We start from the raw sequence: 144179 nt of genomic DNA on the forward strand, positions 1-144179 counted from the left end.
ATCATTAAAAAAATCATTAAAAAATGACCCTTTAATCCCAGCACTTGGGAGAGGCAGGTGGATCTCTGAGTCTGAGGCCGGCCTGGTCTACAGAGTGAGTTCCAGGACAGCCAGGGCTACACAGAGAAACCCTGTCTTGAAAAAAAAAAAAGAAAGAAAAAGAGAAAGAAAAGAAAAGAAAAAAAGAAAAAGAAAAAAATGGCAATGGTGTGGTAGCACATACCTTTAATTCTAGTGGCACAGGCTGGTCTCTACGAGTTTGAGATCTGTCTGGTCGACATAGTAAGTTTCCTGACAGTCAAGGCTACATAATGAGACTCTGTCTCAAGAATAAAAAGGAAAAACGAAATGAGAGCCAAGAGCCAAAAAAAAGTTCAGCCGTCCCTGACACACCAGAACGGGGCAGACCGAGACAGGGTGATGGCGAACTAGAGCTGCCTTGTGTTACATAGTGAGCTTCAGGCCAGGCTGTGTTACACAGTAACATCATCATCATCATCATCATCAGCAGCAGCAGCAGCAGCAGCAGCAAGACCGGAGCCTTACTCCTATGTCTCATGCCTAGGTGCATGTGTAAAATAAGCTCCGGGTTTGATGGCAACCATTACACCTTGTTTTTATTTTTTGCCAGCATCTTACTGTGTTACCCTGGCCTACCTTGAACTTGAACTTCTAGGCTCGAGAGATCATCCCACCTTAGCCTCTAGATAGCTGGGGTTCCAGCTACGCACCACCGCACCTAACCAAGCCGCTGCACGCGTAAGTACCGGCATTTAAATAGGTCGGATTTGTGGACCTGAAGTGTTGGACCCAGGCACGTCCTGTCCCTCATGGGTCAGCTTTATTGAAGGCTGCGATGCGAGGGAAATGGAGCTGCTTGGAGAGAATTCCGGAACAGGACTGTGGGAGAGAGTTCACTGGAAGGGCACACACATCCCACCCCTCACCCTCTCTCTGGGACTTCAAGAAACATAATGACTTTCTCTGTTTTCCTATGGTGTACATCATCTCTCCCTCCCTCCAAGTTTTGATTGTATCTCATACGAGAGAGAGGGAGAGAGAGGGAGAAAGAGAGAGGGAGGGAGGGAGGGAGGGAGGGAGGGAGGGAGAGAGAGAGAGAGAGAGAGAGAGAGAGAGAGAGAGAGAGAGAGAGAGAGAGAGGTCCGAGTTCTGTGTAATTCAGCAGTAGAAGCTTCTATGATTTTCCAACATTTAAAATTTAAAGTAAATGTAGCGAGTATATTTTTATTTGTTTGTGAATAAATCACACTTAAAATAGAGCAGACCAGACCAGATGTGGCTACTTGAAGAACAGCCCAAATTATAAGGTTCTTTTTTTTTTGGTTTTTTGAGACAGGGTTTTTGTGTAGTTTTGTGCCTTTCCTGGAACTCACTCTGTAGCCCAGGCTGGCCTCGAACTCACAGAGATCCACCTGCCTCTGCCTCCCGAGTGCTGGGATTAAAGGCATGCGCCACCACTGCCTGGCTGCAAAGTTCTTTTTTTTAAAATGCCAATACATCATAAGATTCTTTTACATTTTGTATGATGGTACATTTTAACTATTCTTTAAATTTCTGACAATTTTGGGGTTCTAAGTCCACTTTTTAAAAGCAATAGATGTGTATCTACTAAAAGCGCAGAGTTGAGCCAGGTGTAGTGGCACATTCCTCTAATCCTAGGACTTGAAAGGCAGAGGCCGGCAGAGCTCTGTGAGTTCAAGGCCAGCCTGGTCTACAAAGTGAGTTCCATGACACTCAGAATTGTTACACAGAGAAACCCTGTCTTGAAAAGCAAAGCAAAACAAAACAAAACAAAACAAAAAAAAAAAAAAAAAAAGGAAAAAAAAGGGGGGGACCCCCCCTCCTCTCGCCAAGAAAAAAAAAAAGAGTGCAAAGTTGAAAGACTGAGAAAGGCCTTTCTGAAGTAGAAAACTACCTTCAATGTTCATGTGGCCCTTGCCAGGTACCCCTTATGCATTAGTTTATATGTTAATTCAGAAAATTAAACTTGGGCTAGGGATTTAGCTCAGCGGTAGAGCGCTTGCCTAGCACAAAGCCCTAGGTTCGGTCCTCAGCTCTGGGGAAAAAAAAAAAAAAGTCAAGCAGAAAATTAAACTCAAATTTACTTTTTAGAGTGTCTTTTGGCTTATGTCATTGCAAAAATTCAGAAGTGGAGTGGCCGTTAGGTTTGATTTGATGTAGGAGCTGAACGATGCCACTGAAAACTTAGCTGCAGGAAAAGCTATCTTCCGACCTGGCTTGTAGTTGGTGCCCGGTTCTCCCTGGACCCCAGTTCCTAGTGCAGGGAACTGGCAGCTACCACCGAAGGACGGCAGAAGTACAACAGGCTGCAGATCTGCCTGCCAACATCACCCACTGCCCTAACCCACTGACTGCCCATTGTGCTGGCTGACGCTTTCTCCTCTTCCAGCGACTTCTCAGCTCTTCTTGCAGTCCGCGGCTCCTGACCTTGTTATGACCCACACATTCTGTCCCCTTTTGCCTTGTGATGGATAGTTTGAATTGTCGTCATCCAGATACTATCTAGAATTATCTGGGAAGAGATTCTCAGTGAAGGATTGATTGTCTAGATCAGGTTGGACTGTGGGCATCTCCTTGGCTGACTGGTTTTGTTTTTTTTTTAACAAATGGTACTTAAAAATTTTTTATTTTATTTTATTTTATTTTATTTTATTTTATTTTATTTTATTTTATTTTATTTTATTTTATTTTATTTTATTTTATTTTATTTTATTTTATTTTATTTTTGTTAGAGCTGAAGACTGAACCCAGGGTCTTGCGCTTGCTAGGCAAGTGCTCTCTACCACTGAGCTAAATCCCCAACCCCAACAAATGGTATTTTTTTAATTATTTGAAAGTTCCAAGTATTTTTACAATATACAGTGATTTTATCTGCCTACCACTACCTCCCTCAAATTCTGTATAATCTCCCACCCCATTTTTCCCCAGATCCACGCCTTCTTTTTATTTACTTATTTTGTTAATGACAGCTCCCTGAGTCCAGTTAGTGTTGCCTATGTGTGTACATGGGTGTGTGGCCATCCACCAGAGGACATGTAGCCTACTAAAGGAGAATGCCTTTCTCTTCCCAGCATCATCTACTGCTGACTGCTCCTCTGATGGGGGCGGAGCCTCATGGGGCCCCTCCTGTAGGGGGATTGTCTTGATACATTTATTTTTGAGTCCCTGGGTATACACACACACACACACACATACACATAGAATATAGGTATGTAAATCAAACATTTACTAATTATAATTTTGCCATTTGTTAATGATGAATGCAAATTTTCATACTCATGAGATAAATGTACTTATTTTTATATAAAGGATTAAATCTTGGCTGAATATTTGATACTACAGGATACATCTTTGATGTTTCTTAGTTGGTCAAATTGAGAAATATGGAAGATATTCTGAGTCCCACAGTATCAAATATTCAACCAAGATTTAATTCATTATGTAAAACTAAGCACACACATATAATTTGTATGCAAATCAATCAGATGGGGTCTCAAGTAGCCAAGACTGGCTTCAGGTTTATGTAGTTGAGGTTGGCCTTAAACTTCTAATCCTACTTTTACCAAACACTGGGAACACAGTCTTGTGCTATTAAATTTGATTTATCAAGGATTGGTTATCGAACCCAGGGCCTTGTGCATGCTAAGTGAGCACTCTATAGAAGCTGAACTCACAAATCAGCCCAATGTTTTGATTTTATAGTTGTTGCTGCTGAGAATGTCATTTTGCATAAATATATAATACAAAATGTCAGATGTGTGCTTAGGGCCGCTTCAGAAACTGTTGGAAATCCTGTCCTAATCCCAAACCAAAATTCGTTGAATAATTTTTCACAAACCCAAGTGAGCAACTCAAACAGCCATTTTTAAAATCAAGCACGAAGCCATGTTATAATCCAGTCTGATACTTACATGGTGAAGAATGGTGATACAGGCAAACATCATATCCTTGTGGAAAACCTCGTATGTATAGTAAAAACACTGACATTCATAGTATACAATGCTATCAGATTTGAGCCATGGTGTGTCAGGCAGAATTTGCTGGTGTTGAGTGGTATGATGGCACATGCAGTGTTCATACTTTGAAGGTAGACAATGAGCACAGGCCAGTTGTTACCGGAAACACCTCAGACTCATTATACCATTGATTTAGATTAATTTTTGGTCATTGCTCATTGAGAAATCTTCCACTGCTGTTCGTTTCTTTTGCAACCCTCCCACATTCAGTGATGGATTCTCCGATGGGCGTGTGATCCATAGTAGAAGAAGCTGGAGACCAGGACAATTAGAAGTAAAGGTCATGTGGGTTGTGGTACATAGTGGGTCTTTCTTTGGACTGCCAGCTCCCAAATAAAGACGTGGAGACTTATTATTAATCACGAAAGCTTGGCTTTAGCTTAGGCTTGTTCCTAAGTAGCTCTTAAAGCTTAAGTTTAAGCCGGGCGGTGGTGGCGCACAACTTTAATCCCAGCACTCAGGAGGCAGAGCCAGGTGGATCTCTGTGAGTTCAAGGCCAGCCTGGTCTACAGAGCGAGATCCAAGATAGGCACCAAAACTACATGGTGGGGGCGGGGCTGGAGAGATGGCTCAGTGGTTAAGAGCACTGGCTGCTCTTCCAGAGGTCCTGAGTTCAATTCCCAGCAACCACATGATGGCTCAACAACCATCTGTAATGAGATCTGGTGACCTCCTCTGTATACATAATAAATAAATAAATCTTAAAAAAAAACTACACAGAGAAACCTTGTCTTGAAAAAACCAAAAACAAACATAAACAAAACAAAAAACCCCTTAAGTTTAAATTTCTGCCTTCTGCCACGTGGCTGGTTACCTCTTCTCAGTACCACTTCCTCTGTATCTGGCTGGCAGATCCCTGTCTCTTAGACCCCTCCCCCCAGTTCCTCTCTCTCCCAGGAAGTTCTGCCTATCCTCTCTGACCTAATTATTGGCCATTCAGCTCTTTATTAAACCAATCAGGCCAGGCGGTAGTGGCGCACGCCTTTAATTCCAGCACTTGGAAGGCAGAGCCAGGCGGATCTCTGTGAGTTTGAGGCCAGCCTGGTCTACAGAGTGACCTCTACCCAGAGAAACCCTGTCTCGAAAAACCAAAACAAAAAACAAAAAACAAAAAAAAAACCAAAAACCAATCAGAAGGTGCCTTAGGCAGGTGAGGAAAGACAGACACATCTTCACACAGAGTGATCAGATATCCCGAAACAGCAATAGTACACACCTGCCATTCTAGCTCTCAGAAAGCGGAGGCAGGAGCATTGTGAATTCCAGGTTAGCATGGGTTAAACCTTGTCTCAAACAAACAAACAAATAAAAAAAAAAATGCCACCAAGACAGGAAACAAACCGAGAAACAGAAGGACATGAGTGTCTGTCAGAGCCTCTGAGAAACACGGCGCTGTCAGGCCAAAGCCAGACAGCACTGAAAATGGAAACCGAGTGGTTTTCATGACTCTAGTTCAGCACAGGTGAGGTCCACAGGGAAACCAGGTTGATAGGCCAGGAGACCCCGTGACAGAGTGAGGGGCAAAGTTTTACAGACGATCTGAGGCTCATGCGTGAGCAGGTATCCGGGACTACGGGGGTCCAGCCCCTCCATAGTCCCTTCCCAGGGTCCGGGAAGAATCTACAACCAGCTGATAATTAATCTTTGATATGAAGAAATGAATCTATGTACATGAAACTCCTTAGTCCATATACTTTATTATTCTGTGTCAGTTACAAGCTTATATTCTCCTCTCATATTTAACTCCTTTCTTGCCTGATTTCTCTCTACACTTATCTGCGGTCCCCTCTAGGTTCTGTCTTAATTCCTTCATCTTAGTTCTGCCCCTTCTAGGTTCTCATCCATCTTGTTTTTTCCCACATCATTTCCTTTCCTATCTCCTCTTCCTCTCCCATCTCAGTTTGTTCCTCTCAAATTCTTACCCATCTAGTTCTTCCATTCTCTTTTCTCTTCTCCGTCTTCCAGTGCCCTGGAAGTCCTGGTATATATACACTTACAAGCAATATTCCCCTAGCAGGGCAAAGCCAGGCTTCCAGGGTCAAACAGAGGGGTGATAAGAATCACACTGAGAGGCAATAACCGTTAATTATCATTTGCAACCCCAAAGGGAAGTGACCAATGGGGAAATGAATAAAGGCTAAATTTGGGTAATATCTAAGAAGAGGGATCTTATGTGCTCAACTTAAGTGTGATTAGTAGAAAATGTTAAGAATCTATAAGTTGTTAGGTAAGTGGGAGAAATAAAACTGTCTTCTTTATTCCTGTGGCTCCTATCTGTCCAAGCTATCTGCTGTTTTTTCTGCAGGGTGGGGGAAAGTGGGCTCAGTTGCTAGGCAACCTCTGGTGATAGTTAAAGGGAGATCTGGAACTGGAGGTAAGATTTGGGAAAGGTGGTAGTTAAGCTTAATTGGCACATCTGCCAGGCCTTCTCAAACAGGTAGCCTGGATGCTTGAGTCTGTTCTTAGAGAGTACAGAGGTATTTCTGATAAGGTACTTTCCTCCATTTGGGGATGGACCTGGCCAGATGCTGCCAATGATGATAATTACAGGGAGGCTTGAACTGGGGTTCTGGCTGAGCATAGAGGTTTACAAAGTTAGTAAGGCTGTAAGAAAGGAGGGTCCGAGCTAAATTGTGTAAAGCTATTACTTAAGGTCCACCTGACCTAGGCGGTGTCTCCTTGTGGAATTTACCTTAAATAAGGAGACTTGTTATTACTGTTAGTCCTTGAGAGTGGCTAAGGAGATATCTGATTCCAGAGGAAGCCTTTCCTGAGGCTGTTCTTCAAATACCTGGAATGTGTATGTCCAGAGAGTGATCAGTCCACACTGTTAGCCCTTCTTAGGGAAAAGTCAATTGGGAAAACTATGAAGGCACACATTATTTTCATAACAGAATACAGTCAATATATAACAAGCCAAATAGCTCCAAAAACTCCTTGGAATTTGGCTTCCTCTGGAGGAATTCCCTGATCCCTCCAGGTAGTGACTTCACCATAACCAGCTGAGTTCTTATGATATATTCCTGCGGCCAGCAGCAAGCAGGCGTGTAATGCACACAATGTCTGTGAAGAACATATAGTCCCCATCACGGACAGACCAAGTAGAAACAAGGCCAGGACAGAAAAGAGTATAAGAAATAAAAAAACAGAACCAACTGTTCCCTTCCTCTGTGGGAAGAACAGCATCTCCCACCTGGTACGAGTTTTGTTACTCATCCATATTTAATGAGTTCTGATTGTGGACCACGGTGGCCTTGAAGATAAAATGATGAACAGGTTGTTCCTGGCCACCCAGACAGCATAGTAGATGGAGACAGATGCTTGTCTAATTTCATCTGGTTTTGGAAGCCAAGCGACCTTGTAAGCATGTTGGAAGAACACAAGGTTCTTGGAGAATTCAGAGAAATGGGAGGGGCAGGGGTAGCCTGGGGACCCTTATAGCCAGAGATGGGCAGCTGCCTTTATGAGTGCTATTATTAGCACAAGGGGCTTTCTGGGTCCAGTCTCTGAATGTTTCAGATTTGAATTCTTCACTGGAGAATCTGACTGGCTCAGTTTGAGTCAATGAACTTAGCTGACAAGCGGACATGATTATCACAGCCTTCGTGAGTGCCGTTTCCAGGGAGGGACAGAATAGGTGACCCTGAAGCCACCATCTGTAGGACAGGGGGCTAGAGAGACAGCCAGCAATTACAGCCGGTGTCCTGAGGGGTGAGCTGTCTGAGGCACAGAGCTAAGTGGGTACACAAATGACCTGTCTGGAGGCAACCCAGCGTAGGCGAAAGTGAGAACTTGGGGATTGGTGAAAGCAGGTTAGGTACAGGAGTCCCTGGGACTAACTTCAGTGTTCTCTTTTTCTTGGTCTCTCAACTCCGCTTCTGTGTGCGGCAGGTGCACACAACATCTACTGGTCTCACGGCCAGAGAATAAATCTCTTTTCCGGCTTTAGTTACAGAAACTTCAGAGAATGGTTCTTAGAGGTCACGGTTGATTTTTAGGTTGGAATCCATTATCCAATCAATCAACTTTATGTGTAGAGATAGAACAAGGTGAAAATAAATTCCACACTAAAGCTGCTTGATAACCGACAAAAATGGCCGATGGCACATGGCGTCAGAGGGGCATATGTGGCTCTATCCTTCTTCCTTGACAAATAGAGACAATTAACGATTGGTAGGGGTGGGTTGGGCTCAGAAGACCCACTCTTCTATGAGGCGGTATAGACAGTTGATGATTCCCGAGGAGAGACGTTTTCTTCAGTGGTGAAGCCACTGGTGAGCTGTCCAGACTCCTACAATGAATCCCTCATGAACAACCCTAATGAAACCCATTGTGTCATTAAAAAAAAAAAAGGCATGAAAAATTGAAGTGAAACTAAATGGGAAGAAGAAAGGAAAAGTAAGTGGGAGTAAAGAGGGAATAAGAAGGGGTGATGGGGTGAATGTGGTCAAAATATATTATACACATGTTTCAAAATGTTATAATGAAACCCACTATTTATCACTAATATGTGCTAATAAAAACAAGCAAGCAAAACAGAAAGTGACTGATATCAAGTACTCCATACTAGTTATCTATCACTACACAACTAGTTGGCCCCAAATTTAGTGACTTAAACAATAATCAAAAGTTAAGCTCTCATGCCATCTCTGGGGTTTGATTCGGTCGAGGACATTCTGACTCAGGATGTCTCCTGAAGTCATAGCCCAAGAGATGATGAATGGGGATGCACTCATCTGAAGGCTCAGCGAGGGCTGGAGGGTCCCATTCCAAGATGGCGCATTCCCATCCACGTGTGCTTTCTCAGTTCGCCTCAGTGTGAGGCTCACCACAGGCAGACTGTCCTCACGACAGGGCGAATGCCTTTGCTAAAGAGGACCAGCCCAGGAGAGTTCAAGGTAGAACTCCTGGTGTCTTTAAGGGTCTAGTTTCAAAATTCACACTCTATCATTTCCACAGCAGGCATCGAAGAAGCAAGGGTGTGTTTCTCAGGAGGGGAGGATTGCAGGGGCATCTTCAAATCTGGGTACCACACTCTACCTCTCCGCGCACTGCACAGCCAGGCCAGTTTCAGGAAAGTTGTGTTAAACCAAATTTGAAAGGCTCCTTTTCTTTTTCTTTTCTCTTTCCTTCCTTCCCTCCTTCCCTCCTTCCCTCCTTCCCTCCTTCCCTCCTTCCCTCCTTCCCTCCTTCCCTCCTTCCCTCCTTCCCTCCTTCCTTCCTTCCTTCCTTCCTTCCTTCCTTCCTTCCTTCCTTCCTTCCTTCCTTCCTTCCTTTCTTTCCCTTCTTTCCTTCCTTCCTCCCTCCCTCTCCCTCCCTCCCTCCCTTCCTTCCTTTCTTTCCCTTCCTTCCTTCCTTCCTTCCTTCCTTCCTTCCTTCCTTCCTTCCTTCCTTCCTTCCTTCCTTCCTTTCTTTTCTTTTCCCTTGAGGCATGGTTTCTCTACATAGCTCTGGCTATCTTGGAACTCACTTTGTTCACCAGGCTGGCCTCGAACTCACAGAGATCCACCTGCCTCTGCCTCCCAAGCTGGGATGCCCAACTCAAGGTCCCTTTTCACAAGTCTTTTCTTGGTGTCTGGGTCTGACTTTGAATTTCTGAAAGGCGGAGAGAGTAACCAGCAGCAGCAGAGGCCCTTCTCATTCCCCAGCTTTCCCACCACGGCCCCTTCTCCCCTCCCCCATCCCTCTGAAAGCAGACCAGGGCTGCCTGTCTCCTGTTAAACACTCAGTCTCTGGCAAAGCAATATATTTTCATTTGGAGCTGGTCCTGTTGATTTTGGGCACCACACATCTTGACAATGTAGAAGTGATTAAAAAGTGTAGCAACACATTTTCCCACGAGGTGCCGATCTGACTCTGAGGGAGTTGTGCAGGAGAATTTTTCCAAGCTCTCTTTTGGCAATGGTCCTGGGTGATGGTTCGAAGTCAGCAGTCATTGAGACGTAAACGTTCAGGCTGCTGCTGTAGAATATGTCTGTGGGCAGACACAGGAGGTACAGGCTAGTCACATCTTGTACTTTGGCTTCTTGCCAATGAATATTGAATTTTCCACTTTTAGGACTTTGCCAATCTCCTCTTATCTTAGGGATTTTTTTGGCTATTATTGTCTAGGTTATTTTTCATGGCAACAATCCAATTCATTTGGAGTGTTTTATTGCATTTCTGTGATCTGCTTACACCATCTTGAATTATTTAACTTGGTGTAAATGCTGAGGTGGTATGTGTGTGAGGGAGCCCGCACCATATGTGTTTATGGAAATATGCTCACTGAAGAGCCTTTTCCAAGGGCAGCATCTGTTCTTATGCATATTTCATAATATTTTTGTATCAAGCCTATATAATAATCAGTCTCCATCATTTGATGATTTCTCATCCATGATGGTTTCTTCTCTAATGCATCTGATCAATTATAATTTTTAATAAAGGGAGCAAATTAATTAGTATCTAAATTAAAATAAGAAATATCAATAAAACCAATAAATGCAGTATTGTTGAGATTTTTTTTTCATTTCCATTTACATAGTGCATGTTTTCAAAAAGAGCCAGGGCCTGGAAGATTATTGATAGACGACTTGCTTCACGTGTGCAAGAGCCTCGGTTTCACATCCAGAACAGGAAAAAAGGGAAGGAGGGAAGAAAGTGCTTAAGTAGGTGCTTCTAGAATATTCGCATCTACTGAGTATTAGCTCAAGTAGAAAACCCAAGTTTTGGGCTGGAGAGATGGCTCAGCGGTTAAGAACACTGGCTGTTCTTCCAGAGGTCTTCAATTCCCAGCACCTACATGGTGGTTCATAATCATCTGTAATATGATCTGGCGCCCACTTCTGACCTGCAGGTGTACATGCAGACAGAACACTGTGTACATAATAAATAAAATGAATCTTTAAAAAAAAAGTTTCTCCCACCTGTGGTTCACGAAGGAGGCTTGGTGCAGAAAAGCTGCAGCCTCTTACCTCTTCTCTGGCTGAAACTTTGGCCTTATTCTGGGTTCCTGTTTTGGTCTTACTCTGTGCTCTCAGTTTCTTGCTGTCTTGCTCAAGATGGAGTTTCACAACGTCCAGTTGCACATAATGTCTTTTTAAATTGCCTGTAAGGGGTACAGCTGCTGGTTTCAGAAAATAGTGAGTCATGCACTGGATTTCTGTTCATCTACCTTCTTAAAATAGTACGTGAAACCATAGAGGATAATAGCATTTCCTGAGTTCTCAAAAGTAGAGAACTAAGCCTATTTAGGAGACCTAGGTTTTTGTTTTTGTTTTTAAATTTCCTCAAACATCTACTGGTTTTAAAGTAGCAGGGAAGTACAATTATATTGACTGGAAACCTGATGCTTTTAAAGCTGGAAGAGGAGCCTGGATGCCTCCAAATGTGCACACCAAAGCCTACCCCACGGCTTGGTTTGCAAACCACTGACTGTCAGATACAGGATGATTTCAGGTAGTGTATGGTGGAACTTCAAAGAAAATTTACCCCCACCTTGAGGTCAAACACAGGGCCTGTTCATACTAAGCAGGCACTCTATCGTTGAACTATATCCCAGGCACTCTATCGTTGAACTATATCCCAGGCACTCTATCGTTGAACTATATCCCGAGTCCAAATTAAAAAAAAAATCATAATTTACTTATTGAACTGCATTGGGCAGTATATTAGTTTGTTTTCTGTTGCTGTGATAAAACACTGACCAGGCTGGGCAATGGTGGCACAGGCCTTTGATCCCAGCACTCGGGAGACAGAGGCAGGCAGATCTCTCTGAGTTCAAGGCCAGCCTGTTCTACAGAGCAATTTCTAGGACAACCAGAGCTACACAGAGAAACCCCATCTCGAAAAACCAAAACAAAAAACCAACCCTCCCAAAAAAAAAAACCACCCCAAACCTCCAAAATCCCCCAAACAAACAAACAAACAACACCACTGACGAAAATCAACTTGTGAAGGAAAGGGTTTTGTCTTACACATCCTGATCACAGTCTACTCTGGAGGGAAGTCAAGACAGGAACCAAGGCAGGGCAGGAACCTAGAAACAGGAAATGAGGCAGAGGCCAAGGAGAAATGCTACGTACTGGCTCATTCCCATGGTTTGCTCAGCCTGCTTTCTTATACAGTGTAGGAGAACCTGCCTAAAAAGATGGCGCCACCCACAGTGGGCTGTACTTATCCACAACCTAATGGTAGCAGGTTCACATTCAAGGTTTTCTTTTCCTTTTTTTTTTTTTTTAATGTGGAATGTCATTTATTGAAGGAACAAGGAGGTCTTAAATACGGGCTTACAGCACAATGGGAGAACCCCAGAGGGCAGAAGTTCGCTACCGATGTTTTACAATCTTGCATCTAAGCTGTTCATGCCCATTATGCAGGATACATAGACAAGGAACTTCCCTTAAGCATTCAGGAGGGTGGAACCGGACAGGAAATTAGCATATGGAGGATATCAAGGTCAAGGTCAGCAAGCAAGGCAACAGTTACCCAAAATGAGGGGGGGGGGCAGGGCCTACAGGTCCCCCTTTTACTAAAAAATGAGCTTCTGACTTAGGTTGTGTGGGACATCAGCAGGTCACCTTACCCGTCATGGAGATGCCTGTCCAGGCCACTAAGGCGCTCTGTCTTAGGTTGTTGAGTGCCCCCCAGGCATTACCTGTCTCTGAATACTCATTATCATACAGGCTCAGTCGTGTGTAAGCTGCAGAGTTAACTGCTGCCAAAGATCTCAAAGTGGCACTGGGCTTGCAATCTGTGTGTTCGACACAGAATGGCCCAGCTCTTATAAAGGAAAACATTAAATGGGCTGACTTATAGTTCAGAGGTTCAGTCCACTATCATCATGGGGGGGACATGGTGGCATGCAGGCCCACATGGTGCTGGGGAGGTAGCTGAGAGTGCTACATCTTGTGCAGGCAACAGAAAGCTATCTTTTTCACTGGGCATGCCTTGAGCATTTATGAGACCTCAAAGCCTGCCTCCACAGTGACACACTTCCTCCAAGAAGGCCACACTTATTCCAACAAGCCATACCTTTTAATAGTGTCATTCCCTTTGGGGGCCATTTTCTTGCAAACCACCACAGATGGTTAGTGTTAATATGCAGCTTGACCAAATTTACGGACATCTGGGAGATGGGCTTCTTAGCACACCTATGGGAGATTATCTTGATTATCTTAACTGATGTGGGAAGATTCAGCTTGGCCTTGAACTCACAGAGAGCCGATTGCCTCTGCCTCCCTGAGTGATAGGATTAAAGGTGTATACCACCACTTCCCAGCTTCAGGCTGCTTTCTTATGCCATTTGGGACTGCCTGCCCAGTAATGGCACTGTCCCCTGTGATCTCGGCCACCAACATCAATTATTAGTCAAGACAATGCACTACAAACCTGTCTATGGGCAAGTCTCTTTCTCTCTCTCTCTTTTTTTTTTTTTTTGGAGCTGAGGATCGAACCCAGGGCCTTGCGCTTCAAGCGCTCTACCACTGAGCTAAATCCCCAACCCTACAGGCAAATCTTATGGAGGCATTTTCTCAACTGATAGTCCCTCTTCCCAAATGATTCTAGCTTGTGTCAGGTTGACCTAAAACCAGGCAGCACAGGGAGCTGAAGGGGCATTGATTTAGGAAATCAAGGAAATAATCGCACAGGAGGTAGGAAGGTATTCCAATCATGGTGTGAGTGATACAAGAACCTGCTTGGGAAAACTTTCTGTTTGTAGTCTGTAGGCTGCTTTGACAAGGCAGCGTTACAATATGGGTCTACTTAATTTTTTTTTATTATTTTATGGGTATGAATGTATACCATGTGTATACCTAGGACCCATGGAAGCCAGAGGAGGGAGCTAGAGTTAACTGCTGTGAACCACCATTTCAGTGCTGGGAATCAAACCTTGGTCCACGCAAGAGGGGCAAGAGCTCCTAACCACTGGGGCATATCTCCAGGCTTCCTGGGTCAACTCCTAACTCCATTCTCAATCAAGCCTGTGACACTGGGTGAAATATGAACAACATTGTCTCCCTTAGTAAGTGTGGGGGTCCTCTTTCCCTCTCAGCCTGTTGGCCACCAGGTTGAGAGGAGAAAGAGGCAGAAGGGACGACAGAAAGCTTTGTGATCGGAGACAACCCTCCAGGAGAAAGATTTCGGTAAATCAGCTCAGTTTTATTCCAGAGTATAAGGAATATATAGGATTGGGCAGCCTGGGGACAAATCCTAATTTGTGTGAAGTGGTACCCTTCTATCACAAGGCTTAGTGTGTGGCAGTAGGGTCCTGTAGCAGAGCTCCTAGTCTTCTTAGCAGGGATCTGTGCCAAGGGTCAAGCTAAAGACCAATCGGGCACCTGGATTTAGAGACAGCGTTTAGATAGGATCAGTTCTCCAGGCCAAGGACATTCTCCAGATAAGGGCAGGTAGAAGCAGGAAGGTAGAAGTTCTGCTGGAGGGAGGGAGCTCCATGTTGCCAAGCTTATTGAGATAATTCCAGGCCATGAGGAGGCTGCCACCTCTGACCAGCCAGCAATGTCTTCCAACAAGTAATAAAATGGGACATCGATAAACTGACTTTGAAGCACTTATGTGGGATTGATCTGTTGGCCTGTTTCTTCAGCCTTGAAACATCCTAAGCTTACTCATCCTTGAGCCAACTTTGCTGAGTGTGGAAGTGGGGAGGGGGTGGAGCTTCTGGCAGCTGGGCTGATACACAGAACATTTTGCAATCAGTGTCCTCAAATGTGGGTTGACGGTGACAAATACGTAGAGTTTAGCGACATGGGAAAAGGCAATAGGGACTGAGCAAGGAGCCTTTGAGGAACCACAGATGAATCCAACTTTCTCTTACTTGTGAATCTTACTCTGTATTTGATGTAACTGTGTCTTTTGTTGCTTCTTTTAAGTACTGTCATCTCAGTGTTCATAAATTTCTTAATTTTTTTGACATTTACTTATTTAGTGTGTGTGTGTGTGTGTGTGTGTGTGTGTGTGTGTGTGTGTGTGTGTGTGTATGCCTGGTGGTGAAAGCATGCCACAGTATGCACATGGAGGTCAGAGGGTAGCCTGTGAATGTTGGTTCTCTTTTTCCTGCATGTGGATCCTGGGGACCAAACTCAGGTGGTCAGGTGTGGTGGCATGTTCCTTTACTCACTGGATCATTTCATCAGCTCTTCTTCCACAGAGTTCATGAATTTCAAGTGTCGAATGAGGGGAACTTGTTTAGCCTGGAGCTAACATCTGGTTCTTAACAGTTGCTCTGTTTGGAAGGTCGTGTGAGAAAGTTTGGGTGTCAAAGGCTTCATCCGACTTTGTAGCACATTCACTAATATTAGGCTAATAGTTATGACACCTATTATATACATCTTGTGTTGGCAGAATATATTTTTCTCCTTTATTTAGGATCATTTAAGAATGATGGATGAAGAAAAGATTGATCTGGGTTTGCTAACAGTGATTGCTAACAAGATTGCTGAACTAATCTGGTATTTTTTTTTTTTTTAATTTAAGAATTTTTTCTTTTATCCATTTTACATACCAACCATAGATCCTCCTCTCATCCCTGGTGTCTTCTTATTTAGACATGCATAGCAGATACATTTCTGGTAAATATATAAAGGTGTGTTTAAACATTGTTTTTCCTTGGAACTGTTTGTTCCAAGGAATTCCAAAAACATTTCTGTAGAACAAATAAAAATTACAGTTAAAAGGCACATCAGAACTATTATAAAAAACAGAAGTCTGAGTTCATCACCACTTTATTGTTACATAAATCTTACTCATTTATGCTTAAGGCATAAACTTCAGAGACTTTCATATTTAAAAATTTTTCATAAAGAACTCAAACTTTCATTGGAATTAAATATAGCTTTTCCTCTATATTATATTTTAAATTGATTTTATAAATGCTTTGTATTACTTTTTGGTCTTTTTAAAGGCAAACTTTCACTATGTAGCCCTGACTGGACTGAAACTTGCTATGTAAATCAGGCTGGCTTCCTCCTGTCGGCTTCCTGAGTGCTGGGATTATAGGTATACACCATGATGCCTGTCTCCAGCCTCTTTTACCAAGAGATTGTTTATCATTGGAGTAGCAGTGTTTCTGAAGCCGAGCAAATTGCAGAAGAACCAAAAAGGAATACTTAATATATCTCTATTAAAAGTTTTTTTTTTGTGTGTGTGTTGGGGGAGGTAGTTGTAATTCATGGCCAAAATATTAAACTATTCCCAATCCTTTTCCAGGACCGAAGGGTGTAGTCCTCCAGCTGTCGGTACTATATACAGTCAACTGACAGTCTTCAGATACCAACCCTTTCCAGGAACTGCCTCTGGTTGAAGGGAACCACCTTGCTCCAAGTCAGATCTTTATTTGAGGGGCAGCTGAAGTGAATGCCTGGCCTATGAGGTGCTTGAAGATCAAACACATTTTCCTGACTCTGGGAGGACTGTTGCAGCCCCGGAGCTTGGTGTGGAGAGGCGAGGCTATGCGATTCATGTTAGCCAATGCAAAGTGAGTTGAAATGTTGGGTGTTATTCCCTGGTGGGAAATTGATGAGGCAATCAGTGCTTCTGCCCTGAGACTTGTGGCGGGACTGGGTTGAGATGGAATATCTATCAGGTGGGGCCCTTGTGTAGAATGCTAAACAGAATCTATCAGCTGACCTGCTCTACACATGTGTAGCAAGGAACAAGAAATGATTGTTAGTGTTGTCAATACTGTTTTGGAAAACTAACCTATTTATTCTGACTGATATATGTGCCGTTGGAAGCTCCACCTCAGCGCCCCTCCTCCTTCTCCAAACTCCGCCCCTCTCAGAAAGCCTGTGAAGGGGTGGCTCCTCCCCCAGGGCTGCTCAAGACCACGCCTACAGGGTGTTTATGCTCTCGTCCCTAGACCCGCCCTGGGATTTCTCCTCCTCTCCCCCACCTCACTTCTGGAGGCTGGAGGGGTCACCTGGGGGCGCTTTGCTCATTGAACCTGGTCTTTTTGCTTCAGTTTGATCTGGCTTATTGCATTGGTGGAGAAACCCACTATTGGTGATACAAAAATACCTATCAATGTATTCTCTCAAAAATACTGAAGTTGAATGAATTTGATCTAAAATATTTTTAAAAGTTCTACCTTTTTTTCTTTTTTCTTTTGTTTTTCGAGACAGGGTTTCTCTGTGTAGCTTTGGAGCCTGTCCTGGAGCTCACTCTGTAGCCCAGGCTGGCCTCAAACTCACAGAGATCCACCTGCCTCTGCCTCCTGAGTGCTGGGATTAAAGGCGTGTGCCACCACCACCTGGCAAAAGTTCTACTTTTTAAGGAATTTTAAATATCAGTAAGTAGCATACAAACAGTTGTCAGTGGTTTCCAGGTTCCTCTTCTGCTGTTCTTGGACAGCTTTGTCTTTTAAGTCCTATCCTGGAATCCTTCCTAAGCAATGTATTCAAAGGGGGGAAAAATCCCCCTCCCCACAGTGATTAGTAATCCAGCCAAATGATGCAATTATATGTCTCCTCTAGTATGAACACAGGTTTTTCTGTAACATAATCTTTGATCCAGTTGTACTTGCTTAGGTTTAAGTTTGCCAGAAATAACTTCCCACCAATAACAGTGAAAACTGGCCCTGTATTTGTAAACCTTAGCTAAAACATAATGTGTTGCAGCTTACCTGGTCAACTGTTCTGAAAATTTTAGTGCTTGAAGCCTCCCTTCCCCTTGGTCTTGACCCTGTGCTGTTTTGAACTGGTCTATCTTATAATCTTGACTTCCTGATCAGTGAGTAGGGCACTGTGTGGGGGAGGCTTGGAGTGATGGTCACACAGCTTGTTCCTTCTCTTACTTGTTGAGTTCAGAATTAGAGGGAAACTGGTTTCAGGTATGGGTAGATGTTTCTGTCCTGCCAGCAACTCTCATATACCCAACAGCCACTTCCCAAATTACCACACAGAGGCTTATATTACTTATAAATGCTCGGCTGGTAGCTCAGGCTTATTACTGACTAGCTCTTAAACTTAAATTAACCCCTAATTCTTATCTATGTTTAGCCATGTGGCTTGGTACATTTTTTTTCAGTATGACAGTCTCATCTTGCTTCCTCTACATCTGCTGGTGACTCCTGACTCTGCCCTTCCTCTTCCCAGCATTCTTAGTTTGGTCACCCTTCCTGTACTTCCTGCCTGGCTACTAGCCAATCACTGTTTTATTAAACCAATTCGAGTGACAAATCTTTACAGTGTACAAGAGGATTGTACAGCATTTGGGAATGGTTCAACAGGTAGAAAGAATTAGGCTTCAAAGAGGGACTGGAGAATGGCTTGAGATCCAGCATTGGGCCTTTTAGATTTAGATTTTGGGTCAACCCATATGAGACAGAGCTAGACTGTTTAGAGCAAACTCTAAATTGTTGCCTCACAGCTGTTAGCACCAGGAGAGTGAACAGAAAAAGACAAAATGGGACACTGGTTCATTAAAAAAAATCAAAATTAGCTCAGTAGGTCTGTTATTGCTATGCCCTCTACTCCTTGAGGTATATGAAACAATCTTTATATAAAAAAAGAATAGGAATATAGGAGAGTAGTAATATTTTGAACACACACACACACACACACACACACACACACACACACACACACACTTGGTTTTTCAAGACAGGGTTTCTTTGTGTAGTCCTGGCTGTTTTGGAACTCACTCTGTAGACCAGGCTGGCCTTGAACTCACAGAGATCTGCCTGCCTCTGCCTCTCAAATGCTGGGATTAAAGGTGTGCGCCACCACCACCTGGTGAGCTCTAATATTTTAAGAAATGTAATATCGTTACTGAATTTTATAATGTGCAGAAATGAGGAAACTGCAGTTCTTAGAGTCATATAGGCCACTTTAAAATTCCATTTATGCTATTGTGTGTTTTCATATAAAAACCTTGGCCTGTGTCCTTTGTTCACTGATGAATCTATAGGTAGGCTTGTTACTAACAGCTGAATCACCAGAGGATGTTGCCGCTCCCGACTGTGGTGTTTCAGGACAGATAATTCTATTTTAAATGCTACAATCTGTGTGCCAAATTCAAAGCTAATTTTAGAGCATGACTCACAAAACAAATTGTTTGTGTGTGTGTGTGGTGTGTGCACACACATGTGATAATATAATGTGCACGTATGTGGGTGGAGACTAGCAGACCACCTTGGGCCTTACTCTTTAGGAACTGCTCACTCTATCTTTTTGAGATAGAATCTCTCACTCTCCTGGAGCTCACAAACTAGGCTGGCCTGGCTTGTCACAGAGTCTTAGGGGATCCTCTTGTCTCCATTTCTCCAGGGCTAGGGTTGCAAGTGCATGCCACCACACATGGCATTTTTACATGGTGGTTGAACTCAAGTTCTTGTACTGGAGCCATACGGCTGAACGTACCTTCACTTCGTTTGAGGCCGAGTCTCCTATTTGCCTCTGTAAGCTTCCAGGGGCGTTCCTGGTTCGGCCTCCCATCTTGCTGTCAGAGCCCTGGGGTCACAGACTCATGCTTCCATAACCTGGTTCTATGTGGGTTCTGGGGGTCGGAACTCATCAGGTCCTCATGATTGCCTGACAAATGCTGTATCCTCTAAGCTATCTCTCCAGCCCAAACCCTGCGTCTCTTCAAGTTAAAGATTAAAAATTGCTTTGTTACAGCAACAGAAAGCTGATTAACAAAAAATAATTGTGATACTCTTGGTGGCAAACTTGACTGGATTGAGAGGTGTCTAGAAATTTGGTAAATCACATTTCCGGGTGTTTCTAGAACATATTGGTGTGTGGCCATGAACAAAATGTGAAGATGATACCCTGGGGTTGGGGGCAAGGGGGGCAATATTGTTCCAGGTGGATCTGGGCGGGAACAGAAAGCAGCAGACCCGGGAAGCTGGAGTGCTCATGCTCAGCTCTCCAAGCCAGTGTGCTTTGGAGGCTGGTGGCGCCTGTGGGTGTCAAATTCCTTGTTCCTCAGCCTTTCAGTGTGAGCTAGCTCCAGCAATTGCCGGAGGGACTTCAGGCCTTCTGGCCTGGACTGTGTTCTGCCATTGATCCTTCTTGTTCTGAGGCTTCCGTCTTTTGGGACTGAGCAGCAACTGGCTTTCTTGACTCTTCCCTGCAGCCAGCCATTGTGGGACTCCCTGCAGCCAGCCATTGTGGGACTCCCTGCAGCCAGCCATTGTGGGACTCCCTACCCTCCGACCTAACAAACACGCCGACCTAACAAACCCCTTCTTATAATTAAATACAGACATACATACTGTTGTTTTTTTGTTCCTCTGGAGAATCCTAGCAAACTGACTACAACTATTTAATCTCCTGCATGTATTCATTTCCATTTTAGGATCACCCCCCCTCCCCCGTTGTTTAACTCAAGCTTTGCATTTTTCCATGATAGAATTAATGTTCGTTTCACTTAGAGACCCTTCTATTGTTTCAATTTTTAGAATATTACCACTCCTACAGAGATTGCAGTTAAATTCAGTGTCAGACCCCACGGGGCCCCCCAGTCCTGAGGCATGCTGGGAACTTGATGTTAGAGGGGTGTGTGTAAGGAAGCCAGAACTCACAGGTGAGGTCACTAAGGTTGACTCAGCTGCAAAGGTACTGGCTCCTCGCCCTTCTGCTCTTCTTCCTCCTTTTTCCTTCCTCCTCTTCCTTTCTTTGTCCTCTTTTTCTGTTCCAGGGTGGGTCCAAAGCATGTATCATCATGTGGAGGTCCTGGCTAACTTGGGCAGTCTTTGAGCATGTATTAACATCCAAGCGTGCTCAGTTTCTTCTGCCGCTGCCATGGTTCCAGTTCCAGCTCTCTTGACACATCCTCTGGTGTCTTTAACTTAATTTTTTTCTTGTCATGTTCTTACATCTTTTCTCTTTTGTGTTGAGTAAGCATAGGTTGAAGGTAATGAGTCTTTCTCTGTCCTGCCAGCCAGCTCCCAAATAACAACACGGAGACTTATTATTAATTATGAATGCTTGATCTTAGCTTAGGTTTGACCCACTAGGTCTTATAGCTTAAATTAACCCGTTTCTTTTAATCTATGTTCCTTCTCGTTACCTTCTCTCTCCATACTGCTGCTTCCTCTGGGTCTGTCTGGCGACTCTCCTGCTTCCTAGAGTTTTCTCTCTGCTTTGAAGTCCCACCTATACCTCCTGCCTAGCTACTGGTCATTCAGCTTTTTATTATACCAATCACAGCAACACATTTTCACACAGTGTATAAATATCCCACAACAGTTGAATCTCTCTCACAAGACAGGCTTTCTCTGTATAACAGTCCTAGCTGTCCTGGAACTCACACAGATCCGACTGCCTCTGCCTCCTGAGGAGGGCCAGGATTAAAGGTGTGCGCCATCACTCCGATTTTTTAACATTAGGAATTCTCAGCCTGTAGTCTAAATGCCTGTCTTCTCCCCCTTCTTTCCCCCTTGTTCTCTTTCTCTCTTGCTTTGTCTAATGTTTTTTTTTTTTTTAATAGAACCACTTTGCTTTCTTATGAATATATATTTTTAGAGAACCATGTGTGTGAATGGGGCTGTCCTGCGGCAGCTCTGCTATTCAGGAGACAGAGGACTGGAAGTTTGAGGTCAGGCTGGACCACATAGTGAGTTCAAGCCCATCTGACCTAAAACCCTAAGACCCTGTCTCAAGACACCAAGGGCAGATGGTATGGCTCAGGGTTAGAGTGCTTCATGTACAAGGTCCCGATCTAATATGTAACCCTGGGGGAAAGAAGCACTTTCTATTTTTTTGTAAAATGCAAATAAATAATAAAAGAGAAAAAACATATTGCTAATATTTTACTACCTAAAAATAAAGTTTACCTTTTATTATTGCTTTCTAAACCTTTTCTTTACTATTTCTATTTTTCTAACAGAAGACTTAAATTTATTTATTTTAAAATTTTTATGCATTTTAATTGAAATATAATTAGATTGTTCCCCCTTTCTTCTCCTATCTCTAAGCCCTTCCAAAACCCCTCCCTTCAACCCCTTCCACATGCTCCCTCACTCTCAAGCTGACAGCCTCCTCTCTCCTAATTGTTATTGCTAAACATATATGTATGCATATGTACACATATGGGACCATAATATATAGTTTGTAGCCTGCTCTTTTGCTGAACAATGCACACCGTGAGCTTTCCTTCATCAGTTGCACATCTCTCCATCATTTCAGAGTGCTGCTTTTAAAATCCAAATTGGTGTGCCATTCCTCTATTAAAGTGACAAGTCCCTCCTTCCCTGGCTCTTTTAGCCTGGAGTGGTAGTTTCTGAAGTTTGAAGCCCTAGCCTGGGGTCATCTGGCATTTTAAAACACAAAGCCCACCTGGCTCCCAGACACCGTTATGAGCTTGTGTGCACTGTGAACTCAGCATGGAAAGTTGAAGGCATTCTCCAGGTGATTCTCATCGGCAGTGCCTTGGGGAATTACCAGCCCAGAGCAGAAGTCTGCAAACTTCAGTGTGTTGGCCTGATTCAGCTGCTGTCTGTTTTTTTTTTTTTTTTTTTTTTTTTTTTTTTTTTTGTATGACTCCACGTGTCTTACATTTTTAAGGATTAAAAAAAAATCAAAAGAATATTTTATGATGCATGAAAATTACATGAAATGTAAGTCCCTCTAAACAACCTATTGTTGGCACAATAGCCACACCCATTCATTCATTTATTTATGTTGTCTGTGAGGGCTGTTTTTGTGCTACAGTGGCAGAATGCAAGTGTTATAGGCAGAGACCATATGGCTGGCAAAGCCTAAAAGATTTACTGTCTGGTTCTTCGCAGACAGTCATTGCTAACCTCCAGCCTAGAGCATTATACACGAAGCATGTCAAGACCTGGCTCCTGTCTCTTAGTTACTTCCTCCTTGTTTCTTCTGCTCTGAAAAGCTCATCCGGAACTTCTCAAAGCCAGGTGGTGTCTTTGCATGCGGGGTTCCTTTTGTCTGAAATGGTCCTTCTTCCCTGCAGACTCTACCGACAGACACACCTTGGAGGAAGTCCTACTGCTCACAGTTGTTCATTCCCACGTGTCTGCCTGTGCCTGCCATAGCAAGAGTGAAGCTCTCCTCACAGGATGTTGTAGTGATATGTGTACTCTCCTTTAATACCTTCTGGAGGGTGGGGCAGCATTCTGTGAGCTGGTGTGTTCTCATCTCCTAGCACAGGCCTACACGAATAATACATGTTTATCCAATGTCCAGACAAGTGAACCCGCTGGTAGGTATTGTTGAAGTAGCTGTTAGAGATTGAAACCATCATGGAGAAATGTCAAATTCTGTGTTAAGAAGTTTAAGTAGAAGAACACATAGGATCAAAGCTTGAGTGTAATTGTAATGAGTCTTTCTCTGTCCTACCAGCCTGCTCCCAAATAATGACCCAGAGACTATTTACTAATTATGAAAGCTCAGCCTTAGCATAGGCTTGTTCCTAGTTCTTATAACTTAAATTTAACCCATATCTTTTAATTTACATTCTTTTATGTGGCTTGGTTACCTTTACTCTGTACTGTCCATCCTACTTTCTCTGTGCCTGGCTGGTGATGCCACCTTTTCCAGAGTTTTCTCTCTGCCCTGATGTCCCACCTATACCTTCTGCCTAGCTATTAGTCATTCAGTTTTATTTTAGATTTATTTATTTATTATGTATACAACATTCTGTCTGTATGTATGCCTGCACACCAGAAGAGGGCACCAGATCTCACTATAGATGGTTGGGAGCCACCATGTGGTTGCTTGGAATTGAACTCAGGACCTCTGGAAGAACAGCCAGTGTTTTTAACCGCTGAGCCATATCTCCAGCCCCGAATCAGCTTTTATTACACCAATCACAGCAATATATCTCCATACAGTGTATAAATATCCCACAATATTTCCCCCTTTTTGTCTAAATAAAAAGGAAAGGTTTTAACTCTAATATATATAGTAAACTTATATATAATAAGAACAATTATTAAGTAAGAATTGTATTTACAATGTCCAATCTATTTGTATTTCTCAAGTTTGGAGAAAATACTCTATTATCTATCTTATTTTGATGAATATAAAATTTTATACCTATACCTAAATTACTTTTTATTATAACTTGTATTATCATCCTAAAGCTTATTTTTTAGACCTCAAAACATTTTTTTTAGATAAACAACTGAAGTTGTTATGTTTTTTTAACATTATAAATTTTATATCTCTTTCAAATTTGGTAACAAAAAAAGTTGTAACTGTAGCTATCTAGTCTTTAACCCTATCAAAGACCTGATTAGGATATAATAATATCTGTGCTGGGGATGTCTTTCTGTATGCTGTGAATGTGTTGGTCTGATTGATTGATAGATAAAATGCTGATTGGCCAGTAACCAGGCAGGAAGTATAGTATAGGTGGGATAAGGAGAGAGGAGAATTCTGGGAACAGGAAGGCTGCGTCAGGAAACGCTGCCAGCTGCTGCCATGATGAGAACTAAGATGTAAAGTACCAGTAAGCCATGAGCCATGTGGCAAGGTATAGATTTATAGAAATGGGTTAATTTAAGATTTAAGAACTAGATAGCAAGAAGCCTGCCATGGCCATACAGTTTATAAGTAATATAAGTCTCTGTGTGTTTATTTGGGTCTGAGTAGCTGCAGGCCCGGGCGGGACTGGAGAAAACTCCAGCTACATATCTAATTAAACAGGAAGTGTAGAGCAAGCAACTTTCAAAACTAAGAAACAATGGAGACAGTTGGCTGTCTGGACAGTCATCCAAGGTTTGTCTGTAACATTGGGGCCTACATGCTTAGAATATCTGGCAGACTTTTCTATGAAGTAGGAATTTTGAAGGACTGTCCAACTTTGTTCTGGCAAAGTTTGGTAGTCTTTTGTGCGCACACACACACGTGTGTGTGTGTGTGTGTGTGTGTGTGTGTATGTGTGCGTGCATGTGTCCGTGTGTCCGTGTGTGTGTCCGTCCGTCCGTGTGTGTCCGTCTGTGTGTGTCCGTGTCCATGTGTGTGTGTGTGTCCGTGTGTGTGTGTGTGTGTGTCCGTGTGTGTGTGTGTGTGTGTGTCCTGTTTGTCTGGTTTGTACAGCATACTGTCAGCAGTCAAGGCAATGGCAGTTTCTTGCTCAAATGTCTAGCTTTGTCATAATAAAAGCAAGCTGTATATGGAGATTTTTTTTGATGTCCATCATCTTTTTTTGAAGTAAATTGGTGTTGTCAGGAGCAGATATATCTCATTGTCATGAAAAGTTTTATGTTATCAAAACATTTTAAATGTTATGTTTTGTAGGTCTTTGAAGTATTTGAAGACCATTTATTTAAAATATATTTTTGTTTTACCTTGAAAACATATCTAACATGACTATAAATTTGATTGTTACTGATGACTAACTACTAACCTATATTTTTTTACTATCTTAAATAGTTTTTAAAGACTAGAACTTTATATTATATTTTTAAATGAGCTGTACAGGTATAATACCTTAAACAAGAGTAGCAACATATATTACAGTATAACAAAGATAACCTTAAATTTGTATCAATATATAAAAATCTATATTAAAGTAAAATATTTGAGACTAGTGGTTGTTTAAAAGTAGACTCAATAGGGGCTGGAGAGATGGCACTGACTGATCTCCAAAGGACCTGGGTTCAATTCCCAGCTCCCACATGGCAGCTCACAACTGTCTGTAACTCCAGTTCCAGGGAATCTGACATGCTCACATAGACATACACACAAGCAAAACACCAATGCACATAAAATAAAGATAAATAAATAAGTAAAGTAGACTCAACAATATGAAAACAGAACAAGCCAAATACAAAGTTATATGTATACTCTGGTTAGAACTATGTAAGTGGATTTTAATTGTTTGATAATAATGGTGATCACTACTATTTTAATCAAGCATCCACTATCTAAAATGGTCAGGAGGCACTTCAAACAGACTTGGTTGTGTCTACAACCCCTAGAATGGGCCATTTTGGAGAGTCTACTGAGCGCTGATTTGGCAAAAATCAACACCTGTGCTCTTTGTTTCAGAGAACTTGAAGGCAGTCAAGGAGGTTGGCTTGGAAGCTAAGTCTTCAGGGAAATTTTTTTTTGAAAGATTTATTTATTATGTATACAGCATGTATGATTACAGGCCATACTGCAGGCCAGAAGAGGGCACTAGATCTCATTACAGATAGTTGTGAGCCACCATGTGGTTGCTGGGAATTGAACTCAGGACCTCTGGAAGAACAGTCAGTGTTCTTAACCTCTGAGCCATCTCTCCAGCCCCTTCAGGGAAATTGTAATGAAGACTTGAAGATTTCTCTTTGGGGTTCAAAGTCTCGACGTCCTTCTGATATAAGACAGGTGACAGAAAAGCACCAGGTGCTCTCAGGAGAAACGTCTCACAGGAGAGAAGGAATCTGAATTGCTGGCCAGTGCTGACCACTGTGTCGGAGAGGGAGACAATTTTTGTTTGATATTGGGTCACTTAACACAGTGTCCATGCATTTATATATTCTCACAGAACTCTTTTTTCACCTTTCAAGGGCAAATAACTAGGGCTGACCTTGGTCTGACAAAGCAGAGACGAATTCCTGGCCTGTGATAGAAGAAAAGAAAGGCAGTCAGGACAGAGTTCTGGAGTTCACTTGGATGCTACCATGACTCGGCCTTACTCTACTCCACGTTGCTGGGCACATTCAGAGACTGTGTATGTCTGTGGGTAAGAACAGAGTGGTGCTTGACAAAAAAAAAATCCACAGAAGTGGAAGAGAAGGCAGGCATGGTAGCACTTGAGAGACAGAGGCAGGAGGATCACGAGTTCAGGGCCAGCCTGGCTACAAAGTGACTTCAAGGTCAATCTGAATTGTATGAGACTTTATCTCAAAAACAAAACAAAACAAAACAAAACAAAAACAAAAACAAAAACAACAAAAACAACAACAACAAAACCCCCCAAAAAACCCAAAACAAAAACAAAAATGTCCAGCCAAACCACCGTTGTGGTATTATTAAGAAAGACAGTGTGCTGATAGTTGATTGTTGTCTTAACACAAAGTAGAGACACCTGGGAAGAGGGGATCTCAATGGAGGAATCATCTCCATCAGATCGGGCTGTGGGTATGTCTGGCACTTTCTTGATTAATGATTGATGTAGGAGGGCCCAGCCCACTGTGGGTGGCGCCATCCCTGGGCAGGTCACCCTGAGTTATATAAGAAATTTAGCTGAGTAAGTCATGGAAAGAAGGCAGTGTCTCTCCAGGGTTCCTGCCTCCAGGTTCCCGCTTGAGTCCCTGCTTGGCTTCTCTTGGTGATGGGGGACATGGTCGGCAATGGAAATAAACCAAATAAACCCTCCCTCCCCCGCTTCTTGCTTTGAGTCATGGTGTTTATCATAGTAATGGAAAGCAAATTAGAACAGACAGGAAGAAAACTGTAATGTTAAACTTGTTACATTTTAATAGTTTCCCTTCATGGGGTTATGAAAATGCTATTAGATATTTGCATTGCAATAGCAGTATAAATAAATCCCCAACAATTATTGTATTATCCATTACATTTTTTTCTATTAGTTATTATAATTTTTACATATTTAACATTTTTTGTGCGGTCCTTCTCATTAGCATCGTTTTCTCTCCTTTTGCTCCCTGGGCATAATTTTGAAGATCACTCTCTATGCTGGTAAAGACGGCAGGCTGACGCCAGCTCTTGACTTGATACTAGCTGGAGGCCTTCTTTGAATGAAAGAAGATTCATTAAAAAAAAAAAAAGGAGTTACTATGCAGATCTTTGCAACAGGCAATTATAGTACCATAATGTGTTATTGTTAAACATTTCCTGATTCATTTATTTTGTATTTATTTATTTTGTATTTTTTAAAATGGGCTGTGTTTCAGAATTTGTAACTAACTCAGTTATTTGAATTTGAAATATACTCTGTTCCTTCCTCCCTTTCTTCCATTATCATGATGGAACCCCGAAATTTGTGCATATTAGGTGAGCCCTCTACCATCAAACTACATCCTTAGCCCCTAAGATACATTTTCTTCTAAAACAGTAAGTACTACGGCATACTTCAGTTGTCCTCAAGCCCACAGCTTTCCTTCATTAACTCAACAAACTGTTCTACCAAACCAACCAACCAACCAACCAACCAATCAAAAACCCTCTCAATGTTATGAAGTTGTGTGCAAGAGTCCCAGACCCTGGGGCTGGAGAGATGGTTCAGCGGTTTAGAGTATTGGCTGCTCTTCTAGAGGACCATGGTTCAATTGCCAGCACCCACATGGCAGCTCATAACTGTCTGTAACTCCAGTTCCAGGGGATCAAACACCCTCATACCAATGAACATAAAATAAAGTTAAATAAAAATTAAAAAAAAAAAAAGTCCCAGACCAGTTTGTCAAAGCCAATCACATAGCTGAAAGATATTTTTATAGTCAATAGAGCAAGTCAGAAATATTTCAAATAATAGCCTTACAGAGGATTTCCTAAGAGGGAGTTAGAAACTGAGATAAGAGTTTCAAAGCAGATGAAGGGGCTAGGAGATGGTTCACTTAATTAAGTGCAGCCACCTAAGCATCAAGACCTGAGTCTGGATCCCCAGCATTCATGTGAAAATCCAGGCGCAGTACTGTGCCTCTGTGATCCAGCGCTTGGGAGGTGGAGCCACAGGGTCTCTGGGGCTGGCTGGTCTTCCAGGCTATCTGAAGCAGTGAGATCTAGTACAAGGAGAGACCCTGCCTCAAAAAATAAGGTGGAAAGCATGGAGGAAGGCATCTGATGTGGACCTTTGGCTTCCCTGTGCACTTTCACTGTTCACACACACACACTGCCTACATGTGCACCCTGCACACATGTATGCACTCCCCCCCCCCACATACATATAAAGTAGATGAGTGTTGAGGCTGGAGGTGTGGCTCAGTGGTAAGTGCTCTCGCAGTATGTGTGACGCCCAGGGGCCACCACCAGTACTGCTGCCCCACCGACGGAGGGGGAAGTAAGCCCTGAGATGAGACGGAGATAATTATGCTTTCTGAGTTTATCTGTAACCATTGAGTTCCTCTAGCTGGAGATGGGCATAACACGAAAAGCGAGTGGATGAGGAGAGATTTTCTGGAATGAGGGGTGGAAGGAGCCTGGGAAGGGTTGAGACAAATACAGACAGGCACGTCTGTGCAGTGGAGTCTGTGCTTCTGGGAGTTGAACTCAGCTGAGCCAGGAGTGTGAAAGACAGTAGAGTCCATGGGATCGCCCCTGGGCTGCTTCTCCTGGGTCCTCGCAGCCTGGATGGGCTTGCTCTACCATTCTTCATCTCCAGGTCCCCAGGGCATTTTCATCTTCAGATTCCATCAGGTGGAGGTGTCAGGGTCTGCTGGCAGGCAGGGGCTCAGAGTACCACCTTGAGAAATTGAGGGCAGTAACTGTTGCAATATTAAGTGTATGTACTTGTGCGCGTGGGAAAGGGAGGAAGGGGGAACAAGAGAGGGAGGGGAGAGGTAAAGAGAATAGATCGGGTCTATTTTCCGCTAGAAAGTGGTGAAACCGATTTATTACCTGTCTGTAGGTACTCACACCATACATGACTTCTTATATTGTTTTTTCTTCTCCTGGACTTACATGGTTCATCTGAATGTTTTCAAGTTGTTAGAAATCTCAGGGGAAAAAAATAATCCGAGTGTAAGTGGAAACATGAAGTTCAAATTGATGCTTACACAAGGGTCCCTTGGTTTCTGTGTTTTGGACCCATGCACTCTACCTGTTAAATCACAGATTCTAGGAGAGTCATTGAGGGTTCAGACAACAAATCACAAATCAATCTGACTGCTCTGACTCATTTTGCTTCTGAAAGACCCATTTTGCTTCTTTCTTTAAATAAACGCCAACAGCTTCATGTGCCGCTGTGGTTTGGATGTCATCTGTCATGTTCTGGAGCCTCGGTCCTGCATGTGGTATAAGAGCTGGTGAATATTTAGGAGGCGGCTCCGTCATTCCTGGGGCCCTGGTTAGTTCTTGGAGAAGGTTCCTATAAAGAAACAAGTCTTGCCCTTTCCCTAATTCTCTGGTTCCCATGTGATCTTCTAGAATGTGTTCCCGCGATGATGCCGCCTCCTACAAGTTCTCACCAGAGCCTGAGCTGTGCTCTTTGGACTTTCAGCCTCCAGAACCCTGAGCTAAATAAACGTCTTTTGTTTATAAGTCACTCGGCCTCAAGTATTTTGTTTTAGCAGCGGGGAATGTGCCAGTTTAGCAATTTAGCAACTAAGATGTGCCAATGCTTCATTGTAGAAATTTTAATGGTCGTTTATCATGTGCTGCAACAAGTTCTGCCTTCTCTGTCTAGTTTTAAAGACTCTTTTTCTGAGTTGGCAGCTTTTTGTCCTAGATGCACATTTTTTTTTTTTTTTTTTTTTTTTTTTTTTTGTGCAATCAAGAGATTCTGGTCTCTTCTGCAGCTGCCCTGTTCATTCTCATCTAGTCGGTCGGTCTTTTTTTTCTTTTGATGTCCAATGCCATATTTTTCTTACTAAATCTAGACTCACTTGTCAAGTCTCAGCTCAAGTCTGACAACAGACCTAAAATATTAGGGGGCTTTGTGGGCCCTCCAGAGGCCCTCCTTCCTGTTAGGGACCACTGACATCGCCAAATTCCTTGACAAGGGTGAGGCTCTCTCCTGTGGCCCTGTGATCACATGTCCTCACCCCCGTTCCAGAGTTCCCGCCATGTAGCCTAGAGAGTTTCTGCCACAATAGTCTGGACTCTGGTGGACAGCCTTTTTGGGTGGGAGTCTCTCTGACAAAGCTCTGGGGAGGCCATCTTCTGTAGAAGACATTTAATCCAAGTAATGTGGCACTTTGCTCAATAGTTCAGACCGTGAATTCCTCTGTCTTTGCTGTTTGTCATAGACATCAGCCAGCTCTTCTCCTTTGGGCTTCCCGGGGGAGAATCATGTACTTCCTAGATGCCAGGGTACATAGATCAAACTCTCTATCTCCGCCAGAATAAGCATGCCCCACGCCTTATTTCTTGGAATTTGTAAATATGTTACCTGTTGTGGGTTTTCTGTTCTGAGGACAGAATGCCCGAGAGTGAGTAATTTACAGAGATGGGTTCATGTCATGGTTCCGGAGGATGGGAACATCTTAAGGCTCTGTGGTTGTGCCTGCTGAGAGTCTTGTGCCATGTCATAGCATGGTACAGACACGGAAGGGACAATGAGCTCATCTGGAAGAGGCAAAACACCAGGGGCCTTGCTCTATAGCAACCTGCTGTCTTGGTAACTAATCTATTTCCCCAAGAGATAGACTCACTTCTGAGAGAATTCACCCACGTCAACAAGGAAGCTATTAAGCTCTTTCAATAACATAATCACCATTTTTTAGGCCCTACCTGCTAACGCTGATACAAAGACAAATCAAATTTCACCATGACTTCAGAAGGGACAAACTACAGCATTACCTGGAAAATGGACTTTGCAGTTGTGACTGAGGTTATGAACCTTGAGATGGATGGGAGGTAGATGATGCAGGATTTTTAACATGAGCCCAGGCTAACCCTTTAACTACAGGAGTCTTTGCATGTGGAGAACCCATCCCAACTGTCATCAGGACAAAAGGCATAACCAGAGAAGAAGGGCCAGAGACATGTAAGACACAGACATTCTACATCTTCTGACTTGAACATGAGTGAAGAAGGATGTAGTCTACAGGTGAGCTGTCGAAGCCAGAAGTAATCTTCAGAGATAGCCAACAAGAAAATGAGGACCTCAGGGTTCGGTCAGTGAACTGCTTGCTGTACAAACATGAGGACCTGATTTTGTTCCTCTGTACCCACATAAAAAGCTAAACATGATAGTGAGCCTCTGTAATCCCAGCCCCAGGAAGACGGAGGCAGGAGGATCCCCGAGGCTTGCTGGCCAGCCTGCTTAGCAGAACCAGTGAGCTCCAGGTCACGGTGAGAGACCACGCCTCAACAAAACAAGATGGAGCTGGCGGGATGGCCCGGTGGTAAGGGTGGTTGTTGCTGAGACGGATGACCGAGCTTCATTTCGGGAACTCACACTGTGGAAGGAGAGAACAGATGCCTGACTTTTGAATTGTCTTCTCACCTTCATATGCCTGCTGTATCATGCGTGATGCATGTGCCCGTGCGTGCGCGCACATAGACACACACACACACACACACAGACACACACACACACACACACACAGACACACACACACACACACACACACACACACACATCCCTAAAGGTGTGCTGTTTTGTCATGGCAACAGTAGAAATATAATATGCTCTCCCCAGAATTTCTTCATATGTCAGCTGGTTTTCCCCCTTGGTAGACTTGGTAGTGCAGGGCTCCAGGATGGTGTCCCTCCTTGCCAGAGACTCTCTCTACCACTGCTTCCCCCAAGGCTGTCCCCACAGCTCTATACCACAACCGTGTTGCGTCTCCTGTCTCCATTCTTCTTTTAACTTAAAAATTAAAATTACATTTATTGGTTCATAGTTCATGTGTTTCCATTTGTTTGGCTGTTTGTCCCTGTGCTTTGTCCATCCTTGGTTTCAACAATTCTCGCTCATATAAACCCTCCTCTTTCTCGCTAATTAGACTCCCAGAGCTCCACCTGTGGCCTAGCCGTGGATCTCTGCATCCAGATCCCTCAGTCGTTGGATGGGGTTTCTAGCACGATAATTAGGGTGTTTGGCCATCCCATGGCTGAGGGGCCCCCAAGTGGATCAGGCCCTCTGAATGGGTGAGACAGTCGATTGGCTTGATCTGTTTGGGAGGCATCCAGGCAGTGGGACCTATTGATGAAATTATTATGGCCACTCCACGTAGTTAAAAAGATTTATTTAGTGGGTAACTTACAAAAAAGGGAAAGGTAGGTTGTGGGGTCTGGGGATGGTATATGGAAGTCCAGCAGTGTCCTCTGGAGCTCTGCTCGGTCAACCTCCACCGTCTAGGGTCCCGGAATAGAGAGAGCGCTGGCCCATCCAGATCTCGGGTCTCCAGGCACCTCCCCTGGCCCCGCCTCGTAGGCGTGACAGTTGCCAGAGTCTCAATGGAGGTTGGAACTTCCAGATTCAAGCTGGAATGGCTACTCACTACAGGGACTGGGTCCTGTGCTCATTGCATGAGTTGGCTGTATGAAACCTGGGACTTATGCAGGGACGCTTGGCTCAGCCTGGGAGGAGGGGACTGGACCTGCCTGGACTGAGTCTACCAGGTCGATCTCAGTCCTGGGGGAGGCTTTGCTCTGGAGGAGGTGGGAATGGGGGGTGGGCTGGGGAGAAGGGGAGAGGGGCGGGAGAGGGGGAGAACAAGGGAATCCGTGGCTGATATGGAGAACTGAATTGTATTGTAAAATAAAATAAAAAAAAATAAATAAAAGGAAAAAATTATATTTATTTAAATGTGTGTGTATACCTACGTGTGAATGCTTCTGGAGGTCAAAGGGCAACTTGCTTGGAGTCGGTTCCTTCCTTCCACCACGTGGGTCCTGGGGATTGAACTCAGGATGTCCGTCTTGGCGGCAGGTGTCCAACTCAGTGCCATCTTGCCAGCCCTCGCCTATTTCTTACATCTAGGTCACAGTTTGGGAGTGAATATTTTTTGATGACTTCTGCACCTTGCTAAAAACATCCTTACTCCTGCATTCCCAGTGTGGAGTCAGGAAAAGTCCCAGGTTTGTTGGACACATTCAGCCAGTCTTGCCCCTTGCTTTGCGCTTCATGTGAACACATGCAGGCATGCGCATTTCCATGGCTCACTCGCTCCGTGACGTGAGTTACCTCTGGCACGATGAGGTGTCCTTGAGGAAATAAATCTCTGTGGCTGGTTGTCTTCTGTGTTGCACACACTTTATTTACACGTGGGTCTCTGTCCTCTTTGGATTCTCATCCCTGTTTGAACTTAAATCCTGTCAATCACTCATTCTGTTTTGTGCATATTGCCAGCAGGACAGCCTTCCAGAATGGAGGTTCAGGGTTGAAAGGCTAGAAAGGACCGTAGAGATCAGCTGGCCTACGGCTTCCCTCTTCCCACTTCTGATTGTGAACCCTCACCTCCCACTGGTTATCCGGGACATGCATGGGAGAGATCCGTGGGCGGCAGATCCCCTCTGCCGGTGGCTTTTCCCACTATCAGGGATTTTTCTCTGAGCTCCTGGTGGCAGCACCAGCTTGAACACAGAGCCTAAGTGAAGCCTACCGCGAACTCAATGTATGAATGAATGACTGCCTGAATACTATCAAGCTCCAAACTGGCTTCTATGAAGCCAACTTGGGGAAGATTTTGGGGATGATCCTGAGGGATTTAACCCCTTCCTCTACACTTGGGCCTTTTACTATACATAGCTCTCCTGTCCTAATTAATTATTCCTTTCTCATTTGATATATTTTTAGATTTTTTTTTTTCCAAAACAGGGTTTCTTTGTGTAGCTTTGCACCTTTCCTAGAACTTGCTTTGGAGACTAGGCTAACCTCGAACTCACAGAGATCCACCTGCCTCTGTCTCCCGAGTGCTGGGATTAAAGGCATGCGCCACCAACACCCGGAGATATTTTTAGATTCTTAAAGGTTATTCCTACAAATCAACTGCAACTCTCTTAGAGTTCCTTCATTGCCCAGCCCAGGAACGTTCAGTTTTTCTGGAGTGTGTTCACAGTATGAGGGGAGGTCAGAAGCAACTGTGTAACTATTGTAAAAAAGAACTGTGGTTTGCATCTTTCCAAACATCTTATCTTAGCAACCCAGAAAAGGGACTCGGCTAACTGTCAGAACTATGATGCTTCCCACGGAGAAAAGTCTGAAGACAGCCCTGTGAAGGACCTGAAGCCCAGGCAGAAGGTGTCCTCTGTCTTAAACGTGGCAGGATTTCCAGTGGGACTTTTCATAGTGCCTTGAAATTTCATGGGAAGCCTCAGAGCTGAGAACACACAGTGCTAACTATCTTCAGATTTCAGAACGTGTTTATGAGGCGATGTCAGCCAGAGGCAGGTTCTTTCGGGAACTGGGAAACCTGGTGCGGGGGGGATTGTCCACCTCCATCACGTACCTCTAGCTGAAGCAGGGCAAAGGGGCAGTGGGGAGCCATCTCTGGGGTAGTGGACAGCATCCTGGCATTTTCATCTCACAGGGAAAGCCTCGAGAGAACTGAGGTCCCCTGGGGATGTCCTGGGATTGGAGGAGAGCAGGGTGGGAGAGTTCCTATAGAGCGCATGTGTTTTGAGTTTTGGGCCACAAATGGATAGGATCGAGGGCTTGTTTCCTGTCTGGTGGGCTGGTCAGAATTCTCGATGGGAGGACTTCAGTGGGGGCCAGTTTGTAGTGACGAGGGTGTCTGTTTTCCAGGAGCAATGATGGAAAATAGCTGGCCCGGAGTCAGGAGGATTTCCTATGGGGTGGAGTGACCTCGGTAAAAAGCCGTTACTGTTCTTCAGGTCAGGAGCTGAGAAGTTACGAGAGGCCTCTGAGAAGTGGGAGAGTTCACAGGCATTGGGGAGCCCCCCCCCTAAAGCCAGGAGAGCCTTTGAAATCCTTTCAAAGTTTCTGACAAAGGCCAGGGAGAACACTTGTGGTAAAGTGCTTGCTGCCCAAGCACAAGGACATGAACCCATGTAAGAAAAACTGGGTGTGGCACTGCGTACCTGAACCGGTTCTGGGGAGGCAGAGGTGGATGGATCCCTGAGTTGTGTTTGACAGCCAGCCAGCCAGCGCAGTTAGTGAGCCCAAGGTTCAGGGAGAGGCTCTGCCTGGAAAACCAAGATGGAGAGCAACTGAAGGGGTCACTAAAAGCATCGGCTTATGGGCTCTTCCGTGGAAGTCACGGTCTACTACGTTCTGTAGCATCTGGCGTAATAACGCCCTTGATCTTTTCTCTCTAACTCCCTCCTGCCTGGACTGTGGAAACGACAGAGCAGCAGGATGAAAGAGTGCAGGGGGGACGGAGCCAACAGTGGCTGCCTCTCGGTATCTGAGAGATTAAAAAGACGTGGTGTTTATTGTGTGCGTTTGAGTGCGTACACGTGCACGCTCATCACTGCATTCATGCGCACATCGGAGGACAGCTCATGCCAGTCCTCTCTTTCCTCTGCGTGGGTTCTGGGGATTAAACTGAGGCTTCAGCTTGGCAGTAGAGACCCTTGACCTACCTGAGCAATCTTGCCTGCCCCCTTGCATTTCTGCGTGTTTGTATATGATATGTATATTTGAGTGTTTGTGTATGCAAATGTGGATGTGTAGACATCTGCCATAACGTTCGTGTGAAGGTCAGAGGACAGTGTTACCTTGCACTTTGATTGAGACAGGGTCTTTTTGCTGCTTGACTTGCATATGCCAGGCTAGCTGCCCAAAAATCTTTCGAGGCATCTCCCGACCCTGCTTCCATCTCGACTGTTTCTGAGGTGCTGGGATTACAGGTGTGCATTCTGCACCTGGCTTTATGAGGCTCTGGGGATTTGAACTCAGGTCATCATACTTGCACGACATAGTATTTTATTAATTCCTGGAGAATTTCATACAATGCATTTTGGAGTTTTTTTTACCCCCAACTCCTCACCTCAACTACTCCTGGATTCACCTGTCCTCCCAACTTCGTGTCCTCTTTCCATTTTATTGTATTGACAATCCGCCGACACCAGTTTGTGATGTCCATCGACGTCTGGCTGTGTGGCCATCCGCTGGGGCATGGCTGACTTACGAGGAGTCACACCCTTAAAGGAAACTGGCTTTTCCTTCCTCCAGAAGCCACCAGCCGTCAATAGCTTCTGAATTAGGGGTGGGGACTCGTGAGCCCCTCCCCACTCTGGGCTGGCATGTTGACCAGCTCGCTCTCCTGCAGTTAACCATAGCTATTGTGAATGAAAGCCAGGGAGGGAGGTTCCTGCTCAGTGCCAGCTTGACTTTTTCTTGTCCCGTGACTGTGGCCAAAGTTTGCACAGCATGCCCTTGGTCCACGGAGTCATCTCCCAGCCCTTCTTTTCTGTTCGTTAAAGAAGATTTATTTTATATTTAATCGCATGCATGTATGCTTATATGTGCACATGTGTGCCAGTGTTCTCGGAGGCTAGAGGCATGAGATCCCCCTGGAGGCAGAGTTAGTTATAAGTGGTTGTGAGCCACCTGACTTGGGTTCTGGGAATTGAGCTCCAGTCCTCTGGAAGAGCAATACCTGCTCTTAACCACTGAGCCGTTTTTCTTACATTTACTGATGTGTGTGTGTGTGTGTGTGTGTGTGTGTGTGTGTGTGTGTGTAAGTCAGAAGATAACATGTGGGAGTCAGTTCTCTTCTACCTGCAGATCCTGTGGATAGAACTCAAGTCATTGGGGTTTGGTGGAAAGTGCTTTTATTTTCTGAGTCATCTTGCTGCCCCTTCTGAGCCCTTCTTTGTTTTTTTTTGAGACAAATAGTAACAGACAAGTAGACTCAGTGTAGTCCAGGCTGACCCAGAACTTAGTGGCCTGAGTGTTAGAATTATGACTGTACACATGGCTTGGCTCTTTGTAAGACTAAGTTTTAAGACTGGACAGAACATTAAGGGTCTTGTGGATGAACTGGCCTCTGGCTGATGATCTGAGTTTGGTATCATATAAAGATGCAGGGAAGCGATGACTACACAAACTTGACCTCTGACCTCCACACACACACCATGACACACACGTTACATGTATGCTTATACACATACAATAATAAATAAAACAATTTTTTTTAAAAAGCAGTATTTTCCATATTCTACATCCTATGTCTGCAGACCATGACTACAATGGTATTTGATTTGTTTTTATAAAGGTTGGCAGGTCCTGTTTTGTACATGTTAATTGTCAGGGACAAGGACAGAATCTCTAGTTAGTGGAAAAATACAGACCCCCAATAAGACAGGGAACTAGATCATCTTACAGTCAGGTTGCCTAGCAACAGGACATTGAGTCAGAGCCCTTGACCCTCTCACCCTGTAAACATCCTATACAAGCATCCTGTTAGCTTGCCCCACCTTATGCAGATGACAGCTTCTTGCTCCCCCCACCCTGCAGGAACTATATAAACCTTTGTGGAAGAAAAATAAAGTGCACCTTGATCAGAATCCAGACTTGGTGTCTTCCCTTTGTATCTCCTGTCCCTACATTCCCTCCTTAGGGTAATCGAGAACCCGTTGTAGCCCTGCAGGCGGGGCAGTTAATTAGTCATTTTCAGTGAAATTCAATGGGTTGTCAGGGCTGTTGTGTGATTTGCAAGAGAAATTTGGCGTCTTTCTTAAAGAAAACTCCTGGGGTGGGAAGGTAGATAGGGCATGGCTGTTTTAATACAAGACTAGATTGGCAGGATTCTAATTAAAAATTTTGCCAAAAAAAAAAAAAAAAAAAAAAAAAAGCCAGGCATTGGGTACACACCTTTCCAGCCTGGCTGCACAGTGTGTACCACTGCACCCATAGACACACAGGAAGGCTCTGATTAAAAGAAAAAAAAACCCACAACAAATAAACAAGAGACCTGTCTAGAAGCTCTTAGTAGATAGTCTTCAAGGATGGAAAAGGCAATACATTTTCAAAAATTAGAACTGTCATTTCTGGATTGGCCGAGTCCAAGAGAGGTTTCTCCATTGAGAAACACATGGAAATGGGTGGAGACTTAAAATGCAAGTATTTTTGTAATTCTCAATAACTGGCTAGCAACAAACAAACAAATAGGCAAATAACAACAAAAAGAAACAAACCATAGTTTTAAAATTGAACCTACCTGTACACCATGCAGATGACATCTCATCTTTCCTGGGTGGGGATTGCTCACAGAAGGGCTGGCACATGCTTCTCAGTATGCCATGAGTATTTCCAGAGTGGAGATGCAGGCAGCAGAAGGATTTGGAGACGGTGTACTTGGTCTTGGAGACAAGCCATAGTATGAGTTTGTGTTAGAGCACTTCACATCTGTTCAGATCAGAGAACCAGCAGTGGAGATGGACTGATGCTGGATGAAAGTCTGCTGAATCCTGGGAAATGAGCCAAGGGAACATCTACACTGCTTTCCCTTCAGCCGAGGCTTTCAGAATGGAGTTATACCAGTGCCTAAGTGGTAAAAAAAAAAAAAAAAGAAAAAGAAAAGAAAAGCAGGTTTCTGACATGTTGTGAACACAAGAGCTTGATGTGCTCTTTGTTTCTCAGAATATTTGTTTAATTAAGCGAAGATGTGTTGCATTTGTTTGACTATGAAAAGACGTGTTGCATTTTTTTTATGTTGCAGAATCTTTGTTTATGTAAAGATGTGTTGCATTTGTTTAATTATATAAAGATGTGTTGCTGTTTTATCTTGCCTACTAAGGTACCTGATTGGTCTAATAAAAAGTGGAACCAATAGTGAGGGAGGAGGTATGGGCTGGACTTCTGGTAGGGGGAGTAAGTAGGAGGAGGGATTTAGACTCAGGGAAGAAAGAATTCTGAGTTTTGTAAAGGCCCCAGGGCAAAACAGGTTAAGTTGGGTTGGAAGAGCTGGTGGGCCAAGCCAAGGCTAAGGCTGAGCATTCATAATTGATAAGTCTCCTTGTCTTTGTTTGGGAGCTGGTTGGTGGCCCAAGGAGAGATCCAACTACAGCTCTTGAGGGATGTAAACACCTTTACAAAACTCAGTCAAGGCCATCTGTTGTGGCATGGTCTGTATGTCAAATGCTCTGATTGGTCAATAAATAAAACACTGATTGGCCAGTGGCCAGGCAGGAAGTATAGGTGGGACTAACAGAGAGGAGAAAAGAAAAGAACAGGAAGGCAGAAGGAGTCACTGCCAGCCCGCCAGGACAAGCAGCATGTGAAGATGCTGGTAAGCCACGAGTCATGTGGCAAGGTATAGATTTATGGAAATGGATTAATTTAAGATATAAGAACAGTTAGCAAGAAGCCTGGTATGGCCATACAGTTTGTAAGCAATATAAGTCTCTGTGTTTACTTGGTTGGGTCTGAGCAGCTGTGGGACTGGCGGGTGACAAAGATTTGTCCTGACTGTGGGCAAGGCAGGAAAACTCTAGCTCCAGCCATCCATGACCACCATGCTTCAAAACAGAACCAGGAGCACTCCACAGACATGCCTGAACAAAGACAACATAAATAAGAAATGAGCCGCAAGTCACCAAATGTCTTCCTCTCAGATGAAGAGAGTGACAGCCACTTGTCTACTCATTGTCACTCTAAGATCGCTCTAGTCTGCTTTTCTAGTCAAGAAGACTTATGGGCAATCGAACCAGAAAGTTGCCCTTGGTTTCTGTAGGCGCTGAATTCAGAGAGAGTTATTGCTTCTTTGGGTCCTCCCTCTAATCACCCAACAAAGGTTCAAATCCTATGTTAGTTCCTTCAAGTAGCAGGGTCCTAGTGGTGTGCATTCCGTTTCACTGTGATCAGTAATACACCTGACATGTAACAGGTGTTCTTTTGTGAGCAGTGGGAAGAGTGTAGGGCACCAAGTGTTTGGAAAATACCAGTAAGGATAATCTTTAAAATAGAAGCAAATGATGACATACGACAAAACAAGGTCTTCCTCATATTGCTGAGTAAGGCAAAAGGAATTCTATTCCTAGAATTGTATAGGGCCACTAGCTTCATATTTTTATAATTTCCATTTATGTATCATTCATCACAGAATTTCAGGGAAGACCAAAATTAGTTAGAGAATTAAGATCCTAATTGGAAGGATTAAGGAGCCAAACCTACAGCACAGAAAACAGAGGACGCAGCGTTGAAAGAGAGTGTGAGGTTTTCCTGAGTGCTGAAAAAAAAGGTGTGTGTGTGTGTGTGTGTGTGTGTGTGTGTGTGTGTGTGTGTGTGTGTGTAGGGAACTGTCCTAGTGGGTAAAGCGCTTGCTGTGTACGCATGAGGAGCTGAGTTGGGATCCCCAGTACTCATGTAAAAGCTGGGAATAGTGGGTACACGTCTATAATTCCAGTGCTGGGAAGTGGAGACAGGAGGATTGCTGGGTTTGCTGGCCAAGCATTGTAGTTGGAAATGGTGAGTTTCAGGTTAATGAGAGACCCTGTCTCAGATGATGATGATGATGATGATGATGATGATGATGATGATGATAATGGAGGAGGAGGAGAGAAGGAGTAGTATGAGACTGACCAGATGGGACAGCAGATACAAATTCTCGCTGCCAAGCCTGATGAGAGTTTGACCCCTGGGACCTACCCACATGGTAGAAGGAGAGAACTGATTCTTGCAAGTTGTCCTCTGTCCTCTACTCATGTGCCATAGCCCTGGCTCACCCACTCACCCTCCTACCCACAATATAAATGAATCAACATAGTGAAATTTAAATAAAGAGGTGGAGAATGATAGAAGCAGACAGCCAACGTCTACCTCTGGTCTACCTCTGGGTGAGTGTGTGGGTGCATGCACACACACATAGTGCACATAAATGTATAGAAAAAAAATGAAAAGGATGAATAAGTACGTCATAGTCATGAAATAATTCACTGGAAGAACCGTTGGTAATAGAGAAACAGTCTCCATTTTAGCAGAAGCATTGTAGGCAACCGTAGGTTGGCTTGTTCAATACGCATTCCAGTCGTCTAGTCGAGGGCAGAGATCATAAAGACAAACCTGATTCTTCCTCGAATTGCTCGAAGCTCTGAATACAATTTAGAGTCTGCCAGGGTGATGCATTCAAGTGAGACTGGATTTAGAACTGAGTCACCTGGGTCATGGGGCTGTATAACTTGGCTGTAGGCAAATTGGGAGGAAGCTTCCTTCCTGATTCCTGATGGGGCCATGCCTGGCTGGGCAGGTAACTCCCAACTCTGGTGGCTTCACCAGCTGCTTGGTTCTTGCCTGAGCCCTGGGAAGTGGCTCACGGAAGCTCAGACTGTCCTGTAGAACCCTAATGTGACATGCAAATAGACTTAAACATTTCTAGTAGCTTCAGGGAAAGGAGAACAAAAAACAGGTCACATTTTGATGATTTTTTTTTAAAATTTAATCCAACATATAAAATAGACTAACAATTAGCTTCACAAATAGTCTATCTAAAGCTTTATTGCAACGTGTCATACTTGAAGTTGTGGATCACTATGAAGGCCAATGAGCAGAGACAGAAACGGAATCTCTCAGCTGTGTTTATCCAGACAGTCTTCAGTCTGGGAAGCCAAAGGAAAATCTTCCTTCCTTGGACTATTTCCAGGCTGCCTATCTTCCTAGGGGGCCAGAACAAAGGTTATTATTGTTATTACTACTATTATTATTTTTTTATTCTTGAGACAGGGTCTTTTGTAGCTCAGCAGGTCTCTATTCAGTATTTAGCTGAGGGTAACCTGGAACTTCTTCTGGTCTTCCTTCCTCTACCACCTGAGTGCTGGGATTAGAGGCGAGTGGCATCACACATAGTTAAGGCGGTGTTAGGGGTAGAAACCAAAATGTTGAGCATGCAAAGAAATCACTTTACCAACTGAGCTGTGTCCGAAGCCCTGGGATGAATTTTTTTTTTAATTCTCTGCTCACTCCCGATTCACCGTCCATGAAGAAGCAGCCAGCCCCCCGACCCTGGCCCGCCCTATGTACAAAGCATACAAAAAAATACTAGGAGAACTTTTTTTTTCCAGTCAAGTTGCTTTTTGGGGGTGGGGGTGTGGCCCGCCCCCAGAAACCCTATATAGTGACTGCCTCCTGCCCAGTTCTTTGCCGTTTCTCTCCCGACCAGAGGCAGCCACCCTTCTGGGGTTTTCCCAATACATCTCCTGTGTGAGGTTTGCTGTGTGATGTGACCTTGTGGCATTCCTTGGCTCCTGACTGGGACACCTTTCCCTTCAGAGCTGTAACACCTTAGACCTTATAACCTCCTCTCTCTTAAGAAAAATTTCAGTGCATAATATAAAAATTTGATCCCAGGTCTTTAACTAGTAGTTGGCCTGTTCTACAGTGATTCTGAGATGTTACAGGTATAGTCCGGGAGCTGTGGGGAGCTTTCATGGACTTGCGTAGAGAGGTGTGACTTCTCCAGTGTTCAGCCCCATGGAACCCCCCCCACCCCCCCCCCCACACACTGATCAATAGCTCCTGTTTCCAACCTCCTTTCCTGAACTGGGGAGCCCCACTTTACTCTTCTGGTCTCAATCCGCAAGCCTGGCCCCCTGTGGGGTATTGCTCTTCTGGTTGCTACGGAGACAGCATGCCACATAGTCCTGCTGTTTGTTTATATCCGGAATTTATCCTGCTTGGTAGCTGCATCCATCCTAAGTCACTGTTTGTACCGCTTGCTAATGATGCCCACATCATCCCTGCCCGTTAACACCCCAGAAGCTATCTTCTTGCCACTTCAAGCCTCTTTGGAACTGAAACCCAGTAGGCTGGTTGTTTCAACATCATTTGCTTCTATGCATTTTATTTCCAGTTGGGCTCTTTTGTTCTGTATTTTTTTTCTGTAATGCAGAGGTGAGGATCTCAAATTACAATGTTGTTCTGACAAGGGGTGTCTTCAAGATATTGACCAGGTGACTGAGAGAAACACCAAACAGAAAATTCAAGATTGGGAAAATTGGGACTTGGAGGTGTAGCTCAGTTGGTAGAGCACTTGGCTAGCATCACAAAGCCCTGGGCTCAGTCTTAGCACCACACAGAATCGGATGTGATGACACCATCTGTAATCATGCTTCCAGCACCTCTCCCAGAGGCAGAGATCAGAAGAACAGAAGTTGCTCAGCTGCGTGGTGAACTTGAGGCGAGCCATGGCTACTTTAGACCCTGTCTCAAACCAAACCACACCACACCACATCATACCATACCACACCAGTGACTGGGAAAATTACAACATGAAGAAAGGGAATATTGAAGCACTCGGGAGGCAGAGCCAGGCGGATCTCTGTGAGTTCGAGGCCAGCCTGGGCTACCAAGTGAGTCCCAGGAAAGGCGCAAAGCTACACAGAGAAACCCTGTCTCGAAAAACCAAAAAAAAAAAAAAAAAAAAAAAAAAAAAAAAAAAAAAAAAAGAAAGGGAATATTGAAACTTATTAAAAAAGCTTAAGTGACTATAAACAGTTATAAAGCTGAACTAGTACTAAAGACAATTCTCCCAAGTTAACACATACATGTAGAGATACTATTTATGATAATGTAGTTATTAGAATATGTGATATAATAACAAACATAAGATCAGGAGGTGGGTAAAGGCAAACAAATGCTACAAAATTAATATAAATACTTAATACAATAACATTTTTTTTTTTTTTTTTCCGAGACAGGGTTTCTCTGTGTAGCTTTGCGCCTTTCCTGGGACTCACTTGGTAGCCCAGGCTGTCCTCGAACTCACAGAGACCCTCCCGAGTGCTGGGATTAAAAGTGTGTGCCACCACCGCCCGGCTTACAATAACATTCTTAAGCTTACAAATGATGGGGGAAACTTAAATTTTAATTAAATTAGTTAATTAATATATTTACAAGTTCCTCAACTGATGCATGCTCCATGCTTTGTAAGTTATATGGAAATAAGGGGTGAGAATGTAGCTCAGTGGTTATTGGCATTTTTGAGAGAGGGGACATTTTTTTTAAAAGAAGAAAAAAGTTAAACAATTCATGGTTTAAAGTAGAAATCTCAAACTGCAGTGACAGGCCACGTAGAGAACATGGAAAATGAGAGCACTGTGAAGGATGAGGTTGAAGTCCTCCTGCTCAGCAGCACACTGATATCCTCAGGGGACATCATTACTCACGAAGCAAGTATTCAGCCTAAGAAAAACAAAGGAGCCCGCTAGAGCAGTAAAAGCGAAGTAGTCACAGAAGTCCTTGCGTTGAAATCAAAACACTCGGGACTGGAGAGGCTGACCCGTGGCTAAGAGCACTGGCTGCTCTTCCAGAGGTCCCTGGTTCCCAGCACCCACGTGGTGGCTCCCAAACATCTGTAACTCCAATTCCAAGGGGTTTGACACTCTCTCTGACCTCTGTGGGCACCAGGCATGCATGTGGTGTACATACATGCCTTGCAGGCAAAATTCCCCTGTAATAAACTAAATAAATCCTAAAAGAAAATTAGAATATATATATATATATATATATATATATATATATATATAGTTTATTTATTTCAAAAAAGGAAAACCAGAAAAATTATAATTATAGACCTAGAAAATGTCAAACTTTTCTAAGGAAGTTCTTTTCTGTGGGAGGAATTACTGGAGTTTATGAGCGTGGGATGATTGGAAGCCTGGGATTTGTTCAGGATTACAGTGTTCCGCTTGAAAAGGGTGATTGGGGAATAGGCGGATGGATATTGACAGAAATGTTGATTACTACTGAAACTGGGTAATGGCTTCTTGGGGGTTCATTAAGCTGTATATCTGCTCTTATGTGCACTTAAAATGTTTCCATAATTAAAAGTTGAAACATTTAGAAAGAGGATGTCATGCTTGACTTTTATGCTAGCACATTTGAAAGTCTCCCTCATGAAATAGATGGTTTTTCTGAGAAAACCTGGTACTAAATCTGACTCAAGATGTGAACAATTTGGGGGCTGGAGAGATGGCTATATGTGGGGTTAAAGTGCTTGATTCTTTTATGGAAGATCCAAGTTCAGCTCCCAGTACCCATGCCAAGTGTTTCATCCCCATCTGTAACTCTGGCTCCTGGGGATTCCAACGCCTCTGGCCTCATTGCACTCACGTGTTCACACACACCTCCACCCCAACTCAAAGGCATACACTGGATAAATAAAAAAGTGGAGGTTGGAAAGATGGCTCAGTGGTTAAGATCACTGGCTGTTCTTCCAGAGGACCTGGATTCAGTTCCCAGCACCCACATGGTGGCTTCACTCAGTCACTAACTTCAATCCTAGGGGATCTATCACCCTCTTATGGTCTCTGTGGGCACTGCATGGATAGACATACACTCAGGCAAAATGCACGTACACATAAAATAAAAATAAAGGAAAAAATATATAAAGAAAGTGAACAAAAATCTGAGCTGACTCAGAGGTAAAGGCGATTGCTGCTAAGTCTGATAATCTGAGTTCAATTCCTGGACCCATACAGAGGAAGGAGAGAACTGACTCCTGTGAGTTCCATAATCTCCACACTTGTGCCGTGGTACACACCTACCACACAAATAAATAAATGAAAGAAAATGCTAAAAAGAGAAGCGGACTTTCTGAATAGAACAACCATCCTGGGGGGAGATAATAAGGAATTCTCCCCATAAAGAGAGTCCAAAGTCACATATTCTACTTATAAGTTCCTCTACTGAGGCATGCTCCATGCTTTGTAAGTTATACGGAAATAAGGGTGAGAACTATAGCTCAGCGGTAGAACATTTGCCTAGCATGCACAAGACCCCGAGTTTGAGTTCCAGCACCGGAAAAAGAATTGTCTGGGCATGCGTGGTGGTTTAAATGACAATGGCTTATAGGGAGTGGCATTACTGGGGGTGTGGCCTGTTTGGAGTGGGTGTGGCCTTGTTAGAGGAAGTGTGTCACTGTGTGTGTGTGTGTGTGTGTGTGTGTGTGTGCGTGCGCGCGCGCGCGCGCGCGCGTTTTGAGGTTTCAGAAGCTCAAGCCAGACCCAATGTCACCCTCTCTTCCTGCTTCCTGCCAATCCAGATGTAGAACTCTCAGCTACCTCTCCAGCATCATGTCTCCCCGCATGTGGCCATGCTGCCTGCCATGGCAATAATGGACTAAACTTCTGAACCTGTAAGTCAGTCCCAATTAAATGTTTTCCTTTATAAGAGTTGCCATGGTCATGGTGTCTCTTCACAGTAATAAAACTTCAACTAGTACATCCTGGTGGCACACACTTATAATCCCAATGCTTGAGAAATAGAGGGAGAAGTGTGGGAGCCTGTTTTCAGGTTCCTCGTGGCTTTACCCAGCAGGTCCGAATAGAGGATGATTAGGGCCTGAGTGCAGGTGTCTGAAATGGTCCGTACTTGGCTGTGCTGGGGGGAGGTCTTTTGCTCCACCCCTTGGTGTCTCTATAAATACCCTGGGGCAGAGACAGTCAGGGCCCGTTGGAAAAGGTTCCAGGCCCTCTCGAGGCTATCCTTTATTTTCTATCTGTTTATCTCCACAATCTAAATCATTCTATCTAATATTTCCTGCTGCTCGCACTCAAGAAAACTCTGGGGAGTTGTGGGGTTGGTGGGTAAACGCCCCACAGAGTTCAAGGCCAGCCTTGGCTACCTGCGATGCTTTCTGAAAAAAACAACAAATAAACAATAAAGTATATAGAGATAATAATATGATGAAATTCATTTGATAAAGTTGGTACAACATTACTACTAGGACCTGATATATAAATTACAAAATGTCAAGGTGTGGGATAATTTTGTGTGTAAAGATACACGGAAAAAAAATCCCAAGTGAAATAGTAAGGAAATTAAACCCAATGTATTCAGTTGATCAATGGCTACTAAACTAATTCATTAGTGGTGTCCCATATATTGACTAGTGTCTACAGAAGGAGGATGCTTGTGACTGACTTCTCTGGTGTACCCTGGGAGTTCTGCTCCTTTAGCAATAGGTTCCAAACCAGTTTATGTCAGTTGTGTTTGTTACTATATTTATGGTGCCTAATTAAATATTAACATAAACTGATGTGATGAGTACGGAAAAATAATTGCGTCTATGAAAGCTAAATGGAATGTGTTGAAAGGAGTCAGTGCAAGTGATGTCACGGAAACATAAATGAGGATGAGACAGTGGCATTTGGATGCTGAGCTCATTGTTTTGTGAACAATTTACAAGTATAAACTTTAAGAAACCAAATGGGAAATGCTGATATGTTAGGGCTTTGACTTGGGTAAGGAAGATGGAAAAGGATTCCAATGAGGAAACTCAGATTTAAAAAGAGTCATTGGTTAAGGCAGTGCCAACTAGCTAAGACAGTACTCGATGCTATACTAGACAAACCCCCAGGTCTCAATGCCTTAATACAATAAACAATTTCTCAGTTATGTCAAGTTCAATGGAAGTTCCTGATTGACGAGCACCAGGCTGCTTCCGTTTTTTGGCTCTGACATTTCTAACTCGTGGATTGTAAGGTGGGTGTGTTCTTCTTCTGCCAAACCACAGATGGGAGAGAACATGAAGATTCCCATGTGGGGCTGGGGATACGGTTCAGAGGTTAAACATTTGTGTATGTATAAAGGCCTGAGTTTGGATGCCTGGAATCCGTGACATTCTGGGCATGGTAGCACAAATCTGTAATCCAAGAATTCCTACAGCGGAATGATAGGGGTGGGTGGGGAGAAAGAGAATTTTAGGAAGCTCATGGATCAGCTAACCTGGCACACACAGTCAATTGAGAGATCTTGTATCAAATAAAGTAGAAGACAAAGACCAACACCCAGGGTTCTCACCTGATTTCCACACACCTGCCGTGGCATGCACACACCCAGACTGTCAAACACAAAGATCTGTGCCTCACGTACAGAGAAAAAGAAAGAAGATGGAGGCGGCCCCCGAGGCTGTATTTGAGCTTTGTTGCTCAGGCACATGCAACATCAGAGCAAGCCAGGAAGTACAGTTTCATCACGTGCCTTTGAAGAGATGGAGATGAGGAGGGGCAACAGACATCTCTCCATACCATTGCCTCAAACAGGCAAACTGGCAAATGAATGTTACTCACATTTTAAGTTAAAAACAGAGTGTTCAAAGTATATGTATTTTTAATGATTTCCCAGTTCATCAGGAATCCTTTTGAACAAAACTGGTTAAAATGTGTGTAGAAAAGAAAAGGACAATTATTCTCACATAAGGATCATGTGAAAACTCTCGAATGATTGGTGATGCATGAGTGTTAACCAACTAGAATGGAACATGTGACTTAAAAGAATGGGGTGAGCTAATCCCGTGAGTGCTTCTCACTGTGTTCTTGGATTTGTGTCACTGAAGAATCCAAAAGTAGGCGCCCTTCACCTGAGGTGTGAACTGGCTGGCCAACAATATTTACACCTAATACATAGCTTATCCCTCCTCTTCTTCCATGATCTTCACTCTACACTGGGACCCCAAAATGGCTTTAAACTCTTGAGGTTAGTTCTTCAATATTCTTTCTTAACAACAACAACAAAAAAAGGACTTTAAAAAGATATATTTTAAGGCAGGCAATGGTAGCACATGTCTTTAATCCCAGCACTCAGGAGGCAAAGCAGGCAAATCTCTGAGTTTGAGCCTAGCCTGGTCTATGGAGCGAATTCTAGGACAGGCACCAAAACTACACAGAGAAACCCTGTCTCGAAAAAACAAACTCAACAACAAAAAGATATATATATTTTAATTTATGTGTATGTATGAGTATGTGGTGTACATGTGCATGTGCGTGTGCGTGTGCGCGCGCACGCGCGCGCGTGTGTGTGTGTGTGTGTGTGTGTGTGTGTGTCAACTCCCCAACACTAGAAAAATGGCCTTAAAATGATTATATCATTGTCCTTGAGGCTGTGAGCATGGAGCCTAGGGGCATGCCAGATCAACACTCTACCCCCACACCCCACCCTCTACCTCTACTTTGTTTTTCATTTTCTAGCGTAGGGTATTGTCTTAGCCTCACAAATTCTGGGATTACAGGCACGATCTATATAACCAGCAAGCGTTTATTTTTTTATGTGAGTATTTATAGAAGGAGTCTTGAAATTCACTCAGGCTAGAGTGATTTGGGTCACATGTCTCCTCTTATACTAGTTTTGGTGGCCAAGGTATGACTTGTACTGACTGGCTTGGTCAAGATCTACTTGTCCCAAGCTGGAGATGGAGTGGACTTTTCTGACAACCTGGAAGCAGAGAGACAGGAAAGGGCTGGGTACATGATATACTCTGTGAAGGCATTCCTCCAGAGACCTGCTTCCTTCAGCCAAGCATGGAGTCTTAAGTGCCCATTCAGCATAACTGCTAGGAATCAAGACTTCGACCCATGAGCCTATTTCCCGGGGAGACTTCATATTCAAACTGTAACACCCTTCCTAGCCAAGAGGGGAGTGGAAAATGGAGACAGTGTACTGAAAGAGCCCCCAGGCTCCAGAATCTCCAGGAGCTGGCAACTGGTGTTCTCAATAACTCTTGCAAATAGTTGGCTATTTCAGGGTAAACCAGGCTGTAGGGAAAGCTGATAGGGCTGTCCATTCATGCTTGTCAATTAAGAACGAAGATTCAGGGGTCCAGCATGGGCAGTGTGTTTCTCTATGGGAATGATTGCGAATGATTAGGGGCTCCTATCAAACTGACCCTGGACTTGAAAATTGTTTTCCAATGAAGGCTGTTCTTTCATGTGCTATCATCTTACACACACACACACACACACACACACACACACACACACACACACACTCCAAAAGGAGCAGAAGAGACCTACTTAGTGAGTGACAGGTGCAGGTGATGACCCTGCAGCTAGTTACACCATTCTCAGAAGTGACTTATGATGCATTGAAGTGTCTTTGGCATCACACACTTTTCGAAATATGAGAATATTCTTATTAACTGGTAGGTTGAAAGTAATATTAGCAGGATTCCAAGAAAATTCAACCAAAACATGTAATGCTAGGAAAAGAAAGAAATCCATATCTATCAGTTTAAAGATGCATCTATTTTATTTTCCCACAAGAGACCCTAGGAATAGATACTTCCGTTGTTATTGGTAACCTTCAACCAGAAAGTCTGTCACTTCCAGATCATGGCTTTGAAATCATTCATCACGGGGCTTACAGGACTAGAATCAAACTCTGTGACACGGTTCTGAAAAGTGAGGCCATCTGGTGGCCAGTTAGAAAGTTTCTGATTTCTGAAACCCAGTGTTTGCATTCCTAACACCATGGGCCCCTCTGGCCTTGAAAGCTAAGTCTGTCTCTGGCACATTCACTGGTATTTCCTGAACTGGAATAGGTCCAAGATTCTGCTGCCAAATGCAGATTCCACTACACACTGGCTGGGTAGTGTTGCTAAAAGTTTTTTTTTTTCTCTTCTTTCTTTTTCTCTCTGCCTCTTTTCCTCCACTGTGTTGCATGATTCTAATTAATGAAAGTTAAGAAAATTCAAAAAAATCTGTAGGGAGACAAGCTGTTATGCAGTCGTACTGTGGGGATAAGAGGGAAAGGTGGCAAAGGTTTTCATATTACACAGTCGATCGGTGTGCTCACGTACCAAATGTCACCTGTTGATGGGTGCCATTCCAAGTCTTAGAACAGAAAGGGTGTGATGGAAACTTAGAGCATGGGGTATTTGTGAACTAAATCTGGCCATATCAGAAGGACAGCACATAAATAAAGGTCTTAGTCCTCTGTGCTATCAATAAACAAGATGGTCAGTTCCCAGAAAACACTGACCCCTGTGTGGATGAAGAAAGTATAGAATGTGGGCAACAACAGGTGAATTATATTTCCTAAGGATCTTTCTTTGCCTGGCAGATGAGAAACTGCTCCTTATCTTTGTGTAGTGAAGATATGCAAGTACTTGAGACATTTCGTAATGATTTTTTATCTTTCTAAGCTGCAGATTTATGACTTTGGCTCCATCCAGTCTGTTATTAATTGTAGTGTGTACACCGGTAATCCTAGTATTCTAGGAGGTGGAGGCGGAAGGTCCAGGATAGCAATCTCATCCTCTGCTACATAGTCTAGGGGCAGCCTGGGCTACTAGGAGACCCTGTCTCAAAAAACAAAACCGAAAGCTGAACAACTCTTGCTTGGGTCTACATTACCTATTAACTCCATAAATCTTCTGAGTCTGATTTACTTCAGTTATTGTAATGATCTCCAGTTTGTTTTTTTTTCCTGCAAGGACACAGTTTTATTCTTTAGAGCTGAATAAAACTACATTGTGCACACATGATACATTTTACTATTAGTTTTTGAGAATTTTATATATGAGTATATATCATTTTGCTCCTCCCTCTCTCTCCCCTAGCTCCTCCCCTGTCCCCCATGATCCCTCTCAAGTTTATGACCTCTTCTTTAATCACTACCATTATTTTTAACTTTTATTCCTTACATTTATTTATTTGTGATTAGCAGACTGCGTGACTGCAGGGTAGGGAAGCAACCACCTGGGTTCTGCATTGTGGGTTTTATTTATTGGTTTGTTGTTTATTTATATGAGTGCTTTTCCTGCATGTATACCTAGTCACCATGTGCATGCGGTGGCCTTGGAGGTCAGAGGAGGGCATTGGCTCCCCTGAAACTAGAGTTATAGATGGTTTTGAGCCAACATGTGAGTGCTGGGAATTGAACCCTAGTCCTTTGGAAGAGCAGTCTTTGCTCTCAAATGATGAGTCATTTTTCAGTCTCTTTAATTATTACTGTTATATATAAATTATACACACATATATGTATAATTTTACAGATAAACACACACAGCCTGCTGAGTCTGTTCATGGTTGTTCGTGTGTGTGTGTGTGTGTGTGTGTGTGTGTGTGTGTGTGTGTGTGTAGGAGTTAGATCACCTGTCAAACGGGCTCATCCCTGGAGAAGACAGGCTCTGACTGACTCCCTCAGCTGTCTTTACTTGTCTGTAGCTCTTCACCTAGAGGTGGTGCCTTGTGAGATCTTTTTCATTTCTCACATCCACGTTGGCCTGTCAGCTGCTGTTGCCAGTGTGCGGGTCTTGTGGAGGCAACTATATTAAGATTTCGTGGTGCAGCTTTTCTGCCATATGTAGATGATACTATCTCAGCAGACATGCTGGTCCTTTCTGCCCCCCTCTTCTGTGATATACCCCAAGTCTTAGGTGTAGGGGTGTGTTTTAGATTGTATCCACTGGGGATGGCTGCTTTACAATCAGTCATTCTCTGCATGTTGACCAGGTGGATCTTTCTATAATGGTCTCTATCTGCTGCTAAAAGAAGCTTCTTGGATGAGGAGTGAGAGTTGTTATACTCACCTATGGGTATAAGAGTAACCATTCAGAACGTAGTTAGGAATTCTGCTGGCTTAGGAATAATCATTGGCACATTTTCTTTATCCACTCATCTTGTTAGCAGAGATTTAGGGTTCTCCTGAACTTGCCAAATGATCCAGAGAAATTGAGACTCCCTCTTGGGTCCACAGTCTTGTTAATAACATAATTTAAGAAAGCCCAGGGCAGGAAAGCTGTAAATCTCAGCAGCTGCCCGGAAGAGGAGAATGGAGACGAGGAAACCAAAAAGCCACGCAGTTACAGTTAAGCGGGCATGGAGGTCTGCGAGGCAGCTGGCATCCACACGGTGGGGAGGGGCCTTGAAAGATGGAGTCCAGAGTACCAGCAAAAGCACACTAAGGTTCTGGCCAGTATCAGAAAGAAGCACACAGGAAAAAGAAGAAGGGAAATTCAGGACTCAGGTGAGCCCACTCAAGGAATGTCATGGTCGCTTGTAGGGACCGCCCTCAGGGACAGCTCAGGGAAGAAGAAAGAAGTCCGTTGTCTTATTAAAATGACTAGCTAGTCCGTCTCTCTCCAGCATGGCTTCAAGTGGCCTGGCTTTTCGCAGGTTGTCCTACTGTCCTGAGGGACGGTCCCTTAGGCAGGTCATGGATCCTGCTCAACTGTAGTGCTCAGTTTCTACCCAGGTCGGGGTTTCATCCTCTTGAGCAGAGGGACATTGTTTTCCCTTCCTGGGGCTTTACTGCTGCTGTGGCAGTCTGTCAGTCACCCAGGCTGATTCCAGAACTCAGCTATTGGGAACAGGGCTGCAGGAAACACACAGTGTAGGTATCTCTGTCCAGTGTTGTCTCAGTCTTTCAGCTATACCCAGAGAACGCAGAGCTGGATTGCATGGTAATTCTAGTTTCAGTTTTCTGAGGAATGGCCAGCTGTACTGATTTTCAGGGTAGATGGACTAATTTATATTCCCATCAGCAGAGTCTAAGGGTCTCACTCCTCATCCTCACCAATGCTTGTTACTTTTTTTAATGATAGGCATTCATATTCTGATTGAGGTGAGGTGGAATTTCAATATAGCTTTAGATTTCCTTTTTTTTTTTTTTTCTTCCAGAGCTGAGGACCGAACCCAGGGCTTGCTAGATTTCCTGATAACTAAGGATATTGAATTTTTTTTCCCAAATGTTTATTGGCCATTGTTACACCATCTTTTGAGAACTGACTCCTTTTAAATTTTGAATTCTAATTTTCTGATTTTCCCCTTCTCTCTATTAAAATGTGAGATCTCCTTTTAAACTAGAAAAACAAAATTAAAAAATCCATATTTGGGGCTGAGTGTTTTTCTCCTCCTTTTTGGGATCTTGTACTTCCTTGGACTGCTTTTTTTGGTCCGAATGCTGCCCGAGCACCATGTGAATTATGAAACACATACAGGCCTGGTCTTTGGCAACTTGGAGCATGTGAAGGAGAGATCAAAGGACCAAGGAAGAAAAAACAAAGACCGAAGAGAACTGGAATGCATAGCAAACCTGTCTGAAAACTCCATCACCAGCTCTGGGAGCTTGCACTGTGACTTTGACAGGAGATGCTCATGTGGTTGATTTCCAGTCCCTGAAGCACTTTTACGCCCATTATGCTTAGGACCACCCTACCGAGAAGGGCAGGGTGGCACCCGTTGGCTTCTTTTCACAAGGAAACACAAGGAGAGAGAGAGAGTGCTTGGCAGTGTGCCACCCACCCAGCCTAGGAACTGGCACTGAAACCTGTCTGGCCCGACATCTTACCTGGCTTGATTATTCTGGAAGGTTTTTGTGTTCACACCCTGTCAGCTAGTAGGGTCAAGGCTGTTGATTTCACATTCCTGGGCATCTTTCCAGAGCCCCTCCCTCCATGTGCATTCTGTGCGTGCTTCCTTCACCGAGGAACTCCAGGCAGGGAAATATTTTGGTGTCTGTCTGAGTCAAATGCAAAGCCCCATTTGTAGTTTCTGCTTAGGGCTCTAATACCTAAGGGATTCCAAAGGGTGGCAAGTGTGTGTCTATCAGGACATTCTTTCTTAGGGGAGGGGATGGGGAGTCAAGGGAACTTAAGAATTCTCCTGCTGCATTGGAGCCCAGCTGCCAGGGCTTAAGCTGAAGGGGCAGAGAAGATTAACTGAGAGCCCTGGATCTGATTTCAGCGGTCCTGCCTCAGACCGGATTGTCTCATTGGTTTGGCAAGCACCTGAGGGATTTGAAGTGAAATGAAACTGTGGACCCTGGGGACAGCAAAGGAAATTACAAATGGCAGCTGCATAGTTCAATAGCAACATCTGGTCCAGAGGCCTCATCCCAGCCCCCTGGAATGTGAGGAATGGGATTCATTGGCATCCAGCTCTGGGGGAAAACTGCCTTAGAGCTGAGAGAGTCTTAGGCTAGACTTTTAGGCTTGATTTTTCTTGAGAGGCCTTGCTGTCTTGCGCTAGGCAAGGCCTCTCTAGGTCTCAGCCTGCTAATTTGTAAACAGAAACATAATAAAATACACTTCAGGTCCCCCCCTCCTTTTTCAATTTCCTTTTTAAAAAATCTTGTTTAAAAAAAATTGTAAGCCACAATAGACTCTAGGAAATACAAACCTCGTTACAGGTTTGAATTTCCTGACGGAAAAAGGCATAGAGAAGCCTAGGAAGCCTTTGGGAATACTGAAGAAAAGAAAAAGGAGTAAAGATATTAAAATAAAATTTCAAGCTGGGCGGTGGTGGCACAGGCCTTTAATCCCAGCACTCGAGAGGCAGAGGCAGGCAGATCTGAGTTTGAGCCCAGCCTGATCTACAGAGTGAGTTCCAGGACAGCCAGAGCAGTTACACAAAGAAACCCTGTCTCACAAAACCAAATAAATAGATTAAAAAAAAAAAAAAATCAAGCTGAATGTAGTGGCAGAGGCCTGTAGTTTTAATGCTTAGGAGGTGGAGACAGAAGTTCAAGGAGTTCAAATTCAGGAGTTCAAGACCAGCCTCAGCTACATTGCCAGTTTGAGGTCATCCTAGACTACAGGAAATCCTGTTTCCCAAAACTAAAATCAATGAAACCAGGCGTCATCATGCATGCCTAATCTGAGCACCGTGAGGTGGAGGCAGGAAGCTCAGAGAAGTTCAAGGTCCATCCTTGGCTACATGGTAGTACACTGTAGCCCAGGCTGGACTCGGAATGCAGTAGGTAGCTCATATACCAACTCATTTTAAAGAAGAGGAAGCCAACAGTATTAAGTAAGGGTTTTGACTCACACAGAAGCCAGTACTACTGAACTCTCTCCACCCTTCACCCCCAAAGAGGAAGCTTTATTGTGTGGCTGGTCACAGATAGGACTCAGTCTGTCTTCCTGATCCATTGGTGTGTGTGGGAAGATTTGTGGGAAGGGAGATGGGGAAGAATTGGGTACATGTTTCTATTCTTGGATGTTATAGTCTGAGTTCATGGGATTTTTTTTTTTTTTTTTTTGAAGAAGTTGGGGTTTATTAGGAAATGGAGAGAGGCACACATGCAGGGCAAGGGGAGGGCGTGGTCCTCTCAAGAGCAAACTGCATCGCTGGGCTTCCGGGTGGTTGCTTCTCTAACCAGCGTTTAATGGAGGGAAGCGCTGTGCGTGAGTTAAGATGGGGGAGGGGATTCCAGGGTTTGCTCCTCTTCCCTGGTGTGGAGAATTTGGATGTGCATGATGACATCAGATGCACTGCGGAGCGGGCAGTTCTGTGAGGCTAATTATGAGACACCAGCACAAGGAGGCGAAGGCTGTGTTGGTTCTAGCTAGTTTCGGGTGGTCTTCCAGCTCTATCATTTGAGTGCTGCTGTGATGTCTTCCTGTAAAACAGCTGTGAACAGCTGTGGTTGCAGCAGCTCTTGCCACCATGCATCCCCCCCCCCCCCCCCCCCCCCCCCCCCCGTCCCCCGCACCTGTCTAGTCTCATGTCCTGCCTCAGACATTTCCTTTCTTTAGTCTACAGGGATTGAAGCCGGGAGAAGAGCCATTCCCTGCCCCCTCCCCCCAACCTCCCCCTCCGAAACTGGGTTTCTCTGTGTAGTTTTGGAGCCTGTCCTGGAACTCGCTCTGTAGACCAGGCTGGCCTCGAACTCAGAGAGATCTGCCTGGCTCTGCCTCCTGAGTGCTGGGATTAAAGGCATGCTTGCGTGCGTGCGTGCGTGCGTGCGTGCGTGCGTGCGTGCGTGCATGCGACACTGTTGCCTGGCCTGAAGATCCATTCTTGACATCTGCTTCTAGCTGGCATTGGTCTGTTGATCCTGCATATGGAGGCAAAGGAACTCTCAGGCTGTCTGATGGACGGGGGCTAGGGGGGATAAGGAGCAATGTTGGTCACTTGGGAGTTGGTGTGGGCTGGAAAACTTGGAAAACTTCACTTGTCTTAGCAAGGGACACTCAAATCCCGTGCAGGAGACTTTTGAGTTTGTGACAGCAATGTGACTATTTGTCTTTGGGGCATTTCCATTTTCGGAAGGGCCGGTTCTTATTCCTAAGCATTACTAATGGAAGGCTGGGGGAACATCTTAAGCAGTTTATGTTTGGGTGTGTCCAGGCCTCCCTTAGACAATTTCATCAGGACAGTGAGCAACTTGCTTACAACCTCATATACAGACAGACGAGTCACGACGTCATGCACGTATAAGGTAATTCATAAGACACGTCGAAGGGCTGAAGGCAGAGGAAGAAGCAGGCAGCCTTAGCAGCTAGGGTGACAAGCTCTACCTTGCTGACCTCTGACTCTTTCCATTTTAGCCCCCAAGAGTCCTGTGTCCCAGGAACTCTCTCAGTGCTAGGGAAACTGAGACAGTTAGTTCCCCTGCAGCTGACAGCTAGTAGACGGCTTATTTCTGTGAGTAAGATTATTGGATTCCCTTCAACCACATAAGCAGGATAGGAATATTATTATCAACCTTGAGGCTTTTCAAGAATGCGATGGAACAAGAAAAAAAAAATGAGGCAATTCTATAATTATGTCCTCACAAGGATGAAAACAGATGAACACCTACAAAAATGACCAAATACCCCCCTCTCCTGGCTAACAGGAGAGACTACTGCTTCCTCAGTTTTAAGTTTGGCCTTGTTTTTATCCTTCTGCCCATGAAATATAAATAGACGAAACCACTGAACATCGCTGCATTTTTATAGTTTTAATATAACATAGGCTCCTGCTTCCTCCAAATCAGCGAGCACAGCCCAGCTCCCATCATAAGCCCTTCTTTGTTCCTTCCCTCTGAGCTGCTCCATTGTTGCGCACACAGTGACGTCTCCTCAGAGCACAGAGCAAAACCAGCTCCTTTGGACTGCCCCGTGAACTGTGGCCTTAAATTGAACATGCTTAGGAGTGCCCACCTTACCTCAACATGCTTAGGCATGTGGCCACATCAAGTGGGGCACTGAAGTGTGTGAGGAGGAGGAGGAGGAGCTACTTCTGACTTGTGATTCTCTATTGCTGGCCATCTCAATAGAATGTAGACCAAATGCTTCTTTAAAGTAGAATTTTTCACTGGAAATTCTCATTTTCTGAGGCTCCCCATTTTCCAGGCACTGTGCTAGTTCACTCCATGGAGCGACCCATTTAAGGGCCATCAATGCTGTCTGCTATAGATGTTTTAGTTCTCATCTTACAGATACAGAAGGGGAGCTGGAGTGCACCTATGAGCAGCGATGAGTTAGGCTTGGCCAAGGCAGGGCCAGTGAGATGGCCCAGTGGGCAAAGGTTAGCTTCCATCCGACAGCCTGAGTTTGATACCTGGAACCCACCCGTATGATGGAAGGAGAGAATTCGTTCCCGCAAGTTGACTTTTAACTTCCATGCATGTGTCAAAGCACAGTGTACACACACACACACACACACACACACACACACACACACACACACTAAATAAAAATGTAATTCACTCTGCTGAGATGATCCTAGGTCCTTCCTGGAGCCCACAGAAGAGCCAGTGTTTAGGGGACAGACAGCACATAACTTGATTGAAATGAGCTGGAGACTTTCAGAACTGTCACTCTAAGTGCGTTTATTCAGAAAAATAAACCCAGACACTTTAAGCCTGACAATATTTTGAACTCTTGACATGTAGTGACTCATGTGGCCCTCACACCAGCTTTGTGCAGTTATCACGTCTATTACTCCGATTTTACATGTGAAGAAACCCAGGCTCCAAGAGGTATACACACACTCATCTAGAGAGTCTCTAATGAATAAGTACCTTCACATTTTTTTCTTCCACACAGCCCTACACGCCATATAACCTAAGACATCACTGTGAGTTGGCTAAGTAGGGCTTGCACCTTTAAGGGACGAACATCCATATTAATACAATTAAAATGTCCTCTTCTTGTTTTTCAGTTGAAGTCATTAAGAGAGAGAGCAGGGCACGTTCTGAGGCATCCTGGGATCTATTTTTTTTTTTTTTTTTTTTTTGAGGCAGAGTCTGTGTAGTCCTGGGTGTCCTGGAATTTGCTATGTAGGCTGGCCTTGACTCACAGGAATCCACCGTCCTCTGCCTCCTGAGTGAAGAGAGATGTGTGTCACCATGCCTGGCCCATCTGTGCCCTGGTTTTATGCTATTACATACAATCTGAGCATGCTGCCAAGTGTTCCTGTCACACACTCTCACTTTTCAGACGTGTGCTCCATGACCTTGTACTAGTAAGAGATAAAATGCACAGGCTGTCTTTCCATCTTGAACAAGGACCTTCAACTTAGGCATGTTCAGAAACGTACTCCTTAACTGAGCATGCGCAGGAATGTGCTGGCCCATGAAGTGCGTTCCTAGGTAAATAAGCACAGGTTCCCCTTTGTTCCAGGAGTTCATTGCTTCAGAGCACTCATGGGCTTTCCCTGCCTGCGGCAGGTGACGAGCCCTTCTCCCTTCTCCCCGGTGCTTATTTTGGCTCCGCACTCACTAAGAGATGAACTCATTGCGTGTGGCCGAGTCATCAGTTCTATGTTCCGTTGTTTTCCACAGTCCTAGGAAAAAAGCTGTCAATCATATCGATAAGGAGCATTTGAGGGGGCCAGCGGCATAGATAACAACGAGTCTGAACTAGGAGCAAAGGTATTTGAAGCCAGCTGAGGGGGCTCATGCTTTCAGCTCCAGCACTGAAGGGGGAAAGTGGAAGCAGAGGTTTCGTTAAGCCTGTCGTCAGTCTGGGCGACACAGCAAGGCCCTATTTCAGAAAATAGAAAGTAGTTATAGTTTATCCATTTTTGGGGGCCACTGAAATGTGAGAGAAAAATGTACTTTGAAATTGGTGGAGTATTTTTACCCCCATTGGACAAAGTCCATTTTGAAAGATCTTAAAGGAGCAAAGGGAAAGCTTGAAGCCAGGTCCCCAAGTTGTGCTTTATCACTATCCTAAACTTCACGGGACTCTTCCGTCTTTGTATTTGAAGAAGGACTTGCCAAGTGTATCTGGCCACTGTAACCCTGCAGGGCTAGACTATGGGCAAGGGCATACATTTTGTTCTATTGAAGTCACGTCTTGGAGATGGCCAAGTACCTCAAATGCAGGGCACTGTTTTCTCCATGATGGTCCCTGTCTGTTCTGGGAAGTCTCACCCTAGTTATAGACCTTAATTAAATTAGGGAGCCTAAGCCACTTCCTTTCCTCATGTTTTCAAGTGATTTGAAGTCGACTTGAGACGTCTACCCTGCTTTACCAAGAAAAGCCTCCATTATGCTAACAAAGCTCAATTGCCAAAGCTGTCTGCGGCCGGCTGTGAAGACTTGATTCCCAGAACTCCCAGAATGGAAGGTGAGAACCAATTCCTACAAGTTGTCCTCTTCCCTCAACAAACACACTATGTACTCACGTGTGCACACACCTACCCACAAATTGTAAAAGACAAAATTAAGCCACATGTGGTAGTATGTGTCTAAAATCTCCAGCGCTGGGTGTGGGGTGGGGCAGAGATCGGTGCAGCTAATCAGTTTAGCCAAAATAATGAGCTCTATGTCCAGGGAGAGACTTGGCTCAGAAAATGAGATGGAGTACAACCAGGGAAGACACCCAGTATCCGCTTTTGTCTCTACATGTGCGTATGTGGATGAGTACAACCACACACACACACACACACACACACACACACACACACACACACCCTTCATTTTCTTTCTCTTTCACACATATAGTTTCTAGATGACTTAACGTTTATTTGGGTTATAAAAGGTTCTATACCCAGCAACATTCCAGACCTAAGTTGGTTCAGGGGGCTCCACCCAACCCACAAGAACAGGTTATATACATAACCAGAGAAAAAGAAGCAACATAGAGAAAAAGCCTGATTGGCTGCGGCCAACACTTGCTTCACACCAGCATGGTTTGGTCAGCTGGTCTCCACTTAACTACTGTGATTTGCCGAAATTTAGTTGTTTGGTTACAATGGTATACTTTTAAGTAGGTTATAGTTTGCTTGGCTACCAAACTAGGCTGTAGTGTATATTATATACAGGAGTTGCCAAATTTTATTTTCAAGTATGGAAGCATATGTAGACTAAACTCATTTAGCATCCTGATATAAGTATGTTATTATTAGTCTTGACATTTAGATCAAATTTTGAGTGAGAGTCCCTTCTGCAGGTTGGCTAGGAACAATTCAGTTATAGGCCATATCATGTAAGAGCATAACTTTTTAATCAGAAAATGTTAATTTTTCTTCCTAACTACATTCATATATATACTTTTTTTGTGTGTGTTTTTGTTTTTTTTTCAAGACAGGGTTTCTCTGTGTAGCTTTGGTGCCTGTCTCGGATCTCACTCTCTAGACCAGGCTGAACTCGAACTCATAGAGATTTGCCCGGCTCTGCCTCCCCAGTGCTGGTATTAAAGGTGTGCACAGGAATCAATTCTTTCTTTCTTTCTTTTTTGTTTCATTTTATTTATTTATTTATTTATTTATTTATTTATTTGTTTGTTTGTTTGTTTATTTATTTATTCCAGAGCTGAGGACCGAACCCAGAGCCTTGCACTTGCTAGGCAAGCGCTCTACCACTGAGCTAAATCCCCAACCCCTCATTTTAGTTATTAAGGTTTTTTTTTTTTTTTTTTTTTTTTGAGACAGGATTTCTCTGTGTAGCTCTGGCTGTCTAGGAACTTGCTTTGTAGACCAGGCTGGACTGGAACTCACAAAGATCCACCTGTCTCTGCCTCCCAAGTGCTGGGATTAAAGGCGTGTGTCACCACTGTTAGGCTTTTTATTTATTTTTGAGGCAAGGTCTCTTTATGTAGTCCTGGCTGGCCTGGAACTCACTATGTAGACAAGGCTGGTATTAAACTCATATAGATCTGCTTGCCTTTGCTTCTTGAATGAATGCTAGAATTAAAGACATGCACCACCATGTCTGGCTCATATTATTAAAAAAAATTATTTTAATTGTGTGTGTGTGCATGTGAGTGCAGGTGCCTGCCAAGGCCAGAAGGGGGAGCTTTTAGTTACAGGTAGTTATGAGCTGCCCAACACAGGTGCTGGAAACTGAACCCCAGCTCTCTAAGAAACCCTAAGCAATATATGGTCTTAACCATTTACCCAGGTCTCTGGCCCCTCAACTACTTTTAAAATGAAGGGAGATGGTGGTTGTCAGCTTCTGCATTTATTTGAAAGTCTGTGGCATCTCTCTGCTGTGTTTTACTGAGACATAATACATAAATGAGATGGGAAAAGAAAAGAGCTAAAGACCCACTAGCTAAAGGGAAGAGAGATTATGAAATTGTATGGAAAACAGAGAAATTAGAAAAAAAAGAAAATGAATGAAAAACTAAGACATTGTGGGAGAATCCCGATTCATTCAGAAGAAGGAGGGGTTTAGAGAGATGGTTCAGCTCATAACCGAAACATCAAGAAAAGGGAGGAATAACAAAAGAGGAGGAGGAGGAGGATTGTTCCTCATTACCGGGAGGAGATTTATTCGAAGATGTCCACGGGTACCAGAATCCAAGCATGCTTAAGTCTTTTCTATAAAACAACACAGAATTTGCATATACTATGTACACCCTCCTGCATACTTAAAATTTTCTCTAGATGACTCCTAATACCCAATGCAAGGTAAATGTGATTTCAGCAATTCTTAGATTGTGTTGTTTGGAGAATGACGACAAGAAAAACGTCTGCATATGCTCAGTACAGGCGCAATATAAAAAAAAAAAATATCGACGTGGAACCTGAGTCTATGGAGGGCCCAGTTTAACTGAAAAAGGAGAAGAGATTAATCAAATAAACCACAACACAAGGAACTCATATTCCTGTCACCCACAGGCTCTTAATCAAGAGCCACAAAGTTTCACCCCACGAAAGTTAGAAAACACACACTTCTGGGAGGCGCCGCGTCTGTGATGAGCTTGCTGCTGCCTGGGCACGCTTCACTCCGTGATTACCAGGTCAACAGTGCTGTTTCCAGGGCAGAATCGTTAATCACCATTTCCGATGATGTCGACGCAGTAATGAGAAAACACGCAGCAATACTTCCCAGGTCGCTTTCAAGCTGGAACACAGAGAAATCGATGGCAGACGGTTCCGCTGAATCCGAGCAGGCATTTCAAGCGGCGCGGTGAGGATATAGAGGGGCTGTCTCTTGAAAGGTCAGTAGTGATTTCCATTACCATCCCCGATTCATCATTAGCCCAGAAGATTCATTCTAGGCTGGGATGCAACAGAGGAATTTGTTTTGCCCAAGGGAAAGGCAAACCTGAAAGAGGAAACAAAACACCAAAAACCAAACTTATTTTGTAGTTTTGAGAGCTTTTATTCCCATCATCGTCCCCCGCCCCCACACTTAGCTCAAAAGGCGGGTACCCCAAAAGACTACATCTTCAAAAATTTGTGTTTCTCTCTTTGTTCCAAATAGTTATTCTCTTTATGCTCTCCATAAAAGCTCTGTTCCCGGTAGCTTGGGTGGGTCTTGAGAACATGCTTTTCAGAGATTTGCTTCTAGAATCCTAGTCTTTTTTTTTTTTTTTCTTTTTTTTTCTTCTCCCCACCCCCACCCCGCATTTATCTATTATATGTGTAGTGTGGGCACTGGAGTTTGTACATGGAAGTCAGAGGACAACTTGGAGTGAATTCTCTTCTACCATGTGGGCTCCGGGGATGAATTTTTGTTCACTAAGCCGTTGGGCTGACTAGATTTACGCCAACTTGACACAAGTTATAGTCATCCGAGAGGGAAGGCTGATTGAGAACATGCCTCCAGAAGACTGGACTGTAAGTAGATGAGCCTGTAGGGAATTTTGTTAATTTGTGCTCAGTGGGGGAGGGCCCAGCCCACTGTGGGTGGGGATGCCCCTGGGCTGTTGGTCCTGGGTTCTATAAGAAAGCAGGCTGAGCAAGCTCTGAGGAGCAAGCCAGTAAGCAGCCCCCCTCCATGGCCTCTGCATCAGCGCCTGCCTCCAGGTTCCTGCCCTGTGTGAGGTCCTGCCTTGGCTTTCCTTGATGGACTGTGACTTGGGACGTGCAAGCCAACTAACATTTTCCTCCCCGAGTTGTTTTGGTCAATGTGTTTCATCACAGCAATAGGAACCCAGAGACGGCCATCTTCTGGCTCCATTTCAGGATCTTGGACTATTGTTTAAGAGTCTTGAGGATATATATTTTGGTTCCTCTCTTGTCTGCCTTTACATTATCTTGCCAGGGAAAGGACTGCTGCTTCTGGAGTATTCTCGAGACTCTCTAGCCATTTAGAAAGAGAACAATTATTAGCACAGAGGCTCTTGGAAGTTTAAGTTTGTGGCTTCTCCAACAAAGACAAAGCTTGTCCTTCACTTGGCTCTCAGCGGCTGGGCATGCCTCAGGCCACCAAATCATGAAGGCAGAGCTAGATTAAGGAGAGGTGACAAGATCATTTTGCAGGTTTTCTTTCCCTTTAGTTATATTACTTGTCTGTGATATTGTGGTTAAATGCCTAAATTACAATAATTCAGCTATCTGAGCACCTGGCTCTTATCACTATGATTAGTGGTGCTGTTTTGTGATCTCAAGTATTGATCCACTGGACTCAGTGAATGCGGCTAATTCACAGTCTTTCCATCTGACAGTTTGTAATTGGAACCAAGGAGAAGTGAGCGTGAGAGAGGGGGGCACCTTCATGCCTCTTGTCCCCTTCTGCATGGGGGCTGAGAGCGCAGGGCTAGGGTCCAGTCTCCTCCCTCACTGCCTGCCAAGGTGGAGGGGGGCGTCTTGTCCTTAGTGAGCATCTGCTCTTGGGGATGAGTTGTCTGTGGGGAACTTGGGTGTCTCTCTTCTGTCTTACGCCATTGTTTCTATGTATTTATTACAATAATTTGAAAGCATTATCTACATTTGCGTGTGTGCTCCCATGCATGTGTGTGTGTGTGCCGCAGCATGTTTGTAGAGGTCAACGGACAACTTTCAGGAGTTCACGCTCTCCTTCTACCCATGTGATATAAGGGATCAAACTCAGCTGTCATACTTTGTGGCAAGCACCTTTAATCTGCGGAGCCATCTTGCCTTCCCAAGGTTTGATTCTTTAATCACCACGTCCTCTGCTTTAATTCTCAACTGGTTCACAAGAGAAGAGACCGTTACGGACTGGGCACCTTGTAGGCCTCCTGAGGGTATGAGATTCTAGTTTTCCTTCGTTAGAAGAAAGGCTGGGCACAGAGACACAGCCTGCAATCCCGGCGCCTGGGAGGGCCAGCAGTTCAAGGCCAGCACAGGCAGCTTGGGCGTCAAGAAACAAAAAAGCCAAGAAGAAGGGATTGAAGGAGGCTGGGGCGCGGGGGATGGGGGGGCGGGGAGGGGACAGGAAGGAAGGTGGGAGAGAGAGAGAGAGAGAGAGAGAGAGAGACAGAGAGAGAGAGAGAGAGGTGATGCCAGTTGCTGAGGATCTTTGGAGATTCTGTGCCGCGGGCGTTCTTTCTCCACTCTCACTTTACAAACGAGGATCTTTTAAACACCTGTGCCTCAGCAGTGAGCAAGACAGTCACAAATCCCTGCCACCAGGATCTAGGCGAGTTCAATCCAAGACGTTGTTATAGATCGTGATTGTTCTGATGATGGGAGTAGGCAAGGCAGAGGCGGCTGGAGATGGAGTGGACTTGGTTAAAGGAGGCTCCCGGCCCTCAGCTAAAATTGCTGGCGATGTCTGAACGCAGCTAGAGAACGACAGCTCTCTGATAGACGGTGTTACAGCTTTCAGTCCGGCCCAATCCACAGGACTCTACTGGACTTCTTATGTATTGTCATATATTCGCGTATTCAGTCAATGAACGTTTTTTTAATGCTTTAAAAATTTATTCTTTGAGAGTTTTATGCATGTATTGAGTGTAATATGATCGCATTCACCCTCATCTCCTTCCTGTAACTACCACTGGATCTCCTTTAACACAATCCGCTCCCAACTTCATGCCTTTCTCCCTCCCTCCCTCCCTCCCTCCCTCCCTCCCTTCCTCCCTCCCTCCCTCCCTCCCTCCCTCTCCCTCTCCCTCTCTCCCTCCCTCTCTTCCTCTCTCTTTCATAATCTACTCCCCATATCTGTGTGGGCGTGGGGCCATTCACTAGAGCAACCTACCAGTGGCCACGCCCCCAAAGAAGAGTGACTTTCCTCCAGCACCAATCAACGGCCAATAGTTCCTCAGTTAGGGGCGGGGTCTAGTGAGCGCCTCCCATCTCCATGATGGAATTTCGACTACTAAAGGAATATTTTACGACAGGGCCTGAGGGTATGGGCACCAGTAAGACCTGTTTGTGTACAGTACTGGGAACTGTCTTGCACGTGCTAGGCAAGTACTTTACCGCTGAGCTACGTCCCCAGTCAGAATAAGACATACATTTATTTATTTATTGTTGTGTATGTGGCGTGTGTGTATTTGTGGGCGTGTGAATGTGGGTGTCCCTGTGCCACGGCTCATGTGTGGAGGTCAGAAAATATCCCCCACCTGTTGGTCCTTGCCTTCCATCTTATTTTGAGACCATCTCTTTTTCTGCTGTCTAGGCCAGGCTAGCCGGCCCGCGAGCTTCCAAGGATCCTCCTGCCTCTGACTCCCATCTGACCAAAGGAATGAATGTTGGGACCACAGACACTTGGGTTGTCTGTCTGGCTTTTTATGTTGGTTCTGGTATTGGAGCCCAGGTCTTCACATTTGTGGGACAGGTGCTTCTCCCCGGTTAGCCATCCCTGCAGACCCCCAAATAAGACATTCTTAATGCCCCAAGGAACAAGTGACCTAATTAGGAAAGACAGTGATAGATTATAGTTAAAGATTGTAACCTGGTGATTGTCTTGATCAGGTTGGGAGGCACCTAGGCAGTGGGACCGAGTCCTGTGCTCATTGCATAAGTTGGCTGTTTGAAACCTGGAGTTTATGCAGGGACACTTGGCTCAGTCTGGGAGGAAGGGACTGGACCTGCCTGGACTGAGTCTACCAGGTCGATCACAGTCCTCGGGGGAGGACTTGTCCTGGAAGAGGTGGGAATGGAGGGTAGGCTGGGGGTAAGGGGAGGGGGTGGGAGGGGGGAGAATAGGGGAAACCGTGGCTGATATGTAGAATTGAATGGTATTGTAAAATAAAAAAAATATATATATTACATTATATATATTATATATATATATAAAAGATTGTAACCTGGGAGAAGCTGTGAGGAGATCATAGTGCAGCTTGACATAGAGAGGGCTGGGATTTGGGGTAGAGGAGCTCAAAGCAGCCAGATGCATGGTTTGTTTTTCCACGGGACAGGAGAGACGTGTGCTAAGATTAGTGTGGCCGTGTGGCAAGGTTCTAGGGAACTCAGCCTTTCAGAATTCCTCAGAAAAATAGGTCCAGTAACTTCATCGCAGGCTTTGAAACCTTCTTTAAACGTAGGGTAATTATTATTTTCATTTTAAAGGCAAGCAAAGTAAAATTCGGTTCAACGACTTGTGTAGGTCCCGTGGTCAATCAAGGAGAGCAGCCAGGTGAAACGGATTTTATTGACATTGATGGTAAGATGTGCGGAAAGCCAAATACTGGATTTAAAAAAAAATGTGGTACCAAGCTCACTAGAGTAAAAGTTGTGCTGGCTCCTCAGAGAAGTCCATGAGTGCCCTTAGAATATGCTGGTAGCAGTAGATCTATCCACAATTGCCTACAGAATTTTTTTGTTCCCCTTTGAGGGAAACAAAAAAATTTTACAGGTAAAAAACACGAGTCAAAGCTTAAAAACTGTAAAGGAATAAGACTTAAAAACAAGAACAAAAAAAGCCATTTTAATTATGGTTTTGTTTGGTCCAACTGCAGTTTCTTGCCTAAGTTTTTGCTGGGTGGGATAAAAAGATAGTTTTCAAAATATCCCGATGAGTCTCTCACGGATTGTTCTCGCTGTGTGTTTAAGGGGATAATTAGAGAAAAGGAGGAGTTTGAGAGTGGCTTCTGCACTATCTCCACTAATTATTTTTAATAAGCAGTGATTCGTGGTGCCGGGTACTATTTCTCTCCCCTTTGGCGCATCCGAATCAGGAGTGACACCGTGTGTGCCGAGGCATATCAAAGCCAGGCTGAACCTGCTTAGCTAGTCTGGCGGTTTGATGTTAGTTCAAAGGAAATCTCCAATCCCAAAGACTTTTCAGTTCCTTTCTGCACAATAAATTAAATGCGAGAAAACTAATATAAGCCTCTTTATACATCTGTATGTGAATGGCATCACCAAGTCGCTTCTCTCCAGAACACTCTTTGGAAGTGCGTGTGCATTTGTTGTGCCTAACGTACCTTGATGTGATGCTCAAAATGTGACTCACTCTTGGAAGAGGGGCCAAGAATGTGGGGGCTGCGGCTGAAATTGGCTCCAGGTCATCAAGTTCGTGCCCAGCTCTGGGCCAGGGCACCGTGACTTGTCGAATGTACAAACCCTAGGTGATAATTGATTCTTCCTTTTGAGATTCTATGAAGGTCACTGGTGCACATATCATGCTCTCTCCCTCACATAACGAAGGAAATGACTTTCATTTGACCTCCCAGCCCTTTCCTGTCCTTCATCTCCACCTAGGACATCTTTGTGCTCTACTCCTTCAGCTTCTCCACTAGGCCTTTGTATAACTATTCCTTCCCTTGTGGGGCTTGCTTTCCTACCCTCTTTGCGTGGTGAAACCCTATTATTATTTACATCTCAGCTGTCATCATTGCTGTGGCAAAGTCTTCCCTGATGTCCCAGTACAGTTCGAATCTTCCACTAGACACCCCCAGACAGCTGTGTACCTCCTTTTGTGGTGTAGTTTTGCATTTATTCTTGTGAGAAGTTGATTAATATCTGTCTGTCTCACCAGACTACAGTCTCCACGCGAGCTGAATATATTCTTGCTCGTTATTACATTTCCCGTGGCAGACACGGATGCATTGGTGGTGCTCTGTTGATGTTTTTTTTTTTTTTTTTTTTTTTTTTTTTGTATAAATGAATAAGCAAATAATGAAGTCAATGAGTACCTGGGAAAGCTGGGTGGAAAGCAGAGTGGCAGAGGATGCAAAGAGCCCAGTGCTCACTGAGCCAATGACTGGCTTTTCCTTTCATGAGTTAAGAGGGTCAGTCACCAGACCAGTGAACAGATTAAGACCCCCTCTTTACCCTTAAAATCCTTACAGTCTATTTACAGGTAGATCTGTAAATTGGCTCTTAAAAGTAGATTGTAGGGGTTGGGGATTTAGCTCAGTGGTAGAGCAATTACCTAGCAAGCACAAGGCCCTGGGTTTGGTCCTCAGCGCTGGAAAAAAAGAAAGTAGATTGTGATATTTTCTACCATGGAAGTATAGTTGTTTTGGGGTGTGTGTGTGTGTGTGTGTGTGTGTGTGTGTGTGTGGTGTATTGTGTAAGTGTGTGCCATTTAATTTCTCTAGGACTCAGGTTTTTCATCTATTAAAGCAGAGATGATGTAATTTCAATGCTTACCTTAGTGTGCTAGTGATCATTACCCTTTCCAATCACCATCATGTGCATTTCTGAGCCTTGGAAGCTGGGGAGTAATATACTACACTTTCCAGAATCTCTTGCAGCTAAAGTTGCAAAGGTTGGAAGGAGAAAATGTCCTTACCTGGTTGGATGAGCACAAAGTGACACTGGAAAGCTGGTGTTTTGTTATTAGCAGCTCCCATTGGTTCTTTTGGCTCCTTTCCCTAGGCAAACAACTCTTTCTTTGACACTTCTGAAACCCTCTACAGGTGGTCAGTCCAATCAGTTCATTAATTCAGCAAATGTTTATTGAGCATTTGCCCTGTCTCAGGGTGGTGGTGACATGGAAGATATGTTAGAATGTAAATAAGACATAGTTTTGGCTCGCTCACAGGCTCCATCTGCGTCTCCCAATTTTCCATATCAGAACCTCACTTCATTCTGTTTTCATTAAAATAAATAATATGGTAGCTCCACCTTTAAACCAAGTCAGTCTGCTGTGTCCTAGTAGTAAGGCAGTAACTTCATTGTGTGTTATACCTTCTTAGCATGTGGTGGTTGTCAGGAAAATGTGGCATACAGAAGGACTTGATTATGGTTCAATATCTAGAATTGTGTGCTCAGAAACCTGATTGTTCAGAGACATCCTGAGTGTGCATCTTTCTGGGATGGGCACTCATGAACCAAGTCCCCAGAGAGCAATCAATGAAACCAGAAAGATGTCTCTCACTCTCCATGAAGAGACTGCAAATACCTGGCAAGGCCAGGCGACTGTAAGCACATCCCGATCCAGATCATTCTTTCCCTGAAGGCAAGCTACATAGGAAGACAAGAATATTCTTAGTAAACTAGGTGTCAGCATGAAGGTTATAAGCATTTAATGACATGGCTTCTGGCTTGTGTTTGTTCCCATTAGAGAAATAACCTGTTCTTAAGACACCCCAGGCATGGTCCATCTCTTCCTCAGATGGGAGGTCCACATTCTTGGCAGTGAGTGTGGTATTCTGACTGTTTTCTGTGTACATTGACATGGTGTACAGTTTTACTAGGATACTCAATGTCTTCATCCACTTGCCCACAGATATCTACGGGGAGCTATTTGGTGCCAGGTTCTGGTTCTTCCTGGGATAGAATAGTCCTGATGCTCCCATGACCATCAATTTACCAAATGGACATCTTCCTAGCCACGGCCCCCTTCTCCTCACATGTCCTCCCCACTGCCCCACAGGGTTTCTCTGTGAAACAGCTTTGGGTGTCCTGGAATTCGCTCTGTAGACCAGGCTGGCCTCAAACTCACAGAGATCCACCTGCCTCTGCCTCCTGAGCGCTGGGATTAAACATCTGCACCACCACTGCCCAGCCCCCTCCCATGTTTATTTTTGAGACAGGGTCTCACTATATAGCTCAACTGACTTCAAACTCAGAGTCTTCCTGATTTAATCTTCCCAGTACTGGTAAGTATCACCACACCTGTCAAACACCAGACATTTAAAAAAAAATAAAAGATTGATTTTTATTTTTATGTATGTGTGTAACTGTGTGAGTGTATGCCATGCATGCACAGGTACCCATGGAGGCCAGAAGAGCATGTCAGATGTGGGTGCTGGGAACTGAACTCAGGTCTTCTGGGAGAGCAGCGAGTGGTCTTAATCTCTGAATTATCTCTCCAGCCCCTAGCAAAAGACTTTCAACAAAGGGATAATCCCTTCACCTTTCACAGGCAGCTGCAGAAGTGAATGTGTTCTCAAGAAATCACCCTGTCGCTGAGCTGTACCTGCTATTGTGTAACGGGAGGGTGATTCTTCCAGAAGTCAGAAAGTGGTAGGACAAACCCAAGTCCAGTAGGAGGAAGCCAGTGATTTGAAGAAGGGATGGATATAGCTGAAGTTTTCCTGTGTCCACCCGGGCCCACAGCCGCTCAGACCCAAATAAACACACAGAGGCTTATCTTAATTAAAACTGTATGACTTAATGGCTCAGGCTTCTTGCTAGCTAGATCTTACATCTTAAATTAACCCATTTCTATAAATCTATACCTTGTCACGTGGCTCGCGGTTTACTGGTATCTTTACATCTTGCTTCCTCTGTGTCTGGCTGGCAACTCCTGACTCAACCTTCCTGTTCCCAGAATTCTCCTCTCTCTTTGTCCCACCTATACTTCCTGCCTGGCAACTGGACAATCATCACTTTATTTATTAACCAATCAGAGCAACACATTTACAGCATACAGAGTGCTATCCACAGCAGATGGGGCCTATGGGAAGGGGAGGGCAGTCTGAGGGGGTTAAAAAAAGCCGAGCAGGCTACTATTGTTGTTGAACCTCCACAGAGTCTCTCCTGCTCCTCCCTGTGGCTGAGACGCATGTTTAAGGAGAATGAATGGGCCAGGAAAAGTCACTCATGCTTCCTTGCCTCCTGCTTGCTCAGAGCTCCAACAGGCACCTCATTCTTCCTGTGCAAGCTCTGATTCTGGAGGGAGGGAGGGACTTCTGAGTCCTGCAGTGTTCTGGTGACAGGAGACATGGGCTCAGACACTTGCACCTGGGTGGTGTGTCTACTGGTTTCTTTCCCTTCCTCCTTTCTAGGGTTTCCTTGTGCAAGCCATAGGCATTTAGAAGTGGCTGCTGGGCTGGGGAGGTGGCTTAGCCGTTAAAGGTGAGGCTCCCAACCAAAAATATAAGAAGTGGCCTGTGTGATTGTCAAGGAAGGTAGTCAGAGAGGAGACGGGAAACAGTAAAGAGAAGCATTAGCTCATGGTAATATGGCATCCATATTATTAGCACAGTGTTAAGGACTTGGGCTAAGCTCTGGCTTTGCTGTGTACTATCTAACTTTCCTAAGCTTTAGTTTCTTCCTCCACCAAAAGGATGTCATTATTGTGCCACTTGCAAACAACTGTAAGTGAGCTACTTGCCATCCTCAAAGCAGAGCCCCGGAGGCAGGAAGGCATCAGCACCAGGGTTCATGCCTCCAGTACAGCTCATGCTGGTGTTGCTGACCATGCTGATGCCAGCATCTGCCTCTAGAGCGTTGGTTTGGCTGTGAGTGACTTGAGCTAGGTATCTACAGGATCCCCTCTCAGACTGAGATTCTGAGCTCATGTTTTTACAATGAAGGGCACAGGGAGTCATGTATCACATAATGAACTTTCAGTTAATAATGGCTGCATATGAAATGATGGATCCATGAGATTATACTGTCTCTTGGTGTCATAGCCCTCTTTGAAAGATTATCTTTACTTATGTGTACATGTGTGTGCTGCATGAATTTATGTAACCCTGTGTGCAGATGCCTGCAGGGGCCAGAAGATGGTGTCAGATGCCCTGGAGTGGACGTCACAGGCAGTTGTGAGCTGCCTGAGATGGGTCCTGGGACCCAAGCTCTTGGTAATACCTTGTTCTTGGCTTCCCCAAGAACAATAAGTGCTCTTAACTGCTGAGCTATCTTTCCAGCCTCCACATATATATATCAACCTTGGATTGATATTATATCAATATATATAATATTTTTAACCCAAGGCTGATTGATTCTACAAATGCAGATGTCATAGATGGGGAGGGCTGACCACAGGAAAACTGATCTGTTTAGAAATGTCCTATATAAACCATCATTAAAAAAATACATTTAGCCGGGCGGTGGTGGCGCACGCCTTTAATCCCAGCACTCGGGAGGCAGAGCCAGGCGGATCTCTGTGAGTTCGAGGCCAGCCTGGGCTACCAAGTGAGTTCCAGGAAAGGCGCAAAGCTACACAGAGAAACCCTGTCTCGAAAAAACCAAAAAAACCAAAAAAAAAAAAAAAAATACATTTAAGACCTCAGTTTTTGGAGCTTGAATACCTTTTGTTTTGAAAACCATTAAAAGTGATAGTCTACATGGCTGGAAAATTTTGTTGGTCACCATTTTCAAGGTAGCATTCAGAACCACCATTACATTTGAAGAGTTACACTTGATGGATGTCATTCACATCTGGTGCAGCAAAAACAAAGAGCAATGAAGAATTTTGTACTGCCCATGAGGTGTTCAATGGAGGTCTTATTTCTTTAAGGCTGTTTTAAATTTTTTTTTTGTCATCCTAGGCTTATGGATCATTCATTTTATCGCCCAATGGTTCAATATGATGGTTGTTTTAGACGACTTTGATAGTTTTTTAAATGTCACAGCTCTGGGTAGGAGGAGGCAATTCGAGGTTAATGAGAATTCAGAACACACTGAATGTAAATCCAGCCTGCCGGATTGACAGACATGGGGGATGGAGACTAAAAATCCCTGGCCACAAATAATGGACATCTGTGGTGTGTGCTTATCACAATGTATGTGTGGAGGTCAAAGGACAACTTGTAGAATAGATTCTCACCTTCCGTCGTGTGGGGCCTGAGGAGTGAACTGTGGTTGTGAGGGTTGTCAGGCCTGGTGGTAGGCACCTTTATGTGCAGAGCCATCTCGCTGCCCTCCCCCCCACCCCCACCCTCACCCCCGCCCTCCCCACTTGTTTTCTATGCTTGCAGCAGCAGAAAGATTTATAGAGAAATATGTGAGGGGTTTGAGATCCTACGAAAGTGCACAGAATGCAATATGCTATGCACGTAGCTGACACAGTGTCTTCTCAAATGTGTCTCCTGTATGGTGGACATTGCCTCCCCGTCCTTCATATCTGTCCAGGAGAGAGAGTTTTCATTTCATTCCCTAGAAGGGTAGATGAGCCTGGGAACACCAGTCTATTTCCTCAGCATCTTGGCTCCTGCCCCCAGGAAGAACTTATCTGGGAGGGGAGGGAACTGGATGTTCTCCTGGGCTCGTCTCCAGCTTCGTGGGTGTGAGATCTGTGTCACTGCATGGGACACCGTGCTCAGAAGGGCCCCCTGTCCTTGGCACAATGCTCTGTGCTTGTCGATTCTGAAATCGTCAGTGACTTTTGGACAAGAAGTTCTGTATTTTCTTTTTTTGATCTGGTCTTTGCATTTTAAGTATCCAGCCCTGCCTAGGAGACACACTCCCATCTGCTTTCTGTTAAGGGGAAGGTTCAGATCTTGCAGAAGCTCGCGGTTCAGAGGGTGGGGTGTTAGGTCTCCCCTTAAGGAGGCTGTTTTAGGAAGCCTATTTGACCACAGAGCCAAGCCCTACCTCCTCTGCATGCCAGGAGTCTGGGAGGAAGTGTTGAAAGGTGGTGATGGGTGGGACCACCCTGGCTCTCTGTCTTGCTCAGTGCATGATGTTGGGCAAATGATTCCGTGGGAGGCACCCATTTCATATCCTGCAAAGAGCAGGCAGTGCTATTAAGCAGTTTAATAGATGGTTCCTATAACATTTATTAATAGTTGCTATTGTAATTCTATCACTATGATCCCAGTTCTCGCTTCTCATTTTATCTGGAATTCAGAAGAACACAGGGCTGTTTACTGGGTTCCCTAAAATCCAACAGTTCCCAGTCCCGGGGAAAAGGCTGGGTCACAGACCAATTTTTTTTCCTTTTTTTTTATTATTAAGAAATTTTCTATTCATTTTACATACCAACCACAGATCCCCCCTCCTCCCTCTTCCCGCCCCCCCAGCCTTCCCCCTCAACTCCCCCCACCCAACCAATTTTTGAAGTATAATCCATCCTTGTTCTTAAAGGGCTTGCAAGTTCATAGCTTGAAAATGGACACTATCAACCTAATGTGGTCAGGAAGCTTTCCGAGTTAACCAAAGCCTTCAGACTCAGCTGGCAACAGATGGCCCTCTTTCCTTTATAAAAGAAGGCTCTTTTGTCATCGTCTGTGACAGCCTCCCAGGCCACTGCATGGATGGGTAGGCAGCAGCCACAGGCTCATATCTGGAAGGATGATAGACTTACAAGTGATTTGGTTTTCAGTCCAATGTATCATCAGGCTTATGGCTGGCTAAATCTACCCCCTCACCCCCCCCCCATGTGTGTATGTGTGCATGTTCGTGTGTGTGTGTGTGTGTGTGTGTGTGTGTGTGTGTTGTGAAGGCCAGAGGATGACAGTGTTGTTCCTTAGAAGCCATCCATATATATATATATATATTTTTTATTGGAGACAGGGTCTCTCGCTAGCCTGGGTCTTGCCAAGCAGGCCAGGCTAGCTGGCCAATGAGGATCTGGGATCCACTTGTCCATGCCTCACTAGAGCTGGGATTACCAACTCATGCTTGCGATTTCTGGAGATTGGACTCAAGACTCTCACAGTTCTGTGGCAAGCACTTTATGGACTGAGCTATCTCCTCACCCTTCCAGAATCATCTTGATTATTCTTGAACTCTGAAGTGTGTGTGTGTGTGTGTGTGTGTGTGTGTGTGTGTGTGTGTGTGTTTATTCTTTTATACCATTCTTGGTCCTTGGAAGCCTATGGACTAGCAATGTAACGTCAGTGGTCAGGCAGGTAGACAAGAGGTGACGGGAGCATCCAGAGGAGAGAGTATTTCTCCTGCCTCAGGGGCCACTAGAGGTTACCCTTGAACTCTTTTGGAGACCAGTAAAAGAGAGATGGCTTAGTGGTTAAAGACACATATTATTCTTCCAAAGGACCCAAGTTCTATTCCCAGCACCCACCTTGGGTGGTTCACAGCCATCTGTAACTCCGGCTCCTGGGAAGACTGATTCCTCTGGTCCCTGCAGGCACACTCATGTGCACATACTTACACACACACACACACACACACACACACATGCCCTTATTAAAAATAATAAAAATAAATCCTAAAAATAAGATGAGTATAGAAATCTGAATACACGGATAGATAAGCTCTTATCAAGGCGATTGCTTCTATTTTTGACCTCATCAGTGTGGTAAATGAAAAGCCTATTTAAATATTCTTCCCAAGAAAGCCACGCTGTTCCCCCTCACTCACCAAATGGCTACCATGTTTGTTGGTTTTTAAAGACTATTCTCGATTGTAATTCATCTTTATTTCAGCAAAATTTCTCTCCGGTAAGTAGTTTTCCAAGATGACCATGCAGAGACAAAGGCCTTACTGAGCTCTAGATGGGTTTGAAGGACGAGGCTGTGAGCTGCTGGGAAGAGGTGAGTCAGCCAAGGCCATGCAGGCTGTCAGCCCTGGAGGGACCCCATGCAGACGGGAGACACGCCCCCAGTTGGAGACACGCCCCCAGCTGGAGACACGCCCCCAGCTGGAGACACGCCCCCAGCTAGATAGACGTCCCCAGCTGGAGCCTGCCGGCAGGGCCTGCTCTGGGCTTCTTGGAGCAGATGCTCTAAATGGCAGAGACTAAATATCTGCCAGTCAGCCCCAGATTCTTTTCCATCTGTGACAGGACCCAGTGAGGAGACCTACATACAGGCTTCATGTGTGATGTGGGTGGGTTCTCTGACATCTCCAGCCTCCCTTTCCATGTTATAATGACAACCCATTCCATGTTAATCTAAAATGATTCATCCACTGTAAAGTATATTTCACACCATCATACATTTATTTCACATCCCGGGACGTGTTCTGAACTTACACAAAACCAGGAAGAAGCCATGCAGGTCACAAAAAAGCAGAACGAAAGGGAGGTTCTGTCTGACGTCCAATGAGGAAGTAGAGAGCTTGTGCCTGTGCCCACCCCCAGGGCCCCACAGCCTCAGTCAGGTTACAGCTGGAGCCCCGTTAAAAGGGTTGCAGCAGCTGGGCGTGGTAACACATACCTTTAGTCCCAGCACTTGGGAGGCAGAGGTAGTCAGATCTCTGAGTTCGAGGCCAGCCTGGTCTACAGAGTGAGTTCCAGGACAACCAGGGCTACACAGAGAAACCCTGTCTTGGGGAACAGGCAGGGGGATGTCATAGGTGTATGTTAATTTACGTCAGTGTGACAGTGAGAGTATTTGTCTTTCTCTCTTCCTCCTTCTCCCCATCCCCTCCCTCCCTCCCTCCCTCCCTCCCTCCCTCCCTCTCTGGCTATCCTCACCCATTGTGTGATCATCACCATGCTAGGCACATGGGAAGGTTCACCAAACAAACTCTAATGATTGTTCCCATACACATCTGTTCATTTTATGCTTAATCAATTCGCTTCACTTAATTCCAACTCAGTTAAATTTAATTTGGTTCAGGAACAATTTCTGAGCGTTTGTCAGGTGCCAGGGGTCCAAGGACAGCCAAGAAACTTAGTGTCCATTTAGAGCTTCACTGTGCTGCTTGTCGTTCTCCCTGTTGGCCACTTGGTGGCAGTGTGTCACAGAAAATGTTCGTCAGTGAGGCTGGTTGAATGCTCTCCCCCCCACCCCCCAGGCCCAAGGCTCAGAGATTGTTGCTTCTTCCTTGGATTTGTTTAATGCACACTTCCAAATTGAACAGACAGCTGGTATTATAGCCGTGCGTGTGCACTATATGTGCTTAATTATACTGTGGAATTAAATTCAAAAGGGTGAGAATGTGGTTACATGTGTACGCTTCCAAAGCCTGTGTGGAGTTCACAGCTTTGGCCTGGGGCTCAGTCAGGGATGAAGAAGCTGCAGAGAAAGCCGAGGGAAGCCTCAAACCCAGCGGCAGGCGGTTATCAGCAGGCAATAGCGCGAATTTGCTTCCCCGGGCCACCTGAGGTTCCCTTTCCTACCGCCTGCTGGCCTGCTTCAGCTGCCCAGCCCCGAGATTCATTTCCTTTGCTTCCCACTGGGCTGTGTCAAGAAGGCTGGCCATCAGGGAGCCCAGGACTGCGACCTTCATCTCCCCACCTCCGAGAGCATCTCTGACTTTTCTCTGTCCACTGAAATCGCTCTGAGAAACAGTGCTTGTTATGCCGGGCATGTGCCCCCAGAAAGACATTTATTTGCTAGATTCAGCGTTAATGACATCTAGGGATGTCTCTAATGGCGAAATCTCAGGTTCAGGAAAGGTCAATGGGAAAAAAAAATCCCAGTGACAGAAAGACCTCAAGGTTATCCCCCACAGCAGTCCGAGAGGGTGGGATGGGCTGGGGTATTTGTTGATGCTGGACACATCCTTATGGGGAACTCACTGCTTTCCACCAGACCCTGCGTTTCCCAGTGAGAATGAAGAGGGAATCATTTACAAATTTCTCATTCTCTTTGAGCTGAATTTGCCTCCTATAGGTTCCAACGTTGGTACTTACTCTCTCTTCTAGGGCTATACAGGCCGCACCTTGGGTCTTGTTACATTGTATACCCTTGAGCTAGTCTGTCTGAGGAGGGCCAGAGAATCTGTACCTATAACTGGCTTCCAGAGAATGTGACCCTTCCCCGGTCAGGAATGACACTGAGGGGCAGCCAGCAGCAGCAGCAGCAAAACCTTTGATGTGTGCAATGGTTCCTGGGTGGGGTTCTGGCATTGGTCTCTAGCTCTGTGAGCTTGGGGAATTGACTCACAGGCCAGTGTGTGGAATAGAGGTTCTGATGCTTAATTCATATATTAGGAGAATTCAGTGAGCTTGTTGAGTGTGTAATGCTTTCAGTAGCAAGCAGAAGGAACCTGCCCCACACTCGCTTAAACCACTGGAGTGGATTTTTCTTGGTTAACAAGAAACCTGTGGTGAGTGGCTGCTGGCATTGTTCAGATGCTCAATGCTGTGATCAAAGATTCAAGGTTGTGTGTGTGTGTGTGTGTGTGTGTTTGTGTGTATGTGTGAATATGTGTGTATACACATACAAACATATATTGTGCCCCTCATTTCTTTCTTTCTTTCTTTTTTTTTTTTTGGTTTTTCAAGACAGGGTTTCTCTGTGTAGCTTTGGTGCCTTTCCTGGATCTAACTCTGTAGACCAGGCTGGCCTCGAACTCACAGAGATCCACCTGCCTCTGCCTCCCAAGTGCTCGGATTAAAGGCGTGCGCCACCACCGCCACCGCCACTGCCATTACCACCCGGCACCCCTCATTTCTTGTGTACTAACTTTCATTTTCAGGCTGTGGCCACATGATCACAAAGTAGCTGTCACAGATCCAAGTACTGGAAATATTTGTGATGACCAGCTTGGTTTCTCTCTCTCTCTCTCTCTCTCTCTCTCTCTCTCTCTCTCTCTCTCTCTCTCTCTCTCTCTCTCTCTAATGCTAGAGGATTGATCTTAGTACTTTATGCTAGGCAAGGGCTCTTTCATCCAGCCACATCCTTAGTCAGGGTCAAAAATTATGCCCTAGAAATGCCTTTTAATCCACAACAGACATTCCCTCCCCCATTATATATCAATGGCCAGAACTGTGTCTTTATAAAGAGCGTATAACCATCCTCAGCTGCTCCACCCCAGCTCTCCAAATCAGTCATTTCAGCCTTGAAATCTTCTCAATTTATCACTTTTCTTTCTAAACAAATACTCCCTCCCCCAATTTTCCTACTGCAAAAAACTTCTTATTTTTATTGTTAGAACTCTCATAACCCCTACTTTCCTATCCTTCAATATTTTTGTGTGACAGTTTGGGGTTCACTCAGTATTCAATGGTGACTCTGCAGTAGGGATTGTTGAGCTGAGTAGACGGTAATCCACACTGTGAATATGAAATATGTCGAGTCAAGATGCATACCCATGTACCTGTTGCCTCACTGGGCCACTCTCTTTTTTTTTTTTTTTTAAAGGTTTATTTATTTATTATGTATACAATATTCTGTCTGCATGTGTCCCTGCAGGCCAGAAGAGGGCACCAGATCTCATTACAGGTGGTTGTGAGCCACCATGTGGTTGCTGGGAATTGAACTCAGGACCTCTGGAAGAGCAGTCAGTGCTCTTAACCTCTGAGCCACCTCTCCAGCCCCTCACTGGGCCACTCTTACTAAGCATTTTGCCATATTTTTTTCAGCTATCAAAGAGAGTGTCACAGATGGTGAAGCTCTGTAAGCTTCTCTTCCAAAGTCCATTTCTGTTTCTCACCTCCCTGACCACCTTCAGCATGATCCCGGAGCCGGTGTCTACCATTCCAATACTGACTTACTTATTTCACTTGTATTGTATGTATATGCAGTCCCAAGTGACACACAGTAGCACTGTACCTCACAGTCCAGTGGCCAAGTACTGTATTTTGTCTTTGTGCTCATTTTTTTTCCTCCCTTAACATTTATTTGCGAGATTTATTCATGCTGATACACGTCACTTTGGCTTTTAAAGCTAATGCATGCTATTTCATTGTATGTTTGTACCACAATGTATTAATCTACTTCTTAGCTAGTAAAAATGGATGTGTGTGTGTGTGTGTGTGTGTGTGTGTGTGTGTGTGTGTGTGTGCAGGTGCATGTCCACATGGAGGTCAGAGGTCAATTTTGGGTGTCATTCTTTAGTAGCTGTCTACCATATTTTTTTTTGGAGACACAGACCCTTACTGAACCTGGAGTTTGCCAAATCAGCTAGTGTGGTTAGCCAGAGAGCCCAGAGAGCTTCCTGTCACTGCCTCCTGGCGAAGGGATTACAAGTATGTGTCACCCTGTCAGGGTATGTATGTATGTATGTATGTACATGTGTATGTATGTGTGTGTATATGTATGTATGTGTGTATGTATGTATGTACATGTGTATGCATGTGTGTGTATGTATGTATGTATGTATGTATGTGTGTATGTATGTATGTATGTGTGTGTGTATGTATGTATGTGTGTGTGTATGTATGTGTGTGTGTGTGTGTGTGTGTGTGTGTGTGTGTGTGTATGTATGTATGTATGTATGAATAGATGTGTTTAATGTAGGTTCTGGGTATCAAATCTAGCTCCTTAGACCTGCACAGCAACACTGTACTTGACCGAGCCCTCTTCCTAATGGATACAATTGTGTTTTTTGCCATTAGAACAATGCTGCAGTGGACACTTCTAAGTGTCATCTGGGTGCACGTGCAGGAGTCCGTCTGCACGTTCTGAAACACACGTTACCATCACCGGCAGTTTCGTCAAATCGTTATCCAAAGTTGTTGAAATCATTAACTATCCACCAGAACTGCATCATCTTTTCACTGAAACATTCTAGATTATTATTGTTTTTTGTTATTATTATTATTATTTGTTATTGTTATTATTATTTTTCAGTGTCATGTATCACTATGTGGACATCTTACTCTAGCCCACGCTGGCCTGAGACTCACTGTGTAGTCTGGCTGGGCCTTAAATTGGTAGCAGTCTTCCAGTCTCAGCCTCACGAATGCTGGGATTATAGGTATAAGGGCTGTGTGTGTGTGTGTGTGTGTGTGTGTGTGTGTGTGTGTGTACACATGTGGATGCCAGAGATCAGTCTCTCAGGTATTGCTTCTCAGGTACCATCCATCTGGTTTCTTGGAGACAAGCTCTCCTGCTTGGCATGGAACTTGTTATTTGGGCTAGATTACCTGGCTATCGTGCCTGTGTCCTCCTTCCCACTGCTGGGATCACAGGTATGCATCACTCTACCTGGATTTTTTATGTGGGTTCAGAAGACTGAACTCAGGTCTTCATGAATGCATGACGCGCACTTTGCTTATTAGGCAACCCAATGCACTAGAGAGTTAGTTATCTACCCTTGTGATGGAGCGGGGAGGGGGGGGGGCTGCTGCCTGGCGAGGCTACAGAGCAGGGCTGCATGGCAGAGTGGACCAGACAAGATCTCAAGTCAAAACCCGACTGAATGCCTCTCAGTTTTGCGTCATCGCAAAGTTAAAATGTCGTAAGTTGAACTGTTTGACGTCTAAGCATATCTGTAATTACCTAACACAAGACTCATGGCAAGGGGTGGTTCTAGGAGAGACTTCAGCATGATGGGGACCCAGCTGTCCTTGACCTTCTCTGCCTTCACCAGAGTGTGGGCCACCTCTCTCTCCATCATCCCAAGACCACGGCCGCAGACCATGTCCCCCGTCACACGAGTGAGAAGTGAGAAGGACAATGGGAGAAGCCACGTGGAACCTTTGTCTCTGACTCTTCCTATAGACCAGCGTCTTTCTTAGAGTTGCCCCACATCCTACCCCTCTGTTCCACAGGCAGCCCTTATCACACATCTGTCTTAGATGAACTCTTGGCAGCTCGAAATGGAGTGCGGGATTGGTTTAGGGCAATTTCTGTCCATCCCCAGAAGCTGGGCACATCACAACCCCAACACAAGCCAGTGAGATGGACAAAAGAGGCAGTGGCTGCCCACGGGTGCCCAGCAGCACCCCCTTTCCCAGGGAACCAGCCAGCTCCCTATTCCTTTTCCCTAGACCCCTCCCCTTTGGGTCTCCTTGGTCTCACAGCTTCCCCCTCGGGCTTCCGACACCCTCTCCATTGTTGACTCACTTCCCCAAATTTCCTGTCTTCTGTTTTGTCTCCCCCGCTCTCTTTACAAAAGCCCGATCCTTCAAGAACTTCTAGGAGGTAGTGCCGAGGAGATGCATGTTCTGAGTCTTGCCTGTGTGAAAAACGCTGACATCCCGTTCTCATGTTTGATCCATCATTGGTATAGACAGTGGGTGTCAAGTAAGTCTTCTCTGAATTCTGGAGGCCTCACTCCATTCCTGCCTTATTTACGGCACCAGAAGTCCCACACGCCACTCTCAGCTTCCAGCTCTCTTGATCCCTGACTTTCTGGAATCACATACACTGTCCCGTGGTGTGGGCACTTAGGGAGCTCACAGGCAGAGACTCTGATCCTCAGCCCTAGATGACATGTTCTTCCATCTTTTAAAAACGCAGTTGATAGTTCTCTCCCCTCTCTTTTTTTCCGAGTTCCTAGAATGCCTGTTGGTTACATAGCACACTATCTCAGTTATACCCTCTCGGTTGTCACGAGTGTGCTGTGTCGGAAGCAGGGGTGGACAGGCTTGTGTCTTTCCTCCATGTCAGAATTGATTGAATTCTCACACTCACAAGGTACAGCAGTTTCCATGGGAGCAGACTGTCCCATACTTCTCCTGCCTTGGTAACCCTGGCCGAGGCAAACACAGGCTCTTTCATTCTGATCTTAAGTATTCATATAATCACTGGATAGATGCATGGCGGGCACTCTATGGGGTTCACAACTGAGTTACAGCCTTTCCCTGGTCTGCTCTGTCTGATAAGTTCTCAGGCCTCAGGTTTCCCCAATGTGACTTTAATATGTGCATACGCTCCCCCAGTCTCATTTCATGCTGATGAATTTACAGGGGGACACTTTCTCCTCTCAAGCATAAGCCATTATCAGCCTGTGCCGCCTGGGTTGTGCTTGGCCGATGGTGCCATTCACACATCCGCCTGGGTGCGTAGCATCCTCCATCCTCAAGATAGTGGCAAAAGCTACTTGTAACATGGAGCCTCTCAGGACAAGGTGTAGCCCGAAAAAGCGCTGTCTCACGGAGTACCGAGTGACTTAGCATGGGGCACAGCCTGATTTTAACAGCATGCTTTAATTTTTTATTTTTTGCCTACTTTCTCTTTATCTCTTTGTTTTACAGTCTATAGGGTTTTTTTTTCCCTTCCGATGCTCCAAATCTTTTTTTTTGTCTTTTCATGTGCTTTCACGGTTTTGATATCTAAGCATTTAGCTTTATTCTCTCATAAGTGTCCTTTCCTTCTATCATATTTATGTATGAAATGTTGCCTATAGGAAAATTTGGGCTTTCCTTTTCTTTTTGAATTTATCCTTGCTTTTAGGTTTTTTTTTTTTTTTTTTTTTTTTTTGTATATGTGTATGTTGTTTTTAGTGTCCTACTGTGTGTCTCTTACTATGGTTCCTTGGTAGAATTGTCCCACGAGCCTGGCTGGCATGTAAAGATCACTCGTAGTACTTAAATATGGGGGCCGGGCCTGCTGCTAGAAGGACTTAAATAGAGTGATTGGATGATAGGCTAACCTCTTGATGGCATGTCCCCACTTGTCATCCTGTACAGGCCTTTACACCAGGGTCATTTTGGCCCCAATTGTCCCCAGCAGTCCATCTCTAGAGCACTGAGTTTCTAGAATGTGAAGTTGCACCCATTTTTTGTCAAGACATCAAGTTCCTTAGGCCTCAGTTTCCTTGTCTATAATCAGATGGAAGTGGGCTAGACTGCCTCAGAGGACTCTTCCCAGTCTACGGTTTTATAATACGATTCAGGACAGAGATTTCGTTGAGAGACGGAAGCATATTAGAGGGAATCAAAGATGCTAAAAGAGAAAAATCCTTTGAAGCTGTCGGGAGATAGGCTCTAAAAATCTAATAAAATATTTGACTCATTGGAGACCTGACTCAATGGGAGATAATTAGAAATAAACTTTTGGGGGGAGCTCAAGGAGGGCTAATATTTGGTGGCAATGCCTTAATTAATTTTGCCTGTGCCCTTGGGATGATGAGTGTGCTTAGTTTTGCAGTCCAACTCGGGGGGTCTGAATTGCAGATGTAAGCTGGATGCTTCTGATTGAAGGAGGGGCGTTATAGATCCAGAGAGAAGGAAAGAGCTTTAGACTTTAATTTATAATAACCCATCCAAGACCCAGGGATTGACAGATCCCCACACAAAGGTCAACATCTTGGAGGATTTCTAAGATTAGATTTTTGTTTATACCTGAAATGAAGCTATGTTCATTCCCCCGGGGTTGAAGAAAACCTTACCCGGAGAGTTCACATTTCTGAACAGAAATTTACTCGATTCTGATGGGTGTAGGCATTTAAACTAAAACAAAGTCTTAGTTTAAAATCGAGTTGCTTGCCTCAATTGTACATTCCTGAAAAATTGATGTCATTGCCCCTATTTTTAAATGTGTCATCCGCCCAGCATGCATAATTGGTGTTGGTTGCACACTTGAGAAAAATGAATACATTGAGATGAAAACATGCCCCCAGAAAATAGCTCCATCTGCCTCTAATTCATGTTGAAAACCTGTAGGTCATCACTGAAGTTCATCTTGCTCTAAGATGGCTGATCAGGACTGGGACTTGTTAGAAAGGTAAAGGTACAGTCATGGGCATGTGTTGGCATTCTAATGTCACAAAATGCCTTGACAAAAAAAAAAAAAAAAACAACTTCTCAGCCAATATGCCTTACTTCAGCCACATGACTGGTCCTGTAGCCAACTCAGTATTATATTGCCAGAGCAGAAATACAGCCCACCTGTCAAAATGGTATTTACACAGAGTGCAAGAGAGAGTGATGACGGGCGAGACATTTAGGGGAGATTTCCTGGATTTACGACATTGATTTTTGTTCTTTGTGTGAGGAAGACGTTAACATTTCTACTGGAAATATGTTCTCTGTAATGAGTCTGGTTAACTTTATGAAATACAATGCACCGGGTTAGCATGTGCCAGAAAGTGGGTCTCCAGTGCATTCAGAGAAGTCTGGAGGTCTCTCCCAGAGTGGGTTTTGTTAAAGATCAGATAGGGAAGGAGAGAGTTTGGGCTGCCTTTAGGTTTTGCAAAGTGATCAAAGATAAGCCTAAGCTGGAGAATTTCTTTGAAGGAGTGTTAGAGGAGGGGGGGGGGAATCTTCATAGTAACACAGACTTTGGGGGCTGCTTTTAGTATCTATTTCATAAACCATTTGTTTATTTAGCAAGTCAATAAACGTCTAGCAAAGGCTGGTCATCATGGGAGGGTATACAGAATTACCTCTAGAGAGCTTCCAGACCAGAAAAGGAAAAACCCAAACTAGCCTTGGAGTCTGTGAACATGAAGATGAACTCCTGGGAGGAATCCAGATGTTCCTTGTGGGAGGGGAAACTTGTTTCTGTGCTTCCCAGCATCTCTGGACCACCTCCAGTTCCCTGGTGCTCACCACTGCATCTGGCCTGCACTTTGAAATCAGTCCTTCTAAAAAATATGCCTTTTATCCTTTCCTCCCTTCTAGAGACCTGCAGGGACGTCCTGAGTTGCCTGTGGAACTCAAGATCAGAAGCCCATGCTTGAGAGTTATGCTTTCTCATAACATAGCCTCTCCTCCTTTCTGATCACCAATGCATAGGTAGCATCTTCTCATTCCCTACGGAGCACATTTCTCTTCTGAGGTAGCTCAGTCAGCGGGAAGCCTCTGATAGGATCTCTGGTTTATTAAAATGTTGATTGATGGATAGCTGTCTCCCAAGAGCATTCAAAGTTTGCTTATGCTTCAGACCAGCACACTCTCCCACAACCCAGGAATTAAAGAGTTAGTGCCTGGAGCCCTACCCTCAGGACTGTTGGCTTTGTGTGGTCTGTGCCCTACCTGCACAGTATACATCGATGTTGCACAGCCCTGTGGGATCTACTCTACAGCCTTTTCACCTTCACTTTTTTGGATCCATTCTGTGGTAGTTTGAATGTAATTGGTCCCCATTAGCTCCTAGGGAGTGGCACTATTAGGAGGTGTGGTTTTGTTGGAGCAGGTGTGGCTTTGCTGGAGGAAGTGTGCCACTTTGGGTGTATGCTTTGAGGTCTCCTATGCTCAAGATATGCTTAGTTTGAGTTCATTTCCTGCAGCCTACAGATCAAGATGTAGAATCCTCAGCTCCTACTCCAGTCCCACGTCTGCCTGCATACCTTCCTGCCATGATAATGATGGGACTAAACCTTTGAACTGTAAGCCAGCCTCAATTAAATGTTCTCCTTTATAAGAGTTGTGGTTGTCATGGTGTCTCTTCATAGCAATAGAACCCCTAACTAAGACAGAAGTTGGTACCAGGAACTGAGTCATTGCTGTGACAGGCTTGACCATGCTTTTTTTTTTTTTTAAAGGAATATGGACCTTGGGACTGTGGATCAGAAAAGCAGTTGATTACTTTAAGTGCTGCTTAATGGGCTTTGGTAGTAGGAGCATGGAAGACAGTGCTGCTGAGGGTGATCTGATGAAATGTGGAGGACTGGTTCAAGAAGTCTCAGAGGATACGAATATTAATATGTGGCCTAGAGATCATTCTTGTGACATTTTGGTAAAGAATGTGGCTGCTTTTTTGCCCTTGTCTGAAAAGTTTGCCTGAGGCTAAAGCGAAGAGTCTTGGATTAATTCCTTTGGGAAAGGAGATCTCAAAACAGCCTAGTATAGGGTCTGTCATGTAGTTACTAGTGTTCATGCTTATAAAGATTTATAATGAAAAGGAGCAAGTTGAGCAAGGAAAAATACAAAATGTACAATTTGAGCAGAAAAATACCAGGAAGTAAAATGGAACTAAGTCCTGTGTTTAAGGAGATAAACAGATTAAGAAATGGAATAAAGGGAGTGGTGACCTCAGGACAAGATCCCATCTAGCTAAGTTTCCAATTTGTGAAAAGAAACTACAGAAAAGCTTAGAGCTGGGTGTGGGGGTACACCCCTTTAATCCCAGTACTTGGAAGGCAGGGGCTGGCAGATCTCAGAGTTTGAGGCCTTCCTGGTCTACAGAGCAGGTTCCAGATTAGCCAAGTTTAGGCAGTGAAGGAAACCATCAAAACCAGAAAGCTGGTGAAGATATAATTGAACAAGGGGCCCGTGTTCTAGCCCCAGCAAACAGCAGAACTTGGCAGCTTTGACCACATCAAGGACAAGGACACAAAAGCCAAGGAAACAAGAAAAGGCTTATGGGATGTTCCTCTGTGACTAAGGAAAGCTGCAGAGGCCAGGCATGTGTCAGGGGTGTCCCTGAATGGAGGCCCAGAGAGGCCATTGTGTGAAGCTGTGAAGGAGAAGCCTCGGTTGCCTTAGTGACTCCAAGATGCTGGAGTTGTGGGAGACCTGCCAAGGAAAGCTGCTAGCAGGGAGCAGAACCAGCCCAAGAGAAAGAAGTATGTTACAATCAACAAAACTGAAAGGAGTTGGAGATTTGAAGAGAGTTTTGACATCAGACATGGAGACACAGAGTTTGCAGTTTATCCAGCTGGTCTTGCTTTTGTCCTGTATTTCCTCACTATGCATGCTCCTTTCCCTATGTTTTGGAACAACAGTGTATACCCTGTGCCATGATATGTTGGAAGTATGTGATCTGTTTTTTGATTTTGATTTTATAGGGGGTTGCAGTTTAAGAGAATACATGAATCTCAGAAGAGACTTGGAACTTTGGACTTTAACACAGACAATGGGGACTTTCGAATTTGGACTAAATGCATTTTACATTAGGATGTTGTGACAAGCTTATGGGGCCCAGGGAATGGGAATGTGACGGTTTTAATGTAACTGGACCCCATAAGCTTATAGGGAGTGGCACTATGAGGAGGTGTGGCCTTGTTGAAGTAGGTGTGGCCTTGTTGGAGGAAGTGTGCCATTGTGGGAGTGTGCTTTGAGGTCTCCTATGCTCAAGCTATGCCTAGTTCAGTTCACTTCCTGTTGTCTGTGGATCAAGATGTAGAACTCTCAGCTCCTTCTCCAGCATCACGTCAGCCTGCACACTGCTGTGCTTCCTGCTCTGATATTAATGGAGTCAACCTCTGAACTGTAAGTCACCCCTATTAAATGCTTTCTTTATAAGAGTTGTGGTGGTCATGGTGTCTTTTCACAGCAATAGAAACCCTAACCAAGACACATCCCATTTAAAAAATTGAATGTAGCAAACTTCATCAGCATATTTAACAATGTGAGTCTTGTAGGAAAAGGAAGGGAGCTGTGTGTGTGTGTGTGTGTGTGTGTGTGTGTGTGTGTGTGTGTGTGTGCTGGTTAGCTTTAACTGTCAGCTTGGCATAATCCAAAATCACTTCAAAATCACTTGGGAAGAGCGTCCCGATGAGGAAGTAGATCAGACGGGCGTGTCTGTGGAGTATTGTTTTGATTGGTCATTATTATAGGAGGACCCAGCCCACTGTGGGCAGCACCATTTCATGGGCAGGGCCCTGAACTGTAGAAGAGTGAGGAAAGCTAGCTGACAGCAAGTAAGCAGGCAGTGTGGATGTGCTTGTCTGTCTCTGTTCTTCAGTGTAGACGTGGTGTGGTGAGCTGCCTCAAGCGCCAGCCTCCATGGCTTCCTGTGACGAAGAGCTGTAAACTGGGACTGTAAACTGAGTAAATCCTTCCTCTTTTGTGCTGCTTGTCTTCAGACTGCTTCTTCGCAGAAGCAGAAATGAAACTTGAACATGGTAGGATGGGTGGGGTGGGGTGTGTAGGTAGGGGTGGGATGGGGGTGGGTGTGTGGGTGGGGAGGTTGGGGGTAACCTTGAGTGGGATGGGATAAGGATGGGGTGGAGTGGGGAGCTGGGGTAGGGTGGAGATTAGGGGTGGGACAGTAGAGTTTATAGGAATCTGCAAGTGGGCAAATAACAAGTCTCTGGTCTGGGCCCGGACCTGGTGTCGGGTGTGGACAGGGAGACCAGGGGCCCACGTAATCTTTGTCTTTGGGTTGAGGTCTGAAATGGGCATGGATATTCACCAGGAATACGGGAAGTGAGGGGGCGTCACATAGAAATAGTATTGTATCAGTGTTGTATTTTAGAGTATGTTGTGGAATATTCAACTAGGCAAAGATATGTTACATTTGTTTCTGGTGTATTTAACTATGTAAAGATGTGTTACATTTGTTTATGATATATTTGTTTATGTAAATATGTGTTACATTTGCTTACGATGTATTTGTTTGACTATGTAGAGATGTGTTATATTTGCTTACAATGTATTTGTTTAACTGTGTAAAGATGTGTTACATTTGCTTATGCTACATTTGTTTAATGATGTAAAGATGTGTTGCTTTGCCTGCCTAAGGCACCTGATTGGTCTAATAAAAAGCTGAATGGCCAATAGCTAGGCAGTAGAGGGATAGGCAGAGCTGGCAGTCAGAGAGAATAAGTAGGAGGAGGAATCTAGGCTTGGGAGGAGAGAGGAGACAGGAGAGAATGAGGGGGAAAGAGAGGAAGATGTCCAGGGTCAGCTAGGCACAGAGTAGGACATACAGAACAAAAAAAGGGTAAAAAGCCCCAAAGTAAAATGTAGATGATGAGAAAACAGGTTAAATTAAGTTTTAAGAGCTAGTGGGACAAGCATAAGATAAAGTTGTGCATTCATAGCTGATAATAAATCTCCATGTCAAGATTTGAGCTGGTGGGTGGCCCAAAAGGAAGCCTGCTATGGAGTAGTTATGTGGTGGCCTACAAGTCTCACTTCTTCTGGGGACCCTTCTAGAACTAGATCTATATTCTGTGTCCTCAAGAATAACAGAGTTGTGAGTGGGCCAGTCTGGTCTTCGATGTTGTAAAGACATGTTGGCTTCAACAGCCTCACACAGCAACTATTGTGCTCTGCCAAGATGCCCAGAAACCTGTTCTAAGAACTCAGTACTGGGCTTTAGTAATGCCTACCCACTTTTCAGGATTGCTTATTCTCCTGTCCATGTACACCATCAGAGGCACAGTTACACTCTGAAGGGGCTGCCTGTGTACTAGAGTGCCTGAAGTCCCAGGAACATGGCCTAGCATGTTTGTGGAATGAGTATTGGTTTTGGATTAGAACAATGCTATTGAGCCTACTGAGATAACATTATTAGTTTGCTTTCTTTTAAAAAATTGCATTTTAATTAATTAACTGATTAGTTAGTGTGTGTGTGTCTTAGTCTATAAGACTAGTTCTTTCCTTCCACCATGTAGGTCCTAGGGATTTAATTCAGGTAATCAGTTTTGGTAGCAAGTACCTTGGAGGGCATTGAGCCATCTTGTCACCCCCTCTTTCCCCTTTATTCTTTAATTACTTTTTTTTTTTTTTTTTTTTTTTTGGTTTTTCGAGACAGGGTTTCTCCGTGTAGCTTTGCGCCTTTTCTGGAACTCACTTGGTAGCTCAGGCTGGCCTCGAACTCACAGAGATCCGCCTGGCTCTGCCTCCCGAGTGCTGGGATTAAAGGCGTGTGCCACCACCGCCTGGCTTTAATTACTTTATGTGCATGGGAACCTCCCTCAAGATGTAAGCCCCCAGAGAGTATGACTAGTTCACTTGGAATTAATTCTGCAATATTAGTCTAAAATCCCATAAAAAGGATATGATCTGAGTCGGAATTTAGCCAACGGAGGGAAGTTTGTAGATTAGAATTCATCTGCCCTTCTCAAATGAAAAAAAAAAATGTCGTGCTAAAACAATCATTTGCAACAGGCAGGGGGAATCATTTTAAGAGCTAACAGTGGTAATAAGGTAGCTCACTTTCTTTACCACTGCAGTAATTGCCCTGCAAAGTCTTGGTTTTAAAACTCAGGGTTCCATAATGCGTGCCATGGAAGAAGGTACTTAGCCTGCCAGGTAAGGCCCATATCTACTTTATTTTTTGATATTTGAGAAGCAGAACGGATAGAAGCAATCTCTGGCCACTTCCCGTTCCAGCTTCCTGGGTCACTGCCTGAACTCTGGCCGAGGGTGAAGAGGAAAGCTCTGGTGTTATGATTGCCTCGATCTGTGGCTTATTGCCTGCATTAAAGCAAAACAGGTTTGAGATGGGCCGGGTCAGCTGGGATCTGGGGAGGCTGGCCTGAGCCCTGAGGGAAGGCTGGGGTCATTTTACACCACAGTGAGCTCCCACAGGGAGAGTTAGAGGGAAAATTGGTTAGCCACAGAGTAGAGTTCTAGTTGGAGCGTCTATGCTCTGCAATCTCTCTGCACTGAGTCTACCCAGGTTCCCTAGCGGCTGATGTGAGCAGGCCAGTGTCGCCTTCTTTTCCTTGTTGGAGGCGATGGCTTTAGGGAAGAGAAGAGGGGAAGAAATGAGCCCGGAGGAGACTGTGCCAATTACAGCACCTGTCAGTGTTCAACAACAGATAAAATTAATTCGGAAACCCAAACAATCTGCAGAAAACCGAACACAATTATCTAAGAAATTAAGTTACACCATTTCCATGACCTTTAATCAATCATCCCACCGTTAATGTTAATTTTGTGATCTAAAAATCATAGTTCGATTTGCATTTTAATGGGTGCTAAATGAGTGTCATCAGGAAGAAATAATGGCAGGGTGGCCTTTTGCTACAAATTCTTCCTTCCTAATGGCACAAAGCAAGGAAATGGCGTTTGGAAAGGTTTTGTTTCGCTGTCTAGCAGATGTACAGAGCTGCCCTTCTCAAATGAAAAAACAAGCAATTCCCCACAAATACCACCACCTGTTGTTATAAATAAATCCAAGCCGTAAAATGGAAAGAAAGCTTAATGGCAAAATCATTACGTGCATCCGACCCCCTCCCGCCAGCCCTCCATAATGGCCTCTTAACAACTTGTTCTTCAGTCATGTGCCTTTTAAAGTGTTCGACCAGCCTCCAGGCCCCATCCTTAACCAAGAGAGATGGCTCCTGTGAACTTGTGGTTAAAAATACAAAGTTGTAAACCCTGGGGAGAGTGATCTCTCGTCCGTTTGTGGCATAAGCAGCTAGAAAGTGGGTAGGCGCAACTTGGAATTTAGGGTTCCCTTTAAATCATAATCCAGGCGACCGGGGGTGTCTTTCCTAGCTGATAAGTGTGAGCACAGAATCCTAATGACATCAGGGCGTCAGGAGGGTGTTGGCAAGCTGCTAATGATTTGGTAGAATCTTGCTTCTGTGAGTACTTGAAGGGAAATTGTAAAGCATTATAATGGTGATGCTGTATCCTTTAATTAACTTCTTATTCATCTCCAAGCTCCTTTTGCCTACAGACTTTATCATGCCATCTATAAATATTGATTGTGTCACAGGCCCAGGTGATTATACTTACTGAAAATATTGTGGTCCTCACCTGAAACGTGGCACCTCCCTCTTAAGTCTCCTGGGAAAAGGCCCGGATGAATTATTTCTTTGGATGAAAGAGGTCTCGAAATTGTAAATTTGGAGAAGAATGCCTTAAAAATAAAGAGCTTCAGAGATTTTTTTTCCCCCTGAGTATAAGAAATTCAAATAAGGCAGGAAAAGAAAATGTCGGAGGTGAGCGCTAACTTACTTTTTTCTTCAAAGGCAAGATGGGGGTGGGGGTGGGGGATGTTCCTGCCAAGATTGCAAAACTCCATTTCATAAAAGATTTATTAGCAGCGACAGAGGGAGATTGCTGAGTGGGACCCTGATAAATGCTTTGCCTTTCTCTTCTGGCTTTAAAATTATGGGTTCTGTCCATAAAGTACTGATTAATTCATATTCACTCAATGACATCTCCCCCCCTTTTTTTTCTTCCTAAAGCAAAGATTGTAAGCATTTTGCTTCAACAAATAAAGGATGCATACTAATTCACGGAGTGTGGCAACTGGTACTGCAGTTTATGCAACTAATCACAGCAAAGCTGGGAAGTGGCTTTTCTTTCAGTGTCGACAAGACCTGCCTACCTTTCAGCATTTCCCCCCCAAAGGTATTATTAATCTCTAAACTTCACAAAATTGAAGACTTATCTAAGACCCTTTATAGCTGAGCGGCATCATAGGCAGCGACTCCCCAAGAGAGAAATTTCTTTGCTTTTCTGAAAGACTGACGGTAGCAATTGGGAGTCTTTTTCTTGTTTAAAGAATTCAGATGAAATGGTTGGTGTCTGCTCTCAGCTTCCAGTGGAAATGGCTGGGTCTGAAACACAGTACTTACTTGAAAATATTGGGTGCCGCTGGCTGGGGGAAAAAAAACCCGGCAAAGCACTTGCAGAGAAGAGTGTGTCCCGAGAGCCAATGGAGACCGCTGGCTAAGGAAAAGTCGTGATGGCCTCCCTCTACTGTGAGGTGTTGGCTAGGGTGTCGGGGCTTTGGAAGGTGGCGAGGTTGCCTCTATTGCCTGTGTCGGTCACTTACCCCATCTCCGGATGAAATATTTGAGAGAAGCAGCTTAAGAGAGGAGAGTTTAAAAAAAAAAATATTTGCCGGGCGGTGGTGGCGCACACCTTTAATCCCAGCACTCGGGAGGCAGAGGCAGGCGGATCTCTGTGAGTTCGAGGCCAGCCTGGTCTCCAAAGTGAGTTCCAGGAAAGGCGCAAAGCTACACAGAGAAACCCTGTCTCGAAAAAAGCAAAAAAAAAAAAAAAAAAAAAAAAAAAAAAAAAAAAAAAATTTATTTTATGTGTATGGATACTATTTCACCGATATGTATGTATCTGCACCATGTGTGTGTTTGGCGCCTGTGGAGGTCAGAAGAGGGGGCCCTGGATCCCCGGGAACCGGAGTTATGGGTAGTGGTGAGCAGCCACGTGGATGCTGGGAATCAAATCCCCACTTCCTGTGGGAGCAACAAGGGCTGTAACCACTGGGCCATCTCTCCAGCTCCACGGAGGAGAGCTTTGCTTTGGCTCCTGGTTTAGTGGGGATGGCGTGTCACTGTGGGGAAGGCATGGTGGCAGGTGCGGCTCTCCACCTAAGTGATGGGAGTGTGAGGTGGTGATTTCTTCATAACTAGTGGACCAGGAAGCAGCGGGAAGACAGGAAGTAGGCCTGGACGCTCTCCATCAAGGTCTGGAGCCAACGGCCCAGGTCAGGTCTGCAGGCGAAAGACGCTGGCCTGAAAGGTCCACAACCTCTCAAAACAGCGCCACCACCTGGAGATGAAGCGTCCTAACACAGAAGCCTGTGGGGGATATTTCATCCCCCAGACCACGGCACGATCGCCCAGAATCAGCACGGTGCTTCTCAGTTTGAATGAATCTGAAAATGACGAATTTGTTCCTGTTTAAAATAGTGGGAAATGCAGAAAGTCGTCAGTGAAAGAATGGTTTCACTAGGGACCACGGTGTTAGAGAACGCTGTGTGTTGGTAAGTTCCTTCTGCTCATAGAGGTTCCTTAATTTGGGTTGGGGAATCACTGGACGGTTACCTCTCTGAAGGCAGGGGCTAGGACTGTCGTGTTCACAGCTTTGGTGCTCAGCGCATGGCTGATGCTTGAAGAGCATTTGATGAAGGAGTAATATTGGAAACAAAGAAGTAAGTCCTCATTGGGTCCTGGATAACTCGGACTTGGGGGACTTTAGAGGCACGGGTATCAGTAGTTATCTAGGCGTTTGGGTAATTTCTTAGTAGTTTTGTTAGGATGGTAAATGTTGATGGTCAACTTGCTTGGGTTGAGAAGCGTTAGGATACCAGGAAAGCACACCCCTGGGCGTGTCTATGGGGGGTGTCTCCAGAGATTAACTCAGGTTAGAAAACCTGCTCTGAATGTGGGCAGCCCCACAGGGGCTGGAGAGTCAGCTAGAAGGAGAAAGCCTCTGAGGCAGGCATTGTCTCTCTCTGCTTCCTGTCCACCCTGAACTGAATAGTCTCTGCCCTGTGCCTCTGCCACCACGAGTTTCTGCTTAAGAAGCAACAGAGCCAAGGGCCATGGATGGAAACATCTGGAAACATCATCGAAACGAGTCCTTCATCTCTCTTAAGTTGTTTTCTTCGGCATTCTGTCACAGTGACAGAAAGTATGACTAACACAAGAGTCTGACTTAAATAGGTTGAGAAGGGCTAGCCCTCCAGCTGTGGCGGAAGGCGGGGGAGACGCTTTCTTCCCATCGAGACTAAGACTGACTCATGAAACACATCAGTACCACACCTGCGGAACTAAGCCTAATTTACCTTCCAGTCCTCACTTGAGGACAGCGGATGCATTTTTCTCCTCCTCTGACCGTTTGCCTCAGAGCATAAGCAATCACTCCAGATCACGTAGCTGATAGGTGGCAGACCTGGGGTTTAAACTCTCCTTGGTGGGGACTCTGTTCTCAAACTGTCACACTTTACTGTCTTGAGCTAGATCAGTCTGAGATGGGAGCGGTAGAGTGTCCCACTTAAGATTGTCACATAGAGTTGAGAGCTTAGAAGATACACCGTGAGGTGTTGCATTCAGGGGAAGAATGTGTAGGGTTCTAGGGTCTGCTTGGGATCTGGAAATAGTGTGGGCTGAGGCCCACATGGATTTGAAGAGTTCTGAGAAGGCTGGCAGTGAGCAAGAAAAAGACAAATCGCAGGGTCAAGACACTGGTGACCAGCATGGAGGGACAGAAAATACGGGAGCACAGGACTCAGGACTCACGGCGTACCTACTGGGAAAGTGAAGATGTAAAGCCAAAGAGATGCTTCATGCCTGAATCCAGAGGCATCTTACTGATAAGAGGCCAATTTGTCCTGCTTGTCTTAAGGCAACATGAGTACCAGTGGGTGGGATCAAACTGGAAGAAATCAAAACACTTTAGTTACCAACCAGGTTTGGAAAGTGTGGTTCCGTGAGGGGCAGGACATAAGCTTACCAAGCACAGAGAATCCGCTCATTTTCTCAGTCAGTCGATGCATGTGGATTTCCAGCCCTTTCCTTTAGCAATAAGTATTGCATGGGCTCAGCGTTAGGGCTTGCATCCCATTTAATCGTCTCAATAATTATGCCTGATAAGTACTGCTATCATTGCCTCCCACTTTACAAATAAAGGTCAAGTAATTTACACGAGGTCACATATGTAGGAAGTGTGGAGGCAAGGCTGTATGTTGGATGAATCAAAACAGCCACACAAGAGATTAAAACTTAGAAATTTTCTTATTTTTGTGCTAAGTAATCATTATAAGTATCCCCCAAGGGTGATCCAATAGACTCTCCCATGATTAGCCAAAGATGGGTTGTCACAGCAGGAAACTGTATTTTCTGATTGGATAGTACTTCTCTTAAACTAGGAGCATCTATTTTAGTTGAAAAAGAAAGTTGTAGTTGCTAGGTGTGGTGGCGCATGCCTGTGATCCCAGCATGTAGGAGATTGGAGCAGGAAGATCAGAAGTTCATGCCATGCTTGGCTACATAGCAAGCTTGGGGCTATATGAGATTCTGTTTAAAAATACATTTTTTAATATTTTGGAGACAGAAGATGGCTCAGTGGTGAAGAGCATGTACAACTCCTGCAGAGGACCCTAGTTTTGGTCTCAGGATAGACAACAGGTGGTGTCTAACTGCCTATAACTACAGCTCCAGGGAATCTGATGCCCTCTTCTGGACTCGGTGGGCACTGTATTCATATACATGTCCCCCATCCACAGGTGTGTGTGCACATCCCCCATCCACAGGTGTGTGTGTGTTTGTGTGTGTGTGTGTATGTGTGTGTGTGTGTGTTTGTGTGTGTGTGTGTGTTTGTGTGTGTGTATGTGTGTGTGTGTGTGTGTGTGTGTGTGTGTGTGTGTGTGTGTAGCTAGAGTTTTCCTGCCTTGTCCACAGTCAGGACAAATCTCTGTCACCCGCCAGTCCCACAGCCGCTCAGACTCAACCAAGTAAACACAGAGACTTATATTGCTTACAAACTGTATGGCCGTGGCAGGCTTCTTGCTAACTGTTCTTATAGCTTAAACTAATCCATTTCCATAAATCTATACCTTGCCACATGGCTGGTGGCTTACCGGCGTCTTCACATGCTGCTGGTCATGGCGGCGGCTGGCGGTGTCTGGCGGTGTCTCTCCACCTCAGCCTTCCGCTTCCCAGAATTCTCCTCTCTCCTTGTCCCACCTACTTCCTGCCTGGCCACTGGTCAATCAGTGTTTTATTTATTGACCAATCAGAGCAATTTGACATACAGACCGTCCCACAGCATGTGTGTGTGTGTGTGTGTGTGTGTGTGTGTGTGTGTGACATGAATCTTAAAGAGTCTTATTAATAAGAATGAACCTGGGGCCAGTTATTGGGGTGAACGCTGGAAGGTCAGAGAGACAGAACAAGCCACAGATAACCTCACCTGGCCAACTTCTCAGCTGATCCTGTTTGCTCAGACTGGAAGCCTCTGTGTCCTCATATCCAAATGGCTCTCAGCTGAACTGCTGCTAGAAGCCTAAAAGCTTAACCAGCCAAATGCTTCTAGTTTCTGGTCCTCACACCTTATATACCTTTCTGTTATCTGCCATCACTCCCTGGGATTAAAGGCTCACTTCTTGGGATTAAAGGCGTGTGTCACATGCCTGGCTATTTCCAATGTGGCCTTGAACTCAGAGATCCAGAGGGATTTCTACCTCTGGAATGCTAGGATTAAAGGTGAGTGCCACCATTTTCTAGCCTTTGTATCTAGTGACTGACCCACTAGTCTCTGACCCCAGATAAGTTTATTTAGGGTGCACAATATTTTGGGGAACACAATACCACCACGTGTGTGTGTGTGTGTGTGTGTGTGTGTGTGTGTTTGTACACATACACAATTAAAAAACCTAATAAAATGTACAGCTGGAGAGATGACTCAGTGGTTAAGAGCATCTGTCACTCTTGCAAATAACCTGGACTTGATTCCCAGAATGCACCAGTCAGCTTACAATGTTCTAGGGGGGCGCAGCACCTTCTAAACTTCTCAGGCACCGGGTACACATGTGGGGCACATATCTATGCAGGCAAAACATAAAATTTATATTCATATACATAAAATAAATAAAGAAAACTGCTTTGTACTTTTAATTGAAGAATAAAAATTCTATGTATTGATGTGTAAACTACAAAACATCAGACATATATGTATAACATGTATATGTGAACAACTAAATCCAACTAATTTGCATATGTGTTACTTTACATATTTACATTTTTGTGATGAAAACATTTAAAATCTACTCTCAGAAACTGCTAATTATACACTATATTGTTCTCAACTCTAGTCTTCCTGATGTACACTAGATCTCTTGAAATTATTTTTATTTCTGTTTTGTTTATGTGTGTGTGTGTATGTATGCAGATGTGGGTACCCATGTGTGTATGTGAATGTAGAAGCCAGAATTCAACTTGGATGTTTTTCCTCAGGTACTGTTCACCTCCCTCCCCCCCCCTGCTCCCCAGACAGTCAGTCTGTCACTGGGACCTGGGATCCTTGATTAGGTGACCTCAGAGATCCTCCTGTCTCTGCCTCCCCGGTGTTGGTATTATAAGCATATACCACTATGCCTGGCTTTTTAAATGAGTGCTGGGAATTGAATTCAGGACCTTCGGCTTGCACAGATGGCTGCTGGTGCCATCTTCTCAATACCCCTTGAATTTCTTGCAACTTCCTAGTTAGTGTTTTATACCTCCTTATTCTCTAGTCCTGGGTGCTCATGTTTAGTATCTTAGCCCTGGATGGAGACAGTTTTGTGGCATGAATGCAGCCTGGCAGGATGGTTCACATGCCTAGCTTTTCTAAGGGAGGCCATCTGAGCCTGGGGCTGGGGTATGGGAACTCTTTCTCACAGTAACTCCAGAAGGGCCGAGTTGTCTTTTCTTGTCTAAAGCACTGATTAAACTAATTTTCTCAGAGTTTTTAGTTTTGCCCTTTGTAAATATACTGATCCTGTTAAAACTCACTTATATTTCCTGCCATGGCTTTCTCAGGGGCAGATGGTAGAATAGTGGCTGGCACTCAATGTTGGGGTATCTCAGAAGGGTTCGTTGAAATAAGCTGGGGTCCAAAGGCAAACGATGAGTTCAAGTCCAGCATTTTCCTTTGTGTGGCCTTGGAGCAACCTTTTCTCTTCTTTTGTAAAATGGGGTAATTATACCCACCCTCCCAGATTCCCATCCATGTAGGCCTTCTGGTCAGAAAAAGACTGGATTAATCTTCCAATAGGTACATTCTGCTGCACAATACTATTGTCTAGTCCTTGGAGGGATTGAAACATTAGCAGGGCAGGCTACTATTAATAGTCTCCAAGATAGAATCCATACACAATACTGTATTGTCTTCTGCTCCCAAGAGCAGACATGGGTTTTCTGCCTTATTTGCTGTGATAGGCTTGTTTATTGGAATCTTCTTTTCGAACTGTCTAGAATTTTTTCCAATTTAGGGGATTCTGAAATGACATTTCTAAAACTGGCTGGAGACTCTTCTCTGCTGTCCCCAGCCTCACCTTACTTCCCCATGAAAGCACACCCAGGCTTCATTACATTTACCAAAATAAACTCAAATAAATCCTACTGTAGATAAACAGCCTGCAAAAATTAGCCATGGGCGAGCAGCCTCCCTCTAAATGCACTCTTTAAAGGGCATGCTCTCTAAGGGGAAAATCCAACCACGGAATGGGTTTGGAGATAATTTGGTTATTGCAGGTATGGCCTGATAAGACCCAACAAAACTCAGCTTCTAATGGTAGAAGTGTAGCATGGCTGTAATCAGGGGGGACTCTATAAGGCAAGTCATGTAGCAGAGCAAAATCTATCATTCACGTTATTTGTCAGGAGTGAAAACTAATAGGCATAAGGTAACAAAATGTTAAATTCATTAAGTGGTTGTTGTGTGCACATCTCTTTAGGACTGTGGTGTGTGGCGGGTATTACTGCTGCTATTTCAGAAATGAAGACATCAATGCCCTTTGGATTTATTGATTCATCTTGATGTTAATTTTGGGAGTTGGGCTCTCAACTCCAGAGAGCATTTGCCAATGTCTGGAAACATTTTTGGTCGTTGCAACTGGGAGTTGGGAGAGGGTACCAATAGGATCTACTGAGGCTGAGTAGAATCCACAAATGCTAACACCCTCCATGTCAAAAGACCATGTATTTGAAATGTCGATAGTGCTGAGTGTGAAAAACCCTGAGCTGGGAGAAGTAGCAATGGAACTCAGTGTTTTGATTCCTAGCCCATGTTTATTTTCAGACAGATTTGACAAGATCACAGTGTAGGTGAACATCTATCATTGATCACATGCTTCCCCAGGCACACGGTGCTCTGACAGTACCCGATAATTTCAGCTGCGATCATTTTGGTCGTTCCCATGGGTTCCTGCAAAACAGGCTATTGATTGTTCTGAATGTCATCTCTGGGTGTCACATGACCCAATTTAGCAGCATCTAATCTGTGGGTGGTGGAGGAAGAATATTATCTTTACAATGGTGCAAAGAGGATACTTTGGGGAAAAAAGTAGACAGGGGATTTTTCAGAAAGTCTCTCATTTGCCTACTCTAAAAGTAATGCCATACTCCATGTGCATGGTGACTTATAATCTTCAAAGCATGTTCGTATCCCATCAACAGATGTTTATTGAAGAGGAATTAAATGCAAGACTCTGATCAAGCTCTGAGCATGTCCTAATGATGGAAAAGAAGGCTCTGACTTCTTGGGGCATGTATATGAAAAACAAGGGATCCAAACAATAAAGAATAAAGCATAAACACACCAGGGAAAGATGGATGCCCTCCACATAAAACCAAGTAAGGGTATTGGGGAGTGTGTGGTGTATGGGGTGTGTGTGTGTGTGTGTGTGTGTGTGTGTGTGTGTGTGTGTGTGTGTTGCATTTCACATGGGTGGCACGAAGGATGTAAACAGGTAATATACTAACTCTTTCGAGACATGATAGGTGTGTACGTGTGAGAATGAATCATTTGGATATCAGGAGAGGAGAGTTCTGGGGAGGCCAGAACGGTAAAATCTCTGGAGCTGTTATGTGTTTGACCAGCGCAAGGAACAGTGAAGAGGCCATTGTGGCTCCAGTAGAGAGGGTGAGCGAAAAGAGTGTGAGGACACAGGGCCACAGCAGTACAGCAAATGGCCCACACAAGGTCCCAGAGGACTTTGGCAGGATATGATTCGGCATAGTTAAAAAAAGAAATCATATTGACAGCTGTGCTCAAAACAAGGTAGGAGTGGATAAGCACTATCGGACCCATCCTTCCCTTGCTCCATGTGCTCCCTGACGGCGTGAGGGAAGAAGGCTTCCTCCACCATGTGTCCTGTGCTGTCACAGGTACAACCTAGTCAAGGGACCCGGGACCGAAGTCCTAAGACCGTGAGCCAACGACACATTTCTACCTTCTATTTCTGTTTGTATGTCTTTGTGTGTGCACACATTTATGTGTGGGTTCATGTGCAAATACACAGGTGTATGCATGGAGGCTGGAGGTCAATGTTGGGAGTCTTTCTCAATTGATCTCCACTTTAATTTTTGGGGACAGAGTCTCTCATTGAACCCAGAGCTTGCTAATTTGGCTAGACATCTGGCCAGTAAGTCATAAAGATCTTCCTGGCTCCATGTCACTGGTGCTGTGATGACAGGCATGCAGTGCTGAGCCTAGCTGTCTTTAAATGGGTGTCTGGAATCTTAATTCAGAAGCCCACGCTTTCATGACACTTTATGGACTGAACTGTCTACCCAGCTCCAAACCATTCCTCCTTTAAGTATTTTGCTCACAGCAACAGGAAGCTGATTAGCATAACTTACTTGGCTTATTTCTAGCCAACTCTTTATCCCCGCCCCAAGATTTTATTAAAATAAACTTTATATATGCCCAATTGTTCAGAAACATTCCCATGCCCACCTCCTAACCTCTACAATCAATATTTTCCCTCTTTTTTTTGAGTTTATTGAAATTTTTTTTTTTTTTATTTCACAGGAGAAAACCAAGCAGATCCTAGTACTAGGCCTGGATGGAGCAGGAAAGACCAGTGTCCTTCACACGCTATCTTCCAACAGAGTCCGGCACAGCATGGCACCTACCCAAAGTTTCCATGAAGTTTGTGTCAACACTGAAGCCAGGCAAATGGAGTTCCTGGAGAGTAAATTCTGTTTCTCATTAGCACCCATCTTAAGCCAGGAGCTGTAGTGTCTGTTGACATTGTAGTCTTGAGGGAAATGACACTGGATGGGATTTTTCTATACTTTAGGATGGTGGGTAGGTTCCCCCCCCTATATTTTCTTTTTAAAAGTACCTATGATCCCTCTTTTTCTCTCCACCTACCAAACCATTGATGTTCTTGATGCGTTGCATGACAAATGGCAGCCACCAGTACATTTCACCCTGAAAGCCTTCACTGGGCATAAGACCAGCAAGTTCTGGATTAAAACCCTCTGTGGTTTACCTGGTTCTCATTGGCGCTCTACTAAATGGTACATATGCAAATTTTGAATTTGGATCTCATGTAAGTTTGTACATCTTTTAAAGAGGAATATGTAGTCTTCCTGTGCTGATTATAATTAAGGGGTATCATGACCTTTTAAATCTACGTTCATCTTCTATTTTATGTTTCTCTTAATATGCTTCCTTAGTATTTTCTTGTAATAGTGATTTATTCAAATCATTGGATATTGTTCCTCCAATGAACCTTTCTTATTTTTCCGCTACTAACAGTTGCCTTTAACTTAAACATTGAGTCTAAAATTCTCTCTATGTGTCAAGAAAAAAAGCAGTGTTGATCGCCTCTTGCCTTGGCAGGTGGTGTTATTGGAGCACCTTTACTTTTCTTGGCTGTTGAAATTTGAGTCAAGAAGTCACAGGCTCAGAGATGTCAGGCTTTTGTTTTGCAAGAGGGGGCAGCAGCTGGGGTCCAGGGAGAGAAAAGGATTTTCTTCTGAAAGGGAGAATCAGAGGGCTAACCCAGATACGGGGCAGGTAGTTTACCCTTCACCTTGCACCTAGACGACACTCAACAACCCTGAAAGCTCCCAGACAAATGAGAAAATATGCTAGATTGAGAGGCTTAAGGAAAATGGATTTCTTGAATCACTGTAGAAGTTTAAAAGCTTTCTAAGAGAGAATCTTCCATCTCTATAATAAAAATTTTTTAGTCAATGTTCCATTAATCTTTATGTCCACAATCAAAAGCCTTTTGCTTAATAATATCCCTTCAAATATTTGAAGACTATTCTTAAGTCTCACCATAGACTTCCTTCCTTGAGAATAAATAATCTAAATTGCTTTAAACTTTTCTCATAAATTCTTTCTCTCCCTGTTTTATTAATCTTTATAACTTTCCCAGGAGTTTTCTTCACAGTGTTCTATCTTAACTCTAAAATGTGAGGCTTGAAGAGAACAAAGAACTATGGCAGGGACGGTACAACTTATATCTCACTGCGAGTCATTGGAGGGCAGGGGCTGTTTCTTACTCAGTGCTGGGCTTTTCAGAACAGAGGAGAGCAAACTGCTCCTCTGAAAAGAGCCAGGTAGTAAATATTACAAGTGTTGCAACTCAAGGGGGGAACGAACTGTATTGTTTGTGTAACTGCTCTCTCCAAAAAGGTAATATCGTGGGTGGGGAGATGGCTCAGTGGTTAAGAGCACTTGGCTGCTCCTTCAGAGGACCTAGGTTCAATTTTCAGCACCTACAAACCTCACAATTGTCTGTAACTCCAGTTCTGGTAGATCTGATGCCCTCTTCTGGTCTCTGTGGGCACTGCATGCACATGGTACACAGACATACACATAGGCAAAAGACTCATACACATAAAGTAAAAATAAATATTTTCTTAAAAAGGTAGTCTTTTTTGTTTTAAGGGTATAAATAGTTCTTGGCTTCAGGTCCATGTCAAATTAGGTTGTGTGGCTGTGGCTGTGGGCTATCGTCTGTGGTCTCTGCTTAGTTCCTACAACAGTGCATGACTCATACTAAGCATTCAGTAAGATTTGTTGAATAAATCAGTACCTACATCTATGGAGATGATTCATGGCTTCTCTCTGTGTTATATAAACTTGTTTAATGCTTCTGTTACATTGATGACTCTGTGAGCTTGTCCATTAACATCTCCAGGTCTTCCTCTGGCATGTTCCTTCACAGCCATCACTTCGTATGCTGTCTGTAGCAGGGTAGTTGTGTTGTACCTCTCCTAATTTAAGTTGTGGATAGAACTGTTAACCTTCATTTGCAATGAAAATGCTTAAACTCTTGTTATTCTGATATGTTCAGCAACACCTGACTAGAAGTCATTTGTGAACACAAAGAAGTCTAGGCAATTGCTAAAACCGATATGTTGGACTCTGTTGAACCTCCTCAAAGTCCCTGTTTTCTTTCCCTTAAGACAAGATTTGTTGGGGCTAGAGAGATGGCTCAATGGTTAAGAGCACTGACTGCTCTTCCAAAGGACTCGGGTTCAATTCCCAGCATCCACATGGCAGCTAACAAACTGTCTCTAACTCTAAGATCTGACACCCCCACACAGACATACATGCAGGCAAAGTACCAATGCAAATGAAATAAAAGTAAATAAATTTAAAAAGATTTATCTTTATTTTTATGTGTGTGTGTGTGTGTGTGTGTGTGTGTGTGTGTGTGTGTGTGTGTGCACATGCATGGGTATGTCCACATGAATGGAGGTGCCTGTGGAGGTCATAGGTATTAGGTCCCCCTGGAACTGGAGCTACAGGCATTTGTGAGGTGCCTGATATAGGTGCTGGGAACTGAACTGGAATCCTCGAAAAGAGCAGGATGTGCTCTTAACTGTTGAGCTTTCAGAACCTGGAAGCTCAGAGAAGGCTGGACCTAATGAGAAAAGAAAAGACCTATCTATTCCCCCCACCCCCTCTTAGTCTCTGAGCCTGGAGAGAGCTCACTCTGAGGCGTTCTGTATTAGATGAGTTTCCCCTCTGAGCTGAATTTGAATGAAACAGTCTTGGGCAGAATAAGCCCACGGAACCAGGTGGATGGAGGCCTTTACAGAATGCCAGGCACCGACCTAAAGACCAAGTCCATTCTTCATATCATCCAATCGCTCCCACCTCCAGTCTCAGCTGACTCAGGTCGTGGGTCCACAGAGGCCTTTCTGTTTGAAGTCCCTTATTTGTCCACAGTGACCTTGAACAGGTACCTCATGCCTCTCTGCACCAGGGTCCAGGGGAGCCATCTCTAGTCTTAGTGGGTAAGCAAGAAGCTGCTCCTCCTCAGTGCTCAGTATCCTGCCTTTGTCCACAGAGGGGCTGTTTAGTTTGGTTAGACGTGGTGCCATGGCTGTGTGAACTCAAGTTTCCAGAAAAAAAGGACCATACCTATGTAATAGATGTACAAGTGCCTGATGAAAACTTCATTAATTGAAGAGTTTGAATGTTACAGGTCTGGATCCAAACTACCTTGGGCATCTTAGGTTCCTTTGATATCGTTCATTGCCCACTTCTGTGTTTGACCTAATACTCATCCTGGTGAAATCCCCTTTGGATTAACAAATAGACCCTTAGCTTCCATTGACTCATAGGTTGAGAACGTCATCTGAGGCCCATGATAGAGACTTCCCCATTTTGCTGTAACCTGCCTATCTGATGTTTCCAGTAACATATTTTTAAAAACGCCTTGATGTATGACTTTTTTTTTTTTTTTGTTCGGTTACTATAAAAACCTCATGAAACTAATATGATGTTGGAACATGGTTTTGGGGGCAATCTGAATTTGTGTTCCCAGGCTCTGGAACTCATGTTCATCTTCAGAATAAACTGTTTCTTATTCCCTTTGAGGTAAGGGCTGAGTTTTTAGGCTGGCGACTGAGGGAAACAGGCAGGGAGGATTATCATACCTCTAAGTTCCCAACTAGTTCTTGGGTGGTTATAGTGTTCAGTCCCTGGGATCTATAAAAAGCTTGAACCTGGTTCCTTAGGGGTGGGATGTGTTGTTCACAGTGACGGTCTGTTCTACCCAAACCTTGCCTTCTCTAGCCTCCCACCACCCCCATCCTGCAGACATTGCCACGATGCTACCATTTAACACATCCAGAGAAGCTGCGTTCATTTACATTGACTTCCTTCTTAACCCGCTGGAGAAGCTGCAAAATAAAATAGCCAAGCCTCTGGTGGATCAATCTTTAACATTTCTCTCAAATGTTGAAGTCAAGAAAAAGATGACCGTTTTAAGGCTCTGTGAGGTGGAAATGATGGAGGCCTGGCAGACCGAGGAAGGTCACACACACACATCAGCCACTGCCTCTGGCCCTGGGATGGCGACGGAAGTGTGTTCCTCCTGAATGTGTGAGTCTAAGTTTTGGAATTTGTCAACGTGTGTCTGGGATTTGCCATGATGGGCCTCTTCCTTTTTCTCAGAAAACAAAACTAGTGTCTGATTAAAGCTGGCTGGGTTTCCTTAGATACGGAAGTTAATGCATTTGGAGTGGGTGGGGGTATCATGTCTTTGTCTGGCAGACAGATAATAGTCTCATTTGCATGTGGGGATCATGTTTACTCCCCACCTGGTAAAAGAGCAGTAACAATGACATTGAATTTGCATATTCTCCATCACTGATGTTGGCAGAGCTTCTTTGAAGGTGTCCCGGATTCTGGATGTACCCTTTTTTTTTCGTCAGAGAATTTACTTTTACCCTGTGCTTAGTCAGGTTAGATCCAGACCAAAACCACAAGGCGACCTCAATGGCTTGAGATGGGGAAGGCTTATTTCATTCTTGGACCACATCACGTTCCGCATGGAAATGCACTCCACGCTGCTCTCCCAGGCATCCACCATCTAGAGTTGATGATGATCACTATTTTTGCGTCAACATCAGGTGGTGTTTTTAGGTGTTGGTACCTGTATTTTCTCACTCCTCAGTTGTGCCCCCATAGTTTAGGAACAGCCGTAGTCAATGCGTGAAGGACTGAGCATGGACGGGTTCCAGTAAAACTTTATTGGCAAGAACTCTCAGGAGGTTGGATTGTGGTGGGGAGGAGAGAATGTGGTGAGCCTCCCACATATATTTAATTTTTGTTGATCCCCTCCCCCCAGACAGGATTTCTCTGCATTGCCCTGGCTGTCCTGGAACTTGCTCTGTAGATCAGGTTGGCCTTGAACTCAGAGATCTGCTTGCTTCTGTCTCCTGAGTGCTGAGTCTAAGGGCGTGCGCCTGCCACCATTGCCTGGCTCTATTTAATTTTTTATTACTATATACTAATTATACAAAATAGTGGATTTCATTGCGGCATTTTCATAATGTATATTATGTGTGTGTAATACTCTTTGATTACATTTGCGCTATCATCACCTTTTCCTGTCTTCCTTTCCTACCGCCTTCTCATCCCAAACCTCTCCCTTCTACTTTCGTGTCTATTTTTAAACACTTAAAATCTGTACATGAGAGAGAACAAATTATATAGGCATTTCTGAATCCTGCTTCATACAGGGACCTTCAGTCCCATCCTCTTTCCTAAATGAAAAGGTTTCATTCTTCATGGCTGACTGTAACTCCATGATGTATACATAGTGCTTTTCTATATGCATTCATCTGGTGATGGGCCCCTAGGCTGATTCCATAACTTGGCACTTGTAGCTGGCTTCTCTTTTTCTTTTCTCCCTCCCTCCCTCCCTCCCTCCCTCCCTCCCTCCCTCCCTCCCTCCCTCCCTCCCTCCCTCCCTCCCTTCATCCTTTCATCCTTCCTCTCTCCTTTCCTTCCTTCCATCCTCTCTCCCCTCCCTCCATCCTTCCTTCCTTCCTTCCACATAAAAAGCCTTTTCTTTCTAGACCAGCATTCCATCCCTCCAAACATCCTTCAGTTGCAAGTCACACATTTTGTAATTCAGCTGCTTTGGAGGCTGGATGAGACGGGTCTAACTTCCAGGAGCTGTTCTAAATATTAAGCGTGTGACGTTCCGTTTCTTGAAGCCTCTCATGTTTCTCCAGGTTTGAATTCCTGCACCAATATGCTGAGATTAAATTCATCTGTTTACCTCATCTTGGAGATTAAGATTTCTGGCTAGACTTCTGAATCCAGACAGCCATATGCTGCCGTCCTTGGATTTTTCACAAATGTATAGTCATAAAGCCCTGGGGTCTTTTGTCCTTCACTGGGATTGGAAGGCCTGGGTCTTTCAGATTTCCTTAGGGGTGCACAACCTCCTTCTGTGCCCTCCCGTCTGAGGTGTAGACACTCCTTGTGGATCCAGAATCTTCCTGACACACGGGCTGGAGAGCTGGCTCTTGTCTTTGGGCATCCACTGTATTCTCGAGTGATGCTATTCTCATTTTATCCAGTAGAGGGCACTATGCACCAAGGGTCGCCAATTCCATCCCTTCTGTTAGAGGGATGAATTAAGGATTAATGAAACCCATATTCAAACCCTGAAACTCTAGCACCTATCATAAACCACAAACCAAAATACCACACTAGCAATGTACTTTATAAAGTGAAGAAATGCAATTTATTAGCAACTTGCCCCGTCCAGAAGGTACAGACTTCCTGATTGAATCAAGCGAACATTTCCAGTGGGAGCTTCTTTTCCTTCCTCACACACTCAGGCTGTCTGGACAAAGCTCCCAGCGTGAGCTGCTTAGCAGAAGTCCTCAGGATCTTTGGGAGTCGAGGCTTCAGGTGTGGTTCTGTTAAAAACAGAACACTTTGCCTTTGTAAAGCATCTTCTCCCACAGGAAAATGACTTAACAGAGAAAGTTGCAAACCACTGTGAGAAAATATCAAAGATACAATGGTCCTCTAAGTGATCAAATGGATGACGTCAATAGTTCACAGGAAATTTTGAACATGTACTCCAAAAGGTATGAACTTTTTGTTGCTACTGATGGATTTTTTTTTTAAAATGTTTTTATAACCACACATCTATCTCTCTGTGCTATGCTTTGAAGAAAAGCATTCAAATCCCCCCCTCTCTCTCCTGCAGAATTCTACTTAGCTGTTCAGCCTTCCCTTGAATTCTGAGTGACCATAAGACCTGTGCCCTCTGCTCCATGGTCTTCCTGCTTGTAACACAGAGCCTGTCTCTGAGGATATCATGAAGTTTTTATTGCATTCTTTTTTTTTTTCTCCCCGCAGCTCACAAGTTTGCCGTTTCTTTTCTTCCCTCTCCCTTCCTTTGTGAGGCTGGCGATTGCATCTAAGACCTCATGCATGCTCAACAGACACTCCACCAAACACAAAGGCACGTCCCTAGTGGGTCACCCGGGACTCAGTGCTTCCAGGGAGCCTGCTCTTAGCTTGCGCTGGCCAGTAGCCATCCAGCCAGGCACCCATGGGACTTCCCCTTCTTCACTCTATGGTCAGCTCCCTTGTACCCTTTTCATGTTGCTGCCGTATGAGAGAGCACATTTACTTTCAGACAGACTAGTTATCAATCAAACATGAGATATGACGGATATTAAAGGCAGTTCTCTGGTGTTATCTTTTCCTTGGGTGGAGAGTTCTTTTGCCCAATGAACCTTTTTGTCATTATCTAGAGCATCCCATCTCTTCTTAATGACCTACCGTACCTCCCCATAGGATTTGCCCTGAGATGTTGTTCTCTGGAATTGCATCCCCTTTATTGGGTTAAGTTGCTGCATTCAATCAGGTGAAGGATACTAGTTAGGACCGCACTAGAAACAGATGCTATTGATCCATCACTCCCCATGTTCCAGGCCAAGTTTTTATGGATGCTATGTTGTTTAGACCTTATTACAATTTTAGGCTGTCTCTCCATTAAAATTACATTTATTAACTTATATTTAGCTGAGCATATGTGTGTTGGCACATGCATACTATGATGTGCATGAGGAGATCAGAGGACCACTTCTGAGCATCTGTTTTCTCCTTCTACCATGTAGGTCCTGGTGATTGAATTCAGCTCATCAAACTTGGTGGCAAGCACCTTTACCCATGGAAGCATCTAGCTGTCCTTGTATTTCTGTTTAACAGACAAGGCAACTGAGGGCTAAAAAGAAGTCAAGGAGCGTGGTTTAAGCGGCACAGTTAGCCAGTGGCCAGTGGACAGGGGTGTGCCCAGAGTCCATTGGCTTCGGTACTGCTGAGATTTTCCTAAAATGTGTTTTCCTGGCGAGAAGTTGGATACACGAAAGGACAAAGGCCAGATCATATACAAAAATAGAACTCTGACTCATGGTCTGTAGCAACCAGCCGGGGGAAGAGATCCGTCACTTACAGGAACCAGCCGAGGAAGCCAGGCTGCCATCTCCTTTCAGACAAGCACAAGTCAGATCACTATCTCCGACAGCTGGTCCAGGAAGGCAGACAATCATACTGTAATGATTGGCCCCAAACGGCTGAGACTTGAGTAATACCCGACAGCTTCCATAATTTTCATCCCTATTTCCAGTTTAAGATCAACCAGGGGAAGACAAATATATATCCCTAACTAGTCACAGAGGATACCTTGCTTCTAGTGAGCCTGCCTCAGCTTCCGCAGGCCAACAGATGTCCGGACGGGCATGCGCAGAGCTGTTTCTTGCCCCTCCACATGGTGTCCCCTCTCCTCTACCTGCCTTGGCGTCTTTGCCAAATGCGGTAGCAGTGTCTGGCTTCTCAGCTTTGTAACAAACTCTGAATAGAGTCTGCATGCTCTCATTTGGTTGGCCTTTATTTTATTTCCACACTAGACACCACACATTTTCTCAGAGTCTCTTATTTGCTTTCCATGTTGACTTCTGTGGATTCAAGTTTGTCTGGTTTTTTTTTTTTTTTTGTTCTCTTACTATTCAGATTGGCTTCCAGCTACAGAGAATCCTCTTTGAAACTGCTCATCCAAAAGATTTCAAGTATTTGGACTTCATTAATGGATCAATTCTATTTCTCTAACTTCATTTTCCCCCCTATTTGTTATCACAATGACCACTTATTGCAAATATCCACTTTGGTTTGCCTTTATTTTTTTATTTTTTTATTTTTGGTTTTTCGAGACAGGGTTTCTCTGTGTAGCTTTGCGCCTTTCCTGGAACTCACTCGGTAGCCCAGGCTGGCCTCGAACTCACAGAGATCCGCCTCCTCTGCCTCCCAAGTGCTGGGATTAAAGGCGTGCGCCGCCGCCGCCGCCGCCGCCGCCGCCGCCGCCGCCGCCGCCCGGCTGCCTTTATTTTTGCTGCAAGAAAGGGAGGAATTTTAGGCATCCAAACATTTAAAACTATTTTATAAATGTTTTGAGAATTTAATACAAAGTATTTTGACTATATTCACCTCCAACTGTTGCGGGATATTTGATCACACTGTGAACCCAGAGATTGCATTATTTATTGGAAAAACCTGCCTCTACTTATGGTGTGGCCCAGCCCTAATACCTACCCTTAATCTAAGAACTTTCTGTTTATTGTAAATAGGATTAAATAAAATCAACCATAGGCCAAGAGGTGGAGCAAGCAACTAGTTGACAGGAAGTAGTCACAGAGAGTAAGAGGGAGTCAGGAAGACAGAGAGATGCACAGGAAGTAGTAGGGAGGGACTTTGAGTTTGGCGGTCCTTTTTGGTTTGGGATGGATGGAGAGAAGCTCTCTCCGTCTGCGAAGGAGGAAGATCAGCTGGTTATTTTCTCTATCTCTCTGAGCTACCAGGTCGTCCCCTGCCCCCCTCCGCCACCAGCATCTGGCTTCCCAGTTTTTATTGCTAAAATAAAAGGATAAAGACTTAGTTAAAACCGCATTTGTCTCCTTATGTGGAGGCTGCAGCTGCGGAAGCGCAGCTAGCAGCTGAGGCAGTGATAAGATCAGGTGTAGCTGCCATGCTGCAGATGTAAAAACAACATCCAACTCATCCCCTTAGCTCCTCCTGGACCCACTCCCACCTCTCCACCTCCTCACCTTCATGGCCTCTTAAGAAAATAATCAGTAGCCCACTGGCTCCAATTAACAGAAAGGTGTTTGAGTAAGAAAATAACTTTAGTTTTGCGCTCCGCAGAGTTCCCCACTGCTCGGAAATGTCCACCTTATGGCTGCTTTCTCTGTCACACATGACCCCGGTCTGTTCCCTGATCATTTTAGAAAGCACCCCAGGGCTTAAAAACTACCTAGCCACACTACTCACTTTGATTGTAATGACCAAGTAGTTCATGTGTCTTCGAATGCCCTGAGGTGGGAAGTAAAGTGGATAGAGATCCGGGCAGGTAACATTTCATCTGGAAAATACGGGCTTAGACCCAAATTGCCATATTTGTCAGGGCACCCACTTTTCATTTTGAGTTTACAGAGCTGGTTCTCTAGCACATGGGCTATTTCCTGGCCATGTGTTGTAGTTTAGGAATTGTGTTAGAATTGAAGAAAGCAAGGATGTAGGATATTTTTGCCCCAAGTAGATAGACAGTATATGTAAACAAACAAGGTGATCCAAGATCGTATGTTCTGAGTATGGAATGGGTGACTCTCTGTTAGACCAGTAACAGCTGGGTTAGAAGCTGTCCTAGAAGTGTGACTGAAGGTACATTTCTGTTCATCTCGCTGACCTGTGATTGCTCAAGGATGCATATAACCTGCTGTGGTGACAGCGTCCTCAGTTGTTAGTTCCCTCAAGCTGTTTGGTCATGTTAATGATAAGAACTAGGAGAAGTTTGTCCTTGTAAGGTTCTATGTTTTCATCTGTAAAATGAGGAGAATAATAATTGTAGCAGCCTACCCCACTCCAAGAGCATGCCCATCATTAGCACACATGAAACACTCAACCAATTTCACCTGCTACCATTATGAGTTCAATTGTCTTCAAATCCTAGTGTTAGAGGACACACACCCCAGAGTTGGAAGGAAGGAGGGGCTTCTGGATTATCATAGCCTGAAAGTTGGGTGGTCCTCTGGGACAGACAATGAGGGAATCCGTTTCAACCTCCTGTGACACAGGAACAGGTGACAGTGAGTGTGTAGTACTTCTGAATAGCACAGGGGGAGGCAAAATGTTGAGATACCGATGGGACATGAAGAGCGTGGTTCATGGTGGGGCTGGGAACTTCAGTTCCACATCTTGACTTTCGGCAACCGCCTGTCAACAGACATGTGGTAGATTTTGCTTCAAAGAAGAAAAAAAAAATCTTGGCTGTGGGGAGTATTGAGCAAGGGAAGTTAGTTTCCAGGGAGGAGAAAAACTTGCTCCAGCCCTTTACATAGGTGAGAAACTTGAATGGTTTCTAAGATGCTCCCCGTGATGCCATGTGCCTCAGTGTCCTCTAGTGAGTGAGGATGAAGCCCTGTTGTGAGAAATGAATGAGATAACAAATGTTAACATACTATCACGCATATTTCTTGAATAGTGGAAATATACTGATATTGTTGTCCATTTTTGTTCTCTTAGTGATAGAAATGGTAACATTTGGGAATTGTCCTGGATGCCAGAGTAGGTATCCCAGCATGGAAAATGAGTTTATATAGAACAATTAATATTGTTTCACTCTGGAATAATATGTCAGAGGCTGGTTTAGCATAATCTCAGCAGATATAGGTTTCAACATGCTAAACTCTTCCAAAATCCACTCTCTTTTTCTTTAATTGTGATAGAATCCCTCATGAATGCCAAGCCATGGCTGCTTGGAATAGCAATTCTATTTCCCAACCCTGTTTGCTATAAGGTATAAATAGGTATGACCATGGACATTGAACTGTGAGAGGAAATAGATTATGTCACCTCCAGGGCATTTCCTTAAAGAGAAATAATGGATTCTCCTTCTTTTTTCCTTCTCCACTGCCTGGCATATTGATATAATGGCTGGAACTCTGGATCACTCAGTGGAAACTCCAAGACATAGACTTCATCTCGGATGGGGAAGCCTGGGTCCCTGATGACTGTGTGGCTGCCAAACTGGTGTTGTGTTGGGCTTCTGGTGCTATGGATGGAAGATATATATATATATATATATATATATATATATATATATATATATATATATATATACATGTATATGTATACACACACACATATATATATATTAAAGATTTATTTATTTATTATGCATTTGGCATGTATGACCAGAAGAGGGCACCAGGTTTCATTACAGATGGTTGTGAGCCACCAAGTGGTTACTGGGAATTGAACTCAGGACCTCTGGAAGAGCAGTCAGTGCTCTTAACCTCAGAGCCATCTCTCCAGCCCCAGGAAGATATATTTTCTTAGTTTTCTGAAGCAGCTTGTTTTTTTGGGGGGGTGGGGTGGGGCTCAGCCACTGACAGAAAAAAACTTACTCTTAATAAGTTCTAACAATCATTTTTAATGAGTATTGATTGCTCTAGTTTCATTTCTGTTGCTGTGATAAAATATCATGATAAAAGGCAAGTTACTAGGGAAAAGGGGTTTATGTCAGCTTGCATTTCCAGGTCACAGTCTCTTTTGGAGAAGTCAATACAGGAAATTCAAACTGATAGTCACATTATATCCAGTCATGAGCAGAGAAGGAGTATATACGTATTTATCTGCTTGTTTGTGTTCAGTTTGACTTCTCTATGCTTGCACAGTTCAGGACTCTCTGCTTAGGGAATGGTGTTACCCACAGTGGACTTGGTCTTCCCACATCAATATGCCCACAGGCCAACCAAATTTAGATAATCCCTCACTGACACTCTCTTCCCAAGTGATTCTTAGTTGACTCTAGCTGGAAAGTAAAGCTAACTATCCCATTGATACAGCCACATGGCTCTAAAGGGAATACATTAAGAGTCAAAATCAAGACCCAAGAGGAATATGAGATCCTCACAAGAATTTATTTAAAAGAATTCCAACTTATCAAAACGAGGAAGGAAAAAGCATGGCTTTTGGGATCCAACAAAAAGACGGGCCAAGTCAAAGCTTTGATTTCACGGCATTCATCAATGGAGAAGACATAATCTCAGCAGATATAGGTTTCAATATGCTAAACTCTGCCTTTAGTTGACCACGGTAGTCCTGAACAGCAAGGGCCCTTACATGGTAATGGTGGAGCAATAGTACATTTCTTTGCACTGGGTTTTGAGGCAGTTTGTGGTAGTAAAACATCCTACCTATGTGATTGGTGTTTGTACCAACACACACATATATTAAAAGCCAGGACAGTACCCACAGGATAGCCAAATTACTTTGTGTTTGCCTCTTCTTACTGGTGGGTCAGTAATTAGTAACAGTTGGATAAAGTTAAGATTCATTGTTAAAGCTGTCTACTTCGATCTCTGGATTAATTTCCTTCATGCTTACTCCCTGTCCCTGTGAAGTTGCTCCTCTAGGGGATGGCCATTTCAGCTGTGGCATCAGATGCCATGATCACGAGGGGCTTGCTAACGTGGAGGTGGAGAGTATTGGAGTTGTTTTGTTCCTTGGTCTTCCTTTTCTGTGGGCTCTGGTGACCTCTTAATGAAGAAATAATCAACAGTTGTATGGGAGACTGATGGGCTTCTCTGCTTCCCAATTTCTCTGGAAAGGTTCCCCTAACCCTCCAGCAGGGAGAAGTCCTGAATGGCCTCCATAGCGATAATAAATCCTAGTGTTTTTATTTTTAATTGAAATAGAATCACTTCACTTTCCCCCTCCCTTCCCTCCCTCCAACCCCTCCCAGCTACCCTACCTTGAACATCTCCCATGTCTTCTCCCATTTTCAAGTTGATAGCCTTTTTTTTCATCGATTATTATTGCTACATGCATATGTATGGGTTTAGGTACATGCTTGCACACACACACACATATGTAAAAATACCTGATGAGTCCATTTTTGTTGTCGGTGTGTATATGGTTTCATGGCTGACCGTCTTGCATTGGACAACCAACTGGGGGCCTCATCCTTGGGAGAGGCCAATTCTCCTTCTCCCAGGATGCATTGGCTGCCTGTAGTTCTTGCTCTAGAGTAGGACCCTATAAAAAAATTTCCCTTCAATGTTAGTATGTTCATTGGTATTGCTGTTAGTTCCAGTCTTGATTATGCAGCCGTTTCTAGGGAAGCCTGTTTCACAGCAGACTTTCTGGTATTCTGGATTTTTCAATCTTTCTGACCCATCTTCCATCATGTTCTCTGGGCCATAGATGCATTTTATATTTTTTCATAAAATTATATACAGTACATATAAGTGTATGTACACACACACACACACACACCACACACACACACACTACACACACACAGTACACACACACACTACACACACACACACACACACACACATACACACACGCATACACACACACCCCTTAAAGGATTTTAAACCACTTGAACTGACAGTACTTCCAGTAAGAACCATTGATTAACAAAAACCCCAGTACCAGACATGAGAAACCTTTTGAATGGTGGGTCAGGGTAGTCAAGTGACTCCCAAAGCAATATAGGTTATCAATTTAGACCTGGGTTGCCCTTTGGGGTTGAGTGTTGGCCCCTATTGCTGAAGACACTGTCCATTTAGGACACAGGACTCAGAGGATTGGAGCTGCATCTGATCTGAAAGCCTGTTTTCTGTGGTCTAGCTTCCATGATTCTGGGAAATACTCTGCAAGCTGCCAAGGGAAGGAAGCCATCAGACAGCCTGGCATCACTGCCATGCCTACAAACCATGACAATGACCAGCACGGCAAGATATGCACAAAGGTGCAATAAGTGCCACCCACATGCCAGTGGCAAACGAGAGCTGTCTCATTGGATAGAAGGCCCTCTCACCAGGAGGGAAACCGTGTGAAAACCTCGCCAGTGTCGGGCTAGTGAGGTCATGGACCGTAGAAAAGAAGGTGCTGCCATCACTCTGCTAGGCCAGCATAATTCCTTCCTCTAAGTCTTATCCTTACACCCACAGGTAAGTGTAGCAATCACCCCTCATCAAAGAAGCTTCTCTTTACAGCAAATGGAGACCGTCCCAGGAGACCACAACCAGGACACGATGCAGGGATCAGCTGAACGTGGGGAGCCCAGCCTCAAAGGATGCACATTCTAGTGATTTGAAAACAACACTAATGGAAGAGGATCGCATTAATCATACTCTCAAGTTTATAATAAATTAATATCGCTGTTCTGTGCGACGCTTCTCTTGTTTATCCTTTATTCTTTTTACAATTACATCCGCGTTCCTACGCCTCATAAGCAGTCACACTAATTGTTTATTATGCATCTTTTCACTGCACCTTTTCTTATAATATGTAATATTATGTAATACTTGTACATAGTTTATTATGTGCTAGGTCTAGTTACAGATTATATGCAATAATTTAATTCTCATATCCTTATCGGCTAATTATCTTTATTATCTCCACTTAATTGATGAAAGAACTGGGGCATTGAAAGGATAAATAACTTGCCTAAGATCTCATAGCTATTAAGCAATAATGTAGGATTTGAACTTAGGCAGCTGAATTCTTAACATCATGCTTTTATTATCTTGTTGTTGATTTTTTTTTTCATTTTTTGGGACCAGGTCTTATTCTATAGCCCAGGCTGACCTGGAACTCAGTATGTAGCCCAGGCTGCTCTTGAACTTGTGCTAATCCTCCTGCCTCAGGCTCTAGAGTTCTAGACTACAGATAGGAACCACCATGTCTTGCTGAACTCATGCATTTATCTGTAGCTAGAGTTTTCCTGCCTGGCCCATGGTCAGGACAAATCTCTCTCACTGCCAGTCCCATAGCTGCTCAGACCCAACCAAGTAAACACACAGAGACTTATATTGCTTACAAACTGTATGGCTGTGGCAGGCTTCTTGCTAACTGTTTTTATATCTTAAATTAATCTATAAGTTGCCACGTAGCTCGTGGCTTACCGGTATCTTAACATGTTGCTTCTTATCATGGCAGCTGTCAGAGTCTCTTTGCTCAGCCTTCCACTTCCCAGAATTCTCTTCTCCCCTTGTCCTGATTATACTTCCTGCCTGGCTACTGGCCGATCAGTGTTTTATTTATTAACCAATCAGAGCAACACATTTAACATACAGAACATCCCACACCACTTCCCCTTTTCTTTTTTTCAAAAAGGAAGGTTTTAACTTTCACATAGTAAAATTACAGATAACAAAACAATTATCAAGCAAGAATTACAGTTAATAATATCTAGTCTATTTATAATAACTAATCTATTTGTATTTGGTAAAATTAAAGAAGGTATCTTATCTGTCTTATATTTGTGAGTCTAAGGTTTCATATCTAACTTATCTCTTATCATAACTAAGGAAATTATAACTCTAGTCTTCAACTCCATCAAAGACCTCAGAAGGATATAATATTACCTGAGAAACTGGAGGAAGCAAGCAACTTTTGAGAGTCTTGCGAGAGTAGACAGAGACAGCTGGCAGCCTGGGCAGTCATCCAAAGTTCTTTTGTAAAGTTGGGGCATCTGTCTTCAGCCCACAGGCCTAGAGTCTCTTAATCACTTTCTCTCTGTGTCCTGTAGAATGTCTGGCAGTTTCCTCTGAGAAGCAGGAATCTGAAGGACCATTTTGCCATGCAAAGTTCAGTGGTCACCTTCCTATGGATCTTGCATGTCCAGTCGATCAAGCAGTCCAGGCAAGAACAGTTTCTTGCCCCAATGGCTATTTTTGCCAAGAAGAAGATAAAATCCATATAGAGTGTCTTCGATGCCCATCTTCCTCTCTGAAGTAAATTGGTACTGCCAGGAGCAGACATGTCTCCTTGTCCAGAAAGTCTAAATTTTTAAAAACATTTTAAATGCCATGTTCTGTAGGTCTTTGACATATTTGAAGATTACCTATCTATCTGAAATATATCTATATATACCTAGAAAACCAAACTAACATGACTATAAGTTTGATTAACATAGAAAACTAATTATAATTATCCTTTACAATTTAAATGAGTTACATAATACCTCAAACAAGAGTAGAAATATATATATATATATATATATATATACAGTATAATAAAATTAAGTTTAAACTTGTATCAATAAACTAAAATCCATAGCAATGTAAAACATCACCTATCACACCACCAAAATATATGCTGTGTGCTGTGTATGTGTATTTTCAGTTTCTGTTGATGGTATTATATGGCACCCCCGTCCTAAGTATGGTTTTCTTCCTTATTTTGCACTCAGCACTTTGCCTTTAATAAGTGCCCATGTTTCTCTGTCTGCTTACCATCCATCCTTCTGATTGCCGTATCCCCCTGGGGTTAACATCTATCTCATTCTGCCTCTCCTCCAGTAATGATTCTCCAATTTCCTGCCGCTACAAACAATGCTGCGGTGAACATCTTCCCTCAGGACCCGTGTGAGAACCTCTCTGGGACACAAACCACGATTTTCCTTCTTCAACTGAGTAGGCGCCTTCTATGAAACAGGAAGCCGGTACATTTAGAAATTACATTTCTGAAAAAGTTAGACTATTGCAATCATTCTCTGGAGGTAAGATGGTCTCAAGGTGGAACACGGATATGAATTTACAGGAAGTCAGAACCCTGGCTTTATTCATCAAACAATTACTTTGTGAAAATTTTTCCCCCCTTTATTCCACCCATGTGCCATGAGGTATTAGTCTGAGGCTGATACAAGGATGGCTCAGGTTCCTTGCTCCCTGCAAAACAAGGTGACCTGGCCTTGGATTGGAGTCACATGAGTGCAAGGACAGCTGTGGTTTGCCCTGTGCAAATGGGACAAGTTCCTTAAGCCTTCCAGAGCTCATTTCTCTCCAGCTTAAAAATGGAGATAATTGTTGTTTGCTGTGAGGATTAAACGGGAAAGAACATGTGGAGCCGTATTTCATAAAGGCACAGAAATCTCTGTCCTTGAGAGGTTCCCAGCAGGGTGGAAAGATACGGTCTAAATGGTCACTGTGAAGTGTCGAGGACCACGACAGCAACATGGGCAAACGGCAGTGGGTTCAGAGAGGTAAGTACATTGAAGCAAATTAATCCAGTCACGTGACACACAGTGACAGCAGTTGATGACAGACGATGTATATTACAGTAGTTCCCTAACGTTGTGTCGGTGTTGAAAAGTTCCTATAGCCTGGTGGGATTACAGCCACTGGACTTGGGTCGGTAGAACATAGATTTGGACTCTTATCAAGCAGGCTTCCTGCCCTTCTACTGAAGTTTAGAACTGGAACCATCTACCACGGAGAGAGTCTGGTTCACTGACTTCCCTGGACAACTAGCCGTAGGGTTCCGGATGGTACAGACAGAACAGGGGAATTGAAGGAAGCTTGCGATGTAACTCGCCCAGGTGGCAAACATGGACTTTTCCCAAGCTGTTCAGCCAGATGTTCAGACCATCTCTGTTACAGAAGATGTGATCAGGGGGCGGGGAGGCAGACGTTTATTCTATGGGAAGGGTTTAGTACAATGTAGAAATTAAGGAAACGGGAATGGCGTTCCTTCGATATTGCTGGACTTGATTCGAGATGAGACGAGAGTTGGGAATGAAATTTGTGCCTCCATGATACCACAGGAGTTATTTAATGACCAGGTTTTGCCAATTTTGAGTCAAATTGCTCAGCAACAGTCTTAAGAGGAAGTTTAAAGTGTGGTGACCAGTTTTGGGGACATGGCCTCATGAGGGCCTCCCGGGAAACCGCTGACTCCAAGCACTTGGCACATGTTCCTGGTTGACCACAGGCTGGATACTGAAGCCTAGCGGGCTGACAGCGCAGAATCTTCGAACTGTAGAACTGTTTCTCCCTCTCCCTCCCCCCTCCCTCCTTTCTGTCTCTCCTACTTCCTCTCTCTTTTCCTACCCTGATCCATGAGATGGGAGCTTCTACTCTTTTGGAGAACAGAAGAGCCAGGAAGAAAGCCTTGGGCGTTTTTCCTGCCTTCTACCCTGGCTGGGGAGAAAGTCATTGTGTGTGCAAGTCCAGCCTTCTCTATTTCCCAGCATCCCCTCCCTGCGTCAGAAACTCAGCAGGACCGCTCTGCCCTTTGGAGCAGTGGGGGGCTGGCCTTTTAGTTGGGAACTCAACTCAGGCAAGTTCTTTGACAGAGCCTGTTGGGAAGCAAACTGACCATTTCAGCTCTGTGGAGCTTGGTCCAGCTCCTCATTAGACCCAGAAACTTGAAACATGTGATTGCACCAGCGTTAAGGTCACACATTCATGTCAAGGTGAAAGTCCAAGATTTCAGACTCTTCGGAATCTTCTTCCTTCCTTTTCTAAAAACAGTGCCAGAGATAGATAGATAGATAGATAGATAGATAGATAGATAGAGAGAGAGAGAGAGACAGAGAGACAGAGAGACAGACAGAGACAGAGAGACAGAGATAGAGGGACAGAGAGACAGAGAGGGACACACACACACAGAGAGAGAGAGAGAGAGAGAGGGACACAGAGAGAGAGAGAGAGAGAGAGAGAGAGAGAGAGAGAGAGAGAGAAAGAGAGAGAGCATCAAGGCCTTGGGGCTGCTGGTGTTTAGTATTTTTCTCTTAAAAAGCAGTGGGGGGCTCTCATAGGCGCCCATCAAATTACACTTCCATACAGTGGATACATCTGAATCCAGGATCTATAAAGAACTCTGCAGACATGTCCTCAGTCATTCCTTGGTATCTGCAGGGGACTCGTTCCTAACAACTGCCCCAGTGGATGCAAAAATACATGGATGCTGCCGTCCCTTATCTAGCACATTTCATCTCTGAATTACATAGAAGGCCTGATGCAACTGAACCATCAGACATGGAGCATGTAGAGATGGGGGCTGACTGTAGGTAGTCCTGCGAATGCATGTCTATAGCCACTACAAACACACGTGCTGCATACAGACTTACTAGCACATGTGTGCACACACGCCACACACTAACAATGAACATATAGAGTACATGCATGAATACACTTCATATGTACCCCATACAAGAGAACAAGTAGTCTGGATACAGTGCTACACTGCTTAACCCCTACACTTGGGAGGCGAGGACAGGGGGGGATCATGAATTTACGGCCAGCTTTAGCTACACGAGATTCTGTCTCAAAACAAACAAATAAAGAAAAGAAAGCACATGAATGTACACATCATATATATATATATATATCTCCTACATGCACACATATAGCACATGAAAATCTGCTTGCAAATATACACCTTTTGTACATCTATCACACATATCACATGTGCATACCTAGACAGGGTGCATATACAACGTACATACACCACATTCACACAGACGTCTCTCTGTGCCCCCATACACACACAATCATACATCTATCTACTACACACATGTGTGACTCCCATCACAGAAAGCTCCTTGACAAATTCCTCTCCCCTGTCTCATACATAGCACGTATAATTTCCCCAGTTACACAAAGACACAGAGACACTCCCAGACTCACAGATTAACAACCCCAGTAAGCTAGGAAGCTCAGCCTTCATGCGTGGCTCGCACTCCTGTGCGCTGCTCCCCTATCCCCAGGAATGCACTCACACAAAGAAACACCTGCATCCAGGCTAGCGGCCTTCCTTGCTCTAGGCCTTTGATTAAGCCTCACAATAAGACAGCACAGTGAGGGGTGTGACTTATGGGGTCGTTAAAGCGAACACTTCACTCCTGAGCGTTCCTGGGCGGGGATGATGCTGGGGTTTTTATTTTCACCAAATCTTTGAGGCCAACAGATGGAAAAAGGTCAGTGTGGCCAGAGCTTGTGGAGGTGGTTTCACCAAGGCAAATGGGGCAGGCTACCCTGAGCTCTGACCCAATAGACCAAGAAAATGTAAGAGTCAGTGGGTTCCATGGGAAATAAAAAAGAGCTGATGAAGTGTGCATGATCGTGTGTGTGTGCGTGCACGCGCACGCACTCGTGCATAAACACACACCCAAAGACATTTCCACTTCATTGCCAGAACCGGGGTGAACAACAGTTCGTATAAAGGACTCTTTGGACACTGGTGAGTGAGCCGGGAGCTTTCTGGACCAACTGTGTTTGCTAAGAACGGCCACCGCTAGGAGTAGAGACACATTCTCCTGTTAATGTCATTAGCAGGCAAAACGGCAGTCCCTCCGAGGCCCAGAAGCAGGGAAATCACACCCAGGGGGCTGATGGTGCCAAGTGAATGTGAGGTGATTGACTGTTCTCATCAGTACCTCCACAGTGGGCTGGAGTCCGTGGTAAGGACTGCAGCGGGCCCATGGGAAGGGGAGAATCAGACAGGCCTGTCACTGCGTCCCTTGTCCTTAAAGACACATCTCCAGGAACAAAGCCTCAGGTCACGCCGTTTGTCCTGTCGAAAACTTCTGATAAATTTCCCTTTTAAAAATGCCTCTCTTCTTTGATTAGCAGTAATAAAAGCTTTCCTTCTAAATATCTGTCCTTACGCATCAAAAGCCCGAGATGAAAAAGTCATTGTTATTTGCAAAGAATAGCATCTTTGTGACTTGTTATCTCTTGGACCGCTGTTTTGAGGCATCTCTGAGGCTCTGACAGCAGCTAGACTATTCAGCCTCTTGTGGCAGATGTGACTAAAAGCATAAATATGGAAGTGGGTTGGGGTAGTTAGCTCATTCTCCCTGAAAAAAAAAAACACCAAAAAACCCAACCCAACCCAACCAAATCAAATAAAAAACAAAACAAAACAAGACAAATGAAAGTCAAAGGATTTTGCATGCATAAAACTTCTCATCCTTTATCCTGGGTCAATGGAGATGGGACTGGCGTTCTGTCATAAACTATAGGAACAGCTTACCGAATGGATAAGATGGATTCTAGAGACGCTTGTCCTTGTGATTTGGTCTGGATTTACAAACAACTTCCTTCTGTGGTTCGATGCTCTGAAGTCAGAGTTGTGGTTGGAGACATAAAAACAACGGCAAAGCCTTAGATGGGGGAGTCTTCATGCACTTCATGCATTTGGAGTAGACAAGGCTAAATCCTTAATATTGTAGGTTTCGCTTCTCAGAACAACAACTAAGTAGGTCTAAGTAGGTGAAAGAACAGGATTCTGGCCCAAGAACTGACTTAACATAATCTATGGTGGAGGGTGGAGCTATTGTTTCATGGGTACAGATTTCCTGTTTTGTGAGCTGGGAAGGGCTCTGGAAATGGACGGTAGTGATGGCCATACCTGCAAATGAGCTTGGTGCTGCTGAACTGTTCTCAGACAGGGAATTTGGTTAAGATAGGGAATTTGATGTTGGGCACTTCATCAAAAGCTCAAAAATTGTTAAAAATGGTAAAAAAATGTGGATGTTTAAGTAAATGCAGTCTCTTCTTATGTGTACTGCGTTAAATGTACAGCCCCCCCCCCCAACCATTACATTCCTTTGTCTTACGGTGACTGTTTGATCATACTCTCAAAATTTGCCTGTGAGAGTTCTGTACGCAAGCTTGTGCAGTTGATGGTGTGGTCATTTTGTTTTAACTTGGTATAAACTATGGTGTCCCAACCAAACCTTTAGAGATTTAATTATATAGGAAACTATCCTTAACCTCTCTCCTTCTAAGCTGGCTGGTTTGCTATTTATTTATCTTTCTAGTTAAAACCTCTGGCTTCTTTTGTGTTTCTTTCGCTACTGTACTTCTTTCTGTGCCGCAGTATCCTGTCTTTGGGAAACATCTTGATCTGTAACCTTCATGTGTTGACTTTGTAAAGAGAATACATTTCTTTTTCTCACTGATCGTCCACTGGCAGGAAGAGAAAGAATTAAGAGTGTGAGGCCAGAGGCCTGAATTGGAGCTCTTCCTTTGAAAATTAGTAGTTTATTCCTTGGATCCTCAGTTTCTCCAGCTGTAGAGAGAGCTACCCTAGCTGTGGGTTGACTTAGATGTCCAAAAGAGGGCCAGCGAGATGGCTCAGTGCGTCAAGGTGCTTGCCATCAAGCTTGACAATCTGAGTTCAGTCCCCGAGACCCACGTGATGGAAAGAAAGCACAGAGTCCTGCTGATTGTGCACTGACACACTTCCACCACAGCATGAGTGTGTGTATGCACATATACAAAGAAAGGAACTAAACAACGTAACTTAGGATTTTAAAGGAGATAGATAGAACTGCTACTTGTTGAGAGCATACTATGTGGAAAATGTTCTATGAAGTTTATGGATCTCGACTAATGTGACAATTCCAATAACATGGTAGAGATGAGTGAACTGAAGCAGAAAGAGGTATACAACCTGACTGGGACCCATATATCTGGCCAGTGATAGAACATGAATCAGAACCCAGGCAGTTAGAGCTCAAAGGCTGTCATGATATCACCCTGCCACTAAGTCGATGCAAAAATTCAGTGCAAACAGCTTTAAAGTGCAAAGTGCGATGAGTTGGTATGGCTGATGTTTTCTAGGTCTCCTTTCCATGTAGAATGTAACAGATGTTGGCCCTGTGTCCCGAGAGCACCCTGGCTACACAGCTTTCAATCTGGAGGTTCCGGTTTGCTAAGGGGTTAGCAATGTGGACCTTCATTGCACTGTTCATTCTCTCTGTCTTCATAGACAAATCATTCATATCAAATTCATATCAAAATCATTATATAAAGCCCACGAGGCCAGGGGACAAGGCATAGCCTGTCATTTACCATCTCTCTCACAAGCGGCATCAATGTCTAGCACATAACACATGTAATAGTAACAAGATCTTGAGTTTATTAAGATTGTAGGACTATGTGTTCAGTGCCAAGTATATCCATTGGCTCATTTTCTGTTCAGAACAATGGGAGACTGAGGGTCTGGCCATCATCCCATTTTAAAGGTGAAGAAACAGGCTCAGGCATTCAAGAAGTCTATCCAAGGTCACGTGATGGTGATTGTTGGAGCAATCCAGTCTGTATGCTTCCAGAAATGTTACCCCATTTCAACGTCTGATATGCAAAAGCTGCTGAAGCCCTTATCCTCGCTAGTATGAAATAGGAAGTAGAATCCAAATATTATTGTCAATTCCCTTTCCTCCAGAATACGCGACATCAACTTCTTTGGCAGGCTCCGAGCTGGCTAGGATCCTGGTGACTCCCCTGAGGATGTGGGGAAAATGTTTCTCAGTGATGCTTTCAACAGCCTTGGAAGCAAGGCCCAGCATCTCGTGGGCCTGCACCTCTAGGGGAAGTGTTGAGAAAGGTCAGAATAGTGATATGTGTTGGCTACTTCTTCACATTTTCAGCAAACTTCTGAGAGAAGGGAATCGGGCCAATTTGCAAGCAAAGAGGAGGCGCTGAGCTCTGTTAAGGAAGACTGGCTCTGCTTGCTTTGTCTGTGCCCTGCAGCCTGGCTGGGGATCTGAAAACACGAGGCCACGTGAGACTAAAAGCATCAGTTGCTCCTGTGCTCCAACAAGCTCGAGGCGAGATGCAGAGCAAGCTCTTTTCAGGAGCCTCCATTTCTTTTCTGCTCTTGGACAAGTCACGTGTGGAATGTTCCAGATACATTAGTGCTGAGGTTTGGAAAATCACAACCGCGGCATCTCTGTGCCAGCAACTGGCAAAAATGCCTTACTTACTTCATGCCATTTTTTCTTTCTTCTCTGCTCCCGCTGCGGTAAGTGTTCTTACCCCTTGTTCAGATGCCAATGAGACTGAAGCTCAGAGGGAGTTAATAACTCATCCTTCGTCGAGCTGTTTGGAATCGCGGGGCCAAGATTTGCACTCGAGCAGATGGATTCCCGAGTCTAGGAGTTGCTCTCTCTCCTGTCGGGATGGAGACATCTCTCTCAGAGCCAGGCAGTGGCAGTTAGGGGCCGGGTTGCTATGCCAAGCAGTGCTGTGGTTGCCGCAGCTGGAGAGACTGTTCTTTCTGGTCCCAGCTGAGAGCACCCTGAGGTGGGACACCACTGTGTGTCAAAATATTGAGCTGCTCTGCACATGCCTGAGGTGCGCTGGCCCCTGGCTGTGCTTGGAGTCACTGAGGCGCACATATATTGCTCTTCTCAACAAGAGCCAAGCCCTCACGCTGAGCACAGCAAGCCTCCGATGCCCTGATTTGCTAGGAGGGCTGAGAGTATTTTCCTCACGAAAAAAAAAAATAATCATTTTTTTTTATTGACACAGAAGAGAGAAAAATTCCACTTTTGTTCATAATTAAGGCATTTATTTCCCATGTTGAGGAACCCTGTAGAAATTGAAAGGAGGCTGGCCAGGTTGGGACACCTGGAAGTCAACAAGGTAATCAACATTGTTCCCACACTATCAGGTCACAAGGGTGCATATGTGATCATCCCCAAGACAAACACATACCTGTCGGTTCCAGAGTGTATTGTCCACCCAACCCTGGCCAATTTCTGTCTTAAGCAGGCATCGTGGGTTAACTGTATGTCTCCACAAAGCTCTGAAATGTGTGTTATCATTGACCAATTTTATAAACACAGAAACCAGAGCACATAGAGTTAAGTAACTCACCCTGTCACAGTTGATGACTGGGAGAGTCAGAATATACTCAGTGGCAGTAAGGCTGTGGGACTCAAACTCCTGATCCTCCATCACTGGGACAGAACTCCTGACTCTTCATCATCCTCAGACTGGGACTGCATGTTTGTCATGGTTAGAAATTCAGTCTCATGCTCTTAGAGACAGCCAGGGTTACAATCTCCTTTTTCAGAGAAAGTCAGAAACACGAGAGACATGTAAATGCCAGCTCACGTGTCCTAAACTCCCAGCTACATTGGAAACACAGCAGTCTGCCTCGGTTCTTCCATGCCTAGAATCGTGCCTGAGAAATACCTTAGTGTGGTATCATTAATGACCATGCCACTCTTTAAATGTACACATCAGTTCCTATATGAAGAACTCCTGCTTAATTTGCTGGAGGAATCTGCCTGGGAATATTTACATTTATAGCGCCTCTCTGGAAACAATAAAGTCACCTCTCGATGCAGGTAATTAACAGAGCCATGAAACATTTCTGAAAATGGCATCCGCAGAAACAAGGTGAAATGAAGAGCTGTCATTGGCTCCAACCCCATTTGAAACTCATTTCAAAACATTTAACCAAAAGGAGATAAGGGGGGAGATGTGTGGCTGGTGCTTGCAGGATCATTTAACTAACAGCAGTGTACTGCCAAATTAAACCTTCCATCTAGAAGTGCTGTGTGTGTGTGTGTGTGTGTGTGTGTGTGTGTGTGTGTGTGTGTGTATGTGTGTGATGTGTGTGCACACACGAATTCACATTCAGTATGAGTGCTTATGCACACATGCATCTGAGTGAACACATTGCATTGATAACCTGGAAGCAGGTTTAAAGGACACGGGCTGTCTTCAGGTTCAAGACCATCACGGATCAGGGACTTGAATGTTACAAAGGATGCTTATACATTTGTGGCCTTGGGGATGTGTCACAGCCTTCCCAGAGTTTGGTTTCCTAGTCCGTAGAAGAGATATCTGTACACTGGTGAGGGAGATAGACGAATAAACAGAAGAGAGATGACTTTTTTCTGTCTTCCCTGAACAACTAAAGTGAATTAGATACTGTTGGTGAGGTGGGAGAGCAAAGTGTCTTGGTCTGTTTTGGTTGCTGTTACAAAGAACCTGAGGTAGGTCATGTTGTAAGCAACAGAAAGGTTCTGGAGGTCCAAGGACAGAGGTGCCTGCAGATTCAACACTGGTGTGTGTGTGTGTGTGTGTGTGTGTGTGTGTGTGTGTGTGTGTCCTCTTTTGAGTTTCTACAAGGCTTCACTGTGTTCTCACATGCTAGAAGGAGCAAAGGAGACCCTTGTCCATAATACGTCTTCATCTTTTAACCATTGATGTGCATCACTTATCCTTCATAGACATAGGGGTCTGCTTCGGTGTGAAGCTATTTGCACTGATCTGCCTCTCAGTTTCTTCTGGTTTATGTACTGACTGCTCCAGCCTTCATGCTGAGAAGGTAAGGTGTCTACTAGTCAGTCACTCTTCATTTTGAGACTTCCTTCTGTAGCTCATTCTGTTCATTCTCCTACTTAACTTTAGAATAACCATGGCAGGGGATATAAAAAACAAACCCCCCTCCTCTTCAAGATTGGAGTTTTGAGTGAGAATTAAGCAAATAAAAGGAGTGAAACTTGATGAGAAATGGATACTTGGCACACATTTACTTTTACCACCTAGAAACAGGTTTGACAGACACCCTTCCTTGCCAATCCATTGAGACCACACTTTCTCTTCCACGAGGTGTTTTTGGCAAATGCCATTTCATCCTCGGGGTCCATCTTAGACTGACCAGTTGCCTGTGACCGATGGAAAGGCAGCACACCCTGGCTGGAAGGAAGTCAGTTAATTTTTTGTGAGCACTGATATAATGAGGGGGAAAAAAAAACAAGTGGACACATTGAGCTTAGCAGAAAAGTCGTTCACTGGAAATAATGGATGCTTTAGGGATAAGTCTGTCACCAGGAGAAGGGCAGAACGTGCCAGTTGTTTGAAATTTCTGGGGTGAGCTGGAGCCTTCAGAAAAGGAGACGATGGGCTGGGGAAATGGCTCAGTGGGTAGGAATCTCTGCTGCACAAGCGTGAAGGCCAGAGTTCTGATCCCTGGCACCCATGCAAAAGCTGGGTGTGGCCTTGCATGCCTGTAAACCCCACACGGTGAGGGAGGCTGCAGTGACGGATTCCTGGGGCTCACTGGCCAGCCAGCCTTAGCTGAACCCAGCAAGTTCCAGGTTCAGTGAGAGATTGGGTATTAGGCAGGAAGTGATGGAGCATGACATTAAAACCTTCCTTCTGCCTCTGCCTAAGCACGTATACACCACATGCTTGCATGTGTATGTGTGTGCATACACACACACACACACACACACACACACACACACACACACACTCACTCACAGATGGGAAAAGACACGGCTCCTTCGTTCAGCCTGTCCCATCAGTGTCTAGCTTCCTCTCCATCAGGTCAGTGGTCCCCCACCCCCTTAAAAGTTGGAAGTAGGAAATGGTACAAAGAGATTCAGTCTATCCGTGTTGGTTCCTGATCACCAGGACGTTCCGGAGTTAACTAGCTTCACGGGACCAGATGGAGTTTGAAGAAGTGAGCCCCCGAGGATCACAGTAGGCGTTCAGGTTGCTGCACTGTGAATCAAGGGGCAGCAGTGAGTCAGGGTTCTGAGTCTTCGTGGGTAGCCGCAGACCCTCCCTGTGTCAGGACTGCCGCACGGTGAACCAAGTCACTCCTTGTTCATTATCTCATTGTGCAGCTCTTTGCTCTCAATGTTCTAGTTCATGGCCAACTCATCTTGGTTTCACAGGTAGGGCATGATGAAATAGGGGTCAGAAACCAGGGTCAGTGGAGTCCATAGCTTACACCGTTTTCTTTGCAAGTCCACGGCACGTCTGGCCAGATGTCTCAATTCATTACTCCAGATAACATTCTGCTGAGCAGAACAACATGACTCGAAGGCATCATTCTTGTGCACGTTAGTACCAAAGGCAGCATTGGGAGCCAGTTGATAGACAGTCACTTCAGTGCATAGACTGAAATTAAAACTGCCAAGTAATTTCCTCTCTCTGTTTTAGGGGCAGCTTCTCGCTGTGACTAATATTAGTGGGCTTTCAATATTTTCACTGAAGTGGAGGATCTCACAAATCAAGCAGTGACTCACCGTAAATGAGTGAGAGACTAACATGGTGATGTGTCATCGTCCTCGTCCTAGGGCTCAGGAAGTCTAGACTTCCAAAATGGGTTGTTTTCCCCGTAGGCTGAGCTCATCTTCCCTTGATGATAGAGCTCGGGGGGACAGGAAGCGACTGGCTTGCTCTGTGTCATCGTCCATTACCTAATCCTCAGGAGCAGGGATCAGGAAGCTGCTGTCCTGATGTCACCGGCTTGTCTAAGTGCAGTTTCATTAGCATGCGGCCACACGCCTTTGTCCCTTGCTGCCCACTGCAATGGCAGAGCTGATAGCAGCCCGACACTGCGTGGTCTGCAAAGATGAGGAGGTCTGTCTTCTGACCCTTCGCACCCAAATTTGCCAAACACTGCTCTAAACGGGAAGGTTGGCCATCAAACAGATGCTCCAGTAAAGGATGGCTCCAACGAGCATCGGCTTGGGGAAGGGTCGGAATGCAAGCCAGTGACCACAAAGGGTGCAGCGAGGAGGCGCGGCAGGCAGATTGAAACCTTGGGTTCTGATCTCTCCAGGCTCGTGTTCTCCTTGCTGGAGACTGTGTTTTTGGCACGGTTCTCTCAAAGGATCTGTCTGGGCTTCAAGCTGCTCAATATGATTCCTCTCAATATGTTTGCGAACAACCTATCTTGCATTCCGAAAAGGGTTATTAGTAGTTTACCTTAATTACCAGAATCGTCTGCCAAGAAAGAAAATGAATATTTTGCTAGTTTCAGCCTTTACACAGATGGAAGTTTCTGGAGTCATTAAAATTTCTCTCTCTCTCTCTCTCCTTTTTTTCTCTTACATAGCTCAAGTGAGTGACAGAGCAATTTGAATTTTGTAATTGATTTACAAAGCCGGTCTCAGGATGAGATGAACCCCTTTTTAGATGGGGAGCTGGTCTCCAGAGGTGGACAGCCCTGGCTGAAAGCAAACATATGGAGTTCTTGAAATAGGCCACGGTCCTAACATGTTTATGTTTTTCCTGATTTGTGGGAATGTGCTCATTGTCTAAGGAGCCGCTGGCTGAGTACGCCCAACCATTTATTGGAATGAAGAAGAGCTGACAACTGAATACAGGGCACAGAGAAATAGTCCACAGGCCTGTACAGGGCTCCCAGGATTTAAATTCTAGCGCTGGCCTGAATGCCCTTTCGTCTAGGCGGGGGATTATCTCTTTTTGCCCAAAGGGTAATTTAGCTGTCAGCATTTCCTTCCCACACATCACTGCCCCTTTTCTATTGACTTTTTAATTCTTTGCTATGAGTAAATCATCCAATTCCAACCCCCCCCCTCATCTGCGTGGGGCTTAACTGTTTTGCTTTGCTTCTATCCCATGAATACTTGGTTGTTTTGATTATTACTTCCCCCAAACTCAATGAACCAAAGGCAAGTTCCTCCCGCCCCAAACCTTCCTACCTCGTGTTACAAACTTGGAAACCCAGAGGCAGAGGATGGAGGCCACGGAGGATGGACGCGGCTAAAACGCAGGTGTCGGGAGACCGGAACACGGAGGGGGCGGGGCGGGGGGGGGGAGCTCTGAGTACGATCTCCGAAATCTTGCTGGGAGGAAGGAAGAAATCTGAAAAAAGCAACCCCAAACATAGGCGTGATGCCGCTTAATGAGCTGATGGGAGGCGCAGCTTAAAGAGGGCAAACCTGAGCCCAAGATGTCCGCTGGGGAGTGAGGGGGGCAGACACAGAAGCGCGTGAGGAAAACATAGCAATCGGAGAGAGACTTGCGGACTGCCCTCTCGTTGCTATTCAGGGAAGGAAACCATGACTGACCTAAATCAAGACCGTGTGCCGGGGAGTGCCAACCAGGGGTTCAAAGAAGTCCAGGGAGGAGCATTTGGAATTGGCAAAACAACCCGAGTGTATGAAAACTTAGAAGAAATGCCCTCTCAGACTCCAGGTCGAATGCATCGCTTCTGGAATGAGGCCTAGGATCTTCCTGGGGAAGCCGCATGGTAGGCAGGCTCCCTGGCTCCCCAGTCGTTAAACCGTGGTCCAGGGTTTCAAGTGTCCCCAGGGCCCCAGATACTGCAGTGCGTTCCTTCCCCTCCTATCCTCTGTTCTTCTAGCTATGTGTCTGTGTGTGTTGGCTGACTGATCGATGTCCTTAGGAAGAACACAGCAGGCGGCAGTGATGAAGAACCCCAGATACTGGGGGCCTTGAATTCTCCTTGCACTCCTTGCAATTGGTGCGACCTTAAGCAAGTTAATTATGTTCCTTGACCTTCATTATTCCAATATGCACAGCAATACTAATTAAGTATGAGATTTTTGTGGGATGCTTCTGGCATGGTCTGAGGCGGGGGTGGTGGTTAAAAGCATGCAGTGAATGAAGACATTGTTGGGTAATAAACCTTTGCTCCTGCTGGAGTTGCTGGTGACACATCACAGAGCAGCTTCCAGGGACATGTTGCAGTGAAGGCAGAGATGATGGGAAGGGCGATGGACTCAAGCAGAGTTATGTGGTGGGGCTCAGACACTGGGCGGAGAAAGCAGTTGAGGCCAAGTCCCTGAATCCTAAGACGCTGTCCTAGAACTGTCGGGAAGTTTGGGATGGGTCTACTAGAAAGAAGGGGACTACTAGGTGGTCTCTAACATCCACAGGCTCTCAGGTTAGCTTCCGCTTGGGTTGCTTTCAAGGCTACATAAATAAGTGCAAAAGAAATCAATGATGGGTCTAGAGCTGGAGTCCTGTCTGCTCAGCTTCGGAGTGCAGAAGCACCAGAGGCAAAGGGCCTGAAATTCCTCCTGCAGGTGATTAACTAGAGCGTTCGAGGGAAGAGGAATGGGAGAGGGGTCCTTCTCTTACCCAAGTTGCTTCATTATTGAGTTGATGTTGCAGTCTTGCCTCCACCTTCGCAGCGCCCGGGTTTGGAAATTCGTTAGCATTCATTCTAGAGAAAGCTGATGCCCTGTGCTTTGTATGCTATCACAGACGGGTTGAAATATAATCATTAAAAAATAATCACCTTGAATTTTTGATGATGCTCTGCCTCCTGTTTGCAGCTTCATTATTCATAGGTGTTAGCTTTGCAATTATGAACTGTATTTTGGAGCAGATTCTGACATCACATTTGGTTTGCCAATAGATGGGATGAACATATCAAGAAAATGGAGGATGGTGACAGCGGGTGAAACCCCATTTGGTTTCCGAAGATGATAATCTTGTTCAGAGAACGAGATATTTGAACACCAGCAATACGATCTTCATGTTAAAAGCACGTTCCTGTCGATTCAAAAACTAAGTAAATAGAGCAGAGGCATACGGCCCCACTAATCCACCAATGTCATACATTTAATGATTTTAGCAGCTCGAGGAAAACAGGACCTGATGTAAGACTTTGTATCAAAATGTGTTACAGCCTCTAACAGCAGTCACTTGCCATTCATCTGACACCAAGGGTGTGAACCACACATTATAGGAGTCAAGGGTTTTGCATAAAGCAAAACAAAGCCTCTTTCTCCAAGGCTTACACTCAGAGGTGTGCAAGAGATTCATGAGAATATGTCAAAAAAAATCAATGAGGAGCACAGGACTAATATATCTCGAACTGGCCTTGGGAAGGACACATTTTCTACAGAGGAAAAACCAGATTGTAATTATATTTGTATTAACCATTGAGGCTTTTCTAAAACGATTCATCGTTTGGAAAAAGTCTAGAATCTTCTTTAGCCATCAGTCATCCACGGCACAAGATTGTCTCTGACACGGACACGTTCTTGAACACTTCCTTCCAGCAGCACAGAGCTTCGGAGGGATAATGGATAGGCACACATGTTAATCTCTCGATTTACCTGGGGAAGCGTTAGACTTGTAAGAAGATTTCTTTGTAAGTTCGTCAAAGTTTCTGAATTGCCTTCACATTTGGCACTGTAGTTAAAAAATTTAATATGTAATTAAATTTGATCAGGAAGTCAAAGAGAAATAAAAAATGAGCAGGAGTATGCTGTTTACATAGCCTCTCTTCCAGGCACCAGAAGTATCTTTGTCTCAGATAACTTTTAATAATAATTTTTTATTAATATATTAACTTTATAAAACAGTAGGCTTAAATTTGACATTTCCATACATGACTCTAGTGTGCTTTGGTCATAGTCACCCTATTATTGTCCTTTCTTGTCCCTCCTCTGTTCCCCTGTCCTCTTCCTCTCCCCCAATGTCCTTCTTCTATTTCCACACCTGTCTCTTTGCTGAAAAAAAAAAAAAACAACAACTGGGTTTTGTAAATGGAAAATTAGTGTTTGCCCCTTTGTGTTTGATTTAGTTCACTCACCATTATGAGCTCTAGTACACCCGTGTCATGTCCACCTCCCCCCCCAATGGCAATGGCATTCTTTATGGCTGAATAAAACCCTATTGTGTATCTATCTTCATCATCTCTATCTCCGTCTAATGTTGCTACACTACATTTTTAGTATGCATTTATGGACACCTAGGCTGTTTCTCTAACTTGTATATTGTGGCTGTTGCTGCAACATGCGTGGATGTGCTAGGACGCCATGGGGAATTTGATTCCTCGCCTGTATCTATGAGTGTCCAACCATTGGGTCAGACAATTGTTCTTCCCTTTTCGGCGGTCTGAGAAACTCCTGTGCTGGTTTCCATGCTAACTTACACACCCAACAGTGGAGGAAGTGGGGACCACTTTGTGTGTGTGTGTGTGTGTGTGTGTGTGTGTGTGTGTGTGTGTGTGTGTGTCATTTGCAGCGGATCGTTAGCAGTAACATCCTCTCTTTTCTAGAGAGGTTGTTTAGACACCAAACTCTAAAAGGGCAAGAGTACTGAAAATCTCTTTCCCTCCTGGCTTCCAGGGGGAAGATTTCTGCTTTGATAACATTCACAATCAAGAATCTCACTCCAGATATTCGGTTTTCATAAATGGTGATCTCCCACCAGCTAATCCTTCGAACTCAGAGAACCTGCCTTCACTCTTTTCTTTTTACTTCGCTTATTTCACCCTTTTCATGGTTGAAATAACAAGCAGAAATTAAAAAGCAGATCAACATCCAGGAGAGGAGGATATAAAGTAATGAAGGAAGTGAGGCCTGTTCAATTACCTTAAACAGAATATTGCTAATTTAAAACATCACCAGCTCCGAGGAAAAGGGAATATTTAAAGGGACAGTCTATGGAGTATTTGTCGTAGGGATAAAAGCAGAGTCAGTAGCCCAGGTGTCATTAATCAGGGCTTCCATAGTCACGTGAGCAAGTGAGGATGATGGCCGGCCACACAGTGGTCTGGAAGACCGCACGACTTTATGAATACATTGCTCATTACACTTCTTGCATTCTATACATATAGCAGCAGGAAGACAAACTTTTAGACTTGGTTTCTAACTTCAAAGTAGAAGAGAGAACATGGAGAAAACCCCCAGCCTTTATTCTTCAGTGATCTTGACACACAGGATTATGAAAATATCGACCTAGCCTAGACAACAGCTGTTGGAGCTGTAACCTGGCAGAGGACATTTCGTCAGTGGCTTGGGAAGACAGAGACAGCCAGCTCTTCAACTGGCATTTTGGATTAATGAAAACTGACACGTGGACCTGCAGGCTCCTTAAAAATGATGGAAAATGAACATTTGAATATTTCCTACTTCTAGCCCGCTCCCAGCTTTCCTACTTCAATATGCTGCTGGACTTCCTTAGTGAGGGGGCCCAGGACAGTAATGATGGGCTGCTAGCCAACCGCAAAAGAGCCGGGAGTCTGGAGTGAGAGGGTCCAATTGGGTTTGAATCAAAGCTGTGCCGCCTGTCAGCTTCAGCAAACGTATTCCACCAAAGTACTTTACTCCGCTCATTTTACAAATGGGCTTATAACTCCCCTCCCCACAAAGTAGCTCACAGGACTGCAGTGATATCTAATGAAACCCCAAACAAGTGAAGTGCTCATAGCAGCACTTAGCATATAGCACGTGCCGCGTTAAGTGTTAGCTAGTGTCGAGAGACTGTGGTCTAAGCTTTGTTCTGGAACATTCCAGAGAGAAAAGGAGCCAGCTAGCATACAATTAACAAAGAACCTATCCCAAACTACCCTGGACAGTAGGGAAAATTGATTAGCTCATGTATCTGATAAATCTGAAAAATTGGTTTGGGGTAAGATTGAATGAGTTATCAATGGCATCCTCAAGGAATCAGACTCCTTCCTCTTCTCTCCCACTCTTTGCTCTATTTTCTATTGGGGGGGGCATACAACTTCCACCTGGATCCCAGGCTGAACACCAGGATGTCTTGACTTCTTGTTAACGTCTAGGAAGAGATGGACTGTCTCATCATAGCAAGAAGCACTGTTGAGAGTGTTGTAGAGAAATTTGCAAGGGAGATTAAACATTTTTGAAAAGAAAGTGATTTCTCTTTCCCTCCCTCTCTCCCTCTCTCCCCCTCCCTCCCTCCCTCCCTCCCTCCCTCCCTCCCTCCCTCCCTCCCTCCCTCCCTCCCTCTCTCTCTCTCTCTCTCTCTCTTTCTCTCTCATGTTTGGTACATGTTGACGTGTGCAGACCACTGGTCTCCCACTGTTTGTTTAATGGGTTGGACTTGCTGCATTTTCAGTACCCAGCGAAACACTAGCCTCCAGGACAAAAACAGCCATTTCTCCTTTTCAGAGGCTGGGATTAAAGGTGTGCGCCACCACCATCCAACAACTAATATATATTAGTGTCCTTAATGGCAAAGGAAGACTTAGCTTGAAGCCTCTGAAAAGACCAGCCTGGTCTACAGAGCAAGATCCAGGACAGGCATCAAAACCACACGAGAAACCTTGTCTCAAAAAACATATATATATATATATGAACTCCAAGCTTGTTTTTTTCCGAGTTTCTTCCCAAGAAATATTTAACAACTTCCATTTGTTTTCTCCTCCATATAAATTTTAGAATTAGCGTGAGGCTTTGGTTATATTATTTGGAAATCATAGACTCATCTGGTAGGAGATGGGCCCCAAATTATTTTAACTTAAAAAACACCAGAGGAGTGGCATTGTTGATGTTGTTGAAAAGTAAGAATTTCTATCAAGAGGAACATGGATGAATAAAATATAATACAGTCATATAGTAGAATACCATATACCAGTTAAAAGGAATGAGCTGGCAGTATGGAGCAGCACTAAAATGTATGATTTTATTGATGTAAAGTCTAAAAAGCACGCAGTACGATGCCCTCTTTGCTCATAAATACATGCATATGTATGGAAAAGGCATTGGAGGATGCATCAAATTCATGCTGATGGTTGCCTGGAGGGATCACGGAAGGAGAATGGAGAAAAGGAGACCTTGACTAAGTCTATAATGCTTTGTTTCTTTCATTGCAACAATGTTAGAAACACAGTAGCCTCTGAGGGCAGAGAACTGGATGCTTGCTCAATGGTGATCGTGGGAGGGAGGGAATACCTTTTATGATTCAAACCATGTGAAACAAAAGTCATAAAAGGATTCTAAAAACACACACCAGTATGTGAATAGTGATATATTACCAGCGTATTCTTATTCCTTATATTTTTCGTATTTTCAATAATTTAAAAAAGGAACTTGCACTCTGGTAGTGGTACAGGTGATGCTGACGGGAGAGGGTGGAGCAGCTGAGGAGGAGGTGGAGGTGCGGGGAGATTGAAGGCAGCTGTCTCCAAGGTGATCCCTGTTCTTGGATTTCTCTGTGTGACTTTTGCACGCGGAATGAGCTTGCTCTTCAAGGTCCCCAGTCTAGAGCCTTCTGAAAGGTTTTGGAACTTGGGAAGGATGCATGTGTCTTAGATGTAAGGATGTTTCTTACTCTACTGTGTTGTTGGACTATCAGAACTTTGGGCTCTCATCTTGGATGAATTTATCCTTGTCTTTTGCTAACATCCCATTCCCCTGGGAATACTGGATCCCACACCTTATCGCAGCTCTCTCTCACCTACTCTGTTTCCTCTCTCTAATTAAGGATTGGACACCTGGGTGTCTCATGAGAAAAAAGAAAGCCAAGAGAATGATAACTCCCTGGGCTTCGAGTGGGCCAGCCGGGTGCCAGCTTGTTTCTTGAGACCCGAGAAGAAAGAGGCCATTGGGGCACCAGGCTGTTAGGAATGGTAGGTATTAATAGAGTGGGAGGGATGTTTGGGGAGTAGAGACAGGCACTCCGGGGAGTTTTAATGAGTTTCTATGGATATCCTTTAATATTTGAAGGAGACAAGAAAGAAGATTAAAAACTCTTGGGCTCTTCTTTAAACCCCAGACTACTCTGCATATGCATTACAGTTATAATGGGCTGACCCTGCAGGGCTTGGAGTGTGGCAGGGCCTCTTTTAGAATTCATTTAATCATAAATGTAATTGCAGAATTGCATATCTCTAAGGATTCTTGGGCCAGGATTTCAGTCCTACCTCCATAGAGGTCCACAGTGTGAGCAGCTGCCTCCTACATCTACCTTAATCTATCAGGAGAGGTGATCCTGTATGTTAATTAAAAACAAAGAATGTATTTTTAAAAAGGAGGTAGACCCTAGAAGTCTGGGAACATTGAGCATGGGAGAAGCCGCACAAGGAGTCACGTGCTCTGCCAACAGAGCTCTTTGTTCACGTGCAGAGTCACGCCACGAAGGGAGGAAGTGGGCTCTCACTCTTCATCTTTGGCCTGAGCTCTCTTTCCGGTAGCCAGTATTGCGTTTGCTTTCTTTTTGGCACATTCGTCCCACCGTAATTTAGAAGGATGCTGTTCCCCTGCCTGAAAGCCACTTGAAACAATAATTGGTGTTATTCTGCAATACCTACTAAGAATGACAAAACTATCTGTAGGCGAGGGCTATAAGGCTGGAAAAATTGCTAAACAAAACAATTTTTTTCCTTCCATATTTTGCAAAGAGCAATATATTAGTCATTTTCTTTGCTGAAGATCTTGAGCTATGATCTCCTTCTTTAAAATTCACATTAATGACCTTGGATGCCAGCTTACTGGGGCCGATGTCTTTGAAGCATCTTCCATATAGAACCTAAGTGTTTCTGTGCCAACTCTCATTTAAAATTTAGTTTCTATAGTTTGATCTCAGTCATGTAAAAATATGTAGCAAGAGGGCTTCTGGGGTAAATTTTGAGATGTTTGTTATAAATCTTCTCTGGGTGTTAATATTCTGGGTGATTTGTACTTTTCAGACCTCTATTTTCCATTTTTTTTTACAATCTGTACTCATAACTTGACAAATAAGAATTCTTGTTAACAGTCACTCTATATAAGTTTTTGCATGTCATAGGCTCAAAAACTGTGAAGAATTTGTGAAGCAACGAAACTACATGTAGAAAATAACAAAATATTAATAGTGATTCTCACCAACTCAGGATCCGTCTTTATTTTACGATTATTCCAGAGTGAACATGAACTACTCTTATAATAGAAACATTATTTTAAGAAAGAATTCATTAAACTTGATCCAAAGAAATGTCAGCAGGGTCAAGCCAGCTTAACATTTTCTTTTTCACAATGCCACTCTAGACTCTTTTTGGAAAGGTCATGTTTTCCCCTGATAGCAATCTCAGGAGGCTGAAGGAGGTACCCCAAACACCTCAAGCCTCTGTGGATAAGTGATCTGAATGTCTTATTTTCATACTCTTAGAAATTCTCTTGAGTCTCACTATGACTCAACTCAAAGGAAAACACACGTGTGCCTAATTTTAATAAATGTCTATGGAGAGTGTGGCTGGATTAATGGAGATCCAGCAAGGTCAATATTCCTATGCATTTGCCCAGGGCACAGCCAAAAGGAACTGGTCTCTGCTGGGTTGGGAAGGGCCTCTGCTTCTTGTGGCTCTAGAAACTGAGCATCACTAGGGCTGGGTAGACTGTAACTGAGGAGAAAGGCTGCTTGAGGGGTGGCAGGGGTCAGGCATGCATGCAAGAGTATAACAAAAGTCAGGTAGATCTTGGCTCAAATTTTGATTCTGCTGTTTAACTAGCCTTGAGTAAGTCACCGAACCTCCTCAACTCTCTATTTAGGTTTAAACTAGCCGAGGACAAGAACAGAGGTTTTCCTATTTCTTGACCCTAAATAAGACTCTGTTCCAGATAAATATTGTGGCCTCTTCTCCCTGTTAAGATAAGGACAGGCTCTGATTGAAAGAGACACAAGTCTATTAATAAAAGAGAGCCATTTATGCCAGTTAAAATTGATACGGTGGCCGGGCAGTGGTGGCGCACGCCTTTAATCCCAGCACTTGGGAGGCAGAGCCAGGTGGATCTCTGTGAGTTCGAGGCCAGCCTGGGCTACCAAGTGAGCTCCAGGAAAGGCGCAAAGCTACGCAGAGAAACCCTGTCTCGAAAAAACAAAAAACAAAAAACAAAAAACAAAAAAAAAAAAAAAAATTGATACGGTGGCTTTAACCACGTGTGACCCAGGCTGCGAGTCTTCCTTACGTCACCACCAGTGTGTAGCTCCTGGTCTCGGGCCCTCAGATGGATGCCCAGTCATCACCCAACATTTGAAGCGGCAGAGGAGAAGGAAGGAGGAAAAAGAAAAGAGGAGAAGAGTACACATTATCTGTATTTTATAGAGATGGCCTCTAAACAAGGGAGTCTCCTTCATACGGGGCCGCATGATGCCCGCTGGCAGAAGGAATCTTGTCTGCCTCTAAGTTATAAAAATTGTGTTTGTATAAGCAGAGTCTGATCGCAGCACAGAAGCAGAGCTTTGCTATACTTGCACTTGGCAGATCATCAAGATAAAAAAAATTAGCGTTAAGTATTTTATTGTGTTTCTATTAGTGTATTAACGAGAAGTCATAAGTCAGGGTGGAATTCAACGCAGGCTCAGAACGTTCTCCAGCCATGGGATGACTTCTTACTGGATGCCGCTTTGGCTGGCTGGATCAAAATGGCAAAGCAACCCTGGTTAAGAGGACTCTTAGAAATCCCCTGGCATTAATATTAGTCCTTTAGTGTGTGTGTGTGTGTGTGTGTGTGTGTGTGTGTGTGTGTGTGTGTGTGTGTACGTACATGTGCATGTGTGTGGAGGCTGAAGGTAGCTTTGGATGTCTTCCTTCAAGCATCATCTATCATCTACTGTGTAAAATAGCATCTCTTACTGACCTGGAGTCCATTAGGTCGGCTGGGCTGGCTGGCCAGCAAGCCTGAGTGACCCTCCTGTCTCTGCTTCCCCAGCTCTGCGGTTACAAGCACTTATTAACATGCCTAGCTTCCCCCCTAGTCCCCCCCCCCCAGCATGAATCTTAAAAGTCCTTATTAATAAAATCAAACCTGAGACCAAGTATTGGGGTGAACACTGGATGATCAGAGAGACAGAACAAGCCACAGCTACCTCACCTGGCCAACTTCTCAGCTGATCCTGTTTCCTCAGACTGGAAGCCTCTGTGTCCTCATATCCGAATGGCTCTCAGCTGAACTGTGCTGCTCAAAACCTAAAAGCTTAACCAGCCAAATGCTGCTAGTTCCTGATTTTCACGCCATATATATATATATACCTTTTTGCTATCTGCCTTCACTCCCTGGGATTAAAGGCGTGTGTCACCATGCTTGGCTGTATCTTTGAACACAGGGATTTCTGCCTCTGGAATGCTAGGATTAAAGGCGTGTGCTACCACTACCTATCCTTTATGTTTAATATTGTGGCTGTTCTGTCTCTGACCCCAGATAAGTTTATTAGGGTGCACAATATTTTGGGGAACACAATACCACCACACCCCCAATCCCCAGAGTCTCACTGTATAGCCTTAGCTGCCCTGGAATTCCCAGAGATCTGCCTGCCTCTGCTTCTGCCTCCTGAGTGCTGCCTCCTGAGTGCTGGGATTAAAGGTGTTTGCCAGGACACTTGGCCTATGCCTGGCTTGCTTAGGTAGACCAGGGATCGAACCCAGGTCCTCATACTTGTGTGACAAGCTCTTTACCAACTGAGCCATTTCCCTGCTCCCAGTCCTTTAAAGAACTCTAGAATTTCATTCTTGTTTGAATTTCTTTTATAATGATGACTTAGATTTACTGAAGACTAAATGCAACCTGGGCACTGAGCTAAGAACTTTTCTACATTATCCCACTAAATTCTACGGTCTTATGTGATAAGCTTGGTTAGTCCTGAGCGTGACCAGAATATATATGTCACCCTCAGATCTGAAGGATTGTTGAGCAGACGCAGGAAAGCACTCTGCCCTCCCCCATCTGCCAGAGACAGGACGTCAATTTACAAAGACAAGCGGTAACTCGCCCTTACTCCCTGCTCGCAAGAATAAAGCTTAGCAGCTGAGGGCATCCTTCCTCTTCATCAGATGGCATCAGAGGAATCTATTCAACAAAATTTGTTAACCAACCTCTGTCTGCCAGAGGTTTGCTCTCCTCCAAGCTGCTACCCCTCAAGACCCAAAGTCCGTGTGCTATGCTTTGTTGGAGAGGCTTATGAGTTGGAAGTCGAGGACCTGCCTAAGAACGCTTCCTTCCCAGAGTGTCTCCCATTCTGTATGAAATATACCTGGTGAGAACCAGGCTTTTGTGAGAGAGTTCCACACCAACCAAGAACCTTTGGGGAGTTACTATTTTTTCCTCTATAGATCCCTTCAGATTATATGTGTGGAAAGTGGGGGGAGGGCTCCTTTTCAAGGTCACTCAGCCAGAAGGACATATAGATCAAAATCAAAACTCCCTCCCTCCCTCCCTCCCTCCCTCCCTCCCTCCCTCCCTCCCTCCCTCCCTCCCTCCCTCCCTCCCTCCTTCAGTTCCTTTCTTCCTTTCTCTCTCCCTCCCTCCCTTCCTTCTTCCTTCCCTCCCTTCCTCCATCCACCCATCCCCTACCTCTCTCTCTTTCCTTCCAGCAGGGTCTCATGTAGCCCGGGCCGGTTTTGAATTTCTGGTCCTCCTGCTTCTACCTCCTGAGTGCTAAGATTACAGGTGTATGCCACCATGGTTGGTTTATGTAGTTCTGGGGATGGAACCCAGCATTTCACACACGTGTTAGGCTAGCACTGGACTAGCTGAGCTACATTTCCATCCCCAAAGCCATCACTATTTGGCACACATGTTTTCCTCATCAGGGGTCATCTACGTTCCTGACTCCAAAGACATTCTTCACACTAGTGTTCCTAAATGTGAACATAAACGTAGCTTTGGGTAGCTCATTCTCTCCTGAGAACGTGGTGCCTTGAGGTCCACACCCAGGTTCTTGCTGCAGACATTAAGCTTGG

General features: G+C 44.4%; 2 long non-coding RNA genes across 4 annotated transcripts; both read left to right on the forward strand.

Moving 5' to 3' along the window:
- The first annotated feature begins 358 nt into the window (after window positions 1–358).
- On the forward strand, window positions 359–105207 carry LOC143269416 (uncharacterized). 3 transcript variants are annotated; one of them, XR_013045830.1, is made up of 4 exons: window positions 359–759; window positions 60417–60549; window positions 101252–101428; window positions 102609–105207. It is a non-coding gene; the product is annotated as an uncharacterized LOC143269416 (long non-coding RNA). The 3 variants fall into 3 exon arrangements; XR_013045829.1 differs by lacking the exon at window positions 359–759 and adding an exon at window positions 59621–59849; XR_013045831.1 differs by lacking the exons at window positions 359–759; window positions 60417–60549 and adding exons at window positions 91158–93283; window positions 93533–93698.
- Window positions 61890–88903, forward strand: LOC143269417 (uncharacterized). Its single transcript, XR_013045832.1, has 2 exons — window positions 61890–63369; window positions 87200–88903. It is a non-coding gene; the product is annotated as an uncharacterized LOC143269417 (long non-coding RNA).
- Window positions 105208–144179: the final 38972 nt, after the last annotated feature.

The sequence above is a fragment of the Peromyscus maniculatus genome, chromosome 18 (genome assembly GCF_049852395.1).
Source record: "Peromyscus maniculatus bairdii isolate BWxNUB_F1_BW_parent chromosome 18, HU_Pman_BW_mat_3.1, whole genome shotgun sequence".
NCBI lineage: Eukaryota > Metazoa > Chordata > Mammalia > Rodentia > Cricetidae > Peromyscus > Peromyscus maniculatus.